At 50.6% G+C, this 142664-nt stretch overlaps 3 protein-coding genes and 2 long non-coding RNA genes across 12 annotated transcripts; 2 read left to right on the forward strand and 3 right to left on the reverse strand.

Moving 5' to 3' along the window:
* Nucleotides 1–571: 571 nt before the first annotated feature.
* LOC102689149 (membrane-spanning 4-domains subfamily A member 4A-like) lies at nucleotides 572–12511 on the reverse strand. 2 transcript variants are annotated; one of them, XM_069185151.1, is made up of 7 exons: nucleotides 12302–12511; nucleotides 7933–8131; nucleotides 6999–7109; nucleotides 5862–5918; nucleotides 4933–5076; nucleotides 3983–4096; nucleotides 572–2022 (listed from the first exon to the last, which is right to left on the reverse strand). In XM_069185151.1, exons 2-7 carry the CDS (start codon nucleotides 8110–8112, stop codon nucleotides 1846–1848), a joined length of 783 nt encoding a protein of 260 aa, XP_069041252.1. In that variant the 5' UTR covers nucleotides 8113–8131; nucleotides 12302–12511; the 3' UTR covers nucleotides 572–1845. The 2 variants fall into 2 exon arrangements, with proteins under 2 accessions (XP_069041252.1, XP_069041251.1); XM_069185150.1 differs by having other exon boundaries at nucleotides 7933–8135; nucleotides 12302–12503.
* A 2720-nt stretch (nucleotides 12512–15231) lies between these two features.
* Nucleotides 15232–31316, forward strand: nes (nestin). Its single transcript, XM_069184926.1, has 4 exons — nucleotides 15232–16218; nucleotides 19968–20092; nucleotides 22173–22246; nucleotides 23815–31316. Exons 1-4 carry the CDS (start codon nucleotides 15391–15393, stop codon nucleotides 27990–27992), a joined length of 5205 nt encoding a protein of 1734 aa, XP_069041027.1. The 5' UTR covers nucleotides 15232–15390; the 3' UTR covers nucleotides 27993–31316.
* A 1944-nt stretch (nucleotides 31317–33260) lies between these two features.
* Nucleotides 33261–40395, reverse strand: LOC138225306 (uncharacterized). Its single transcript, XR_011183838.1, has 3 exons — nucleotides 39869–40395; nucleotides 34506–34582; nucleotides 33261–33534 (listed from the first exon to the last, which is right to left on the reverse strand). It is a non-coding gene; the product is annotated as an uncharacterized lncRNA (long non-coding RNA).
* A 753-nt stretch (nucleotides 40396–41148) lies between these two features.
* mef2d (myocyte enhancer factor 2d) lies at nucleotides 41149–116909 on the reverse strand. 7 transcript variants are annotated; one of them, XM_069185213.1, is made up of 12 exons: nucleotides 116702–116909; nucleotides 81429–81787; nucleotides 75931–76134; nucleotides 71729–71866; nucleotides 63585–63795; nucleotides 62734–62790; nucleotides 59401–59579; nucleotides 58746–58766; nucleotides 55516–55642; nucleotides 54961–55171; nucleotides 51094–51144; nucleotides 41149–46473 (listed from the first exon to the last, which is right to left on the reverse strand). In XM_069185213.1, the coding sequence occupies exons 2-12, from the start codon at nucleotides 81480–81482 to the stop codon at nucleotides 46113–46115; spliced, it is 1614 nt and encodes a 537-aa protein (XP_069041314.1). In that variant the 5' UTR covers nucleotides 81483–81787; nucleotides 116702–116909; the 3' UTR covers nucleotides 41149–46112. The 7 variants fall into 7 exon arrangements, with proteins under 7 accessions (XP_069041314.1, XP_069041311.1, XP_069041313.1 ...); XM_069185210.1 differs by having other exon boundaries at nucleotides 58737–58766; XM_069185212.1 differs by lacking the exon at nucleotides 71729–71866 and adding an exon at nucleotides 72059–72193 and having other exon boundaries at nucleotides 58737–58766; nucleotides 116702–116907.
* Nucleotides 116910–135170: 18261 nt separating this feature from the next.
* Nucleotides 135171–139520, forward strand: LOC138225343 (uncharacterized). The gene is made up of 2 exons (XR_011183854.1): nucleotides 135171–136236; nucleotides 138808–139520. It is a non-coding gene; the product is annotated as an uncharacterized lncRNA (long non-coding RNA).
* Nucleotides 139521–142664: the final 3144 nt, after the last annotated feature.

The raw sequence follows: 142664 nt of genomic DNA on the forward strand, positions 1-142664 counted from the left end.
AACACGATGCCGCAGTCGTCTACTTGTTTTTTCTTAATTCCATTGCCCATGACTTCCCAGCACATTTTTAATTCCACGTGGTCTGTCACTAATTTGCCACTCGGGGCAAGTGTGCTTGTGAAAACAGCAGCACTTCTGTATGGCAGGTAACCATACTCCAGATAATTTACCTGCAGGGAGAGGCAGTATACTCTGGGTCACTGATGCCTAAATAAATCTCTCTCAACGCTCTCACAACACGAGTGGGGGTGGGTGGAGGAGGTGGAAAGTAACATTAAGAGATTGCAATCCTTCCTTTCAGGGCAGTGCACACAATGTTTCACCCAGGCTCTCTTCATTTCTTGCTTTGAAAAATGCATAAGAAGAATGCAAAAAAAAAGTACAGCTACAAAACAGCAGTGCAGAAGGATCAGATTTTCCTGAAGAAACACGAAACTGAGCCTGCTGGTGTTACGATCGTATAGCAGAACCCACTCCTCTCTCGCCAACACCTCCCGGTCTCTGACTGGAGAAGGACGCAGGTGTGATTAAGCACTGAAAGGAGTACACAGATGTCTGACTAGGCTAGACCCCAGATTAAGGCAAGACTTTATTTACCAGCCAGGTGCAAAATTACAAGCGGAGAGCCTCTAGCGATGAGGGAAAAAAAAGAGAGAAACCTTTGTCCCAGTGAGGCAGCTTGGATCTGAGCCTTTGAAAGCAACTCATTAACTGTGGTTTGCAAATTAGGGAAGTGTGTTTGTTTAAATCCGATCTGGAGGGATCGTGTTTTCTGGTGTTCATGTCAGCAGGGAACGTTGTTCTCTGGTGCTCAGCGACGTGTGCAACCGATCAGCTTGCTTGTTTTGTTTTCCTGCACTCCCTTTTCCCACAGCTGCCAGGTCACAGAACCTGCACAGGGTTTGTACAGCTTGGGAAATAAGAATGTCTGATTCTGAAGAATGCGTTTTAAGATTTGGGGGGATTTGATGTAGCCAGAGTGAGCGGTAAACAGTAAGGGACCCCCTTCGAAGTCCGAGCTCCTCACATCACAGAAGCTAAGCAATAGAGGGGGAAAGATGCCCTATCAGGCCACCAGGGGGCACCCTGTCCAACTTGCAGAACCACACTTTCTGCAGCAATACCCTAGCATGCCAGCAGGAGGTGCTGTTGCGAACATTTAACAATACTACAGATTATTGAAGACCCCTGGTGTTGCAACTAAAATGATCGGGCCTGTTTTAAGTCTATCCTCCTTTTAGTGTAAAATGTCATCATAAGGATACAGTTGGGTCTGGACATTCACACACAACCAACTCCACCCCTATAGTGGTGCATAATACACTACAGTATATAGTGTTGTATGGTTAAAGACATAAGTAACACTCTCTTATATGGTAATTAAAGTACTACTGCACTGGCTTGAAGTCATTCCCCACCCTGCTGACACAGAACCTGGAGCGTTTCTTACACGTGCAGACACCAGGCCAGGCTGAGGTGGGGATGTGGGGCAGGGGGCAGGGGGCAGGGGGCAGGGGGCAGGGGGAGGCTCCCTCACACTAGATTGGTCTCAGGATCCGAGTCTGTGGCGCCACCGCTTCGAAAGCTGGGCTCAACCACCCGCAGCCCGGTGTCACCCCACTCTCCTCGTCTTCCGTACAAGGCCCCCATCGGCCAGCCTGAATCGCGTGTGAAGCCTGTAGACCCTACTGCAGAAACCTATCCTGGATCCGCGGGGATGTTCCCGAGGTGTGCTGTGGGCAGCTGAAGCTTGGCAGGGCTACGGGAGTGGAAGTGATTCTCTTAGAGGCAGAAGGAGCAAGTGGAAATCTGAAGGCCTGTCCTAGAAACTGGGGTGCTGTCGGATTACTGGGTGTACTGAGGAGGGGGGGCGTTAGGGGTTATGTTCCCGTAGATCTGCGGCACTGTCCCAGGCACGCAGCCGTTCACATTCAGAGCGTGGCCGGACATCGCTGGGATGAGCACAGGGACCTCAGCGTCGCCAGGCTGAGGTAGGATTGGGTTCGGAATCTCCATCACGTACTGGAAGAGACGAGAAAAGGGAAGAAATTATTTCTTTATTCCGGAATCCCCCCTCCACCCCCCCCCCGGCCGGGGACAAGAGATGCAAAAACTACTGCAGATCAGCTGCAGACGTCTGATCGGTGGCTACTGCAAAAACAGGCCCCCTGACTGTCTTCCACACCATTGCGCCCATTCTGACAGCCAGCCGGCTGTAACAGGGAAATGGCCCGAGATTCGTTTTCAAGTGGAACCGTGACACTGTAGTTCAGCTCCAGTCTGCACCTCTGATGCGCCCCTCCTATCACGGACGTCCAAAGGGACTAACCGTGGGGAGCAGGAGAGCGGAAAAAGACCCATATGCGTAGAGGCGAGACGGGAAAAAGGCCCGGGCTCATTAGTGCAAAGAGTTCAGGAATGCCGTATAGAAACCTATGCCCTCAGGGAGCGGACGTGGGGCGCCCTGGTGCTAGGCGGGTCTCAGGACATCCGAACGTCAATGCTGAGCGAGGACAGAGAGCAAGACCCGGAAATATAAAGCCCAAGGGAAAGAGAGGGACAGGAAAGACAGCAGACCGGAAACTAGGGACAGGACAGAGAAGGAGCGCCCTCTGGCTGCAGAGGGCGTGACACCTCCCATCTGATACTGGCTGTTGGGTGTACACCACGTCCAAAAACCTCAAACGACTGTAACACACCTTCCCGAGATTCGAGGTCCAGGTTCTTAGATACAAGATCACCCCAGAATCAGCTGGTTTCCTTTCCAGATTTTTTTACACTGTTTAAATCCTAAATAAATATTCACAGCTGGAATACTGCGACTTTTTAGGTGCGGAAAGCTTTAAAACAGATCTAATCAGTTACAGTATGAGATCAATAAAGGGTTAAATTATGCAACCAAGAGTCTGGTTGGAGTGAAAACCTGGACACTGGGTCACCAGGACCAGGACGTGGGGAGCTTTATGACATTATTTTTATTCTTCTGTGTTCTGTTATTCTTTGGCATGACATGTATGAGCACAGGAATACTGAACCAGCTTACAAAGTCATCCACAATGCACTTTAAGTAGAAGGCAGGTTGGATACCATTTTCAAATCTCCTGCACGAACACAGCGTGCACTGGTGTCCGTTTCCCTGGCTTACTCAACCTGCCACCCTTCCAGTCCAGTCTCTAGTTGTTGATGATTATAGAGACCTAGAAAACTGGCTCAATTTGGACCCTTAAGGGCTGGGAGTATGCACCCATATCTTAAGAAAATGTAAGTGTCTTTTAATTTATGCTTAGTTTTTTTTTAAACGGTTTTGCAGCTTTTCCAATGTTATATTTGTGATTCGTTTGTGCTACCTTAATGCAACACCCTGCACTGGTCTACATGTAAAATCCTTTACCAGGTGTTGACCCAGTCTCAAATGTTTTATAAATCAACTTTGCCAATTCTCCAATTTTGTTATCGTCTTCAAATCTTAGTTTAAGTTCACTACCTACACCTGGATACAGATCACTAATACAAATTTGAGAGAGCAGTGGTCCTAGTACAGAGCCCTGTGGTATGCCACTAATCACCCGACCTTAATTTAAGGATTTGCTCCTTACCTGTACTCCAGAAACCAGAAACATTTATTACCTTGAATGCCACCAGTCTGCAATTTAAGCATGACTCTTGTATGAGAGGACTTTAACGAGTTAGTTAGGCAAGATCTACCTTTTTTGAAACCCATGTTGACTGTTCCCTAGTGTCCTTTTGCGTTATAGATGAACCTCTAGTTTCATGCTAATTGCGTTTTTATGCAATCTTAAATGTAACATCAGTAAGAATTATTGGTCCATAACTACTTGGTTCAATATTGTCACTCTCTTTGTGGTAGGATGCTACGTTGGCTATTTGTCAGTCAACGACGTTCAACATTTTCACATAAAACAACCAGAAGTCATGTGGGATGTGTGTCAGACCCACTGAGGTGCCGTATGCAGTTTCATACCTGTGGGCTGTCATGGCAGACTGCTTTGCAGGCGAATGCAGAGATGGAGATCGAGATGCAGAATGCTAGGATCGAGAAAACCAGGAGCACTCCTCGTATTCCCCGAGTCCTCGTCTGGAACGACAACAAAATCATAACATTGGCAGGCTAGGTCGCAGGGGAGCTCGAACCTAAAGCAGGGTGCACATAAACACACACCAGGTCCAGTCCTCCCAGAAGCCAATTAACCCACCAGTGTGTTTTTGGACTGTGGGAAGAAACTGGAGCACCTGGAGCAAATCCACATGAACCCAGGGGCACCATACGAACTCCACACAGACAGCACCCCGGGTCCAAAATTGAATCCAGGGCCTCAGTGCTGTGAGGCAGCAATGCTAATCACTGCGCCACTGTGATGCCCATAACATTTGCCATAATAATCAAATTCCTCTACGTTAATGTTAAGTGGAGTAATTGAGAGCCCAAAGGCATCATAATCTTAACAGACTGTTAAGAAAAGCAAAACGGTTGCTGGTGTGTTTGAAATGCCTGGTTTTCAGGAAACGTCCTGCAGAATTCCAGCAGGAGTTTGCATCTCAGGAGAAGGGGATTCACTCCATGAATCCTTCATTTCTCCTGGGAGACTGACTGGACATCACAGATTTCAGCTGCTTTTAACTGGCTCCAGCTTACCAGTGTCTGCACTGCTGTCATGCAGGGAGACCAGCTGGGGTCACTGTTCCTGGCCTGATGTGGCCTAACCTCCAGCTGTGACACCTCTGCTGTCTCCTTTAGCTCACCCTCCTGTTCGTAGCTGTTTGCAATCGGTGGGATCTAACCCACAGCTACCATCGCCCTGTGGTGAGGGGTCACCATGATGTTGCCTGATCTGTAGCTTTAGGTAAAAGCACTGCTATTGTGATCACATGCTCCCTTGCAAGACACAAAAGCAGAAAAGTAGGAAGACTTGCCTGGTACAAATAGTTATTGTAGCAGTGGTCGTAATATGAGCAGTTGCCATAATAAGACCAAATGAACATATCCATGGAATACATGATGATGCAGATGCCAGCTGTGATGGTGCTGAAGATGTTCATCCCAAGCGAAGCCTTCACCTGTAGGAAGAAATGCAGTGGTTCAGGTGGAAGGCCCGAGATCTGAATCCTTCACAGCTCCAATGGGCTACTGGCTCACCAGGGATGGGTCGATTGGGATAACGGGATGTACAGCCCAGAGGAAGTGACTACACATCAAGCAACATCAAGCATAGGAAGGAGATGTGCTGCCCATTTCACCAACCATCTCTGACCTTAGAGAGCTTTCAGTCTGCATCCTGTCACAGGGCTACAGGGCCCCTAACTCCAATAGATTGGGCTTCTCTTGACTACTCTGAAACAAGGTTCCCAGCTACCTCTAGCTCTCAATGATTAGCAGATGACTTTCTATTGATTTGCAGATTTCTGCAGGGGTCCATGCCCAGGATTTCCAGCTCTTTACCCCCCCTTCCCACTCTGCTCAGAGCCCTTCTCTTTCCTTCTCCTTGTCCTGCTCTGACATTCCTCCACAGGCCGGAGTAGACTTAGCCTCCCCCTGTTCCTTCACAGCCTGGGCAGGTCCCCACTCAAGCCTCTTCATGCTACAGATCATGACCAGAGTGCATCTGGAGATGCGCTTCCAAGAGTTTGAAAAGTGCCCAAGCTGTCACAGGATGACTGGCCCAGTGTGGAGAGATGTTAAACTTACCTTCTCTTTCGAGCCAGGTCAAAGTTTTAACATTCCAGCTCTTGAATCCCCCAGTCCAAGTTAGGAATTAATGACCGATTCTCACTGCTAATTAATTAGGGATGGTCAATGAAAGAGGGGTTCGTAATAAACAGGGGTGAGTACCTCTCTCACTTACCAGGCAAGGGGTGACTTTCTTCTTGGCCAAAATAGAGAGAATCCCAGAAACTATGTACTGCGGAGAACAGGAAGGAAGACACAGGAATTACAAATTCTTTTTTCTGAAACAAGAAAATGACATAGACTGGCCGAACCCACAAGGTGAAATGAATCCAAAGTTCTAGAAGGGCTAAAACTGAGAACAGGAGGAAGTCACAAAGACCCCAACTTCCTTCAAGAAACAGCTGGATGGGATCCTGAGATCCATGAACGACTATCACTACCAAATGGGGCTCAATGGGCCAAATGGCTCCTCTCGTTTAGAAACTTTCGTATGTTCCTACTTGTAAACAATTCTGCTTTTGGTGAATTAACGTCCAAGTTAGCCCAGCCTCAGACATGCAGTTAAAAAGATGCCAGGACCCTAAAAGATGTACACTCTTATCCCGGGATCCAAACCTAATTCATTCCTGAGAATCTGTTCGGAAGGTGGGAAATTATAAATCGAAAATAAAAATCCCATTATTTGTTAAGGGGAAAATTCCACCCCATCCTGAACCGATGACAAATTCACTCAAAAACCACCCTGATCATATAATACCATACAGGCCATTATAGCAAGCTTAGTGGACAACGCAGTCCTTCTCAAATCAGCCAGCTATCACTGTGAAATAATTGATATCATATTTACATTTTTCATTCTTTCGTAAAAGATTGCTATCCAAGCGATCGGCGAGCACAATGCGCATACTGTTGTTGACTGTTAGGCTAAAGAATCTTTTTCTCTTCCTTAAGACCCCATAATGAACAGCAACTACAAAACAAACACAAAAAACCACTTTGAACATGAACTTCAACGTTCGGGTAAGAGAAATTTCATTCTTAGAATGAATTACAAGGTATCCAATTCTTCATGTTCGGATTAGCGAAAATTTGTATACTGAACATTCTTATACCAGGGTATGAGTGTACTTCTTAAGCTACCTGTTGGTCCACCTTACAAAGAACACCTTCCAAAAGCTGTGGTGTGTTTTTTAATAGCCTGGCTGAGGGGCAGGCAGCCTGACTGTAAGTAGGAGGGTGTTGCACCCTCCCTCATGAGCCAGGAATGAGCCAGGGAGCTGCTCTAGGGGTAATGCTTTCAGCTGCCACGTACTATTATACTCCCCCAGAACGGAATTCCAGAGAAGACAGCGATGCTTTCTGGGTTTACAGCCTCCACGATCCCGAACAGGAACAGCACCACGCCAATCATGATCTCCACAACCTGTGGAAGAGGTGAAAGTGTCACTGGAGTGGGAGGGCCAGTGCGGGACTGCGTCCCCGCCAGCGAGTGTCTGCGCATGTGAAAGAAGGAGGCTGTGTGTGTGAGTGGGTGACCATGTGAGTGTGTCCAGATGTGAGGCTTTTTTTCCACGTGCAGTGTTGGACATGGGAAAACTTGCTTGTACAGCCCTGAGTGACTATGGTTCAGCCAGACCTGCGAACGTGATCAAGCTTTCTAAAACAGCCAAATGCCTCCAAAGATCCTCACACAAACTGTTTCTTTTCCAGCAACACTAACGAACTGACTGCGAGAATGACATGGACTCACACAAAGCATCTGCAGGCAGATGTACTGCAGATGAGTCTTAAACGAGTTCTTCCTCAGAATCGTATAAGACAACATTAAACTGCCAGGATACTGGTGGCTCTTGACTTCCTACGTTTTTTCAGGTGAGTTATACTGGATGTGGGCAGCATGGTGCTGCAGTGGTCAGCATTGCCCTGAGTTCACGTCCAGATCAGGGGTGCTGTCTGTGTGGAGTTTGCATGTTTTCTCCAGGTTCTCTCCATGTGTGTTTCCTCCAGGTGCTCCCGTTTCCTCCCACAGTCCAAAGACATACTGGTAGGTTAATTGTCTTCTGGGAAATTTGGCCCAAGGTCTGGTGTGAATGTGACTGTGCCATGCAATGGTCTGGCATAATGTCCAGGGGGTACCCTGCCTTGTGCCTGTTGCTTGCTGGGATAGGCTCCAGCTCCCCTACAACCCTGAACTGGATGAAGAGCTGGTTAGAAAATGGATGGATGGAAAAACTGTTTGTTCTTACCCCCAGGGCTTTGGGCTCTCCGGCCAGGAAGCGCCGCAGTTTTGTGGGCAACTCGCAGTGGGCAATGGAGGATGGCGCCCCCGCTGTGTGGGCAACAGCAGCGGACACAGAGCTGCAGCCATGTGGGTAGACCTTGGTGATGATTGTCATTCCATTGGAGGTGGTGGTGGAGGTGGCCATGCTCTGGGCTGTGGCAGGACTTTCTGGAGAGGAGGGGGTTTATTCGCCATATGTCCGTGTACAATGGGATACAATGAAAAGCCTAATGTCTACATGGACATACAGTTTTCATTGTAATTGGCACACTGCACTACTTGGACATAATATACTGCATACACCCTTGACACATAGCAGCTCTATTCATATTGAGTTTAGTCTGAGTTCATTTTATTCAATTTCTTTTGCACTATCTATCATTATGTAACCTTACTTTGTAACTTTTATCATCCCCCCCCCACCCTGTGAGCTCATAGAAAAGACATTTCATTGCCAGCAACTACTGCTGCACGCTGTATTGTTGTGCATTTGATAAATTAACTTTGATTGATTGATTGATTGATTGATTATTCGCGCTGTTCTGTCGGGACATACACACTACAGCAGACAACACAGCCCAGAACAATAAGCACACAGGACAATAGATACATGAGAGCAGTGCAGAGTGCAGAGGTGAACTGAAGCATGAGCTGTTTATGGTTCACGCTGCAGTAGGGTGGAAGCTGTTCCTAAGCCTAGTGGCCTGTGCTTTGATAATCCAGTACTGCTTGCCAGAGCACAGCTGGGAGAACAGCTTGAGGCTGGAATGGCTGGGATCCTGAATAATGGACAAATTGACCCTCTGTACTGTATTGGTTTATCTACAAACACACACTCAGTCCATCCCGACTCGTCTATGGACAGCACGTTTGCTCCATTGTACTTTTTGGACAATCAGTCTGTATAAACCTATGGACATTTTGCACATATTTTATTGTTTTTACAGTGACTATGATCATCACATTTTGCACACACCTATGTATTTATTTTTATTTATTTTGTTGTCTTTTGTTTTATAACTATTCTGATGTCTGTTTTTGCTCGTCTTGGGCTGGACTGCTATAACACATCAATTTCCCTACGGGACTAATTATCTATCTATAATTAGTATTATCTATCTATCTAACTTAACACAGCATAATCGTCCTCAAATGGTCCCTCGGTCTGGCGTGAGCGCGTGTGCCCTGTGATGGACTGGCCTCCTCTCCAGGGTGTACCCTGTGAAGTGTACCCTGGGATAGGCTCCCCACCGACCCTGAACTGCATGAGTCGGTTGAAAAATGGATGGGTATTGTGTTAAGTGAACAAGAACTTTGGGTTGTGGGGGGGTTACCGCTTTACGGCACTTGGGTGGCTTGGCGGGTTTTTCCCTTTCTGTGTCACTTAGGAGTTGTGCACAATACAGAGAAAACCTGTATTAAACCTGTGAAATCTGTCCGCCTTAGTCGCGGTGTAACTTTGTACCCATAAGGATTTACCGTATGTGTCACGGAATTTCCCTGAAGGCCTATTAATTATTACAACATCGACAAGCGAACGATCATACGGATTTAGATAAAGCTGGTAAATCTTTTACTCTGTGTTCTGATGCTCACGGAACGACAAAATGCACCCAACTCAACTCTTTCCAGTCAGCTGCATTCCGCCATTTAGTATCAGGTGTTCACTCAACGAAATGAGCTTTTAACTGACGTAGAAGGAGTGCACAAAGATTAAAGATGGCTATAAGACCTGGTAATTAGGAGTTTGTATTGTATAGGATTTCGCTCTTCAGCGTCAGATATACGAACCCCTCATAGGAGCGCTACGACTCTTGGTGCCGGTTAGAAAGAGAAAAATTGCCTTTAGGATCCCGAATATAAAGATATTCAAGTCTTAACAGCGCGTTTTCAAACCTTTTCCAGTGCAGAACATCTTCGCTTACGATGAATATCCCTAACTGGCTGATACCAAGGCGAAAACACTACCATCGTTTGGCCTGCAGTCCCTGATCCGTGCAATCCCCAGACTCTTACAAAACATATTAATTATGTGGTTGTTTAAATTGACCTAACATCCCCGTTATCCCCAGTAAAAGACCCTATATTTATTTTTATTTTCTTTCTTATTTACAGAAACTGTACGTTTAGGTGGCAAAGCGTAGTTGAATTTTGTAGATGTATAATTCTCGTTTTTTATATATAGTCACATATCATTTTGCTTTATCTGAAACTCCTGCTGAGCATTGTTAAATTGAAATGTGATTCAACATAGTTAATATTAAGTTGCATGTTACGGAAATAATGGATAAGTAAATTATCCAATTCCACAATGTACTGAAGTGTTAGGTGATAGTAAAAATGAAATGATCCCAGTGGACGGGTACGGCCAGTTCTAGCGAGGCATCTAGGTTTTACTGTCAAACGGAGCGGAGCTGTGGCTCTGTGGTTCAGGATCTGCGTCTGTGGCTGGAAGGTTGCCGGTTCAAATCCCGCAGCTGGCAGAGGAATCCTACTCCGTTGGGCTCCTAAGCAAGGCCCTTCACCCCAACTGCTCCAGGGGTGCTGTACAATGGTTGACCCTGTGCTCTGACTGTGTCTGTCTGTGTGTCTCATGGAGAGGAAGTTGGGGTATGCAAAAAGACAAATTCCTAATTCAAGAAATTGTAAAGGGTTAATAACGCAATGTTAAAAAAAATCGGAACTGCCGAGAACGGAGCTTTATTTCCTAAACCCCAATTGCAAAATCAGAACTGCCGGAAAAGGCAAGTTTGATTATTTCCAAACCCTCAGTTACTTTTAAAAGGGACGGAAATAAATATTTTATGGCAATAAATCGACACAATGCACTGTTTTCCCAGGATTTGTGGATTTTTTTTAAAAAAAAGGCTTATACCACAGTATATGCTATTGTATCGTTATATCAGCAGTTTGATTCGTCTTCACCGATCTCTCCATTCATTTATCCCAGAAATGAGGTGTTGAATAAACTGCACCGATACACAAACATTGCGCTTGAGTGTCACCTGGAAAACCGGTTCTGTTTAAAGGATATACAGGTCGATCTTGGCACGTTTTGGAAAATTGTAAAGATTTCTTCTACAGTTTTAGAGAATAGCCCTTTTCAAAGAGCGACTTTCTTCCCCCCAAGTTTTTAAGCGAACGTTTCGCCCTGATGATCGCGTCTGTTATCGATTTTTATTGTACCGTTGATTTTGTGTTGGTTTTTCAGGACCTTCTAAGATAGCCATCATAGACTTGGAATTATTGCTTCAGTACGTAGGTGAAAACTACATAGACTTCTATTTAAAAACCAAAAACGGGGGGTGTCACCCTTTACACAAAGGGCTGTGGGAGTAGGGAACAAGTTCCCCTGTCATGTTGTTTATTTCATGAAACAGGATGATGAGAGTCTCAAATCAAACAGCTACAGGAAAACGAGTTCGGATGGGCCTCGTCTTAATTGTTCTCATGTTCTTAATCGCAGGTACAGTATACGAATTCGGTTAAACTTGCCGTTGCATTTAAGGCTTAGGTGCAGTAATAACCTTAGTTATCGCATTAGTTTCCCGGCTACTCTGTCCCCACGATAAAACAACCTGATAAGCGCGTTCACTTATTATAATAGCACTTGGCCGGCGTGACGTGTTTATACAATTACCGCGAGTCCCGCTGGTTAATCAATACACGCGCGCCATTCCACGCAGGGTGTCGGGTGTGGAATTAATACAGACAATAATAAATACCGTGTGCGCGTTCACTCAACCAGCCGAAGCTGTCGGCTCACAGGCAGTCTGTACCGGTCACGTTTACCGCAACGGACAGGTAATTGGGAAAGATGTGACAAGAGGCGTTATTTTTCCGAAGTATGTTCTCCGTTCTACAGCTGCCGTTTGAGGGTTCTGAGCTCTGATGTCTGGGGAAAAATAAGATAAAAGCGACGACAAACGTGGTCTCCTGAGCCACTAATGGAGTTCATAACGAAAGTTCGGAAGGAATGACAACAACCTCAATCAGACTCGGCTGTCAGTAATTAGCGATCGCCCCTGACAATCCATTCCTCTCCCAAACGCTATAAAATCCCTACGAGCTCCCTGTGTCTCTCTTGCGTGCCTCTTGCATCCCACCTCCACCTCTGCGGCTGCCCCTTGGTCACCCTGCATGGGGGGTCCTGGCCTCCTTAACACGCACGCCCTCAGCCAAGCGGGTTAAACTACAGTTTCGCTCCATGACGCTTTCATCTTGGGTGTTGTCATTATTCCCAGTGAATTGAAAGACCCCGGAGATTCGTATTGAACACAGAAAACATCAAACGGGAAGAAGAACAGTTTTTAACACTTATTTTAAACCGGTACCTTTCAGCAGACGAACGTGTCCTCTTCCGTTCTCTCTCTGTACCTGTTTCCCCCCCAGTTTCTCTGATCTCTGGGCAACACAGCCGTCGACTCAAAAAATTAACTGCGTGATGTGTCTCTTTCCTGAATCAGATTAAAACCCTCCCCCTTTTCCAAATAGCACAATAAGGAAATAACACAGCTGTTCAGAAACTGTGTATCTCTAAAGCGGAATGATCTTACAGCCGCCTACAGTATTTACATGATATTTTTATTTCCCTGTCCTACCTGTAGCCTGCATCTGTCCTCCAGTAACCTGAGGTGCTGGCAGACAGGTGGTGTTTTGTAAGTATTATTCACTCATGACGGTAAAGGTGCCGATATACTGTATCTGCTGACACGGGCGGCCAATCCAACTCGCTAGCTGAGCACCTGGTTCTCTCATTTACCTTACTAAAACCTTAATTTACTTCGTTGTCCCGGATGGAAAATTTCCTTTGCAGGCAGGTAAAAGACAAAACGCAACACTCGATATGATGAGGAACAGGTGATAGGTTTATTCATGTGCTGAAAAGAGAAGAAAGGAAACACAACGTTTCGGCTGTGGAGCCTTCTTCGGGAGTGAGGGTCTTTGGGTGCTCCACAGCCGAAACGTGTTTCCTTTCTTCTCTTTTCAGCACAGGAGTAAACCTTTAACTTGTTCCTTTGCAGCCTACGCGTGCTGACGCAGTTCCCCACCTGAACTACTCGATATGACATAACACAACGTGAACCCATAAACTCATAAGAAACACACGTTTGATGAAAGTTCAACATTCAATTGTGCAGATTAAGCAGGTTACTACCCGTGGGAATAAAATATAACTGAGTTCCACTGTAGTTGAGTCTTGAGTAGTTAAAATCGACGCTCAGATTCGCTGTGCCAGGGCTGGTCATGATTATACTGGCCGATTGTAATCGACGTTGACGTCGGACTTCCTTCACACTCCCGCGCACTCTTATCCAATTGTCTAATTCATTAACTGATGGGTTGACTGCATTTATACGTTTGCTTTTCGAGAAATGGAACTTGTGCACCTTGAATGAACCCACAGACATGATAAGAATAGGAACAGGCGGTATTTCACACTGATTTCGCAGAGGAAATGATGACACAATAACAGCTTCACAAACTGTGCCTCTCCCCTTCCGATCCGTAATTGTACAGCTTTGAGCATTACAGTACAGACACCGCCTTTTATATCGAGGCCTTCCCGGATTCCTAAGATAACTATCTCGTGATTTTAAGGTAAAGAGTACAAAACAATAGTAGGAAAGTCAACGAGCGGAATCCCCAGAGTTAACCTGAAACGCCTGTTTTATTTCCAGCAATTAATTCAGTGAATAGCTCTATTAAGTAATTAAGAGCTCAGCTCCAACTAAAACACAAGAACTCTGGGGCTACCAGGACAAGGACTGGGAAAACCAACGTCTTGTTAACGGGAGATATCTGCCTGCTGGCTGAGAAGTTACCGCTTTTACAGCAGAGGGTCTTCGCAGTCCAGGTCAAAACTCGCGAGATTGGAGACCGTCGGAAACCGCCTTGTGGGTAGGTGACCACAAGAGGGCGCTGCCGTAGCGAGGTTGAAACTCTGGTCTCCGCCGGACTAACACCTGTTTTCCTCATCAGGCGTAGTTTTGTCTTATTTGCTCATCAATTCGAACCTTACGCAGAAGGGACTGATAGTGTGCCGAGCTTAATCTACCTGCTGCTTGTCTCTCTCTAAAATTATCGCAGTCTTCCGGTAGAGAATGAGAAACATGCGTGTATTCTCGCACAATCTGTCCAGTCATCCATTTTCTATCCACTTCCCCCCAGTTCAGGTTCGCGGGGATGCCGGAACCTATCCAGACAAGCTCCGGGCAGGCAACACACAGACACACCCTCACACACTCACAGCGGGGCCAATGAACCTCCCAGCATGTCTCTGGACTGTGGGAGTAAACCCGAACAACCGCGCCACCGGGCTGCCTGTAAAATGCATTTTATTCCCCCATAATAATAATTTAGTAGTTCATAATTCACCTAGCTGGTATTGCGCACTCTTTCAAACTTGTTAAGCATCCAGTGCCAAAGTCCGTCCAATGGATTTGCTACGTCTTTCACACAGGAGCTGTCTGAGGGGTCAGCCCTCCGGGGCGTCACTGGGGCCGCAGAGCCCCGACCTGTCACGGACAGCTGCGATCGCCCCTGGCCGCTGTGTGACCCGACTCGGGCTGCGCTCTTACTCCCCCAAAACGAAACAGAATCCCCGTTTGTTCCTTTAAATCGGGGATCTCAAAGGAACAGCCCTCGAATATCGCGTAAAGCCTCAGCCAGGCCCCCCCAAACCCCCCCTTTTCACGCGCTATCCGTGTTCGCCGACACGAGCCCCCGCCTCTAGCGCAGCGCCAAGCGCTTCCAACCGCCGGCGCTTTTCAACGGGCAGTACGGCCGCGCTGCCACCAGGGGGCGCTGCGGAACAGCGGGTGAAACAGTCCTGCCGGAAACTGTTCGATCTCCGGACGGGGACCGAGGGGACCAGCGCCTGTGCTTGTTGGGAGACCTCTTTTCCTTCTTCTCGGGGACATGTTCTTCCGAGGCTCCGATTCATTTATTCATTTAATGGGGGCTGTAACTACAACTACCTCTTTTTTTGATATATTCTTTCCGATCTCCACTGCATCCAAATCCAATCCAAATTGAGCATCCCCATCATCAATTATAATAATAATAATAATAATAATAAAAATGTTTTTAGCTCTTTATAGAATGATATCTATTAATGCTAATCACCACTATCATCTTCCTCCTCCTCCTCCTCCTCAGCACACTGCTTCCCTGTGAGCCCGGGCTGCTGCGCACTAGCCCCCAGCACTGCGAGGGTTAACCCGAAACTTCTCCGGCCCCCCCTCGTCCCTCCCTCCTCTCCTCTCCCCTCCCACGCCGGCCTGAATCAGACTATGAAAGGCGCTGCTCTCACGGACAGCCGCACACTCAGAGGGACCCTCGGCCCCCGGACAGGCGCGCAGAGAGAGAGAGAGAGAGCAGAGAGGCAGAGGTCCCCCGCAGGCCCGAGAGACACCCCACCATGGAGCTGCTGGCGGCCGGCCGCGCCCCGCGCCCCCCGCCGGGGGAGGAGAAACTGCAGATGTGGGACCTGAACAAGCGCCTGGAGAGCTACCTGTCCCGCGTGAAGGCCCTGGAGGAGGAGAACGAGCTCCTGCGGGCCCAGATCGCCACCCTGCACCGGAACCAGCCGGAGCAAGGGGCCTGGAGGGCGGAGCTGGACCGCGAGCTGGCCCGGGCCCGCGAGGCTGTGGAGGCGGCCGGGCGGAGCCGCGACCGGGCCGAGCTGGAGAGGGACCACCTGAGCCAGGAGCTGGGAGAGGTGGAGGGCAGGAGGAGGCAGGAGCTGGCCGCCCAGGAAGAGGCCCGCAGGGGGCTGGCGGAGGGCAGGAGGGCCCTGGAGGAGGAGAAGAGAGCCCAGATCTGGCTGCGGGAGAGGGCGGCCCAGCTGGAGAAGGAGCTGCAGCTCACGACGGAGACCCACCAGGAGGACGTCTCCCTCCTCCGGGCCGCCCTGGCCCACGCCCGGCCCTCCCCGCAGCCGGCGCCGGCTCTCCAGCCCGATCCGGCCCTCCAGCTCCGGGACCTGGGCTTGGATTACTCCCAGAGGGCGGCCCAGGCCTGGAGGGAGGCGGCCAGCTCCTACCAGAGCCAGCTGGGCCGGCTGGAAGACTCCCTGGCCCAGGCCCAGGCCCGCTTGGCCCGGCTGAGCCAGGAGAAGAGGGAGAGCTGCCTCGCGGCGCAGGGCCTGGCCAGGGAGCTGGAGGCGGCCCGCGCCAGGAAGGGGGCGCTGGAGAGGAGCGCGGCCGGGCAGCGGGACAGGCAGAGGGAGGAGCTGGGCAAGCTGCAGGTGAGTGGCGGGGCCGAGCGGGGAGCCAGGGGGAGACCGCAGGGCAGCGGCTCGGAAGGGGCATGATCTCAAAGAGCTTTCCCCAAAAATTACAACAAGGCCCGGGAAAATTTACAGGGGTGAAGGGGTCAATCAAAGCAGTCTCTGAGGGTGTGATGCAGTCTGAGCAGCTGGGGCTGCAACGCTGCAGATAAGAGATCCGGAGTGGGATATACTTGTACAATAGTACTCAGATGTTTCAGAGAAAAGGTTAAAAAAAAAGAATAAAGCGTTCGCCCTTGGCCATGCATTGTGTGTCAGGGCTCCTGCTGCATCTGTCAGGGGCAGGCTGTTGACAATTGAATTTGTGGAAGTACCAGAGAGGGACTGCTCATTCACGGCGGAGCACCGCTGGAAATAGGAACACAGCAGCTGAAGAAAGGCAGGATGTGCCGCGACCAGGGCGCTCTGAAAACGAGAGATGGGCGCGCCCGTGTGGGAGAAAGCTCGTCGGGTCTGCTCCCCGAGCGTTTGAACCGCGGATGAGAACTGTTAGCGATCAAGAGGAGGCATTCAGCCAGCCCATCCAGCCAGTCTGACAATTAGTCATTGATGACAAAGTGGCTGGGCGGCTCGTTCCACACCCCCACCGCCCTTGGTGTAAAGAAGTGCCTCCTGTCTGGACTGGATGATCTTATCCATCCGTTTCTTGAAAGAAGCCAGGGTGTCGGCTTCAATAACACGGATGGGTAGCTTGTTCCACACTCCCACAACAATATATTATCATGTAACAGAAGGGCAACAACATACCTGGCTCATTGCTATTAGAGCTGGCTACTACTAATTTATTGGGCTGGTGTTCCCATTTGCATCCATGTATACAGCTGGGGATATTTTTACTGGAGCAATTGGGTTGAAGTACATTACCCAAGGGCACAACAGCAGTGTCTCAGCTGGGACTCGAACCCACAACCTTCCAGTTAGGTGTCCCAAGCACTGAGCAGTGTGCCATGCTGCTGCTCCCCTCGTTGACCACGACCAGGGCTCTGCAGATGGGTGAAGTGCACTGGTGCCAGCGGTTGTTCTGCAACAGCCCAGTAATCTGTTGTCTTAGATTAGTAGACCACTGAGTCAGAGAGTTTGGCATTTCTGGCCAAAGCTGTTGTAGGAGGTGACTTGTAAAGAGGAGACAATGGCTGGCAGGAGCCGGTCAGTGAGGGATTTGGCATCTGCTACTGCAGTCTATAAAGATTATTCTACTGCCCTATTGTGGGTGACTCACTATTGTTTGTATTTTTTCTTGCTCGGAGTAGTTATAGCCCTGGCTAAGTATCTCTGGCGTGAACTTGTTTTTATTTTTATAAAAATAGGCAGATTGGCCAGTCAATCTCTGTGAAGGGGGTGGGGGGAGGGGTGGTGACTCAGATCACCACTTCCAGGACTGAGTTTGAAACTAGATTTTTCCTTCACCTGCTGTGGCTGTACCGTGCTTAAATCGGGAATCTGCCATGTTTTGCAGTGATTTCTTACAGATCATATATTATTGTGCCTTTATCCGTGCTTTAGTGTACTGTGTTTTTACCCCCTGATCTCACTGGGCTTTACTGCTTTGCACTGTGCTTTTACTCTGATCTCAATGGGCTTTACTGCTTTGCACTGTACTTTTACCCTGATCTCATTGGACTTTACTGTATTGTACTGTAATTTTACACTGATTTCACAGGGCTTTAATCTACTGTGCTTTTACTCTGATCTCACTGGGCTTTACTGTACTGTACTTGTACCCTGATCTCACCGGGCTGTATTGCACTGTACTGTGCTTTTACCCTAATCTCATTGGACTTTACTGTATTGTACTGTACTTTTACCCTGATTTCACAGGGCTTTAATCTACTGTGTTTTTACCCTGATCTCACAGGACTTTACTGCACTGTACTGTGCTTTTACCCGGATCTCACTGGGCTTCACTGCACTGTGCTCTTACCTCAGCTCCCCACAGTAAATTATTTTAAGCACTATAAACCATCCTGTCGTGTCCTCGTGCCCAGGGCAAACAGAAGGAGCAGGCAGCTTGTATGCATTCTCCTGCACCTAACAATAGGGCCCCATTTCAGAAGTTCTGCAGCTTGATTAAGACTGATTAGACGGCTTGCAAGCTCCTGAGCAGTAACGGCTGGTTGTGTTTGGCTGGTGTAGAGTGTGGAACGGCCTCTTTGTGAGGGTGGGAGCTGAATTCAGAGCAGATTCCAGATCCCAGACCCCGAGCCCCTGGGAGTCTCTCCCAGATGCCTCCACATAGCCGGGGGCTTGAATAGCCCACTAAATAGATTGGAAAGCCTTTGTCCCATCTTTCTTTAGCCGGGGGCTGGGCGGGATTGATCCGGACAATCCCAAGCGTGGGGCTCATTTTAAATGCTAATGATCCGGTCCTGCTGCCTTCATTTTTTTTCAGTGGTGGGGAATGTGGGGTGAGATTGAAAGGGGAAGGATTTAGGCTGATCAGCTTGGAAATGGGCGGGATGGGGGCTATGCGGGATATTGGGGTGTCATGGGCTGTACAGAGTTTGATACAAACCACCGAGAAGTGGGAAAAGCGAGGAGCAGTGGCCCCTGGCTGGAGAACTTTGCACACTGTCTTTAAATCTTTTAAATCCAACATCTCCCAATTCTGGGAATACAGAGGCTTGTCTATGTCTCCGAAAGTTATAAAGAGCTCTTCACCGGGGAGAAGGGTTAAGATGATCCATTTAATGTTTAACTAGACCAGTTTTTCCCTTTATCCTGTATTAAACCATCAATGCTGAGAACCTGGAACCTGATTCACAGGATTCCTTTGAGCCCTGTAAGCAGGGAGACTGGCTGTCGTCTACTCTCCATGCGGACTGATATGATTCCAGCTATGTGCTCATCAGAAGGGAGATTTAAATGCTTTTTTTGAGAAACTGAACTGCTACGCCTTTGTTTAATTGCATGTATTTCTGTACCTGTTGACTTCACGGCTGGATGAGTTTGAATGCCTGTTATTATAAAAGGCAAACACTGACCTTACTCTGTGTTGATTCATGCTGTCGGACGTAGTGGCACAAGTAAACAGTCCAAAGCCAAAAGCTGAGCTTTGAGACGTGCTCACTGTGATTGTGAGAAGAGGCTTCCTCCATGCTGAAGTATAAGACCAGGCCACTTGTGTACAAGAATGACCCATCTGTTAGCCTCTCACTCAAACACACCTCACACCAACACTGGTACTGTCTAAAAAGTCAATACCCTGCAAGACAAGAATAAGTGGGAAGATCTGTTTCAAAATAAAGGAATCGCTAACTTGTTTTCATTCACCACCAGCTGATTGTGAATTGTCAGTAGCTGTAAGATTCATCTCTCTGGCCCAGGCTACTGCACTTGCTCAGATTGGGACACGCTGCTCAGACATGCCCGCCTGTCTTTCAATACACCGAGAGCCCCATGGAGCCTGACAGGAGAACTGGCACTGATTGGCGGAGCAGCTTGTTTCCCGCTGATATCATTGCAAGTCCCTGGCCAATCGTGGAGGGGGGGGGGTGCTGTTTTTTACAGAAAAGCCATCCCAGCCAAGCACCACTCTGGTGATGGTGCGCCACCTCCTGGGCGGACCTGATTGGCGAATGACTTGATCTCATCACCAGTCCACGACGACTGAACCACAGAGCTGAGCCGAGGCTCGGAGAGAGGGAACCTGCGCCTTTTTCCTTTCTTAATCCTTTCTCCTCACCTGTTGTTTGCTTCTCCTCTTTCAGGCCCACATAGATTCCCTGGAGCAGGAGAAGGAGAGCCTGCGCGAACAGATCGCCGCCCTCCTGGCGGACAGGCAGAACCTGCAGCAGCTCAAGATGTCCCTGGGGCTGGAGGTGGCCACCTACAGGTAACCCTATTCCGCCAGGCCTGTGTTGTCTCCACCCGTTTCAGAAGGAGAGATCAGTTAGCCGTAGGAAAGGAAACGCATGTTAGAATTTAAGGCTCCACATTCCACCCCAACCACCTTTTTAAACAAATATTACTAAACTAATCTCAGATTTCGTCCTTTAGTTTTGCTCCTCTCACCTCTGACCCATGGTGGCATTGTGTCTTGCACATTTCTTGAAAACAGCAATGGTACTGGCTGGGCGGCTCGTTCCACCCACCCACAACCCTTTGTGTAAAGGGCCGCCTCCAGCTCTTGGTTTTAAAGCCGTTTCCCTGTAAATTCCTCCTGTGTGCACGTGGGGGGTCACACTTGGGCATCTGTAGTTGTCCTTTTAGGGAGGTTGCAGGGATGAGCCCAGATAAGGGGATACCCCCCTCCCCCTTCTTTCCCAGAGGTCCTCTCTTCTTTGTCTGGATTCCAAGATGAAGACGTCATTCACACAACGCCTGCTCCTCCCAGGAACCCGGACTGTGGAGTGAGGAAAGCATTAGCACTCCGAACTGAGCGGCACCTTCGTCCAGCAGAACGAGAGCCGGTCTTTCCTTCGCTGACTGGCTGTGTAGGGTCACACTCCGCTGCTCCTTCATATTGAACCTGTTGCCCCACCAGCTCCAGCCAGAGAAAAAAAAAACAGCGCAGCTTTCAGGCCATTGAACTGGACATGTCGGGCGTAAGGGGAGGGTGTTGGCGGGGGGGGGCAGGGAGGAGGAGGGGAAGAAATGAATATTAATTTCTCCTGGCCCGTCTTTAATTTCCCTTGGTCTGGTCTCCTCCAGCCACAATCCTTCAGTTCCTGCAGGGTGCTGACTTTGTAGGCGAGCAACACGACTGGCGTTAGTCTTTGGAGATGCATAAGCATGGTCACGCTCCCACCATTTCCTGATCCAGCGCATTCTTACAGCTAGGGTGAGAGATTTTGGGAGGTTAGTATACAGCTATCCTGGCCTCCCAAAATCTTACATGCTGCCCCTCTCAACTCCAGCCTCTGAAGCAGCTCTTGGGAAATAAAAACTGCCCGTAAGCAATCTTTTTGAATTGAAGTGGCTTGTTGGCAAGGCTGGGTCCAGGCTGTGCAGTTTAACTGGTGGAGCAGCCCCTAGCACGCTCCACACAGATAGCAGTCCTGAAGCCTCTGTATCCTATAGCAGAGCTTTCACTTTAGACTGTCTTATTGCTGGTGGAGGTTTATGAAGTGCCCAAATAATCACTCTGGTTCTGCATTTGTCAATGAATGAACGGGGGGACATGCTAAAGCATCAAAACCTTCCATGGCATACCACCGTGACGTGAAAAAAAGAGCCAAATGAGAATCGTAGCTGTGTGTCGGGCATGCCCTGCATGTGTCAGCATGTGTCTGTGAGTGCCTGAGTGTGAGAGAGGGGGAAGAGGGGAGTCCGCTCTCCGCTCCAGATGGTCTCACAATGAGAAAGCCACCACTTTATTTCCATAACAACAGGGCCAGCCCCCCCTCCCACCCCCACTAGGCCCCCAGCGACAGGAGCTCTCCGCTGCCCTACCCCCTCACCCCCCGAGACACGATGATGTCATTGCAATCTGTCAGCCTGAAACCGGCTCTGCCGAAAGGGATACTGTCTAAAACAGTTGTATTCAAAAGGCATGGTGTATCACAATCATTAAATCTTTGATTCTACTGACAGCTATACCACCAATGTCAAAGCCTGTCACAGAGGGAAGCAGAATTTTTTCTTACCGCACAGAAACATAAAAAACTGCATTAAAACTAGCTTGAGTTCCTGACAGGTACACTGTTTGTACCTACAATGAAACAAGGCAGGAATGGATGAATAATTCAGTGGACATGAAACAATTATAATCGAAACTTTACGTTTAGATTTTCAATACTCACTTTTGTTCTGTGGTCAATTTGAGACCTTGAGAATAGCAATAAGGAATAAGAATAGAATGAGAAATATACTTTATAAGAATACAGCTGATTGATTATTATTATCAATAATAATAATAATAATAATAATAATAATAATAATACCTAAAGTTACAGACTGTTTTTCTTTTCCAGGGCCCTCCTGGATACAGAGAGCCTGAGATTTAAGGTGCCTTCGGCGAGCCTCCAGCTGAATTTTGTTCCCAGACGTAAGTAAAGTAACCACTGGAAAAGTGGGCACAGCACCGCGTTCTCTGAAGTGGGGTCGGGCAGAGCAATGCCTCACATGGGGCACAGGGGGTGCTCAGCCGACAATGAAAAATCATTGGCGGTTTCTCCCCAGTTTCCTCCAGTAAAGCCAAAAGATCTAATAAAAGGTGGGCGTGTGGCTGGGTTGAGAGAAGGGGAGGAACTTAGTGCTGCACTGATGCTTGCTTACCATCTGCAAAAAGACGGATGGTGCAGCAATCAAATGCCTCCCCCCGCAACACTTCCTGTTGTGTCACATGTCACCACTTCCTTGCAGGCGACTGGGCCTGGTTATTGAGAAGCAGTATCAGCATATCACACAATAACGCAAGCGCTGTCACTGAAGATCAGACAGCTGCTCCATTAAGAAATGGGGTGGGTTTAAAATCATTTTGTTACAAAACCTTTTTCACTCACGAGTCACAGGGCATAAGACCTGTAGATAGATACGAGCCCCGTGCACTTAAGAGATGGTGCAGCCCACTTACTTAAATGTACTGAGTAATTTAATCTGGCTATGGTGGTCCCCAGAGGGCACTGAGCCATATGGCCTTCCTTTCCTGTAATTGACAACAGATGGACGGAAATACTCACCTCCTGCTCTGATCTAGTGGTGTGAGCTGACAATAGGCACATGTGTCACGACAGGAGCCTGGGGAAACCCCAATGGCGAATCCCAGTTCCTTTTCCATTGAAACTGATCCTAATTCCCTGCCCACGTGCTATTGCCGGAGGGAGGAAATCCTTCAGTTCCTCACCACAGCAAGGTGAAACAGGGCTAACTCTGCCCCTCAAATCCAGACTCCGCCCCCCACCCCCACACCCACAGAACTTCAGGTTACACGATGACATCCGATGGAATTTGAAAGGGGGGTACTCTGTTTATTCCTGTGTGTGATGGTAAAAATGAGGAGATTCGTCTACACAGTCTTTATCCACATGGATCGGGGTTGTGTGACACCAGCCACTGTTGAGGCTAGTGAGACTTTAATTGCACTGATAATCTGTCCTTAATTGAGCCAATAATATTCTTAACTAGAACTTTACTCGTCAACCCAACACATCAGATGACTCTTAAGAGTCACTTACAAAAATGTTCCAAACTCACCTGGAAATTTCGATCACTCCCAGGAAGAAAAGAACCCTGAAAAGTGATCAAATTAAGCATTCCTTCAATTACAAGTTTGATGAAAGAATCGAGACCCCGGGCGACATGAAACCTGGAAGATGCAAAGATTTCAAAGGTCTGGGATTTTTGTAAAGAGCAGAAAACCTTGGGCACAGTCTTCATTCTGAGTCAAATTAGAAAGGCGGATAGCCAAGGCTACAGGCTTGTCCGGGTTTAAGGGCCCTGTACTTGTATTTCACTCGAGCATGTTAGACGCCATCTCCAAGGGGATTGTTTTCTGTGCTCTGTACTTGAAATCCATGCTTCCTGTTGACGATTGCGCTGCATTGTGGGTTGAACACTCACACAACCGAGGGGCCTCGGGTACCAACTCAGGCTGTCTTGTCTTTCCATTCCCAGATGGAGAGTCTGGCACTGAAGGAGTGCGGGAGACCATCCAAACAACGCTGGCCAGGCCAGGCCGTCAAGTCAGCCTGGTCTCTGCGAAGCTGCTTGGCTCAGACAAGACGCCGCCGCCTGGCACAACAGGGACGCGGAACAAGTTGCCCACGATGGCAGCACCCTCCCGGCCCCCTGTGGGCAAAGCTCTGAAAGACACGCCCGCTGTCGTGGCACCCCGAAGGGCAGAAGAGCCCATCAAGGAGACGAAACAGGAGAGGGGGAACTGGGATGTTGAAACATCCAGGCAGGTAGACTGGCCACCGGCTTGCTCCAAAGAAGCTTCGAAGGGCGGAAGAGGGGAGGAAGGTCAAAGGTCAAAGGTCAGCCCGGCTTCACTTCTTTCCACGACTCCACCACAGGGGTCTGCCCTTCCGTCCGAGGTCCAGCTCCAGCTGCCCGCAGGTCAATCGGAAGACAATCGCGAGGTGGTAGGGGATAAAGACGAACAGCAGGAAACCGTTCGGGCTGCAGACAGCCAGGAGCCCGAGGATGACGAGCCCGTGCCAGAGCTCTGTTCCCGGACCGAGGCCGTCACTTACGCTACGTCGACTCCAGCCCTTCTGGGAATGGCTCCACAGGCACTCGAGACTGTTGACCGTCCCCAGGCCGTTGCGGAGCGAGCCATGAGCGACCAACCACAGAAGGTGGGAGAGACAGAAGACGACACGCAGCCCGACGCAGGAGAGGGGGCACCTCTGGGGCTGACTCTTGAACTGGGCTATCTCCTTGAACCTCAGCAGGCCTCCACCCTTCCTGTTAGTCACGGAGGACTGGTGACCCAGGAGTCCGAGTTGGAAAGGTACGAAGAGCAAGATGGCGCTACTGCTGAGCTCGAGGCTGGGAACCAAGAGGAGACTCTGGAGCCGTGCATAGCGGCCCTTCAGCACTCCAGTGTCCTCCTAGAAAGGCCACCTCAAGGCGCCTTGGTGGACACCGAAGTGTCAGATGATGATGATGAGCCGCCTACCAAAGCAACAGAGGCAAGCGCAGGCGCAAAGGACTCATGGGCACCGGAGCTGATGGACGAGTTAATGGCTGACACCCACCACCCAGAAAGCATGATCGGCAGCAGAACTGAAGAAAAGAGGGAAGAATCCCCCATCCTTCCCCCCAAACCTCTCAAAGAGGAGCCATTGTTTGAGGAGCCCACAGTAGGGGACACCGCAGGCCGAGAAGATCCCCAGCCCCAGCGCACGCTGGTAGCAGAGCCGCTTGGGAAAGACAGTGCCTTTGAAGGCGGACTTCCTGAAGACCTTGTCACCCCTGCTCTCCAGCAGTTCGTCCAGGAGAGCCACGGGGAAAGAGTCACTTCGGAATGTGCATGGGAGGAGCCACTGGAAGCTGCTGGGGAGCCTCCTCTGAAACCAGAAGAGCAAGCCCCGCCCAAGAACGGATCAGGAAATGCAGAGGGAGGTGATGAAGTGGGACAGTGGGACAATGAGGAGGCAGACGGAGATGACAGGAGTGCTGCTGATGAGGGCGAAGGAGAATCAGACCGCCTCTCGGAACACGAAGCCGGAAAGGATCACGTGACGGGGGAAGGCAAAGGAGAAACTAAGGCCGAAGACCTAGAGGAGACAGGAGAGAAGGAAAAAGCTTTTGGAGACAGCGAAACAGCTGCTGAATATTGGGGAGAGGAGGGCTCGGCTGGCAGGGAGACTCCTGAAGATGAAACGGAGCAGATGAGCAGGGAGGAGGAAGCCATTTTGGCTGTTGAGCCACCTTCCGGCTCCCATTTCCCAGCAGAGGGAAAACCAAGCGATAATCTGAACGCATCCCCAGAAATGGAGCCAGTGGATTCATCCGCAGAGGAAGAGGATTCTCCCAACGCGTCCCAGTCTTGGAGGACAGACGGCGAAGAGCTGGAGAGCGCCGACGGCTACGCTTTGGAGAACACCCTGGCTGACACCCGCTCTCTGATCCAGTACAAGAGCGAGGAAGCAGTCTGGGATTTGAACACCCAGGGATCGCCCGAGGAGGACGCGGAATCTGAGGGACCGATGAGCGACGAGGAAGGACGAGTTGGATCGGAATTTGGGAAAGAAGAAAGGGAAGAGGACTTTCAATCCAGAGAAGCAGATAAGATGGGAAATCTCAATATAGAGGCTGATGAAGAAAAGTCAAGTTCAAAAGGAGAAGAGGAAGAGGGAAGGGATGACCCTAGAGGAGCAGCCCAGGAGAGTCCACTGCCATCTGAGGAGGAGGAGATCTTGAGTGAGAAGCAGACAGAAGCCGACAACATGAGGGGGTTTGGAGAATACGAAACTCTAGAAACAGCCGGGGGAAACATCAGCCATGGAGAGGAGCAGGATCTTCTCAGGAACCTTGAGGATGAAGCGGAAAGCAAGGAAGATGAAAATGGGACAGGACAAGATGAAGGAGCTCAGATCACGGGGTCAGGCTGGAACAAACCACACGAGGAGAGGGATCGAGAGGGACAGGAAGAGAGACGCACAGAAGATCCTCCAGAATCGGTGACAGACTCCGAGGCAGACAAAGATGTGCAGGAGGAAAGGCCCGTCACAGCAGAGCAGGAGGCGGAGGTGCAGCTGGCAGAAGAAAAAGAAGGAGCTAAGACAGAGACAGCCGAGAGCGATCCGGAGCAGGAGGCAGAGCCGCAGACAGAGATGAATCCACAGGAGCATGCTGAAATGCACAGTGAAGAGCCAGATGTGGCACAGACGAATTCGGGCCATGTCCACGTGACAGAAGACACAGAGAAAGGGTTGCATGTGGAAGAAGGTTCACGGGCCAAAGCAGACAGTGACGATGACAACCAGTGTGATGAAGACTCACAGGCCAAAGCAGACAGTGACGATGACAACCAGTGTGATGAAGACTCACAGGCCAAAGCAGACAGTGACGATGACAACCAGTGTGATGAAGACTTACGGGCCAAACCAGACAGTGACGATGACGACCAGTCTGATGAGGAGGCAGAAATGAAACACGTGCACGTAGAAAATGTAGTCACAACTCAGCTGCCCTCCAAAACAGAAGATCTGACAGCGGAAGAACATTTGGATGTGTCCTCTGATGAAGACAATCGCACAGAAGATGTGAAACCAGCCCCTTTGCATCAAGCCTCAGCCAGGTCGGATGTTGACGTTGATGTTTCAGGAGCTTTGGAAAAGACGGAAGCTGTCGAGCCCCATCCAGACCAGAGCGTGGAAGAGAAACGGGAAGAAGGACAAAACCTGTCCATGCTCACCAACGTGGACTCCACCGAGCAGCTGTCTTTGGCCAGCGAGCTCAGCAGCACCCCGGACACTGTCGCTCTGGCCCACTCGGAGTCGGAAGGCTCGTGCAGCTCCGACGACGAGTCGCCCAACGTCAGCCGGTTTTCACAGACGTTCGGCAAAGGGGGAGACGCCTTAGGCTCTTTCACCGGTGGGCCACCGGACGCCGGAGCCACCGAAGACACAGAGGAGATCTGCGCAGAGGCAGCGCCCTCCAGCGCCCTCCCCTTGAACAGCGAAGGGCAGGGGGGCGATGACTTCGGCGGGAAGGCGCGGGCGGAAAGCGACAAGCCGGAACAGGAAGAATGGGAGGTCCTGGAAAACCCAGATCCAAATCCATGGGGGGCTGTAGAGTTCCACGTGGGATCGAGAGCTGCCGGTGAAAGCATCCAGGGTTTTCCCAGCGTGGAAGTCGCAGCCCAGGACGTGAAGGGCACGGCCCAGCCCTCCGGAGGCTTCCCGAGCTGCCCTGCCCAGGAGGATGACCTGTTGGACGTGGATGCCGACGAGCCCGTGACATTGCCTACAGCCAACGGAGATCACAGAGGACCGGGCGACCTTTTCCGCTCCCACGTGAACGGCAACCCCTGGAGCCCGGCCGAGGAGATCGAAGCCGCGGGGGGGGGGGGCCTTCTCGGCCACGACGAGCATCGGCTCTTCCAGGGGGACCTTCACCTGGATCAACAGCGGGAGCCGAAATCGCCCCCCCCGGCCAAGAAGGGAGCAGACGAGCGCACGGAGGCGGATGGGGCCACCCAAGGGACCCAGTCCATTTCCGCACAGCTGGGAGGGCAGCCAGCCATCAAGGGTCTCCTCTACGGAAGCACGGAGACCGAGGACAGACGCTCAGTGGATTCCCTGGAGGAAGGGGACTCCTGGTCCTCTGGAGAAGAGTAGGCAGGACTTTGGAAGCAGACGTCTGGAAGGCAGAAGGAGTCGGCGCCCAACGTATCCTAGAGATAAGAGGAAGGATGAAAAAATAGGAAAATAACGAGGATAACAACTGCAGCATTGGTCCAGTGTTGGGTTGCAAATGTTTGCATCCAGCAGTGGCTGACTGATAAGTAAAGAGCATCGGAAGTGAAGGTTTAGGACATTTAGATATAAAACACTCCTACAGCTTCCTTGCGTTTCACTTTTTTAAGGGGCCAAAGCACCAAGCAGACCAGAGCCACCTCCTCAGGTGCTGTTGCTCTTGTTCCACTGACGCTCCTTCTCTCTCAAGTCCGCGACAGATCTCATCTCGGAAGGCGGCGCCGGGCTGCTCCACGCAAACTGGGCGTCCGGACCAGATCAGATGCTTTACAGCACCACCCTCCCAAAGACGAGTCCAAATGTGCCAAACCCCAAGAAAGAGAAATTCTGGCTCAGCTCAGACACAGACGTCCTGGGTTCTCAAACCAAAAAAATAAAATAACACTCTGCAATCGATTCAAATGCGCGAGAAAAGACGATTGCAGCAGCATCTTTTGTGCTGTAATTCAGAATACTATCAAGGGAACCATGTTCCTGAGTAACACTGTTCCATTCGAAGCCTGTTGTGAGGGGCAGGTCTGTGTGGCAACACTAGCTGTATTCTTGATGAATCACATTGGGAGGATCTGGGGATCTGCATGAGCTACAGTATATATTCTTCAGCTTCGTAGCCATTGGCAGTACAGAGGCTTGATTCAATACAGTGTAGCCGTATTAAAGCAGGGCCAAAGATTGTTTTTCAAAGACCAAAGCTTTACGTTTAGCTCTCAGAAACAGGTCAATAAGAACACTACTTCCCAAACAGCTATTGCTTATAGCACAGAACTCAAGCCCTGAGGAGCTTTGAAAATGTTGCAGCTACACAACACTGAGCATGAAACCGAGCAGACCCAAACACATCAGATACTGATTACATTATGGGGGAAAGGGCCGAAGTGAGTCATTTGAATCCCATGTGTCTGCATCACCCATTATATTTGCAGACAAACACTACATACACAAATCAATGTGTGAGAAACGGTCAGGCCAGCATTGAGCATTTTGCATTCAGACCTAATGGGAAAACATCTCTGGAAAAGTATGGTCACATGATCAAGGCATCGTGGAGCTGTAGACATCTGTTCTTTCCTACTTCATTGTAGTCACACTGGATCACATCTGTCATACTTGAAAAATAAGATGCAAGTCATGTTTCCTTGACTTTTCCTTTTCACCAGAAGAAAATAAGATTCAGAGCTGATGGATTGGTGTCCTGCCATGGACAGACCATGAGCAAATTGCACTTCTACTGCATTTGTTTCTGAAGTAGTTTGCTCACTTGGAAAATGAAGACCAGTACCAATTTGCATGACCGGGTTAGGATTTAATTAAATCATTCATGTCTTTAACAATCAAGGCTATCAAACAATTTGTGGTGAAAAATGGTTCCCTGTGAACAGAAACTTTGTGACAGCTTTCGGAGATTTGCTTATAATTTGTCTGAATGGGTACAAAAGGCAGAGTCGAACTGAGATGGTAAAAGAGAGACAGATCTTCTGTAGAGATTTAACATAGGTGCAGAAAGAAGGAGAAAATTTGCACAGGATCTCAAATATTTAGAGTGTCCTTCTCTGTGATCTGGAAACATAGTGAAGTATCCTTCAGGTGTCTCATATTGAAAGGCTGTCCGATCACAGATGTCCGAAAGACAGGATAGTTGCGCTTGCATCACTACGTAGAAAGCATACATTGTCTTGGATTTTTTTATTCATTCCAGTTTTATACCTTTAGATCAGCCTCCACTTGGAGATATTGTTTCGTGTGTGTGTGTGTGACGAGACCAGTTCTCCCTGCCACGATTTGCTCGCGGGCTCCCAGCATGCTCAGCGCCGCTCCCCAGACAGCGGTCAACCTCAGTACAGCAGAGTTCCACACTGTCCAGATTTCAGAGAGGGGTGACGTCTCTTCTGTAACTCACTCCCAGCGTGAGCCCTGTTAAATACGTGCAATCGTGTCGAGATCGTTAAATTATTACTCGCTTTCTCACGAAGAATGGACCAAACGTCACCAAAAATCATTTCAGATGCTGTCAAGACTTTGCCAGCAACCAATGGATCCTTGTTCCATTTAATGACCAGGATATTTCCGTTTCTGGGAGAAGGACTCTGAAAGTGGCTCAGCTGTTGTTGAAGGAGGAATGGTTCAGTTACTTAGCATGTATTCTAACTGAGCTGAATGAATTTGGCCCTTCTGCTATATAAAAGCATCACCTGTTTTTTTTTTTACCTCCACAATCTAATTATCTTTTACTGCAGTGTGTTATTCTTAAAGATAAAATAATCAGAAATATATGGCTGAGAGCAACAGGCTGAGAGCAACTTATGCACTGCTCTTCTTTTACCTAGAAATCCAAAGTCTGGCAAGTTTTATAGCCAGGGTTTCTTGATCAGAGACCTGCGAATGAACCATTTGAATAATTAAACATCTGATAAAAAAGCAGATACATGGCTGCATCGAACTGGGGTGTCCAGTACCATTCCTGAAGGGCTGGGGTGTCTGATGGTTCTCGTGGCTAAAACTCGAGATTTTTAATGCTTAGTCAATAGTGCAGGAGGCATTTTTGATGGACTGAACTCTGTTGAGCTCTCTCAAACTCTTTCAGAGTTTGAAAGAAGCTCTGCTGTCCAATTTATCAAGCTTATCGGGTCAGTGGAACAATTAAGCAGCAGAGAGCAAAAGGACACTACAGCCTTGGGGTTGAACACTGGGATCGCATTGTTTCTCAGCCAGCTGAAGCAGTCGGCAAACTGCCCTTCCTCAGAGCCGTCTTGACAGATCTACTGCAGCAGAAGGGCTGCATCTCCTTTGATCTAGACGGTGTGGCACACTGCTCCTCCTTTCTTACCCATTCCAATTCCAAATCCAAATTCCCATTTGTCATTCCATTCAAACCGAACCACTCCCTGATCAGGCGCGTTCAATGGGCTGATTCCAAACAGATCCGGAGTCTGGCCCATCGGCTGTAAAGCCTGCGACAGGTGGGAAAGTCGCAGCTGATAGCTTGTGCTCGTCGGACAAATCGTGGGATCGGGCAGCAGCGCTGTTGGTTGTCTTTGCACTAGTTAAAAAAAACAGCTCTTGCAGCTACATCACCTCTCTGCTTCCGAGGGCGCGTTACGTACTCCTCGGTTTCGATCGCCGGTAGACCGCAGTAGTTTCGCTGCTCCACTAACCTGTAGTGTTTGAAATAAACTAACTGGTAACCAATTGCAGAGTCTGTGTCCCGTTTTTTTCTTCTTCTCCCGTTTCTTACTCGTCAAGGCTGGTAACTCCCGAAGCTATCGGCTGTAGAGGGAGCTCAGACGCCCCAGGAAAAAAAAAAAACACTGCTCGAGAACTGGATTAACTCAGACCTGTTAAAGACCACAGATGAGTCAATTAAGTCATTAACAGCAGAATGAAAAAAAAAACAGGTTTTGGGAGACCACGAGCAAAGCGCATCGAATAGACGTCTGCAGCACCGGGGAGTCGCTGTGTGAAATACAAATATCGAAAGAAATAAATCAGATTTAGCCTGGGTCATTTGTAAGGTTTTTAGCCACCGCTTAACAGTGCGTAAGAGCTACAGTGCCGCCAGCGCACACCGATACTGCTTTTACTCCCGGGGGGGTTGTTAGCGAGGTTGTAGTTTGAGTCTGAGCTTTTAGTTTAATTACCCCTCCAGGGGCACCAAGAGCCGATTGTGCCCCCAGACTGTATATTTCTAGAATATGTAATATTATTTGTTAAAATATTTTACATAGCGCCTTTAAAGGTAGCATCTCAAAGAGCTTTTCAGTAGATGTAGAAATAAACACAGTCATAAAATGGTCGGAATACAAAATAAGGACATGTACGAAAAACAAACGATCAGAAGCGAGGAAAAAGAAAATAGAGCAGACACGGATACTAAATGAATCAATGCCTTTCTAAAAAACCATTGTAAATAAAAATGTGTCTGGACTAAAAACACATGGATAAAAGCCCTCGGGTAAAAGCATCATTTGCAGACACCCATGTTTTCAGGCATTTGGTAACGGGAAATAAACCGGTATGGGCTGGAGTTGGGAGAAAAGCTATTTTTCGTGGGAGGTCAAAACCGTTACAGCACCACGGGGTGACTTTCCCCGGCGTGTACGATCGGCGAGGCTGTGACGTACTTCCGGTATCAATCCCGTCCTGTTCATCAATTGCACCGCTTGGCGCTCCGCCAACCCCCCTGCAAGAGCTCTGGGCAAGAGCAGTCCGAGGCAGACGCGCTCACCCGCTCATGCACGGTCAGATGCGGCCATCGGAGCCCCTTCACTAACCACGACACAGCGCCACAGCTCGGAATGAATGGCCTCGCTTTTTGTAAAAAAAAAATAATAAAATAAATCAGTCTACAGCTGTGGCGGCTCACGCGGTCTGCGGCTGCTTTGTGAATGGGGATGAGCTGTTGAGGAAAGGTGACGGTTTTAGTTCCACTTCTCAAAAGTGGACGGCCGCGCACTTACAAAGAAACGACATAAATACGCATCTGTAAAGCCCCCCGTCCATTTCGCCCGTGTCCCGTGTCAGGCAGCGGGACTGAAAGATTCTCACAGCCGGGTGGTGGACAGGGGAGGAGTGAGGTGGCGGTAGTATTAAAGTTTTATTTTAAGAGCACTGGTTGATTTCATTTAGATTCACACCTCTCTTCCTCGCGTAACGGAATGAACTAAAACCGTCCCCTGGGGTACAATATCCCCCCCTCCCCTCAGCCCTACACCAGGATACTGTCGGATTAACCCGGATTAATCGCTTTCTTTTCCAGCGGCCTGACTGGTGACGGTTTCTTTTCAGCGCCGGTTATCTTAAAGGCCCAGCGAGTGAGCGAGCCAGCGAGTTCTGCGTGGGGGGCCCACACACGGAGCCTGGCCGGAGGCCCAGCGTTTCTGAGCGCAAACACAGGAACCACGGAGCCCAGCCAGCCGACGCTCCGCAGCTGGCCGGCCATATAAGGACAGAGACGGCCGGTTTGAGCGGAATAATACACGCGGTGGGGGGGGCAAAGGGTGACTTCACATCCCGGCCACCCCCTCCTCCTTTCCTTTCGTTATTCATCTGTAAGGTCTGCAGAACAATGCCTGTTATTCGGGGAGTGCGCTCGTCTCCTTAAACCGTTTTAAGAACGGAGTCAGCAGCCACTCACCCGCGTGGCTCCCGGCCCGGCCGCCGCGGCCAGGAAGTGGCGAGTCGCTCGCTGGGCTGGCGGGGAGAAGAGAGACGCTTCTGTCAGGCTGCTCTTTTTCTCGTCCTCTGGTCGCTGAATCATACGGGCCTTTTCTTCAACGCCGAAAAGTCGTATAACCCGTTGTGGAAGCTACATCCAGGAAGCATCATCCAGGTGGGGCTGCACACTGCTGGTGGTGGAGGGGATCCCCATGACCTGTGCAGCGCTTGGAGTGGAGTGTCCTGGAAAGTGCTATAGAAGTGTAAGCAATTATTCATTAATTAGATGGAATGAAGAAGGAAAAAACAGCTGCCAACGTCTTAAAATGTTACGAACCACGGACTCATGAAACAAGGAGCAGGAAATAACTAGTAACATAATTAAAGACCGCCTGGTAGACAAACACCATACCCGTCTCTAAAACTACCATTGTCCTGCAGTGGTGCTGTGGTCAGCATTGCTGTCCCACACCTCTGCTGTCCTGGGCCCGATTCCTGGGGTGCTGTCTGTGTGGAGTTTGCATGTTCTGCCCTTCTTCATGTGGATTTTCTCCAGGGGCTCTGGTCTCCTTGATAATTGGAGATTAATCGTCTCTTGGGAAAATTGGCCCTGGTGTGAGTGTGTGTGTGTCTGCTTGCACTGCGATGGCCTGGCGTTCTGTCCAGGCTGTAGCCTGCCTTGTGCCCATTGCTTGGTGGGATAGACTCTGGTTCCCCTGTGACCCACAAGTGGAAGACCTGTGTCTGCAGGAAAATGGATGGATGATTCCCAGTCCTGGTCCTGGAGGGCCAGTCAGTGTGTCTGCAGGAGTGTCCAGTCCTGATCCTAGAGGGCTGGTCAGTGTGTCCAGTCCTGGTCCTAGAGGGCTGGTCAGTGTGTTTGGAGGAGTGTCCAGTCCCTAGTTAAAATGGATTTATTGGCTAATTCAGTTTCTCTTCAATTAGCCAATTAAGAATTTGTATAGCTCTTAATATGTGATCAATTGATAAACCCACTAATTCACAACCCACTAATCAGCGCAGCATTCAAACCAATTACCAAGCTCATTTGGCTTTCTAAGAACTGGAAGCAATTAAAAAAATGGCCTCAAACAGAATACTGAGATAATTTAAGGGCCTTTTTGAAACCAAAAACACAAAACAAAAATACAACTGTCTGTCTGCCTCCAGACTCCAGACCCAGGATTGAAAACCCCTGGTGTGACTGCATGGACTTCAGCAGACCTTCTCCAGGACGTCTTCAGTCCAGCCCTCAGCATCCACAATCCAGCAGGTGTTTTATGGTCTTCAGTAGCTGGAGGCTGTGGAGAAAGGAGACATGGGTCAAGTAAAACCTGACATGGATTCACACACCTCCCTGCAGAAGGACTGGATTCAGCTTAAGGAGACACGTAAAACCCAGCTGGATTCCAGATACTGTGGAATGGAGTTGCAGACCTGTCTGGTGCATCTGGTGCCCAGTGTAGAATTCCAGTCTTTTCCTAACAGCAGGCCAGGAATGGAAAGCAATGGAGCCCTGTGGGTTTTCAAGGTGCTTTTTAAGTAGTAACTGGGGAAGACATAATAATATTAATAATAATAATAATAATAATAATAATAATAATAATAATAATAATAATTGTTCCCAGAAATGGTAAAGGCCAGGGGTTAAATTTGGCCAGGACAAATAGGGGACAAGTCAATGTCTTATTCAAACAATTGGTTGAATTAAAGAATTACAGGTCACAGGTGGGAGGGAAATCATGGGCTCCTGTGGTTGTTGAGGTCATCGCTGCAGGAGGCAGCTGGCAGCTCTAGCCGACTCTCATCCTCATCCTCACGTGCGATCCGGGTCCTGGGAGAGCCAGTGCAGGCTTTCATTCCAGCTCGGCTCTGAAGGCCAGTGGGAGCCATGCAACAGCCTCTCCCACCTCTGCGAGACCTGCTGCTCTGAAGTGACCTAGAAAACCCAGAGACCCGCTGGCCGTCCCAAACCTGGACTCTGTGGCCTCTCTCTCTGTGTAAGAGAGCTCCGGCAGGCCGCGGTATTTTTAAAAGAGGCATGAATGGAAAAGCAGCTGCTCATTCCAACCCATCCTTACACCTGCTCCCTCCATCCTTCTCCCTAGCCAAACCGGAATCAAGTCATGCCCATTGTGGGAGGTGATAAGAGCCCTGCACAGACTCCACTGATGCAATCCCTTGCAACACGGCGCTATCGCCAGCCTGCTGCGGTCGGGAACCTATTTTTACAAGCAGTCCAAACAATATTTAAATCTCGGAGCCTACGCTCCTGGGGGAGGGCAGGATTAAAAAAAAAACGTGAACAGAAATCCTTCCTTTGCACATGGAATGCAGGTTGGATTTCACTCAGATGTGAGGGGGATCAGCCTTCCCTGCTGGAGAGCCCTGAAAGCCACCAATCCACAAGCAGCAGAAAGAGACACACAGTGCAATAGTTACAAGCAGTTCTGATTGTTTTCCCTCTTCAGCTGGGTAGGTTATTCTTACAGACGCACTGGAGTTTCTGCTCTCCAGTCAGGCTGTGTCGAGGAGGTGCGCGCATTAAACCTCACTCAGACACCAGCCTGATTGTATATGCAGGAGAAGTGCTTGGGAGCATTTTCAATCTGGCTAGGAGGTCCAGCGCTTCAGGTAACATGATGATAGCATAGCTTTACAAAGGGGGGGTCTTAGTTCCTGGCAACCCCACATGTTCCCAACACCCCCAGATCCCACTATTTCTTCACCACCACCCTTCCTTGCTGGGGCATGAGACCTGGAGGGCTGGTGTATCTATAGTAATTCTGTCCTGTTGTACTGGATCAGCTCAGCACTGGCTTAGCTGGACCAGTTTTAACAGCTTCTCTGCTTTAGAGAGACAGAAACCCAGCAGGACCAGGATTAGGGTCCCTTCACTGAAAGATTCAGAAACACTACAGCCATAGAGAGCAGTGGAGAGGAGCTGGATAAGCCCCCTGCCACACTGCCCCTGTGCCAGTTTGTGTCTGGGCTGCTGGGGGGGGGGGGGGGATGTGACTCTGACAGTTGGTTGCCCACAGTGTCAGCTGGCAGTGTCAGCTGCTGCCTTTTGTCATGTCCAGCCAGTGAGCTCATGTCTGAGACAGAGGGGAGAGGGGAGGTGAACCCACAGAGGAGTGTGCACTGGCCTCTCAGCTGCGTCTCAGCCCTGTCCCGGGTGCTGAAATTCCCGAGCAGACCGCACCCCACCACAGTAGCACCTGTGTCCCCCAGCCTCGAACGGATCAAGAAGAGAGCTTGTCAAGAACAATCTGTCATCCGCAGACGGCTCTACACATGCAGCATGTACATATATAGACGTACAGGAGCTGCAGAAGTAACAGAACAGATGCAATTAAGCACAAAGGGTGGAGATATAGAGAGAAATCGAAAGAAAGATCTTCTCGGGTCAAGACGAGTCCGTCGCTGTCCAGCTTGAACCCGAGCCCTCGTGTCAGCTCAAAACTTTGGCACTCATCGGCACCAGTGACGTCTTGTGGTGGGTGGTTGAAAATGTTAACCACCTAATATCACTACGTAAAGAAACAAAATTGTTTCTACTGCCCATCTGCCCACTTCTTTCAATTCAGGCTTGCCAGGATTCTGCAGGCACGGACGCCGGCTAGGGTGTACATCCCTGCCAGGACACCAGTCCATCACCGGGCAGAGAGACACACACGCGCGCTCACACCAGGGCCAATTAACCCACCCGCATGGTCTTTAGACTGTGGGAGGAGACCCACGAGAACATGCAAACTCCACACAGATGGAACACCCAAACTCTGCGCCATACCCCAAGAATTGAATTCAGGACCCCACAGCTGTGAGTCTGTGCCACAGCTGCGCCACCGCGCCGCCCAGACTGTTTCTTTACTCAGGATGTCCCCTACTGGTGATCTTGCTTTTTGATCATTCAAAAAACAAACATCCAACATAGGACAGAAAATACAGGGAACTACAACATGGAGAGCCCCTCCTGGCACAGAGTGAAGATAAAACAGACTGCAGGACTGTGAACAAGCGGGGGGGGGGCACTTCTTTACACAAAGGGTGGTGGGAGTGTGGAACAAACTAACCAGCTAAATTGTTGAAGCCAATACCCTGACTTCTTTAATACACAGCAGGAGGACATCCTGGGATCAATTCACTTCTGACGACCGAACGGGCCTGGTGAGCACATGGCCTCCTTCTCCTCTGGCTGTCTGGCGGCGTCCCCGGGGATCTCCTTCCCAGACTGCTGGCCATGGACATTTGGAGCTGCCGGAGCTGCTGGGGGAATTCGGGCAGGCACCTCCGGGTTCGAGTTCATCTCCCGGGATCGCTCAGCTGTCGCCGAAAGACCGCAAGCCCCTGTTGTGTCCGCCCCTCCCCCCCCCTTCTTTAAAAAAAAGGGAGACACACAGTGTCGTCAGTCCCTTTCTTACCCGGGGATGAAGTCAGTGCGGTGACCATGGCCTTCTATATTAAGGTCCGCTCACAAAGCCCTGCATTGACAGCACAGCCGAAGCGTACAATTAAGTCAAACACAGCCATTAACCCCGGCTGGCAGCAGGCAGAGGGCACTTAAATATCTGTCTCGTAACCACTTCTAATCACGAGGCCTCTGTGCTCCCGGTCAGCTCCGGGGTGAGGTCAACACTTCAGAATTAACCCGCATGAGCTGCTGCTGCCGGACTCGTGCCCTGTAGTGCGTGGGGGGTTTATTCTAACCTTCCTGGGCTGCCGTACCGTATTGTCTCGCCTTTTGGCTTTTGCTTAACTAACCCCCTCCTCCAGGTCCAGACCCCGCAGCGTCAGTGACGGGAGACAAGAAGGAAGGAAAGAGGGCAGAGGAGGAGGATGAGGGGGCAGAAGGCGGAAGGGGGGATGAATTTGGGCTGGAGGAGAAGCTCCGAAGGAGGAGGAGAGACACCGACAACCCGACAAAGGGAGACGGAAAGAGAGCAGAGCCGCAGAAGAGCGACGCGGAAGAAAGTGAGGAGAGAGGGGCGCCACCTGCTTGCTTCCCAATTTGGGGGGGGGGGGGAGAAGACAGCGGACTGACACCCCCCTCCCTCTCCATGTCAATCCCCTCTTTCAACAGCCCTCGGCCTGAAAGACGGCATTCCTCTCTCCTTCCTCCAGCACAGGCCGGGTTGTGCGCTCGCCTCGCACAGATCTCCTTCCATCGGCTTTCCCCGTCCTCGGCGCGTGTTCCTGAGGGCCGGGGGCTGGGAGCTCTAGCCTGATAATAGAGCTCCACACACACACAGATATACCCTGATTCCCACGCAACATCACCAACACGCGTCGATACACAACTCTCTCTCACACACACACACACACCCCTCGGTGGGACACTGCACGCCTCAGACAAGCGCTTTCCAGTTTCTCACAAAACACCAGTTTCTCACTCATTCCCGCAGGATGAGATCACGGTGAAGTCACCCCCCCACCACCTCCCGCTTCCTCTCAGAGTCGCGGAGCTTGGAAGTTCGCCACGGCTCGGCTCGGCTGGCTCGGAGAACTGGGGTCTCCGGCGCACAGAAAACCAGTTCCACCATAAACCCGTACTGCTCACACCCATGCCCATAAAAACTAGATGAATACATAAGAAATAAATGAACGGTTCTGTCTGTGTCTCCTCCACAACCACGCCGTCACTCGCTAGACCCGACTTCGTACTTCGTTTAAAACAAACGAAGGTTCTGACAGCAGCTTTCGGAAAATCAAAAGTGCGCTTTGCTCTGGGGGGAAGGACAATGCAAACGAAAATCAGTCTTTTGGCGGTTTAAAAACTGGGATGAAATACGTGACACGGATGGGCTCCGGGGGGGTGAGATCTGTCCTCCAAGTTCAGGAATCGTGAAAGAAGGGGTGGAGGTTGTAGAAGGAAGGATTGCTTTCGCCGAGTTCGGTCTTTAACGTGGCGCCATATCGCCATCTTGTGGACATGGGGCGAAGCTACACTCTAACACACATGGAGCTCAGAACACATTGAATCGTTGATTTCTTTCATGTTGAACCCGATCTAATTTGGACTTAGGAATTTTTGTCACAAACTCCTTTAGGTAATCAATCACCTCTCTTACACAAAAGTGTAGAAAAGCTCCTCCGCTGTGCTGGGGAAAGCTCTTTCTAAACAAAAAGGTCATTCCAGTTGCAAACTACTTGCAAGAGAGATTACGTAGGGAAATTAATAAGTCTGCTAAGGCCAATATGGTTTTGAAACGTCATCATGTAGTGTGTGTGTGTGCAGTTGCTACGTCAAGTAAAGCATTTCTCACAGCCTCCCAATACAGATCAGCTCCTGCACGACTGGCCTGCTGCTCCGCCGATCCGTCCGTTACCCGACCCGCCAGCGTGCGCATTGATCTTGGGGCGGGCAGGGGGCGACAGTCCACAGTCCTCTTGGTCCAGACCGGCCCTGTGCCTCAGCAGGGAGAGCCCCTAGCACACGGAGGTCAGCGGCTGGACATGGCGGACACGCGTTTCGGCCCCTCTGCCTCACGCAGGCTAGGCGAGCGCTCTGTTCGCGGCGAGGCTCCAGGCTGCAGGTGTCGACAGGACTCTCCCGCGCCCGAGCAACCATGACGTCCGCCACCTACCTTCTGCAACATTTCGTTTCGCCTTCAAAAAGCCGGAGATTTCCAGTCCAGGTCTTCGGCCGAACCCCAGTGGGCACCCGGTTTTTAAACGGCCATGACATCGCCAGTTCCCAGTTTGACAGCTGAACTATCCGCCCGTCTTCTGAGCGCCCATCCCGGCAAGCAGTGGGCGCAAGGCGGCGTACAGCCCGGAGTTCAAACCGCTGAAATAAGCAGGCGATTTTAACGGACGCGCATTGCTGCTAGCAAGATAACAAAAAAAAAAATCCTGAATTATCTCGAACTAACGATAAAATGATCCCTCAATTGCGAGATAGCATTGATCTATGGAGTGTACGAGCTATGTGCTACATCGTGTAATGACTGAAGCAGGTAGAAGCTGGAGCTGTGCTTTGCGCTGCAGAATGCTCACGGACTCGCTTTCCACTGGGGGTTCGTCCTAATGAAATGTTGGTTTGTACCTAATGTGAACACACTCATTCAGGCCATGAGGACAAGTCGCACTTGTAATCTATCCACCAGGTGGGGCTGCACATTGGTGGTGGTGGAGGGGAGTCCCCATTACCTGTAAAGCGCTTTGAGTGGATGTCCAGAAAAGCGCTATATAAGTGTAAGCAATTATTATTAAGAAAAAGCGTGCTGTGGAATGGATGCCGGTGCTTCAAACTGGAGTTGGCTAATGCTCATGTAGCGATTGTCTGACTGTTGCGCGATGGCGTGAAGTACGGGCCAATGTGATTTCTCGTTATTAAGCATAAATCCGGATTTTTCTTTTCCGTGATGGCAGCCATACGCTTCCGTAATTTACCAACAGTTCATCAATAGTAAGCGTCCCACCTCTTAGAAGCTGGACGGGGAGACCCGTGTGCACGCTGATGCCCAGAACAGAGAACTGCGTGCTAACGCGAGAGCCGAGAAAGGCGCGGCAGACTCCAAACACGTGACAGCGACGGAGCACGTCATAGGTGTATCCCCCGCCGACAAGAGAAGAAAGGGAACGCGGCGTTTCTGCTGTGGGGCCTTCTTCGGGCGTGAGCCGTGGAAGTCTCTTGAGTGTTACTCGGGGTGGTGTCGGAGTCAAGGGAAAAGGTGTTCCGAAGAAGGCCCCACAGCCGAAACGTTGCGTTTCCTTTCGTCTCCTTTCAGCACAGGAATAAACCTTTAACTTGTTCCTTTGCGGCCAACTGGAACATGTTACAGTAATGTCGCCCCAACGATTCCCAGCGCACGCCAACCTGCCCGCCAGGCGCGGGAAACAGACGAAAGAAAAAAGATCCACAATTGTTTTTCTTTTTTAAGTCAACTTGTCTATTTAATATATAAAATACGGTAAAACATACGCAAAAAGGGAAAGGTTCAAGGAACAAATGGATACTTTGGTACAATAACAAACACTTTTTTTTTGTAAAAGCAGTATAGAATTTTTAATAACATATCAGTGCATACTTTGTTTATGAAAATATACACAAATTGTATATCATTCTCCAAAAACAACAGGAAAAAAAAACATTTTAAATTTTTTTATACAACAAAACTCAGAAGCAGACTAGCCGAACACAATATATTAGCTATAATTTTCTTCTTTTTAAACTTTTTTTCAGCTACATTTTTTAAACTTTTGAGGTTTATATTTTTTGTAATACGTTTAATTTTTTTTTAAATGTTGATTATCCGTTTGCTTGTTTTCAACCCATGCATTTACATTTTTAAGTCATAGTTGTGTTTTCTGGTCAGAAATAAATTAAGTCATTTTTCAACTTTATTCCGTATTTACGTATTTTACATTTCCACTAAAAATTGCAGCATTGAACTGGTAGTTCTTATAATGTCTTGAATGTTTTCCTCCATTATGTCATATTTACTAACATTATTATAATCGCTTTATTTTTTAATAATAAACCGTGCAATTTTAGCGACACCCCTTTTGAAGAAAAAAAAAACAAAAGAAAACAGAAAAAATATAATATTTATATATATTTATATATAATAAAATAAAATCAAAAAATCAAATAAGACGGCTACCCTACACGAAACGGCAGAAAATAAAATAATCGCTTCTCTTCAGTAATAATAATAAAAAAAATGAACAACAGAACTGTCACCAGCACAAATTAACACTAGAAAATGAGTGATATTCTAAAAACGTCGTTTTACACCGTTAACAGGGGCGTAGGTTTAACTTTTAAGATTGTCGTTCAGATAGATTACATCGATTTTCCAGATACTTCTGTACTCGAAGAAGAAACAATATCAGAGCTCTATACAAGAAAAATCGCTAACGCCGGTGCTGAAAGTGACACATAATGATAGCGCGGCTCTATCAACGAGTGAGCGAGTGTTGAACCGACCAGCTCTGTGTCCTGATCGAAGGAAAAGGCAGAGAAAAACCGCACTGAACTTATGGATGCCTGCGAGGGGGTCTTGGCGCATGACCGTTCCTTACTTTACTTTACCGCCATTTCTGCCACCGTTTGGCGCGCATTTCAGGCGGAAGTGTTCGCGTCGTGTGCTCACTCTGCCGGTCACAATTCCCCAGTTCTGCAATAGCGCCCCCCTTCTCCAATTGAGTAATTTGCGTCACCGCCGCCGTCAGAAACAGAAAATGAACAGAGCCCCCCTCAAATCGGGGCAAACCCCCCCCAAAAAAAATAAAAACTGCTGTTTGTCATCGAGTTCGCCCACCCTCGCGACCTCCTGTAATCTGCCTTGCCTCGTTCCTCTGATGTTTCTAACGAAATCGCCCCGCGCCTTGAATAAGCTTCAGCTCAACCTGCGGGACAGCTTATTAACGATGCGCAGGAAGTGAATCGGGGGTAGCCAATCGACGTTGCACGAGCTGTCACCTGTGTGCCACGCCGAATTGGCTCCCCTCGGCACTTCCTGAGAAGTCTTCTGGGACGCCGTAGCACTCAAGGCCGCCGAGAAACGACTCCGGAACATCGGACAGAACGCGGGTTACAGAAAGCTCAGGCACGTTAAGGAACAAGCAGACAAGAAGAGCAGAGGGTACCACTTTGGCTCGTTTGAGGGCCTCCAGAAGGTCATCGAAAGCAAAGTGGTCGTCTCTCTAGCAGCAAACTACCGTCTGCACGGTTCATTCCCGACCGACCAGGTTAACTGCTGCGCGGCAGGAGTCGGGGACGTGACGTCAGTGTGGACAGAGGCGGTGCGGAGCAGGGGAACAGGGAGTTCGGATCCGGCAGCGAGCAAGAGAAGGAACGTCGTGCCCTGCCTTTCCACGCCTGAGGAATCGCCACCCCCACGCGGGGGGGGCTCAGATTTTTTTTAAGAGAGGGCCGGGATTTTTTCTTTCTCTGTTCGAAAATCCAGCGCTGACCTGAAACCACCTCCGCCCACTGGGGAAAAGCGGACTCCACAGTTTCTAGAACCTACCCTTGAAATCTGCCGAGGGACGGAAACACCTTGTGGGCTCCAGATTCTGGGAAATTCAAGTTTACTCGTACGCCTGAACGAGGCGGCTGGCCCGATGCCATTTCTGCTTTTGTCATCTCAGCAGGAGAAGGAATTGGGTCTTTGAAAGGGACACTAAACAATTTTCGGAACTACCTCTGGATGTGGGGAAAACCCCAGATAAACATCAATGACAGTTTACCCATAATTTGCAGTTTGGTGTATATTCTGTATCCTCTGTTCTTGCTGCTGGCAGGAAATGTGCTAGAGGAAGGAAATTTGAGTTGCACAAGCCTAGAGACAGAATGCACTGGCAGTGTGGGCAAAGGTACCATGAAACACTCCTCTCGGGGCAACTCACACAGTGAGCCTTACTGTATTTTATTTTAATACAGCACATTTTATAAGCCAATGACAGGCCACCAACCATTAGCATCTTCAGATTTTTAAAAACTGAAAATACCTTAAAGGGTAGTGTTAAGATGTCAGTACTGGCTTATTTCTCATGAAATTGCCAACAATGCTATTTTTAAAACGCAGGCCTGAGAGGAGAACGTTGTGGTACATTCATTACTTCTGTGAAGCACTGTGCACTCCAACATGTGCAAACTCATTTATCTTCCCACCTGACACTTCCTCTCCTTACGCTGAGAGATGCTATGCCCCTAACTAACAGTCGCCTACGCTGGGTGCACTCTACACATCCTGCAGGACAGGAAGTTCAGTATTAGCCAATGTCAGGAAGAGACCTCATACATGTCACGCCCAGTCTGGCCAGCAGGGGTCAGCCACTACGACATTATAATTAGATAATGCAAAACAGGGTAGTATGGGGGTGAAAAACTGGCTATATGGCCTATAAAATAAAATCTAATTCAAGGAGTGGCCAAGAGGTGGCGCACAAGAGACAGGGGGTGGGGGTGGACGAATGCCCTCCTGCACAGGCATGGAGACGGATTTGGAGGGAGCCCCAAGATGCTGAAAGACCCCCCCCCCCTCCGGCTTTCGAAAATGGATGCAAGTTGCTTTCCAGCTTCCTACCTGTCATGTGATCACAAGGTCAAGGGTCATGTGACCAATACATTACCCCCCCCAGCTGATGCCACCACAGCCCTGCTTGCATCTTTGCCCATAACATCTTACACATATATTTATATATATACATAAATATATAGACAGATCCACTGAGAATCAACACCATTGACGTTTCTAGGGATGTCCTGCAAAATATATGAGAATATATAAATACAAATCCCTATTGTCTATTTCTGCCCACATTTCACACATTTTTATTCCTTTTAAAAACCTATGTAGTTTCAATGCCTTCTAGAACCTTAAAAATACCCCCCCCCCCCGGACAGAAACGCTAAGCTGTCTGTACAGGAACAACGAACACACACCTGCGTATGTACACCGCTCCTCGCTCGCACCCCCCACCTCACAATTCAAGCTTTTTCAATTACGAACAGAAAAGTTACTGGATCATCTGACTCAAGTTCACCTGATTTCAGCAGCCACGTGACACAATATAAACGTCTGAGCGAGGGGAGAGCTGCTCCAGCTACGGCACCGAGAGCCAAGAATTTCGCACAACTATTGCAGCAGCTGTTCCTTTCAGTTCTGGCGATTTTTCTTTTTTCTCCACCCCATCAAAAAAAAACGTGACGAGGCTGGCGCATCGCGCCGCCCGCCTAGTGCGCTTTATATTGTATGTCACGGCTTGCTTCCCGTTTTCAGCATGGTTGTCGGGTTTCGCTGCGCCCCTCCCCAAAAACAAAACAAAACTGGAAGGGATCAAATGTTCTACCGAAAATGTAGGGGGAAACAATATAGGATCCGTCGCGACTCGAGCGATTAGAAGTGGGCTTAGTCCTCTCTGTACCTCCACGGCCGGCACTTTGCAAACTGGCCGGCCGGGGTTTCTCCAGAGGGGCGGCTGCCGGTGCGTCCGGGACTGCCTGAACTCACCCGGCTTGACCGCGGCGACAGGCGACAGGCGAGGCGCGCAGAAGCCGCCGCAGAGCTTTTCGACTTGTCGACCCACCGCGCAAGTTGTTGGGTTTTTTGTATTTATTTTGGAGCCGAAACACCGGCGAGTTAAGTGCAAGAGGCGAGACTGCAAAAGGGATCTCGGGTCCTCTCGTGCGGGGCTGCGAGCGCCTCCGGTGGGCGCGAGGGGGCGGGGGGGGCTCGGGGTCTGGTTCGTGAGACGCGCGAGCCATCGCATCTATAAAAATAAACAAACAAAAAAAAACACGCGTGTCTACCCCTCCCACTGCCACGCCATCCCGTCTCCGCCCAGGAAAATCACGCGGGTCGGGCCGCCCTCTCGCGAAGACCCGAAACAGACCCGGAGGACCCTCTCGAGGAGCAAAACCGCCCCCCCCCTCCCCTCTCTAAACGCAGGCCGGGAGGCGCCCCGAGCGGCCTTCCGTCTCCACCGGGCCGGAAAAACACCAAAACAACCCAACTCGGGAAACACACCGGCCTGCCGCTCGCACCCGGAGCTCATCTCCCGAACCCGTGTTTCCACTAGGTGGAGACACCAGTGCTTCTCTCTTCCTTTCCGGGGGGCGTTTTGCGCCAACCCACAGCCCTGACTTTGCGCGCACAGCAAACACGCTCACGGAGGCCGGACCGCGACGGCTCAGGCCGGGCTGGTTCTGAGCATGAGCGGGTTCGGGCGGTTTGGGGACTCGGACCCTCAAGCCCTGCCCTCTTGCCCCTGGGCGGAGGGGGTGGAGTTGGGGCAGCCCGTGGCGCGGGGGGGGGGCAGCAGTGGGGGAGGGGTGGGGGGAGGGGAGGAGGTCAGCGAGGGGGAGCGGGGGGGACGTTATGTGACCCAGGCGTCCAGTCTCATGCGCTTGACGCTGGCGCCCTCCTGCTCGGGCTCGCCGGCGGGCCGCAGCAGGGCCATGCCGGGGCCGAAGCCGGGGTCCGGCTGGCGGGACTGGGCGTCGTCGCGGTCGCTGCCCTCGTAGGAGCTGCCGTTGCTGCTCAGGCTGTCGACGGGCGAGCGGCCCGTGGGCTCCAGCCGCAGGGCGCCGGGGTAGGGGGCGGCGGCCAGCACGGCGCCCGCCGAGGAGCAGGGCGTGCTGCGGTCGCGGTTCGGGGAGACGGGCTCCGACTTGATGCTGATGCTGGGGTTGGTGTTGACGGTCAGCGTGGCGCTCTGAGGTATGTGGCTGGCAGGCCTGGAGGTGTGGGGGGGGGGGAGAGAGAAAGAGAGACAAGAAACACGCCTTCGTTATTGTCAGTCTCGTTTTTCTGTGTCCGTCTCACATTCTCATATCTTATACAGGAGTTTCCTTTCAAAAATCTCAAACAGGCATTTTACATTTCTGCATGACACATAAATAAAGGGGGGAGGGGGGGATACGTATCATGGCTTCGTGCTGTCCTGATGGGGTTCAGAGCCCTGTGCGACAGGAAAATGCTTCCCCCACAACACTTCCTCCCCATCATCTGCAACGCGTCCTACTGTGTCACTTGCTTTCCATCATTCATGCTGTTCAGACACGCATTTCCAGCAATTACTCCTGCTCTCCCGAGAATAACAAAGTGCAGAGAACGCATAATAGAGGAGGCGTGGGTCACAAAACAGTTTGGGATGGAATCTGTAAGGAAATATCCAGGACCACTGCTGCTGAAGTTAGGGATGGCGCATGAAACAAACAGCTGGGTCTGAAACAATATTCTCCGGGTCCGAGTCCCAGGATTCTCTGCATTAACAACAATAGGTTCAGAAAATAAAAAACTGTCTCCAAAATCAAGCACAGGAAGGTCATTAAACGTCTGACGTTTCTGGAGTTAAGGTCTAACAGGCAGACAAAGCAGAGGTGCACAGCACTGCTAGCTTGGACTAGGAGGTAGCCATTTGGCCCCGTCTCCTGCAGGGGGCAGTGTTTTCAGTTCAGCCCCCGCCAGCGGGGCCTCACAAGGCTAGCCTGCAATGGAGCATGGGATAGCGTCTGAGCCCTCCTCACGCTGCACGGCCCCGTGGGATACACAAACAGTGATCTGGGAGGGCTGGCCTGCTGAGCCCAGAATGGGTCGGACTCCACACGCAGATCACAAACGCATGCTTCCAAAGCCGTCTGACAGCCAGCTAACACACGTGTGTCGAGGGCCTTAGGAGGGAGCACACAACTCCCTGACACACAACGAACTGACAAAATATAAAGGTGGAACTCTATCGGCCAACGTTTAGTTTACCACACAACTGCACAATTCCAGACACTCTCCTACTCTACACTACTGTACATTACCGACACCACAATTCTACAATACATCTGCTGGCAGTGCCAACCACAGGTGGCGTATGACTTATGACTTACAATCTACTGTCCTAAGTGAAACCCTAGTCCAGATATGTCCTTTAACCAGAGACACACAAACTGCGAGCTGGTGTGTGGGGAGCGTACTGGGCGCACTATGGCTGCTGTTGCATCATCCAGGTGGGGCTGCACGCTGGTGGTGGTGGAGGGGATCCCCAATTCGGGTAAAGAGGTTTGAGAGGAGTGTCCAGGAAAGTGCTATATAAAAGTGTAAGCAATTATTATTAAACTACACTACACACTATGCAGGAGGTCTATGTATACGGCACTGTTGTCAGCCCACTGTATATGGGATTTAATTAGCGCAGAACGGTACCTCTGCATTCACAGCTAATTCCAGCTCTCATCAGGTGATGAGAGATGCCAGTAGCCCCTGACAGCTCAAATGTACTGGCTAGTAAATTTATACAGAGCTTGACTAGTCCGGGGAAGAGCTCCTTTCTTTTGCTGCTGGAGAGCCACAGTCCTGCAGGGCTTCCGAGTACGGAACGCAATGGAAATAATGACTCGTTTCGGAAATGCACGCAATTAAGGGCAATCAAGTCCATCATTGATTCAATTAAGTCATGAAGAGCTCTGACATAATGGAAAGTAGAGGAGCCGGTGGCTCAGAATCACGAGTCTAGTGGTAATGTTATGATTTCAAATGAGAGGTACCAGCAACTTAACCACTTCACTGAAACTAAATGAGAAGGCCCAGTCAGGAACTTGATCAAACACAGGAGTCTTCAGATCCTCTAAAGCCTGCAGAATAACGGTCTAGCTGCAGAAGTCTCTCTCGAGAGACCACCTCCTCACCATCCTGGAGGGTCCCTTACTTTGTTGAAAAGTAGTCTGCGCCAATAATCTAAAGGAATGCTGTAGGGACTGTCCTACTCTTGACAGGCTGAAAGAACTCAGCCCTGTCAGTCTTGAACAGAGAAGACTACGAGGAGACAAGATACCAATATTCAGCATCCTCCAGGGCACTGGTAAAATCAACCCAGCAGACGTCTTCAAAATGAGCAGTCAAAGAAAACCCAGATGGCACAAGTGGGATACTGTGTGGAAGTGCTTTTAAAACTAAGAAAAGAGGCACCTTTTTACACAAAGGGGTGGTGGGAGTGTGGAACAAACTGCCCAGTCATGTTGTTGAAGCCGATTCTCTGGCTTCTTTCAAGAAACTGCAAGATGAGATCCTGAGACCAATTAACTATTTACTACCAAGTGGGCTAGACATGCCTAATGGCCTCCTCTCGCTTGTCACGTTGCTTATATTCATCATAAAGTGGGGCTTGTGAACAGTGATATCCTTCCCATGCATCACTTATTTGATTTGGAGAATCTGTTTGTGTTTGTATTTAATGCTGGAATGGTAAGGCCAGGCCTAAGAGTGATCTAACAGAGGAGAATTAATATTGCAGGGCAAACATCTTCCCGAAAACGGAAGAACAGCAGAATACATGTTTAAAAAAAAACTTCCTCCTGGCTCCCGGTGACCTCTGCTGGCACATTACAGCAACACACACCACTGCACAATAAAGCCAGTAGGCACAATCGAGGCTGGAGATCGGGGGGGCCAGATCTGTGTATCTGAGTCTCTGCATGCAAGCACACACACTCATTTGTTAATTTCCTCCATACTGCATCAAAAAGAGACACTTCATTTGTTAATTTCCTCCATACTGCATCAAAAAGAGACACTTCAAAGCACGTTAGGAAGTTTTCATTCATTCTGCACATTGGGACTCTTTAAAGGGGTAGTCAGTGAACAGACTGACTCAGGCAAAGCACAGCCCATCTCCCTTCTTTTTCTCATCCTGCATGACAGGTTCTCTCCATGCAGCAGGGAAGTTTTCATTTTCGAAGGGACACTACAACTGGGAATACATCACAGAATATTACTGATCGGTGGGCTGAAGCCATTATGCATCAGTGAGCTGCTCCTCCTTAACTTTGAACACATCTTACAAATATATGTATTTATATGAATGAGTACACATTCCAAAAAGCTCGGCTGCATTTTATAACAACTTCTGCCAAATTCAGTAGAATTGTCAGGATAATCAGTGCTTGTGGCAATGGATACCAGAATTCTGCTGTCAGACCCTAGGCCAGGCCACCAGATATTACCAAGGTGGTCTGCGCAAAATTAAATTGTGTTTGGCAGTTGGTAATTGTGCTACGCCTGCTGATTTTAAAATCGCAGAGCTTCCTGTCTCTCTGTGCGTATACCTTCCTGTCAGTTTGCATTGTCAAATGGTTTTGGCAGCTGAGAGATTGAAGCTTCAGGAGGGTAATCGCCCTCCTCTTCCTCTCAGAACTGTCCCGGACCCCTTCTGAGCAGCGCCATAGCAACTGGTCACCCTGAGCAATGCCTTAGTGGTGGCTTCTGCATTCGCTGCGCTGACTGACAACTGAAAACTGACCCCCCGCCCCCCTCTGGTTGACTGAAGAAATGCAGCTGGGGATACCTTACAGCGTTGCACAATGGCGGGCTGCTGTACGGCACCAATTTGCTTCCCCAGTGCTGGCCCTGTGAATATCAGGGGCATCAGGAGGGTTATCTAGTGAGATGGCGTGGCAAATTGGATTGTAGCAAGTGACAGGAAATGATACCATGCGAGAACACAGCAGGATACAGGCAAGATCCGAGGGACTAGCTGAAGTGGGTAGCTCCTTCAGGGCGGGCCACTTCTGCTGTTGTTATACGTTGAGTTTCTCTACGGACCTGCCCGTGACTGGGTATTACTTTTTGAAGCCCACAAAAGACACAGCTGGTGGAAGGACACAGCCGTGCTAGTCAGGGTCACAAGTAATCTGGACTAAACAGTACTGGATTGATCCTCAGTGAGAGAATTACCTCCATCAAGGCCACCAACAGTAACACAACAGTAACACTGCGCCTTTGCCATAATGGAATGGCTGCTCACTTAACTGTTATTGTGATGAGAATAAAGACGACGCTACCCCTTCGTCTTGAGGAGCACCAGTCCAGCAAGATTTTCCCTCAGTTGGTCACTCTTAAATCAGTTTCTAAAAACTACAGTAGTTCAATAATGGAAATTTGGAATACTCCATTCAGGGATTCGCCTCTAGGTGAAACAGAAATAGACCCAGGAAATCTTTCATCTCCTCTGCAGGGCCGTACTGAATTCTCTGTTGGGGATGTTTGTCTGTATTTGTTGTAGTGCGTTGTGGACTCTGCAGTAAAACACATTTCCCCCAGGGGAGAAAAGAAGCTTGAACTGAACTGAACTGAAGCTGAAATTGAAATCATCTCGCTTGCCCTAAACCTTTAACAATAAGTCAATTCGGGGTAATCACTAAATGCTTAAAAAAAAAACAACGGTTCTCTAAGTCCAGGACTGGGAGTACGCTGATATAGCGAGACCTCAATTCTCTAGTGCAAACTGGATCCAGAGTGAGCCCTCTGTGTGGACTACCCCTTTAAAAAAGTCCTCCAAACTTAGCAAAGATGGAAAAGGAGTACAGTACCAGAAGACACCCTCTTCCCTCCCCAACAGTAAATTTGATTGAGATGTCATACTGTTGAGAAAAATGAGCAGTTTTAACACCAGAGACAGAGAGACAGAGAGACAGAGAGAGGGAGGGGGGGGCAGGGGGCAGGGGGCAGGTGGCATGATGGATAAACTTTTAGCAGAAGAAAACGGCGACCATCCTCAGAAGCACACAAATATCACTGCATGTTAAAAGACATCAAGCCCTCCTGCAATTCCTCTGGCTTTTCATTTTGCACACAAGTGGTCAAGACATCTTTTCTGAAATGGGTCATACATGACAGGACTAAAGGAACAGTGTCCCAATACTGTCCTAATCTGTGCCTTCATTTTGGCTTACAAAACTGAGGAAGATTTTTCAGAAAAACAGAAAAATCCCAATTATAAATATCTAATCAGAATGATCTATACACACTTTGAAACCTACCACTAGTTTTGGAATGGGAGAGCTTTTCAAGCTTCAGTGCACAGCACTGTAGTAGTGGGGTTCAGAGCACAGCATTTACCTCAGCATTTCCACCAGCTGGGGGACTGCTGAAGCACCATGCACATGTGTCGTCATTAGGTTCTGAACCCAATGTCGCTGGGAATTAATAGCATATTGTTGCTGCAGGCATTTATGTTCCATGCTGAGCTGACCCAAAGCAACCCAGTCACAACTCTTGAGGTCCTACTGCAACTGAAATAATGACTGGTGAGTCCTTGTCTCTAAGTCAGGACCACATCTGCGCAGATAGCCATGCCAGAGAAACAGCGTAACCACGGACGACAGGGGGCGCCGTCCGGGAGAGGAACGCCAGCATAGCACAGTGAGAGGGACACAGACGCTCCCCCCTCAGGTTCATTGCTTACAGCAGCACCCCACCCAAATAAAGAAGCGTGCAGCAGAGCGATCCATTCGAAACGACAGGACGACCAGGAGGGCAGCGATCTGGCAACACTGAACACACTGATAGACAGCACAGAGTTTTGCAACCAGACCCTTTAATGCACCGGTAAACCCGCGCTCTGCAATCGTGCAGGACTACCCCCTCATAATGTGGGAGCTGGGGTCCAGAAGTGGGGAATCACGCTATTGTGTTCTGTGTCAGTTTTGGCGTTTACATTCCTGAAATTATTTATAATCAATGAATAGACTGCGTCATAGAAACCACTATTCCCCCATCTCAATATTTAACGTCATGTTTTTCTAAATGTTTAACTGAACACCGCTGTCATTTCAATTGTGTTTACAAAAAAAGGGTGGGTTCTTGACAAAAGTCTAAATTAAAAATGCATGTACACATGTCAGAAAGGAACAGGCCCACTGATATTGGAAAACACCACAAGGCTCACATGATATTCCAGACAGTTTCAGTCTGGCACATGCATTCAAGAACAATTAATTATGACCTGTGTTTTTGCCCCATTTACAAAAGAAGATACAGCACTGAATTAAAAAAAAAGTTTGACAGATGATGATGTAGCTCCATGATCTGAAAATTTTAATTTCCCCCAACACAGCTCATGCCTTTTATTACTGTCACGAGCTCCGCCATACTTGCTGTACAATCAGGTTGATCGATTAACAGCGTTACAAATTTCTCTGCCTGTGCTCGCAGTACTGTGTGGGACGTTTCATGGAAATTCCAACAGAAATCAGGCAGATAAAAGTCTAATTCACTCCTTAGCATAGTGCTTTGAGATCCTTGAACAGCTCAGTTAGGGGGTCCTGTTGCTATTGTCTTTTTTTTATGCCCAGTTCACGTTTCAGCTTCTAACCATTACACCCAGTTTCATCGTTAACAGAGAAAGACTTTTTGGTCCTGATGGCTGCTGGGCTGATCTGCTGATCTGGGACGATGCAGTCCAGCTGCATTATGGGGGAAAGGGGAGCCGCAACTTTCCAGCCTTATCAGACTCCACACGGCAAAGGGCTGCATTGGAACGGGCTCCCGCTGTGCGCACATGTGTTGCGTGTGAGTGCGTGTGAGTGCGTGTGAGTGCGTGTGAGTGCGTGTGAGTGCGTGTGAGTGCGTGTGAGTGCGTGTGCACCTGACAGACGGGCGGCAAGCCACAATACAAAACACTGCTTTGGACAAAACACAGCGGACAGTTTTGAGCGCAAGAGGCGACCGGGAGCCGACACACAACGAAAAGGCCCAGTGGCTCGCCAGCAACGCAGAACACTTTTCTCTCGTCCCGAGGCGGGTCAGAAACAGCAGCAAGCGCTAAGCGAAGCCACGACTAAACCGATCTGCAGGTTTGAAGAACAGAGTATTGACAGGACCAGCCTGGACACAGAGGTGCTGCTTGACACAACACCTAGCAGAAAAGGAAGGAGACACAAACACAGCAGTATCGGGGGGCTGAGGTCTGGCGGATCATGCGTGGGCTGAAGGGGATTGCTCATGCAAAAGGCTGATGTAGACAATACAGTGTGCAAGTAGTGCATGAAGAATTATTAGGGGTTAGAGGGACAAATAATTTTAACAACAAGCTCTCTAACAAAGGAGAGGTCTAGAGGCCTGATAATGACAGTTTTTGGTAGCCCTGTGCAACATTAATCTACATCCCCCTTCCCATACAAGTCCCATACTTTTCCAGGCAATTTGTTTCAGATGCTTAACAGAAGCAATTTTGTATTGTATGCAAGACAGATTTCATTACCATTCGCAAAATGCAAACGGAGATCAACGCATGCACCAGGACAGGCAACACTCCCTGCCTCTCCAGCTACACACATCCATAAGAACAGACCAAGAACAACATACACTTAGCAAAGCATTCACACTTAGACTGGAAGCATATGGTCAATGTGAATAGCTTTATGATACAGTGCACATCAGCTCTCTAATTTCAGATGGATGGAATCAGACTTGTCAGCACGAGTACTGGCAGTGCTGAACTTCTGCAGCTCTGAAACTCACTTCCACACTGCCTGATCAGCCTGGATTTCCTGGCTGGGATGTCCCAGGCAGTGAGAGGCATTTGTAAGGCTGGAGTTTTACTGGATCAACCGATCGATTTAGATTTGAAGGGACAACCAGGTCATATCAACAACTTTACGGTTTCACTTTCCAAAAATAGTGACCCTCAACTGACCACCTGACCACACAGGTCACCCCTCAGAAGAGCACGAGTCTCCTCTTGCTGCGGCTGTTGAGTGATTTTTTAAAAAGGGGGATTACAGATCTTTACTGGCTGCATGGTGTGAATCAGCTGTGTCCCCCCACCTCACCTCTACAAATTATCCAAATCTCGGCTTTGGAAAAACTTTTCCTACTTATAGAAGTAGCAAAGGGCGGAGGGTGGAGAGACACATGCATGAAGGCTTCTCCTTTATCACTGGAAACCCCACAGCAGTCATTTCAATGGCTGCTGGAAATGAAAGACGCTGTGCTGAGTATAATTCTGCGTCTTACAATAATAAGCTTCTAGTAAGCTAAAGCCATTGAAGGTCTTTCCTTCCACTCCATCGTAAGCCTTTGCCCTCAACTAATCTTTCGGCATTTCTTTGACAGCAGCAATTAACAGCCAACTTAGCAACTGCAGACCAAATTAAAGTTGACTTTCTAAATAAGGGGATGAATACGTTATTATTGAATAACTCACTCGGCTCAAACTCGTATTCACAGTGACAGAGGTCACAATTACGTGTTGTAGGACATAATGATCAAAGGTGTCCCTCCTGGAATTTGAACCCGCAGCCCTCTGGTGGCTCTCAGGTTTCAGAGCTGCAGATCCTTCAGTACAGCGCAGAGTCAGTCAGGCCTCGCTAGCACATGCTGTTTCATGGGGGGGGCATGCAGTACTGGCAGTGTGCAGCAAGAGGGCGCCATGCTGTCCAGTGAGAGGTACTTACACCAGGTTGCTAAGCGATGCCAGGCTGAGCTGCTGTTGCTGCTGCTGCTGTTGCTGTTGCTGCTGCTGTTGCTGGGTCCCTGGCTGCTGCTGCTGCTGCTGTTGTTGCTGCTGCTGCTGCTGTTGCCATGTGGAGACGCTGCCTAGCGACAGGCCACCCGGTGAGTTGAAAGCCTGGAGAGCCGTTAGATCTGCACTTGTCAGCTGATAGTCTGAGAGACAGAGCAGGAGAGACAGGAAGAAAGAGGAAAGGGAAGAGAGAGGGAGACATGACAGTTAACTCAAATCTATGTTTGCCAGTTAATATTAAAGACTCACAAGCCCCTTGTGTCCAACACTATGCATTTGTACGTTATACATAATTTATTTTCTGTGTTTCCATGTCAAGCAGGGGGCTGGACAGCATCTGTGACTGCAGTCAGGCCAGAAGAGCATTTCTGCAACTGAAAGAGAATGTGCAAAATAGGAAGGGGCCGAGAGAGGACAGAGAGCGAGCCAAGAGGTTAACCAACGAGACACCCCCTCTGGCACAACGGTGCCAGGACCCGACCCTCACCTGTGTTGTAGGCCGTGGGCATGGCGGAGAAGGGCAGGCCCTGTGCCAGGAGGCTGGGGGTTGCCACAGAGACCACTGGCGTGGTCAAGGGCTGTGTCACCTGAGAACCGCCCAACCGTGGAGCATTCTGGGGGAAAAAACAAAGGACAAGAAGACAAGAAGGGAGAGGCGATGAGTCTACAGAGAAAAAAAGACAAGGGTGTGTGTGATTCGGGTGCATAGGGGAAATACACTGAATAATAAATCTGCCAGGCTTTAGGATAGGAGTCCCTTCACTCCCTGCCCTCACCAGCTAATACGAGCACTACCGCACGGACAGAAATGGCCTTGCTGCACTGTGAGTCTCAGACACCCCCAAGGTGCTGCATAGCACATACTTTCCAAGAAGGCTGACTGCAATCTCTGGGAACACCAAGCTGATGGGACTGTCTACAGCAGAGACACAGCTCCTGTCCTCCTGGGGAGAGAGAGCTGATGGGACTGTCTACAGCAGAGACACAGCTCCTGTCCTCCTGGGGAGAGAGAGCTGATGGGACTGTCTACAGCAGAGACACAGCTCCTGTCCTCATGGGGAGAGAGAGCTGATGGGACTGTCTACAGCAGAGACACAGCTCCTGTCCTCATGGGGAGAGAGAGCTGATGGGACTGTCTACAGCAGAGACACAGCTCCTGTCCTCATGGGGAGAGAGAGCTGATGGGACTGTCTACAGTACAGCAGAGACACAGCTCCTGTCCTCATGGGGAGAGAGAGCTGATGGGACTGTCTACAGCAGAGACACAGCTCCTATCCTCATGGGGAGAGAGAGCTGATGGGACTGTCTACAGTACAGCAGAGACACAGCTCCTGTCCTCATGGGGAGAAAGAGCTGATGGGACTGTCTACAGCAGAGACACAGCTCCTTTTCTCATGGGGAGAGAGAGCTGATGGGACTGTCTACAGCAGAGACACAGCTCCTGTCCTCATGGGGAGAGAGAGCTGATGGGATTTTTCTATAACACCTGTCCTCAAGAACCACAGGCTCCTTCTGAGGCTTGGCTTCTACCTCTACCTCACTGGCTTGGTAAATAATGTAAATGACGAAGTAGTCTGGACCTTCAGAACCGGAGCAGCTTGTGCCTCGCCTAAAGTCATGGCTTGGCTTAACTACAGTGGACTGAGTTACTTACAGACCACTTCAAAACTAAAACAATGGCTATTAATAAACCAAAAGAGTTGTGCTGACTTTCCAAGACTAGACTGGTACTCAAAAAGCTCTTAATTTTGGTCTTCTTTTGGAAGTATGAGCACCATCATCAACAGTTTGTTTGCTTTAAGAGCTGGTAGAAGATGCGTCTTCCCCCCCCCCCCCCAAAGAAAATAACATGACCAGGACAAAAAGTGATTCTTCGCAAAACAAAAATGTCCTGAAACATCAGGTATGAAATCTGATTGCTGTGGAAGCTGCCAGTCGTTTCCCCCACAGGCAATGTGCTCCAGAGGAACACGGGACTGGAGTGACATTATCATTACAGAATTGTGACTGTCATATAACGGTGCCGATCTCATCATTAACATTAAAATGAAAGTGATTCGTCCTGCAATGGACTGACACCCCGGCCAGCATTGCTTGCTGGGATAGGCCGCGGCTGCCTCGCGACCCAGGATTGGCTGAAATGCTTCGAAAATGGATGGATGGAAGGAAGTGATTTATAGAGCATGAGGTCAGGTCAAGGTCAAAAGCCCTTCTATGAACCCATTTATCCCCAGCTCTAGGTTTCCCACCTTGTCCTCCCCGGTCATGCTGGGATCCATTTCAAACACATGCGCCTCTCCAATCCTGAATTCAGAGCCCCAGCTCCTGCTCAATGCTGTCTGAAAGCACCTAACAAGCCTGACCCTCCTGATCTCTCTTCAAGATGAGTGCTGGACATGACCACCACAGTGTATCTCAGGGGTGTCCAGTCCTGGTCCCAAAGGGCAGGATCCAGGGATGATGAACCCAGATCACTCTAAAAAGTGCCACTCCATACTGCTGCCCCCATGCAACCATGGATACTGTGGATTCCAGGAGCCTGGCTCTGGGAATACTAGACTGAAGCGAAAGATAATTGGAAGTCTAGGCTCAGAGGAAAAAAACAACAAGAAATGAAATCAGAGGCTGGTTAAACAGTGGATACAAACTACTCATCAAAGTCCCAACAGTGCCGAATTGGATTAACACTGAAAAGGAGTTTCTCATTGAGTGTTTAGGGAGAGCACTACGACAATGCACCAGGGAGATCTCATTGATCAGCCCACACAGCTGCTCTGCCACGCTGGAAACACCTCCACCACACTGCAGACCAGCTCGCAGTTACTTATTTGACCTAGTTTCTGGATTAATTACACGATCCTTGACCTACAGAGAACGCCCGATGGAACAAAGAGCCCACCGTGTGGCTGAACCATCTGTTTGGATGAACACGGTGTCCGGGCATTGTGGGACTTTTGGAGACAAATCAGTTGGTAAGATATGGCACACGTGAAGTACAATACTGTTGGAAGTTTCATTCCAGTGACATATGATGCAAAAGCAAAAGTGCAATAAAAAAATGCATGTCAGTGAAAAAAACAAATTCAAACATCAGGTTGATGTTGTTTTAGCAGGTGTGTGAGCACGCTATATTCCAGGCAATAACTGGGAAATATGCCATCAGGGCAGAATGATCTGAAACAGTGCTATAAGGAAAGTAACTGGGTATGTGCCACCCTGTTCCTACTGGGCACTGCCCATCACGAGTTTCTTTTTTTACGTCAAATCGCCAATTATGTTTCATTGCATCCATGCCCAATCTGTAACTGTTTTACAGACTCGGCTCTTGGGCAATGACTCCTGCACCCAGCAGGTGGGAGAGAAGTAGGATCAGAGGCACGGGCATCTGATTTCCCTGCGGTCAGCTGGAGCCCCTGACCACAGGAGCACCAGCGATGGCTGGAAGAGCAGCCCCCCCCCCCCTCGAACTGCAGGAGTCGCTGCTGGGGCAGACAGCTGCCGCACCCCAGCAACCAGCCAGGTTGCTTAGCCATGGCTTGGAGCTGCTTAGATCTCAGCTTTCTGGATCACAGTGCTAAACCTGTGCACTGGGTGAGCGTGTTCACTGGCGGAGCCAGACAGGAGACCCCAAGCATATTTCCACACATTTAGACCGAGGTCTGGTATCACAGCAGTGTTAGGCTGGAATCGGACGCAAGACCAATGTACCTCACTCACCAGCTCCAGCTCCTCATCTGTCTGCATGAAGGGAAGAGGACAGAAAGCACGTTAATTCACCCCGAGACACTGCAATGCCCTCTGGGGCCTGCCATTCTTGTCTGTGCGTCGAGCAGATGTTTGTTTTGGTAGGGTATCAAGCTCAATTTTTAACTTAACTTGGGACTTACAGGACTATGCAAATGCATACAGGCAATGCAGTAGAACTACTGTTTTTGCTTGTGGCGAAGAGTTGAATAGAACACCAAAATGCCCAGCGGCATCATCAGTTTTGCCACAAAAAGTGTTATGAACACAAGTCCAGTAGAATGAATCCAGATCTCTCTACTTAAATGCCTCGCACCTGGGCCCAAAAACAGGAGCCTACAGTTCCAAACACCAGGGGGAAATATTTCTGTGTTGCGCCGCACTTTTCCAAACATGCAGTGTGGTGCAACACTTAAATGCTTCCCCGGAACATACAGTACTTCCTAGCAATGGATCAGAAAAAGAAAGGCCATTAGCACAGGACAAAAGTGGTCTGAAGTGCATTTATATTTACATGAACTTCCACACTGGCAACAGAATTAACAGTGGAGATATCGGGGTGCCCTGCTGTGATCTAAGCACACCGGAACTGGGCTCAGCTGGTTCAAAGGCGTCTGGCTGGACTCACCAGCTGCATGAGTCCCTTCCCGCTCTGTGAGGTGATGACCCTGAGGTCCGGCTTGCGGCTGTTCACCATCTGGGCGCTGGGCGGAGGCGGAGACTTCGACGGGCCAACTTTCCCCAAGCTGCTGCCATTGGATACTGAGAGGAGACCGGGCGACGCCCTGGCACTGATGTACCCGTTTGCTGGGAAAGGATAAAAAAATGCTACACATAAGGTGGGAGGGGGCAAATCTGCTCTTGAATGAGCCCAGTCACAAGTGAAAAACTAGGGCCTGAAATTCAGAGACAGTTCCTTGACACAAAGGGTGGTCTGTGTCTTGAGTAAATCTCCTAGTCATAATGCTGGTCCAGATGTCTTGGGGTCATTTAAACAAACGATGCGTCCCATGTGCCATAAGCAAACACCATCCATTAAGATAGGAGCTGTTGGTGTGGTACTCAGTGCTCTTGGCTCTTTTATTGGTGGAGCAACTGGAGGATTTACAGTGGCTCCGAGAGTCACAATGCATACATTCCATCTGCATCACTAATGCACTTGACAAATCAGAAAACACCACACATTTTCTGAGATTGTTGCACTATGTGCAATGTTTCTATATCCGAATCGTCTTACTGTGCCTGATGTCAGCATTACCGTCTGTTTTCCAAGTAACATGGAGGCGAGATGCCTTTCTCTGATCCATAACCGAGCAAGCAGACAAGCACAACGGGCTGACATCTAAGTGAACCAGCCACTAGTCGGGCCTGCCTGTGCAGAAGGTACGAGGACGGAGAGGAAGAGGAGGAGAGATTGGAAGGGGGATGGGCCGGATCAGGCCAGCGAGAGTGGGACAGAGAAAGAGCAGAGAGAGAGTGTGGCACAAGTAGATGGAGAGCCCGACAGAGTGGGACAGAAAGACGGAGGGGAAAGGAGGAGAGAGCGCCACCTGCTGGCCTGAACAACCTCCCACTCTGCCTGCCTGCCTGCTGCAGCCAGTTTCTCTGCCGCCCCTCCAGCACTGCATGACGGACCGAAGTCGTGGACCAGCGTGGAAATGGCCAGCCCCAGAGTCGGCACGGCTCATACTCGCAACCCGAATCTCCAACTTGGGTCAAGCCATCACCAGATCATTTGTTCCAAAATCTACCTGGCCTGGCACTGCAGCACACTCGCGGTGTTCAGGGACGGAGAGTGACTAGACTGTGGGGAAAATAATTAACTGCACACTAATACTGTCGAACCCCAAAAAACAAAACGTAAAAAAACCTGGACTTGACTTGAGGAGAGAAAAAAAAGGGTGGAGGAGGGCCGTTATCCTCCTCTCCCCACGCCCCCTGGGTCTGGAGTTTCTCACAGCCTGAGGAAAGATGACCACCCAGTGGGCAGCTGTTGAAAGCAACCCCCCCTCATACCCCACGCCATCCCTCCAAGCCCCCCTGCCTGACCCCCCAGGCCTGGGCCTGTCTCCCTCTCTGCCTGAGAAATGGCTCCAGTTCCTCTGGGCCGGGTGGAGGCATGCGTGGAATGCTGGATGACGTCAATAGTGACATTCCCAGAGCCCCGGCTACCAGCACAACAGCTGAGCTGAGCGAGTGTGGTGGGGAATGGATAACTGTGTTGTCACACTGACAACACCTTGCTACACTGCAAGAGTCTGATGCAGCATCTCCTCCTCCCCTGGTTAGATTTCTTAGGTCTTATTGTCCGGTCGTGTGAGCGCTACTATCGTCTCGGACTGCGATCTGCTAATACCACTTACTGGACCCGCTCCTGAAACAATCTGGGGACAGCTGACGGGATAGGAATTCATCCCCCCCCCCCTCCACCCTCCCCATTTTCTGAATCTAGAGGTACAAAAAGTTTAAAAGGCCCTCGATCCGTCTGTTCTGCCTGCCCTAGCTACGCGTCGCTTTCAGAAAGAGAAAGAAGGCTGAACCCAGGCTCATGCCGGGACTTGGAAAAGGCCCAGGAGCTGCAGGAGGGCTGAAGTGCAAGGAAGAAAAGAGGAGAGAGGAGCACAGAAAGACAGGAAGAGAGAGAAACAGAGAGAGAACTCAAACAGGAGATAGAAAGGGCTTCTTTCTGCTTCCTGGCACGTCATCGCGATCAAGCAGCTCCTCTCCCATCCCCCTCTCCCACCAGGATATTCCAAACTTCCAGAGATGGGGATGGATATGCCGAGCTGGATATGAGGGAACAGCTGAGAGGGAGGTGGGGGGGGCGTGGGGGGGATGCTGTCTATCCAGGCCATTCATGCCTCTCTCGCGCCGGACACTGCCCACACCTGTTCCCTGCTGACAGCTGAAGGTCACTCGGTGGCCCTGGTGGAGCTGGACCCCGGGCTGGTAAACAGGCGCTAGCTGGTCTCGGAGAGAGACTCCTTGCTGACAACACTGACACCACTGGCAAGTGCTTGAGCTGAGCACGAAACCACAGCCTGAATGTTCACACGAGCAACAGGGCGACCGGGTGAAAGCCGGCAACAGATGGACAGCTGGCAACATGGATGAGTGTTGGATTCCCCTGCCTAAGCACAGAAATGGCGACCACGTACTTCAGAAAAAGCGCTTTAGTGCTTGTTATCGACCTGACAGCAGTTATATTCCCCGGTTTCTGAGCTTTGGTCACGGTGGAGGGTTTGAAGGGTTTTTAAGGGGGCTCTCCCCCGTGTTCCTCGTCGCTGGAGCAGCGAGAACAGGCTGGCTCAGACAGGCGGGACAGGTGTGTGTCTGAGCGGGGTACAGTGGGGGGGCCCCCCCGCCGCCGAGGACAGTATGTGCACCTTCCGCAGGGGCAGGAGCGCCAGACCCTTTGCCCTTTTCAAATAGGGGACCTGGAACTGCGCCGCCTGCACCAGCGATTACTGAAGCGCCCTGCGAGCTGAGGAAGGCAGGAGGGAGCCCGTCCGCGGGGTCTGGCGCGCGGCCGCGCGGCCCGCAGGCACCGCGGCTGTGCCACTTTCGATTAGTGCTGTCTGAAAGATTGTGATGCCACGGATCAGCCTGCACCGACAGGACCCGGGAGGGAGGGGAGTCTTATGAGCTGTTGAGCATCCGCGGGGCACTCAAGCTTGCATTTGTTCACAGACACTCTCCTGTTATTCTGCGTGACTCCCTCGTTGCCTGGAGGGGGTGGGGCAACCACAGCGTCTGCAACTCCCAGAAGCTTGACCGGTTTATTTTCTCCCACTGGGCAGTCTGTCATGTCCCCCTCCCCTGTGCCCCCAGGGTCAACTGCTGCTGTACCATTCCGTCAGCTGCTCTATAATTCTCTTCGGCGCTCTGCAGCACACTGGTGCAAAAGGTGCTTTTGTGAATAAACGAATGACTGGCTGAATCTGCTGATTGATTGACTCACCCACTGGACTTGGACAAGCTCCATTGGAGTTGTTCAAATCGCCTCCCAGAAGAGCTCCTGAAAGCAGGCAGAGAACATTTATATTACTGAGGGCAATGAAGTAACCGGCTGTTGAACCGACTGCAACAAACTAATTGTTCTTCAGAAAGTCGTACTGTAACCCAGCGCAGATTCTCAGGTTGTCCAACCAGCGCCTTCAAGTACACAATGAGAATTCCTTTGGGAATCCAGCTCCTAGTGGACACTGCCCCTATAAAAGCTCACCAATAATAATAATAATAATAATAATAATAATAATAAGAGTCCACCTTATTACTACCACAGCAGGATCTGATAAAGACCCTAGAGAGTGAAAGAGAGACTTGTACACTAAATCTCACCTCCCACCCTCTGCTTTCCCATTTTAAACTGCTACCTCATGGGAAGCATTTCAGAATGCCAAAGGCCTAGAAAAATTTGTAGAAGAAATCCTTTGTTCTCTGTGCAGTCGGTATATTAAACGCAGCTACTATAGGCAATTTTTTCCTGTATTAAGCTAACGAGCAATACGAGCAGAGGGAGATGTGTATGTATTGTTGCATGGCTAGGACGATTGTTAATTAATATGCGTTAATTTAATGTTGAATGTTGTTTGTTTTTTTAACGGTGAAAAATGTCCACCCTTTTGGACAGTTAAGTTATACAGCTACAGAACATAACAAGGAAAAGCAATGTGACAGCAAGACAAAACGGGCAAAATTACTACAGTATATGCAGAAAACAAGGCACATGTTAATTATAAAGACAGGACCGTGTCTGGGAATGATTTCCCAGCTGATGTTTCAACAAGAGGGTCGCATCAGGGGACTTACCTGCGCTGGCCGGTCTCTGTGGCAACCCTGGGGAGACTGTGTTTCTCTGTAGCGCGGGCTGCTGAGGCGACAGGAGGCGGGGGTCCGAGAGCGATGATGTCACAAAGGAGGTCGTAACCAGGGCACCGCTGGGGTTGCTGAACTGTAGTGCGTTCTGATTGGACACTGGGACCGTGACAGGCATTGAGAAAGTGGGAGGTGGGACTGCCGACTGAGATGGAGAGGGAAAAAAAAAAAGAGGTCTTTTGTCAGAACATCCACCACAACTTCCTGGGATATATATATCACCTGATATGCAGGAAGCACTCAGAAACTCGGGCAGCATCACCTAAACCTAAACCTAGCTCACTCTCTCTGCCTGTCCGATATGAAGGACAAGTTTAATCCAGCTGTTCCGCAATTTAAGAGGAACTGTTTATGGAAGGAAAAGAATGGGATCATAAGATGTCATTCACTAAATCCTCACCCACACGGAAAAGACAGTTGTGCAGCTGCTTGTGATTAATCAGAATCAGAATCACTGTATAAGCCAAGTGCATATACAAGAAACATACGGCCATACTAACCAACCATTGGTGGTTGATGTTTTTTTTTATAACATTAAATATGTCATAAAACAACAAAGACATTCAAAGGATACATTTTCCAGATCCGAGGAAGAGGGAAGATTTTCAGTGTTGCACACTATAGTTCTTTAATGCCCCCCTTTAATAGTATTGAACAACCCTAAGTTTGATTCCCCATCCTGGCTCGTGATCGGCTTTTAAAAGACTTTGCCAAAGCTTTTCTTTGTGTGTGTGGAAGATTATATAGGAAAGGAATACGGAAGTAAAACCGAAGTGGAAGTGGAAAGCCGCGGCTCACACCAGGAATAGACAGTCAGAAGAGAAATAACAGGAAAGAGCCCCATCGCTGTCCAAGGGGGCTGCTTTCGACCAGCACTCGCAAGAGCGCCGTTCTTTTCCCGGAATCATGAGTCACCCTGTTCAAGTTACAGGCAGCCGGCCATCCATCACAACGGGAACTTTTTGTACTGGTGGAGCCTTATTAGAGCAACCCATTTTCCCCTATTCCTCCGTGAATGGGGAGGCTATATTTAGAATGTGGGACAAGAGTGTCCTCAGATGTCGTGAACAGGACCCAGTTTGAAGAGCTGGTGAAAGTCATCTGGCTTCCCCCCCGGCACCACGGTTCTCACATGCTCTTGCCCTCCCTTCCCGCGAGCTCTTAGAAAAATCGCTGCTGTTGTGTCTATGGTTTTTTTTTTTTGGAGGGGGGGGGGGCGGGGGGAGTGGTTGTGGAGACTACAAGAGAATTTTAAGTGCTTTCATTTTCGCCGACGGCCAACGGACCATGGCGCGGCATTGATATGGTTCCCCTCACACCTCCCACCCCTCAAACTAGATGGTGCGTGGTGAGTGTGGGGTGATCTAGAGATTACAGACCTGAACCCAGGTTGTGCCAAACAACACAAAACCCAGCACAATCCAAACACTTCCAGGATGCAGAACTGTACAGTGCCCTAGCTCCATATCAGACCTCCACCATATGTCTTGGATGAGGTCATACAACTTCTATGACATCACTAGCTAACTAGGTAAACCATGATTGGCTAGCCCCCACTCAACAGCTGGACAGTCATTGGCTGTCCTTCAGGCCTTTGGCAAAGCAGGCAGACCTGCACAGGAACACACGCAATGACACAGAAATCACAAGGTTAAGAAAAAAAACAAACAAACAAACTCAGAATCCATTGTCAGGCGCACCCAGGCAGACCATTAGAAAAGCTTACTCTGGTGTAACGTGGTAAAGTGGCGGTACAGGGAGGTCAGAACGCGGGAAAAGCAGACTAGTACGGTGTGAAATGGCAAAGCAAACCAACGTGTAGCAATAGCGTGAAACCACAGGAATGGTACCACACAACTGTGCCGCACAAGATACCACAGTAAACCGTTAGAAAAACACAAAAGGTAGACGCAGGTAGTACAGCTTGTCCCCCACTGGTTAGTAATGCTGCTGTACCTGCGGGGGAGATAAAACCTGGCATACTGGACAGGTGTGGGTGATGGGAAGGTGGACTGGTCCACTGTATTTGGACTCCAGCTCCGCATCGCAGCTGCACACTTTAACAGGGCAGCTGGCCGCAGACTTTGCCCAGAACCTGTGTGGCTGTCGGAACCGGCGACTCTGGTATGGGTTAGGATCTCCGCCCCGTACTTTTCTGACCCACAGGGTTGAGTGCCCTGCCACGGGCTTCAAGAAAGACCTTCCCCGTTCCTGGGAACGCAACACGGCAACACCTTGGGCCAGGCAGGCCAGGTCGGCACACGGTGCGTTGGCGTGTGTGTTGGGGAGGGAGCGTCTCCGAAAGCCAGGGTCCATAGTATTGGCAGAGACGGCCACGCACAAACATGCTGGCGGCATGCTCCAGCACTCCACAGTGTCAGTCAAAGCCAGGCGTTAGTGGTGGTGTGGGTGCTGTGTGGGAAGTGAGGCATACAGCACTTGATACTGAAAGGGAGGCTACAGTTGCTATGGGTTTTCCGGCCCCTTCAAACTGCTGCCACAGTCGATTAAGCCATTAAGACTCAATTAAGTAATTGAGGTGGTGCGAAGCTCAGGGTCTTGCAATCAGAAGAGCCAAACGTGACCCAACAGGCCGACGGGCTTCCCCACACAGACAACGACAGCATTTCTTCACGGCTGTGAAAACGGCGACATTTCCTTTCGTTTCATTCCGAGACGTCCGGAACTTTGAGGGAACCAATTTTCTCGGAACTGTCCACTTGCTTTTCAAAACTGATGGTCAGAGTCTGGTGAAGTGTCGAAGCAGCTGTTGAAATCCTGCAAATTCCAGGTGTAGTTGACGAGCCTGCCAGCCGCCTGGTTTGGTAAGGACCTGCTGTTCAAGCAGCTGTAGTGTCCAGGGAGCTGCGGACTGACCGATGTGGGTCAGTGCGAGAATTTGTTCCCCATCCTTGGCCAGTTCGGTCGGTCCGCTAGTCCAGAGAGCCAGCGTCCACCTTATAACCCTGCTGAGCCCGGCCTGAGTTTGGGGGGGGCTTGGATTTCAGAAGACAGGCCCTCCTCATGGGTGTGGGGTTTTAAACATCATGGCGGGTGAGTGTTTCCTCGCTGCCCCGCTGTCCACTGGTCAGCAGTGGTCAAGGGCATTAGATGAGCATGACATCGGTGGAAAATGCTCAGAGCCTAATACACCAGGAAGAGCCCACTACTGCTACAGGTCCTCACAGTCCACAATATATTCTAAATATCTCGGATCCTTCCATCTGCTTTATCTTCTGCAATGAATGTTTTCCATGCATTGACTACCGTAACAAAGCACATGCTTTATAACACAACTGCAATTACCACGTTATTCAAGCTGGCTCTGATGCTTGCTGACGAATAGGCAGGGTAGCTTCTCTGATAACTTATTTCATTTAACCATCTGGCTTGCAGCGGGGGTCAACTGTTTAAGGATAAAAATCAAAGCTTCCTCAAATGACTCCGTTTCACCACAAGGGGTGAGATGCAGCTTTTTAGCAGTTGCACCAAAGGTGGATTACTGAAAATGGAGAGTTTTCCTGCAGGATATCAATATTTATTCTTAATGAATTGGGACTGTAACTTCAGTTTTAAAAAGGTGAAGATCACACCTCTTAGCTTATTAGGTGCTCTCTTTTTTAATAGAAAAAGGGGTTAATTATGCAAATGAATACATCCCCATTAGATTAAATGGGTATTACTGTATGTCATGATTATATTTGTTCGCACATTCTGAACATATTAGTGGTTAGCACAAATTTGGCCCCCTATCTCCTGTGTTATACCCTCCATTGCAAGCCCATTTCTTTGTTGTACAGGCTGCTACACAACTAACCCATTTTTCTCATCTGCACTCCACTCTGGTGAATTGCGCTGATGTGCTGCTATCAAGGCAAATTTATTCTATGCCCTACTTTTCTCCTCTGTGCCCCAGAAGTCTGCAAAAGTTACCGTGTTCTCCTGGAAAACGAGTGCACAAGCATGTTTTTTCCCCTTCTCTTTAAGCTTCATTTGCCCGATTCTAACTTGTCCCATTCTCCTAGTCCCTGCCCTGCTGCTCTGGCCAGGGAGACTGAAAACCCTCTGCTCCTCGCCCCCATCACCCAGATGGGAGCGTACCAGATGTCTCAGGCTGGACGCCCCCCCTCTGACCAACACGGATCACAGCTGGTTGTGCGATACAGGCCCAGACCCAGTAGATAGCTTCGGTGTGTCCCTCTTCTTGCGTACCATTGTAACTCTCTATTCTGGCTAATTCCTAGTTGGTAAAAGATCCTAAGCCTTAGGGCCAATTAAGTAATTAGGGGATAACTCAACTTACTAGCTTGAATCAAGTCAATCCTGAGGAAAAGCTGGAATATATTTCTGAGGTCGTGTTCTCTCCCCATGTTAGTGCAAATAGCACCCAAGCCCTCCCTGGTGCACAAGCGCTCTAGATGAAGACTTCTTGGTTGTTAAAAGATTGAAATTAAAAAGAAGGGTGTCATTTAATCAGACAGTATCTCACCCCGGACCCTCAGGGCATGACAGCTAAGGGAGATCCATTTTAGCAGCCAGAAGACCTGCCAATCAGATAAAGAGCGCTAAAATAAAACACAGGAGCCCAGGGATTCAGTCCTGTGTAAATACATGAACAATACCGGATCAGGAAATAATAACCGATGACTGTTCTAATGCATGGAGAGGGAGAGGAGAAACTGAATGAGGCCAATTAAGTCAATTAAAAGCTCAGATGGACCCTAAGCCATCTAGATCAGGAGGAAGAGCCAGGGCTTTAGAACCACCTGGGAAATGGAGGACATCTGTATTTGAGGAGAAAGCACAGGCTGCGCTCCTGTTTTTGTAGAAACTTTCCAGTATTCTGCAGGTGAAGTCGATATCAAAGGAGCACTCCGAGCTGGTGATGAGCACTAGAAACCACGGAGCAAGGCGGGCAAAGGGTTGGCAGCCTGCTGGTCAGGCAGAATGAATGTGGGCCCCATGGCCACACATGGATGACCAGGACTCTCATCAAGCAGGTGGACAGAACAGCAAGAGCCGGAGGGACCATCAGTCTTGTTTTCCCGATTTCCCAGGATTCCATGCCATCTCCGCTTGTCCGACAATGCGATCAACAACATGAGTTCCAGGAAAGGCATGGGTGGCAAGATATGCTAAGGCAGGGCGAGCAGCCCAGCAGGGTCTGTAGGTCCCAGCAGCATACGTCTTTCGTTCACTTGCTCGATGGGCCCTTGAGTCTTTTGTGCATAGGCCCGAAACGGCCAAGTTTAAGGAGGCCTCCAGGACCTGAAATGACTGTTATCCTTCGGAAGCAGACTTGGGGAGCCCTGTTCTGGGATTTAAGGAGGGATGTGCATCCCATCAGTCCCTACCTTGTCACGTCAAGGCTACAGGCCGTGCCTGTGGGAATAGTGCTGTATGCGACACTTCCTGTGGCCTGTGCGAGGTGTGTACACCAAAGAAGGGAGGGGGGTCTCTGCTGCAGAGCACGACAGCGTGAGCTGTTTCCGATTCCGCCCTGGAGTGGACAGGGAGCTTGACTGGACTTGAGGAAAGCACCGCGGCAAGGGAGTTCGGACACGACCGCAATGGCTAGGAAACACAGTCTGTGGCTGTTGACTTGCACCTGTTAACCCTAGCCTGCTACTGCTGCCACCGTCCAGTTCTAGATACAGCTGACAAGCTCCGCCAGGAGGGATCTGCTCAGTGAAAGGTGCAAACTGCCTTGCAATGTGCCGTCACGAAAGGCGCTGCATCACATCATTTTTACGACGCATTAAAAATTTGCAGGGCCAGGTCGGAAGACAAGTAATTGTGCATTTGACTGACATTACCATCATAATGTAATGAACACAGAGAAAGATTCATGACTTAAGACATCGTTCATTTGTTTTAAATTTGACTCTAAATTTGCATGCGAGTTCCAGACACATTTAAGCGTGAAAGCCAAAAAAGAAAATGTACTGTGTGATTTTGCTCTAAATCAGTGATTCTTAGCCTTTACTACAGGTGCACCTCTTTGGGTGTTCTTGCACCCCTGATCAAAAATTGTTGAATTATGGTTCACCTTCTAAAAATAATCTGGCCTGTTTCACACCCCCCCAGAGAGGGCACCTCACACCCCATATTACAATCCGCTGCTCTAAATTATTAGCTGCGAGTGGGGAAAAAAAAGTTAAAACTCCCAATCAGATGTCCAGAGGGTTTGTATGGATAATAGAGCAAATAATCCAGGCAGCATTTGGGGGTAGAGCTCAGGGCTCTGATGTCCCAAATGGAAGACCACAGGTTCAAATCTCATTGAGGATTCTGCTGGAGGTTAGTGCCCTCGAGCAGAACTGCTCTAGTAAATACCCTGCTGCAGAACAGATTCTCCAGGTCGCCCCTTTAATTGGGAATCTGTTCTCAGCTGACCTACAGTATCTAGTTAAATAAAACTTAAAAGAACCCTGAAGGAGTTTAAAGAACAAGGGCATTAAATGAGAGAAGGCCATTCGGCCCTCTTGGATTCTGGGAAAATGGAAAAAGAATGCAGTAGCATAGCATAGGAGACCACAGAGGCCTTTCGCGAATAAGATGCACAGAAAACTGCAGACTGCCTGTGAAGATCAGTATGGATCGGTCACTGAGGAATTCTAACTACTGTCAAGACTGTCGGTAATGATTATAGTGGTGGCAGTCAATATTGCGAGTTCATTAACAAGTAGCGCGCGCGTCCTGCCCAGACAAGCTCCCTCTGTTGGCCAGGGTGACGTCTCTCCAGAGCAGAACTCCCAGAAGGCTCACGCGGTCTTGACACACAGAGCTGGGCTTCGAAGGGGCAGCCCAGTCCCGAGCGCCTGCTGACTCCCAGTACCTGCGTGTGCCGCCAGCGATTTCTCTGTGCCTCCGATCCTGCGGAGAGTGATGAATGCCATGGCAACCGGACTGTTCGAGCAGTCGCAGCTCGTGGGAAGAGTTATGGATGATCTCTGACTAAGAGGAAGTGGGTGTGGGGTGGGGGAAGGTAATCACTGACGCACACCTCAGCACACCGTGCCCAAGATTGTGCAGAGCTGGGGAGCAGCAGAACCTCAGGAGCCCTCTTTGTTTACGCTATTCAACATCTATCTGTCCATCAGCAGCTGGGACCCTGTGTTCCCTGCAAGCCTGGATTGCACTGTACACTCCACAGTAATTGAACTACAGTCGCAGTTTGTGCTCAGCCCTCAGGCAGAACCTGGTCTGCGTTTATCAAAGCTATGGATAGCTGCAGGAGATCATCTGAAAAGATAAAAGAATTATAATCCACCTGACAGATCCAAACTTACACGTTTTTAGCAAAGGAAAGGAAATGCAAAACCCTTTCCATGTCTTCTGCAAATGCTAACATTGCGAAGGCTGTGATGCATAATTACTGATAACAGATATGCGGGTGTCAGTTTGCTGATCGCATTCCCTGCTAGTTTTACTGCATGAGTTTTTCTTTGCTTTCACACCCCTCGCTTCTGAAGCTCTGATGCTCCTGCAGCTGCTCCCGAACTCTCGAGTGCTACAGTAGGCCAAGACATGGGCAACAGCACCCCCTCTATGGCATAAGGTGACTGTCCTCTGATTAGAGCAAGGGCACCCTGATCAGGGGGGTGGGCATGTACTCCAGACCACAAGAGCCTGAACGATGTGCTGCCTGATGCCGTCCCCACGTGCAGGACTGCCTTGAGTTTAGGGGGTGCTGAGGGGTGTGTGTGTGTGACTGATCCAGTTTTCAGCCGGAAGGACTGTTTTTGCCAGGGATGGCGAGAGTCTGGTGAAGGTGAAGTCTGTCTAACGCTAGGCATGGGGAGGAGGGGGGAACCCTAATATTTTGGATGACGTACTCCTCTCATTCTTAATCCTTCCCAGCCACATAACTCCCCAGCAGGAACTGAAGGCAGAGTCGCTGACGGCACAGAAGGGACAGCGAACTAGCAGGCGAATGAAGAGGCCATCGTCATCATCATCATCATCATGCTGCTCTCCCCTCGCCCCCCTCTGGCAAACACACCTCTGCACAGGGCTTGGAATGGGGGACAGGGGAGGGATTTCGGGGTGCTCTCATTCCCCTAGCGAGTACTCACTGACAGTCTATAGCTCTGCATCATTTTATCAAACTCCTCGTCAATTTTTTTGTACTTCTCCTCTGTGCGGGGGGTGAGGGAGAAGGGCTCCTCGGGGTCCGGGCTCTCGCAGTCCCGATGCTCCTTCTTGCTCAGAGCCTTTTTTTCGTTTGTGATGGGGGGGGGGGATGGCCGGGGGCAGGGGGGGGGGCGAGAGGGGGTTGAAGGAGGACCCCCCAGGGGGAGAGACCAGCCCGGACCGGATGCAGGCCAGACAGAAAGAGAGAGAGAGAGAAAAAGAAAAAGAAAGAGACAGGAGGTTAGGAGAGGCGCAGGGGAGGCAGTACTTACGTATCTCTTGAAGAGGATGTCTAGGTCTTCGTTAGTCTTGCGGTACTTGTCGTCGGTCAGCGGGCTCTGGTCGATGGAGTCGTCGCCGTCGGGCTCGGGGCTGTCGCAGCCATTGAACCCTTTCTTTCGTAACGTCTGCGGGAAGCCAAGCCAGGGACAGTTTTATACCCGCGCCAGGATCAGCTGGGACTCTGCCCTGGCGTCGCCTCACTAACCCGCGTTACCGGGGTTTCGGCCATCGCTGAACTACCGGACCCGCGCTCAGAGGCCCGACCCGCTCGTGCGACTGTGGGAGAGACCGGGCCGCACCCTGCCTTGTTGGCGACCCCTGGCACAGTCGGTCACTGCTGCAACTTCGCCACACACCCCAGGACTGGAGGAACCAACTACAGCCGTTTCCAGCAGCCAGGGGCCCAGAAACCAGGGCTCTGCCAGGCTGACTCTCGCGATCAGAGGAGGAATCTTTAGATTCTGAAACGCAGCCTGAAAGGATCTACTGTATTTATTACTTGGGTCAGAAAAGAAAGAGTTTTTGCTCGAAGCGGAGTACTTTTCTTCAAAGAGGCTAGCTTTTAGGGGAAAAAAGTCGCATGACAGTATGGAAAGAAAAAGCCCCACCTCTCCCTTTCACTGCCCAGGGCCCAGCCAAAACAGCACTTCTCAACAGAGCGTCCTCGTCCTCAGAGCAGCGCTCGACTGGAGCCACGAACGATGTCTATCATCGCTGGCAGACCCGGGACTAAGTTCTCAGACGCTTATCTCGGCCTGATCTGACTGGCCAGGCGGCGTGAGTGACTGACCGAACGTCACGTCCCATGTGCTGCTCCGTGCTGACCAGGTGGTGTTGGGGGGGTGGGGGGTGGGAGGGGCATTCTACAGGCCATGGATCTGCAGGATTCTGGGAGACCAGTGAGCGTCGTCCAACCCCCGGCTCCTCCTCCCAGATCGGGGGGGCAAACCGAACCGGATCGACTCGCTCGCTACAGAACGCCACGTATGGCAAAACCCCATTTCTCGGAAAGCTGAGATCTCCCCACTCCCCTATCCCGGAGGGGGGGGGAATCTGGGAATAATTCCTCAGCTTCAAGTGGCTCTCCCGAGGACTGGAAAAGCCGAGCACACGGAGGACAAACGCTTTGGGCGCCAGGAGGTTTAATGGAGTGAGAGAGGTAGAGCGGGGAAGAACAGCGAATGGAAAGCAAGGGGAGAGGAGGGGAGGAGGGAGAGAGGGGGCGAGACAGGAGGGTGATGGGAGGAATGGAGAGCAAGAGGCGGAGTGAGTGAAGGAGACGAGGGACGACGGAGGGACAGAGCACGAAGGAGACGCAGAAGGGAAGAGGAGGGATGGAGAGATCCAGCTCACGGTGATTCCATGCGAGAGAGAGAGAGAGGAATATATTTTAATTAAATTAACTTGGATTAAGACAACGCAGGGTAATATAAACACCACGTGCTGAGGGGAGATATCCTCCTGAGCTGCTTAAAGGAAGGGCATTCCCCCTCCCCCCCCGACTCCGACTCCGACTCCGACTCCGTGATCTGGATCAGCCGAGCGGATTAACCGGCAGTGGCAGGGCGAGCGGGCTGCCTGTGCTCCCAGCACGTGCGCCCCAGTGTGTGCCCTGGGGAGAGTGTGTGTGTGTGTGTGTATGTGTGTTTGCGTGGGCGCCTCAGTGCGTGTGCCTGTCTTCGCGCATCGGCTCTGAAGCACGTGTGCACTCGGGCACAGGGGTGCAGTCCCAGCAGCCTCTGACAGCGCGGCCCTGTCCGCGCGCGGTGGCATTGCGGCTTGTGTGTGTGTGTGTGTGTGCGCATCTGTCTGCCTCCAGTCAGCGTGGAGATCTGTAAGAGCCCGTTCATGGACAAAGACAAACAAAATGAGTTTTGCTGATAGACAGCAAATACACACGGATAAACGGATGACACACACACAGAGAGACAGGCTGAGGCCGATAGGTACACTCTGCCCGTCTGGGTTGAGTGTGCGAGTCCAGCTCGTTCGATTTCTCTGTTCCCTAAGTCCATAGGGTAATCGCAATCCTATCATTACCCACCTGTCCAGGGACCTTTCCATTACAGGTACAGCACTGGAAAAGTACAGCACGGACTAGGGCAGCAAAGTCACAAGCGTTCCTGCTGTGCAGATGCAAGGGCAAGAGGGAGTCACCCCTCCCCCTTGCTACTGACATTCCGGGAGCCCCTGAATATTGCATGATGCCCAGAGAAACACTCACACCCGCACAAGGGGCGCTCAAGCTTGAACTCCTGTGCCCCCGGGAGCCCAGCCCCGGCTCTCACATCTGTCAGAAAGACTCTGAGCAGCGGGGGGATTTCATAGGAAAGCCACCAGCTGCCTTCATCCATTCCCACACCGGCTCCTGGATAAAGCAGTCTGCCCAGGCCAGCTCCCCATCTCCTGTGCTGAAGATTCTCAGAAAAACCCGAGACCCCAGGAGCTAATTCTCCATTATATACGGATGAATTTGAATTATATGAGGAATAAGAATTCCTCCCAATATGAGGAATATGACCTCATATTCCTACCACACCCCTCGAGTATGCAACACTTTTCACCATGTGCCCAGAGCCAGAGGCCTATTTTGAAAAAAAAACCGCAAACCACAGTCACCTTAATGTTTCAAAACGGCCACTCAGCAGTAAAAAAGAAAAATCCAGAACTGTATTGAATGTGGTTAGACCCCCTGGGTTCGAATCTCCGTCTCAGACTGGCATCTCAACAAGTGTTGAAACCCCAAAGGCCACTGGAGTCCAGGTGTGTTAACGCCCTCACTTAACGCTACAGCTTCATACGCCCATCCGACTGGGAAACAAAACAAAATCGCCAATGCTCTTCAGACCTGGCCTTGCTCCCACAGTCCCGTCCGGGAGGGTCTTCGGCGGGCGGCTGTGCCACGTGCTCTGCTGCCCCTTACAGGAGAGCCAACTGGAAGAGCGACTGGGCACTTGCTGCCAGTGGCCAGCAGGAGTCGCTGTTGCGCAGGGCACCAAGAGAACGCCAAGGATTGCTAATCCCTCACCCCTGTGCCCCTGCCATCCTGTGAACACCGCCAAGGTCAGCCAGAGACACGACCCAGGTTCGAGTCGGTGATGTCCGGATTAGAGAGCTCATCCCTGTGCCTCCCCAGAGCGCCTTCACACCCCGAGCCATGTGACAGACCTATCACCTGTAATTAAGCTGGTTTAAACTGGCTAAGCATTTTGTATTTAAACACTTGCCAGTAGATCTTCAGTGGGTTCTCCAAACTCAGCTTCTTCAGTTTTCAGAAAACGACCCACTAACACACAAATCAGAACTATGGAAGCATGTTCCATGATAGTTAAGCAGCTTCGGATATTTGATTTGTTGAATGTTATACAGTTTTTTTTCCTTTTGCTGGCCTGAGGAAATGAGGTTTTAGAAATACACCGATTCCACTGGGATACAGGAATCCGGCTCTTCCTCGCCCCGTCCCATTGCCTTCCCAGGCACCCACCGCGGAGCGGTCTAACCTCGCCCGCACTGGGCCAGGGCTGATGGGATATCTCCCATGGGCCGTCCTGCAAACGGACCTGGCCAGGGCCTGCCCCGAACATGGCCCTACGGCTGCAAACGCTTCGACAAAATAAGCCAGAAACGCACCCCCCCAAAAAACAACATATGTAAGTAAGCAGTGAAATGAGCATTTTGGTTTTAATACCCCGTGCAAAACACGAAATGAAACATCTGTCTTCTTTGGCATGGGCTAAACTTAGCACTGGCAACTTATCTAGGGAGAGTCAGACAGTAATAGTGGAAACTTGAAGTGGGAAATGGCTGACCCCCCTCACTCAGGAAACCCCAACAATGCCCCCCCCGGCTCAGGGCTGTGTACCTCGATAATGTCTGCGTTGGTCCGACTCTCGTGGGGCTCGTTGTACTCGGTGTACTTGAGCAGGACTTTGTCCATGTCTGTGCTGGCGTACTGGAAGAGCTTGTTGGAGTGGTTGAAGATGATGAGGGCGATCTCGCAGTCGCACAGCACGCTCAGCTCGTAGGCCTTCTTCATCAGCCCGAACTTCCGCTTGGTGAACGTCACCTGGGGAGAGGGAGAGACGGGAGGAGACAGAGGGGAGGAGATGGAGAAGACGGGGAAAGAGATAGGAGGAGACAGAGGAAAGAGGGAAAGAGAGAGGGGGAGGGACAGAGATGAGGAGAGAGGAGAGAGGAAGGGAGAGCGAGAGAGAAGTAAGAGGGAGGACAAGGTCAGGGGGGTGGTGAGAGCGAGAGAGAGACCAAAAAAAATGGGGTCAGTGACAAAGAGCGACAAATGCACCCCTGAACTGTCGTTTCCTGTAGAACCAAACACATAAAGAAGCAGGAACCAAGATTCCCACTCCACAACAGTCTGATCCATTTCCAGTTTTACAACGAAGAGCTGCTGAAGAAGTGGTATTGCTGAAGCTCAAAAAGAAAATCCACGCACATGTATTCAAAATCAAGGTTGTTAATACAAAAAACACATTATCCAGCAAGAAATGGCCACCCTGTGGTGCAGGCTCGTGGACTAGACCTGTACCCTCTCCCTCTCTCCCTACAGCACAGTACTGCAGGGGTGCTGCCTCGTTATCTGGGGGGGTCAGCCAGTGACACCCCCAGCCCTGGACCTCCCCCATCGGCCACCAACCTGTTTTTATTAATATCAACAGAGATAATGATCGAGTAAAAAGGTGGAGGCTGCACACTGGTGGTGGTGGAGGGGATCCCCATTACCTGTAAAGTGCTTTGAGTGGAGTGTCCAGAAAAGCGCTACTGAAGTGTAAGCCATTATTATTATAAATGATTATTAAAAAAAAAAATAAAGTGGACAAGGTCGCAGACACGAGAGGGGAAATAAGGAGGCGTGGCGGGGAAGGGCACGCCTTGGCGGATCTTGGGCTACCCAGAATTCCCCGGGGGAGAGCTCCGGTGTGCAGACATCCCTGCAACAAGCCGCAGGTGCGAAGGAAAACACAGCATCATTCCAGGGTTATGGCTTTGCACGGGTTTTCTTCTAAAAAACAAACTTTAGAACGAGGTCTTTTGAGTTCTGCTCTGGTTCCTGCAGTCTCCCTGGGCTTCTCAGCAATGCAAATCTGCATTTGATCACAAAGCAGTCAGCAGCTCACCTGTGTGATGGCAAACCTCTTTTTTCGCAAAACGTATTGGAGGCTCGAGAACAGCAAGGGCGCCAAGTGCAGTTGCGAGGAATGGCTGTTTCACTTCTCCAGGATGTGAAAGCAGGCACCGGTGTCCCCGGTCTGCTGTACCGTGTTTCTGACGCAAGCTCATCGCAGGATCCGAAACGGCCATACCACAACACAGAACACAGCCGGTACCTGCACGCCAGGGGCTGGCTTTTCTCGGCCTTGTGCGGGGCCTGACGCAGACGCTCGGGAGGAAGGCCATCAACATTTTTAAAGCCGCGCACTGCAGTGGGAACTGTTGAGGTACGGAGGTGGAATTGTGTTTTTGTTTGTTTAGGGAATGCGAGAGGGGAGCTTTGAAGACTTTTGTCTCGGTCGCGGGCTCTTTCCTCTGGCCACACTGCTGGAGAGGCGCCGCTGAGACTCATCAATATCATCGGCAAGTCCGGGAGAGCTGGAACAACGATAGGGAGGGAGGGGGGATCTTGTCCCCAGGACGCCAGGAGGCACAATCCACAGGGGGGAAACTCTCATACGCTCTCTTTCCCGCTGGCGTTTGGAATTCCGGCTACTCCTCCAGAAAACAAATGAGACGAGACAGGCCGGGCGGCCTCCCCCTGTTCATATAACCTTTCGGCTGGTCCCGTTTTCTCCTCGAACGCTTCCCTTGGTCCCCGCGAACTGGCGTCCGAGACTCTCGTCCTGCTGCGCCTCAGCGTCGGGGATCAGACACCGAGACGATGGGTTGAACAGGAGCTGGGCGACCCGCCCCCCCCAATATCACTCCTGGGCGGCCAGGTTTGCCATCCAACAGGGTGCCCTGAGGCTCTGGAAATTCATCCGCCCAGGTCTTCACTCTGGCAAAGGGTATCACAGCCGCAACAGCCTGGAAAAACCCGCTGGACAGCCGAGGAGGACCAGGGCAGGCAGGGGCTCCTCCTTCGCGGCCGTGAGCTTTCAAAGCTTTCTATGAAGTGCAAAACCTCGTACGTGTATAAAACAAGGCAGATGTGACGCGGGAGGCAGATTCATAAGGAAAACAGGAAGTGGGAGTCATAAACACTTTCTACACAGACTCGGAGGCAGGGCCCTTGATATTTAATCCCCCTGTGTGCTCAGCCTGGGTATTTGGGGGGATTACACAGAACTGATCTCGCAGGTCGAGACCTGCGCCTTTGTTATGTAATGGGCTTTGGAGCGGAACGACATGTCGACCCCCCCGTGTGGACATGACGGGATTATCTTCAAGAGCTGGGGGGGGGGGAGGTCATGTGGTGATGGCCTCGTTTTTGTTTTCTCCCCCCCTCCCCCCTCGATGCATGCATTAACACCGGGGCTGTGCCACGCTGCTCTGGCCCCGGATCTGAACGACAAGCCCGCACCAGGAAGGGGAAGTTGACGGCGGCGGACGCTGCCGGGTGTTGTTTTCATTTCTCGCCGGTTTCAGATCCCTTTAACTGCACTCCGCCCTTATTACCTCCCCCGCTCCCCCTTCCCCTCCTCCGTTTCCGTGACAAGTGACTATTTCAGCACAAAAAAAGGAACATTTTGGGGAAGCAATTCAGGGTTGCACCACATCCCTTGATAAAGCAATGTTGCGCACCAACGATATATGTCCCCCAGGCATTTCCTGTCACGCCGAACTGAACTATTTTGCCACAGCTTTTTTTTTTTTTTTGACACTGTACAAACTAACATGCTGCATGTTTTCCCCCCAGCAGCAGGGCTCTTGGTGAGGGCTGCTACAATCTTCAGTCGATGCTACCTGACATGCTCAAGCCGTCAGATGGCTCTGACGTGAGCCTGGCTTCAAAGCTACAGGCACGGGCCCCCGACTCCCAAGGAAAAAATTCAAAATCAGAAGAGACAACGAAGCAAAACAGTGCAGCTGAGCAACAGAGCTTCTCCTTCAAACTCCTCAGACTGAAACCCTCTGTTTGGGGAAAAAAAAAAAAGCCCACAAAAATAGCAAATCAGCCCAGGACGAGACGACCCCAGATTGCTTCAAAGGACAGCAAGTTGCCCAGGAGGCGTGCTGTGTGATCGCCACATCAGCTCATCGCGTGGCTGAAAAAGCAAACGGCATGAAAGGGGGCTTTTCATGGGCTCTGGAAAGCAGGGCCTGCCCTGTCAGCTCCAGCTGTAAGGGGTACAGAAACAGAGCCCAGCCGGCACAGGGAACCCACACTCGACTGGGAGTTTCCCCTGTCGGGATGGGAAATGGGAAACGCACATGGTTTAGAGGGTGAGGTACAGTACCTTGGCTCTTCCAGTGTGCTGCTCCATCCCATTCCTCTGCCATTCAGCTCACCTACAGTTTTCCTGTATTCTATTCCATTGTCCGGCCCCATTGTCCTGCTCCAGTTCTGCTGCCCCAGAATTCCAATATATAAAAATCCCGCAGACGCAAAATACAGAAAACAGACAGTGCGGCTTAGCTTTATGCAGGGCCTGATGCAGGTGCTGGTGCACACAGACAAACAGGGGGGCACCACTCCTTTTTATACTCCAGGTTTAGGCTCAATGCTGCAAATGAGTGAAAATATCTCTGCAGCTCTTTTTCCACTGGGGCCACAAATCTTCATTCAATTCTTTATTTGGCCCAGAGTCCTAGAACTGGCGTGCTGATCCACTGACTGCAGAGCCCAGCTCACACTGCACTGCCTGCAAGTAAGACTAGCATGCAGAGTGAAAAATCAAAGGGGGCTTTTTTTTCCCCAGAAGGCAGCGCGTGACGGGGAGACAGCACCCTCGGGGCACAACAGGAGGACACAAAGGCAAAGAGAACGGCAGGGAGAGGACGACTGGCAGCCTGGCCTGCTCACGCTGCTGTCAGAAACCAGCACATCCAGTCTGCTCCACTCAGCAATGCACTGCTTTCCACTCTGCTATCCATCCATCCATCTGTTATCTGCTGCTTCCAATCCAGGGTCACGGGGGAGAGGGAAGCCTATCCCAGCAAGCAACAGGCTCAAGGCGGGGTACACCCTGGGCGGGACACCAGTCCATCACAGGGCAACACACACACACACACACACACACACACACACACCCGAGCCAACCTTCTCAGAAGCCCATAAACCGATCAGCATGTCTCTGGACTGTGGGAGGAAACGGGAGCACCTAGGAGAAAACCCACGCGATACAAGGGGAGAACATGCAAATTCCACGCAGACAGCACCCCAGGTCAGGGGTGTCGACCCTCGGTGCCTCTTCCCTGCCCTCCACTATATCCCACTCAATTCTATCCGGCTCCCTCTGCACCCAGCTCACGGTCCACGCGATTCCACTGTGAGATCGCACGAGCCAGAAGCGGATCCACTTTCGAGCTGTGGTTTCTGCAGACCCGCCTGCTTGGTTAAACTGCAATGGGCAGTTTCTACAATCCGGCCCGTCACAGCGGGATGTGAAATCCGGGGCGGAATCTGCTGGATTTCCGACAGCTGCCCCAGGACCCCCCTGCCCGTGTAGTGAGGGTCTCTCTCTTGCCAGCTGCAAACTCCCCCCCCCGCCAGGAACTCAAATGCAAAAACACACTGCCTCCTGCTCCCTGGAGGCAGTCACGGGTTCGAGCGTGGCAGATAACTGAGATAGCCCTGGTGGCGAGACGCGCGCCCCGCCCGAGGGCAAGGCGGGATTCGTTCTGCCCGGGTCCTCTCGGCTCATAGCGAAACAGCGCCCCCCCAGAGGGCCGCACTGTCATGTAAAAAAGGTGCTGTTCTTCAGACGAAATGTAGAACAAAGGTGCTGACTCTGCGGTCGTTAAAAATTTCTCAAAAAGAGTAGGGGTGTTACCCTGGTGTCCTGGCCAAATACCCCCCTGGCCTTTACCAATCACACCCTCCTAATAACCCCCATCTCTGAACTGGATTCATCACTCTGCTCTCCTCCCCACTGAGAGCTGGTGTGTGGGGGGCGGACTGGAGCATCATCCAGGTGGGGCTGCACACTGGTGGTGGTGGAGGGGATCCCCATTATCTGTAAATCGCTTTGAGTGGAGTGTCCAGAAAAGCGCTATTGAAGTGTGAGGAATTCTGAATGATTATTATTAAAGGTCTCAGTGTTCTTAATGGCCTGCTTGTTTCTGCTGCTCTTATAGCTCACAGGACACAATTGGACACAAAAAGCCTGGAGTCTGGTCGCGTGCAAAACAGCCCTCACACAAGGCATTCCTGGCCAAGAAACTGGGAAGCTGCCATTGTCTTACCTGTCTGTTCCGTTCATCCGTGATCCGCTGGATCTGAATCTTTTTCCTCCCCATTGTCCCGGGATTGCGCTCGGAAAAGGGGGGGCGTCGTTCAGTGATGGGGGTATGGGGGAAGGGGGGGGGGGCGGTGGCGCTGGACTCTTCCCTCTCGGACCGTCCCTGTTTTCGAGAACGCTCCGGGGCGGGGGTATGGGGGGAAAGGGGGGGGAATTGGGGAAGAAAAAAAAACCAAAGGGGGTAAAAAAAAAGCCGGCTGCGCGGGGGTCGTTCAGTTCATGGTAGGCCTGTGCCGGACGTCCGATCGCTTCCCAAAGTGACTTCTCCCCCCCCGAGCCGTCTCCGCTGGGCTGGCGTTACTCCTGGAAGAGCGGCAGAGAAAGAGAACGTGTGAGAGACTGAGCCTCATCGGCCGGAGCGCTGCGCCTTCGCCACGGTGACGCTCCTGCCCACCCCCTCCCCTCGGACCGGAACCCTCTGTCCCTGCAGGACACCGGCGTTCCTACACCCATCGTCTCATCGCCATGGCTTCAGGCTCAGCATCGGACTGGGACTAAAGGAGTTCAGGACATCATTGGGGATGGAGACAAGACAGGACTTGAGCTCTGAACGGGGCAGACCATGAGGTGATATCATGCCCAATTCAACCCTGGGGACTCCGGAGGTCAGGATCACCAGTGAACTAAGCCCATAGGAAATAAGTGGAGGGAGTGCACTCAATGCAGAGAGCTGGAGGCATCTTACATTAAGATTGGTGGGTGGGTGTGTGGAACAAGCTGTCCAGCTCTGACATCAGACCCGATTCCCTTCGATCACGACATCCCAGGATCAATAAGCTGCTCGGATCTTAACAATCAATATGGACTGAACGACCTCTCCTGGTTGGTAAACTCTCTTAAAGTTATCAAGGCTAAGACTACAGGCTTAAGGTCTTACACTGATGAAGCAAAGAAGTCTCTTGGTTATGTGAACGCACTCACAATGTTAAAAGTATTCTGGCAGACACAGAATTAATAATATTATGCCGAAGGTCTGACAAGGATTATTCAGTTTGCTTGTAACAGTGGAATCCCTAGCAGTGGGATCCAGCTTCCACACAACAGCCCTGAAGCTGGAACGAAAACCTACGACTACGACTGCCCAGGTGAGGGGGGGGCACTACAGCTGCCCAGGTGAGGGGGGGGCACTACAGCTACCCAGGTGAGGGGGGGGCACTACAGCTACCCAGGTGAGGGGTGTCTTTTGCACGCGACGCTGTCTCCTCTCCGTGGGGTGGCCAAGTGTGCACGCAAGGCTGTCCGTCTGCTCTCCTCTGTGTGCGCGTGTGTGCGCGTGTGTGTGTGTGTGTGAATGGAAGTTACGCAGGAATGGCAACAGAGCCAGTGGATATTTTAAACCCTGCAATTACTATTCATGGATAAAAATGTAGGCCTGGGTCATAAAAATAGCATCCTAAATATATACACGCGTGTATACATCGCACAGCGACAGGGCAGGCGGATTCCCCCCACCGCAGTACAGAACACAGAAGCGCTTCAGTGGCTCTCGGTATCGGGCAGACCGCAGCGCCGCGGGGGGTGATCAGGGCAGGGCTGCAAGGGGGCTGGGGGGGGCGAGACCCTGCGACCGGCAAAACCCGAAACGGACCAAACGGCAAAGCAGAGTTCCGCCCCACGTGACTGGCAGCTCAGGGGCTATACGGGAAACTAGCGCACTCCTCAAGTTCCTCATGCTTTTGCATACTTATCAGCCCGGGTGACCCGTGAGCTATTACTCTTCATAAAAAAAAGAGGGAGGTTTGAATGGACCGTGGCCAGGATATTTCATGGGAGTTTCAGACACAGCTAACAAACAAAGCTGGGGGTTTTTTTATTTCACAAAGGAGTGTTTTCAAGACAGCCAGAGGCTGTGTGTGTGTGTGCGCGTGCATGTGAGGACACCTCTGTCGACTGCGAGTGATGTCAGCTCCTTCCCCTTTCGCCAGCCCGGGCGGCAGAAGCCTCTGTGCTCGGTGCCCGCCGTGGCCCAGTTCAAAGGCAGCTCGCCCTGCGGCGGGCTGGGCCAGCAGGGTGGGGGGGGCGGCCTGCGACATGAAAGGATCTGTTTATCAGATGAACCCAGCGGCCCTGACCACAGCTCCCCAGCTGGCCTGCATCTCAAAAAGACGCCTTTTTTTCTTTCCTTGGGTTTAGGGCAGATCTTTATCGGCGCGGCGCGGCTTGCAATCGCCCGAAGTTCTCGCGCCCGCCGAAGAGGTGCGGATCTTCCCACAACCCCCCGGGGCAGGATTGGCCAGACCGGTCCTTTATCTGCACGTCCAGCTTTCCGCCCCACAATCCATCCCTCAGGACATGCAAACTCCACACGGACAGCAGCACAGGTCTGGAACTGAACCCAGGGCCTCAGCCTCATTGCTAACCACTGCTCCACCAAATCAGCTAAATAAGGGTGAGACCCAGATAGAATTAAAAGCATTGTAAGGGTGAAGTCCAGACCGGAGCCTGAGTGGGCCCACCAGGCCAGAGTTCATCCTAGTTTCTGAGGGGGCTGAGGGGATGCCTGTGGCTGCACAGCCGCTGCGCACAGATGAGCTCATGGAAACGGGAGACTTTCCCCTGCTGGACCTACCCTGTCCACAAAAACGCCACAGATCTGCGCCACAGTGCAAACAGAGAGCACAGACGCGGCGCAGCCCTATTGCAGTACGAGCGCCACCGAACCCAGCAGAGTCTCTTGGGGTGCCCTCGTCCTGCACCCCACCCCTGCCGCGTGGCTGTCTACATCAGGCCCTGCCCCTGTGTGAACCCTGCTGTGGCGCCGAGCCTCCTCAAACTCTGCTTTAATTTGCTGATTTTAACATCAGAGCACTGCGATCCCCTGCCATCCAGGGGACACAGAAACACCTGGGCCTGCAAGGTCAGCCATCTTTGTGCAAAGCAAAGGGAGAGCTGCCTTCGCCCAGTGCCACCTGCTGCTAACACAGCAGGCAGGCTGGGCAAGAGAAGCGTTAGGGGAGGTCTGGATGAGCGACAGATTTCTGAAACGGAGGTGGGGAGGACAGGAGACCAGGTGGGGGGGGGAGCAGGCCTGAGATCCGGTCGAATTGCACGCTACCGCCAGCCAACTGCTGTCAAACCCACTCGCACCTCCACCCCCCCTCGTCTACAGGCACCCCCACGCTGCGCTGCGCAGGCGGCCAGACGCGCGGAAGCAGGTGCACCTCGCAGAGTCTGGCAGCGCTCGCCCTCGCCAAAGAGAAGATGAAGGCTCTGTGGCGTTGGCACAGACTGCTCGGCCTCCCTCGGCGTCTCTGCTCCCTGGTGTAGGATTCTGTACCGATACGTCCTGTACTGTGCCGTGACAATCTATGCTCTTATCGCTCGTGCTACAGCTATTCCATGTGATCTCCGGGTGGGAGTTTTTCTCCTTGTGCGGAAGAGGCCGAGATTGGATCCATTCAGGCGGGGCTACGCGCACTGGGTGGCGGTAGCTGGAAATCCCGCCTGCGAAGCCCAGTGACCCAGTTCCTCGGACCCCTGCTGATGACCGGTGCCGAGCGCAGGCGGGCTGGGGGCGGGAGGGGATGACTGTAGGTCCCTCAGAGCCCTGCCGGTGTCCCTGAGCTCAAATCAACACGCTGCCGCCTGGGGCTGCAGATCTGAGCAGAGCCACGGCGCTGGAGAGCGGCCACGACAGCGCAGGGGAAAACGGGAAAAAAAAAAAACCCCATCAGCCGGACAGCAGGCGAGGCCCAGGAACGTGTGAGCAAACCGCCGAAGCCCACTCCTGCCCGACTCGGGCTCCAGTTCCTCACCGGGGGAATACAGGAATCTGTGCGTCTACATGGAACGGGCTGGTGGTGGTGGTGGGGAGCTGTCCTGCTGATCTGCTGCATTCAAGAAATAACGCCGAACACCCGCCGCTCCCCTCGAGAGACACATTTTTCCCACGTACTGCAGATCTGATTACTCCTAAAAAGACGCCAAATGCAATGACTCAGGTCGGCCGCTCGTTCCAGAAAGGTAGCTGGCTCTTTTAGAGGGCCGGCCGGTTCTTCCCCGGCTCTCACTGCAGGCCAGAGGCTCACGCACAAACCGGACCGGCGGACTCCCAGCGCTCAACGCCGCCCCGCCGCCCCGATTCCACCCTGAAGTGAAACATGGAGTGTCCCGCTCGTGGCGCGGGCTTACAGACCCTAGAAGATCCTGCAGCTCGTACGTTATCAACGGCATTCCCGCTCCTGAAATCAAATATCGGGTCTCTTAATGGAGCAGGAGAAGGATGAATGTTTCTTGGGTAGCCCCGGCGTCACAAAGGAGTTAAAGAAATCGCCACTGAGTTCTGGCGTTCGAGGCGGAGGCTTAGTCTGGCAGGGCGATGCAGCACCAAGTGGGCACGTGTGGCGCCCAGCTCGACTTCAGCCCCGGCCTCTCCCTGCCCTTCATTGCCGATTGCTCATTGGCTATTCAAAGCCGTCAGAGCGGTGTTTTGCGGGCAGCGCTCTAGCCTCGTGCCACGCGGGACTGCCAGTTCACATCCGCAGCGCTGTGCCCATTTTCGAGGCAGGCCCCCCCCCCAACCTCAGTGCTCCAGGCTGAGCCCCGCCACCAGCTCCGCTCAGGGGGGGGCTGGGGAGGAGGGGGTGGGCTCACAGTGGCTTTCAGAGACGGACAAGGCCCCCTGCCTCTCACCTCGGGCACGTCGAGGGCGTGCATCTTCAACGAAATCGGGCTTTAAAGAAACCTGCCCGCGGGGTCGGGCTGAGAAAGCAGAATGCACAACCAGATGCATATTTTGGGCCAGACGTGCAGGCAGACAGGCTAGTTTAACCTGCACCTGAGTGATGTGGGACGGGGGCTCTCTGACATTCTGTCCTGCCCGACAGTATCTGCGACACCCAGGGTGCACATTCGTGTCGTGGAGCATCGCCACCGGCTAGAAGGTGTCTTCCATCGCATTTTGGGGTGCAAGCCCCCACCCCCATCTCTGACAACTGAAAAAAAAATCGCCCTGTGCCCCCTGAGTGACGTGCTCAGCGCAAACTCGTTCTGCAAGCACATTCCTCAGCGGGGAAACGCGAGGATAGGAGGAGGGCCGCTGCAGGCAAGGCTGCAGTGATGAGCTTCAGAACCATGTGCGTCACTGAACTCCTTCCCCCCTGTTTACTTTCCCACCTTCTGGGTCTTGGGTTACGCTGACGTTTTTTTGTAGCCTGTGGCCAGTTACTCAGGTTCCTGTGGTTTCTCTTTAATTTTCCCTTGAAGCGCATCACAACAAAGCAGTTGGGCCAGACGTAAGGACCAAGGTGTTTCGTCTGTGCCGAGCACTCAGGAAGGGTGATTTGGGCAGACCCCAAACGGCAACAGGCCTTGCTCATCTGAATGGAAATCGGGCAATGTGGTGCAGGATTAGTTCTCGTTGGGGTGTTATGTGCAGCTGAGGCCAGGAGTATGGTCTGAGCAGAGAGAGCACAAGGGAATCGGGACAACAGGAAAAGGCGTCACCGGTCTGAAGAAAAGGCCGTGGTGTAATGCGGTGTGACCAAGCGCTGGACGAAGCTGGCCCTGGCTGTCCACCTCTCCCCCTGGGCTCAAGAACATGTGGGCCTGTAGTCAGGCACTGCTGTCTCTGGCTTTCTGTTTTGGAGCACATTGGTGATGGTGAATATCAGCCACAAAAACTGCCACAAAACTGCACTGATCTCAGAAGCACTACATCTGCAAAATCTTGAAAATATTAGAACTGGGGATTTATCTCTACAGAAACTATAACATGATCACCAGTTCATGAGAGAATTACAAGCTCAATTCAAATGGAAATGCCCGACTCCAAGTATAATACTACCGGCAAAAAACACACATCACACCTCCAAGCTCAATTTCTCTTAGAGACACAGAAGATATCTACAGTACCTACACACGACACCTACTGAGGTTTCAGGTTGTTACAACGCCAGTAACAATTAAATGTCTTGTATTCTGCTAAGCACATGCCTGGCTCGTGTCCCCAGCGTGGACACTGCCCCAGTGAGAGAAAGCAGTCTGCACAGAGAACAAGAAGTGTGCCTTTACACAAAGAGTGGCAGGTGTCTGGAACAAGCCGCTGAAGCAGCTCCCATCAGACCTTTGAAGAAACTGTAGGATCAATTAGCAACTCCTAACCAAGACGGGCTCCATGAGGAGACGGGCTCTTGTTTTGAGCATTTCTTACTTTTTGCACGCGCCTTCTAAGTACAAACTGTGTGCGTTCTTTCTCGACCATGCAGGGCAAAAGAGGAATGATCTGCAAATGAGATTTTCTCTGGATGGCTGACGAGGGTGGCTGGGTTAGGGAAAGAAATGCGTGGTGCGCAACTCTCTGAAGCCTACGTGCCAGCAAAATACCCCCCCCCCACACACACTCCTCACTTCTTCCTGATCTGTCCCCGGGATGAGAAGAGGATCCATGACAGCTAGGGCTGCCTTGCGATTAAGGAAGAGACAGCAAGGCGGATTCTAGGGAACACGAGCGACTGGAAAAAGCATGGAACTGCGGAAGGAATCCTTACGGACAGAGAATCTTACTGGGACAGCGATGCGGAAAGCGCTGCACCGGCCTGCACCCAGAACAAGGAACTCGCCCACGCCCGCCCTCGGCAATGCAGTCGGGCCTGTTGGGCGACACCTCCGGGACGCGCGACAAAGGTGCCATTATTGTCCTGAAGGCGCTAGGCGCCGGGCCAGGGAGAAACATGCCCCTCCCCTTTACTACCACTGAGGTGCTTTCCCCAGAAGAAAAATTCAAACATGGTTTTTGCCTCCGTGCCAGCGTGTATTTCTGTACCTTCATACTGCCTCCCTCGGCTCTCACCACTAACCCCACACTGCCTCCCTCTGTCTCTCCCAGTGCCTCGGCTCTCACCACTGACCCCACACTGCCTCCCTCTGTCTCTCCCAGTGCCTCGGCTCTCACCACTAACCCCCCACACTGCCTCCCTCTGTCTCTCCCAGTGCCTCGGCTCTCACCACTAACCCCACACTGCCTCCCTCTGTCTCTCCCAGTGCCTCGGCTCTCACCACTAACCCCACACTGCCTCCCTCTGTCTCTCCCAGTGCCTCAGCTCTCACCACTAACCCCACAACCCTCTGTCTGCGGCCTCATGGCGGAGACTCAAGACCTCGTTCGCCAAGCAAGCTCCCTTTTCAGCTGAAAGTATTTCAGCAGCTGCTGCCTCCTCAGCAGTGATCTAACAAGCACAGCCACGGGACTCTCCAGCTCCGCCCCCCATCACAGCACAAGCCTCGAACCTCACAAACATGCGATCACAAGAGAGGCTGCAGACGGGGGGAGCCCTCCAGCTTGCCTGAGTCTTAGGGTTTAACTGTCTCCAAGGATCTCATCCAGCTGTTTTCTGTAAGCAGCCCAGGGTGTTTGCCTTGGCAGCCCAGCTGGGTGGCTTGTTCCAGACTCCCACCACCCTTTGCAGAAAGTAAAACAGCCTCTTGCAAGGTTAGGGGTTAGGTTTTGATCTTTTTTTACTGAGAAGCTCCAAAACTGAGCTTTTACATCTGTTTAAATCAAATTTTTTCACACCTGAATGTCAAAGTGAGCTCGACTGCTTCTCAGAAAAAAGACATTGGAAATATGCATTAGATCAGAAAACATTCCCCCCCCCCCCCCCACTGTGCTGACAAATTTCAGTTTTATGACCATTTAAGGCTTCCTCACACCTCGCACATATGGGAGGTGTGTGTGAGTTTCATGAATCCACTTTTATGATCGATCTGATCTTCTGCAGCCCCAGGTCATTTCACAGGAACTGTATCTCTGAAGGGCAGCCAGAGCCAGCTCCCATTCAGAGCTCGTCAATAAGATTGCGAAATGAATGTCACAACTGAGCCCACGCCCCCGTCCGCTAACACTCCCTGCTGATTCTCCGGTCTTATTCAATGACCCCAAGCAAGACTGAGCATAAATCAACTATCCAAGTGTCAGAGTAACTCATTTGTGCTACACAATAACCAACAGCTCAGTGTCTTAACAGCTTTTAAGAGTGTTACCTTAATCATGCCCCAGCTCTCATGGAAATATATATACAGTAGGCACTGCACAAGCCTTAGTCAGAGACGCCTGGTTGTGAGAGAGCTGGTCTCCTTTGCTGAAAGGAAAAGAAAAGACACACCTGAAGAAGGCTCCACAGCCGAAACATTGGGTCTCTTTTCTTTTCCTCTCCGCGCGGAATAAACCTTTACCTGTTCCATTGCAGCTCATTCATGCTGCCACAGCTGCCTACATGAACTCCTTCAACAGTGATTATCAAGCCTTGCTTAGCTTGTCTAGTCTCCCTGCTTTCCTGAGGAGAACCCACCCTTCAAAGGTTACAATTACTGACCCACACAAGCCCCACAGCATAGCCAGAAACCTTATAGGTTTAATAACAACAATAATTATAATAATATGAAGAAGAATTCCTTACACTTTTATAGCACTTTTCTGGACCCTCCACTCCAAGTGCTTTACAGGTAATGGGGACTCTCCTCCACCACCAGTGTGCAGCCCCACCTGGATGACGAGACGGCAGCCAGAGTGCACCAATACACTCCCCACACGCCAGCTCTCAGTGGGGAGGAGAACAGACTTTTAGACTGGTATGAGCCAGTACTTACACTGGTCCCAGCGTAGGCTACCAATCATTTATATTGAGGGCTGCAGGTTGGCGTGATTTTAAATTTTATTGACCGGGAACAGGGAGCCGGTCTCGAGAAGCGTCCTGTGAGACACCTCGAGACCAGCAGATGCTGTTTGTTTGTCTTGACCGGCTGGACAGCTGAACTCGCATGTCGCCGAGCTCTGAGCACAACAGCCTGCGGACGGTGATTTAGAGAGCTAACCTCCACCCCCCCCAGTTCAAGCACATCTCCTGCCCCCGCCCAGGTAGTATACTGTACCCCCTGCCCCCCCCAAAAAAAACCCAAAACAAAACAGAAACTGTCTCCTACCAAAAAGCTGGAAGCTGGAGAAGCGCCTGTAATATTTTCCCCTTAAACCCACACGGCTTCCGACGGTCAAGTCAATGTGAAGAATTGTTATGACATAAACGGCTGCTGTGCGTCACCCGTTTGGCACGGTCTTCTGTCACCGGGCACAGAACGCTCATTAAAAGTGTTTATGAAAATCTGAGGAGGGGGGGTGGGGGGGAGAATGGGGGAAAAAAAAAACTTTTATGTCCTTAGAGAAAGTCAGCAAAAACTGCGCGAGCAGGTAGGTGAAGCATGACTGCCTGGCACAGCAGAGACGGGGGGTGGCTGGGGCTCGGCGCTGATGAACAGCTGCAGGTCCAGAGTCATCAGCACTCAGACAGACACGAAGGAGAAGGCCATTCGGCCGGTGAGGCAGAGGAGGGCGAGTCTTCACCCTCCAGCTGCTGTCTCCCAGGTTTATGTGCCGTGCCTAATCAAACTTAGTTAGTCGTTTTCCCGTGACCCCAATATTCAAATAATCCAATTTACAGACCACGCCTTCAAAGGACTTTGCTCCTGTGCAATAATAAAAAAATATTTTTTTTCCCACCCTGTTTTCAGTTAAAAACATCTCCACACTCTTTTTAAACAGAAAGCTTCCCGGCTTCTGGTTGTTTTTCCCACCCCTGTGATGTCTCTTAAACTTCACTGGCAACCTGTTACACGTTTTGTTTTAGCATGCAGGAAAACAGGGATAAGACTGGGTTCTGTAGCACAAAAGCTTTGAAAAAATCTCTCCCGCGAGCTTGAGAACTCCTCCCAGTAGAGCAAACTTGAAAACTTGCCTCACAGCCTGTGCTAAATAATCAGGAGCTACATGAGCATGCCTCTCCTAGCTCTACAGGCATGCATTGAGGCACAGCACAGGAGATCCCTCTTGTCTGGCAAGTCCTTACGAAAGGGATCTGTTCAGGCAGGCAGAAGTCTCAGACGTCCCAGGGATCAGAAAGAAGAACTACTGGTTCCCTGCACGAATGGTGTAATGGTGGGGTGTGATCCCCTCAAAGTTTCCAATCCAGTTAAGTGCAAATCGCAGTCGCCAATTATGCAACCTTTAATGTAATGAAATACGACTGCACTTTTATTTTTTCAAATCATTCACCTTCATCCAGTTCAGGGTGACCAGGGAGCCTGAGCCTATCCCAGCACACCCTGGAGCGGACCCCAGTCCATCACAGACACAGACGCACGCCGGGGGTCAAAATTCCCAGCAGCCAATTAACCCACCAGCATCTCTTAACACTGCGAAAGGAACCCAGAGCACCCGGAGCAAACCAACACAAACACAGGGAGCACATGCAAACTCCACACAGACAGCACCCCAGGAATCGAACCCAGGACCCCAGAACTGCGAGGCAGCAATGCGGATCACCCGCTCCACCATGCTGCCTACTATCTTCAACTGACATGAAACTAATTGATACCTAAGCAGATTAGAACGTAGATCATCGATACATCTTTTTCCGGCTCCTAGCCCCAGGATCCGCAGGCGGGCTGGTCGCGAGCAGAACCCTGCGAGCTCCTGGGCTGTGGCGAGCTCCAGCAGAGCAGGGCCCGCAGACGAAGGGGTGGGAGTTCGCTTAGCGCCGCGACGCCACACTGACCGGAGCAGCCACGGACGCTGTCCACCACCTCCTGCGTCTCCTACCCGTCAAACGCAGCCCGCAGGCCAACAGGAGGGCTACCGCTTCGGTGTTACCGTTTCAGACACGCGGACGCTGTGCTTACCCCCAGTCCAGAAAACGGGGGTCCTGCGATGTGGTCTCTCTTTGGATTTTTTTTCCCCCCAGCCACAAAAAAAAATCCCAGGACAGAAGAGTGAATTCCCTGCGCTGTCGGACCCGGGACGATCTCTCCAGCAAGCCCTCCTGTCGGCGGACGTGGCTCAGGGCCTTCACTGAGCGCAGCAGGATCCCTCCCCAGAGCTGACCCCCGGAGGACCCGCCCCTCGGCCCGGCCCGCCTCCCCCAGCCCCCCCCGCCGGCCACAGGCGGACAACTGGCACCAATCCGTCAGTGTCGGTCTCGGGGACGGGGGGGGGTGGCTGAAGAACAGGGACAGATCGGCAGCGCCCGCCCCAGACTCGCTCCCCGAGCCCAGCAGCTGTCCCACACACCTTTTGGTCTCCCTCTGACCCCTCCGCTCCTCAGCTGCTGGACTGGGCCGCCTCAGTGCCGGATCTCCCATGCAGGCACAGCGCCTGGGGCCTCCGAAATCTTTAGGGCCTACGAAGCAGGGAGGCACTGGTGACGACCGGAAAACGAACTGGAACAACACGCTGGCGATCGGCTCGAGGTGCTCCAGATCAATAATCATGCGCTGTCGAGCGGCTGCTCTAGACACTAGCAGTAGGGAAGTGATGGTGGCTCCACTCGCTCCCTCAGTCAGGGGGTTTGGCATTAGAACAGTTTACAGGGCGTCACGTCAATCGACGTCATGGAATTGGCGTTCAACCCTCTTTCTGCACGTTTCGGAGTGAAAGTGCCGAGGTCCTGCGGACACCAAAATCCGGCCCCGGGCGGCCTGTGGGACTGGTGCGCGGGAGGCCTTGGGCAGGGGTCCCTCCCCGACGACAGTGGCCCATCCCCTAGAACGAGACCGTTCAACCCAGTCTCTCCTCATCCTCCCATTTGGAGCCACGCTCCACAAGTGGGCCTAACCCCTCTCTCGCCCTGCAGACACGAGAGGAACCCTTCAGGTACACAGCCTCACAGCTGCAGAGCTACAGCGCATGCACCGCTGCTGCTGTATAGGAACATGCTGTTCCTATCAGAATTATACAGCTACACAGAAGTCAATACTACAGTCGTGCACAGACACGGTATTCACTACTACAGATACATGGTAGCAAGGAACACAACTCATGCACCCTTAAAGCTTAAGGTATTTCAGATGGGACCCTGTGAAGTGAAGCACCGGCCTATCATCATGCCAGCCCTGAAGCAGACAGCAGATCACTGCTCTTGTCACAAACTAACAGCCCCCGCTGACTGTCAAAAATACCCGACTCCCACAACAGCAGCACACAGGACGTCACACAGCCTCTCCTCAACCTGCTGTCCGTTAATTCTGGCTAAACTGCTCTGACTTATTGATCCACTGCTGATGAACAGACACTGGTGGGAGCGAGTCTGTATCAGACACACCCACAATGCGAGTCTTCCGCTACTCCAGAGATCCGTGTGGTTACATTTCTCAACACACCTGAGGGAGGGCGGCCCTGGAACTCCGACATGGGTACAAGGTTGACATCCCTTCCAAAGCCCTGGCCTCTCAGGAACCGAAAGCAAATTCACAAATCCGTCCCAGAAAGGGAAGTGAAACCGATCAACCTGCGATCGCGGACTCAGCTGGAGCAAAACCCAGAGACGACCTTGTTCCTCCAGGACCATACTGCTCGAGACGCTGTAAATCGCAGAGCGATCTCACTTTCACGGGGGAGAACTGCCACCAGAGAGCCCGCCACCACAGAACGGGGTCCCCTGTACAGTGGATAGGCCGCCCGCAAAACAAACACCGGGGCACGAGGGCAACTAGGGCTGCCTGACTAATTTCCCTGTCGCCAGCACTCCCACCCTGGAGCAAACCGGCTACGGCTGTGGAGAAATGTCCGTTCTCCGTCCAGGTGAGGGCGAGATCACCCTTTCGGCGGAGTGGCTTCTAGCTGAGGTCAGTGCCCGATTTCTCCACGAGGGTCTCCTTCCTTTCCCACAAACGCCAAACAAAGACCCCTCTTGAAGAGGTGGGACGTACTGTGCTTGGGAAGAGATGCACTATACCCTTGTCCACACTGGTCTCTGGTGCCCCCTGACACACCTTGACAAGGAGGACAGATTAGTGCCTGGTTCCACTGCTGGGAATGAGAGCAAAAAGCCATTGCCATGCCCTGGATATGTAGCCCGAGTCTAAATAACTCTGCACAGAGAGACAGGTGAAACTAAATGGCAGCTCTTCAGCTGCTCCAGTGCAAACCCTCTGAGCCATTACCTGGTACAAACTAAAACAATTGAATAAGATCCTTATTTGTTTGCCTAGAAAAGCCAAATAATAAAGTGGGGGTTAAACAGACTAGATTGTCAAACACCACGGGGAGATACGATGTGTCTACCAGTAACTCTCTCTTCCTTGAAAATCGACACCGCAGTCGGTTCCAAACGGCCGCCGATGGCTGGTCTCTGCCGCCCCAGCTGAGCACCCTGCAGCCTGCACCATGTTCTCTGAACGCTCCTTCGTTCAGATTCGCTGCACGCAGGCGGCTGGCTTTTTATGGGCAGGGGAGAGGGTGGTGCAGATGAAGAGCTCTGACTAAACTCAGCTGAAGTGCAACATCTCCCAGTGCCGCAGGGTCAGACCTACCGCCAGGGTCTCTTGAAAACAGCCCCGGTCCTCTATTAGTGCATCGGGCTTTTCAGCAGCTACACAGGAAAGACCCAGGTGCAAGCCAAGAGAGTAGAATAAGTCCTAGTGAATGTTTACTGCTGGTAGATTGGCCTCTACCCCATACTGTCCCACCTTACAAACACTTCAGGCTCACTCTCACAGCGTGCACTGCGCTTTAACCACTGGAAAAGTCTAGAGCAAAGAAACGTACCATGCAAAACCTGCATAACAGTTGGGGGGTGGGGTTAAAGTACCATGTACACCCAGTAACCCTAACCTCCCTGCTGTAAAGGTCAGGGGTGAGCGAGCGAGCAGTCAGCTGAGCTCTCCACACTGCTGGGCTCGAGGCGGGCTGGGAGGAAACCCTGAGCTCTTGCACTACCCGAACACACGGAGTCGAGAGCACAAATGCCGAAGAAGAACAGTCTGATCTGTCTCAGGCCTCTGGGGGCTGCAGACTTGCAAACTCGTAGCGCAGATCTTAGAGCTCCTTGTGTCTGTCAGCAGCTGCAGGGTCGGGCTCCTGATTACGGGGCTGTGGGTTCAAATCCCAGGTGGGTACAATGGTTTCTGTTCCCGCGAACACGGGGTACGCGTTCTCTGGGACAAACCCAGATGAGCAGCATTTTCTCATGTGAAGATACAGGACCCCGTGACTCCTGCTTGTCGTCTGTCAAAGAAAGAATAAATGTACTCTTAGCGCCTCACCATGCACAGTGTATTCTTCCAAGATCAGGCTAAGCCCCTTCTTTCAGATTCGCTTTTCAGTCTTGCCAGACTGGCTTCTCGGCAAGGGCAGAGCCAAGCCTGGACTGAACCCCTCCTTGCGCAATTCAGAGCGTGGCGGCGGCAGGGAGACTCCTCGACGGGAAATCCAGGATACTGGATCGAACGCTCCAGCCCCATCGGACACAGGGGATTTCGGGTGAGCTTTTCCCGCTTTCCAGATTTTCCAGGACTGAACTGCCCTCTTTTGCATTTACCTTGTGGAGGACGCCCAACTTGCTCCGTCACAGGCTTCAAAACCCTGTGCAGCAGCAAAGTTCTTCCCCCCTGCCCCCTGACCCCTGCCCAGGAGTTCCCATCCAGCAGGCCCTTGTGAAACGCACAGGCAGCGTGGCAGTGATTGCCACGCCTGATGCAACAGGATATGGCTCATTGTTTTCAGAGACCGATGTTGTGCCACGCTGGGCAGAGGGGAAGGCTCACACCATCTCCCACTCTGCTGCTCGGATTGCTCTGCGATGCCCTCCAGCGCCCTCCAGTGCAATTACCTTTGCAGAAAGTGACACCTTACTCGCACAATAAGCTTCAAAACCCTGCGCAGCACAAAAAACCTTCCCCCCTACCGCCCCCCTTCCAGCTCCCCGAGCTCTCGGACACTGACAATGCTGCTTTATCACAGGGACCGTCTCTTCCTGTGACCCGATGCTGCAAATGCAAAAGCTGATTAAGAGCCAAGAAGGGATTAAAACGTGGAAAAGCTCTATCTCAGAAAGGGCAGAACTGGTCGTCGCTGCAATGCCCCCAAATGAACCTTGTGTTTATACCGGTGAAGGAGCGAGAGCTGTTGGTCACTTCAGGGTCTGTGAGAAAGAGGGAACAGCAGGCCTGTTCCCCGTACCTGGAGAGAGCAGACGGGCACAGACATGCGGTGTGGGTCAGGGAATGCCTGTACCCAGGCACAAAACTCCGGTCAACGATACTCTTCTGCGGACAGCATAGTAAAACAAAAGATTGAGCGTTCGGGCTTGGCTTTGTGTGGACAGAGCCGCAGATCCCTGGTGAAACTGGCAAAAGGGAGGTGATTAGGGGCTGGCACCCCATGATGAACAGTGAAGCACAAGTAGAAACCGCCAGGAAGGGCATTTAAAACCTCGAAAGAGAGGCGCTTCTTTGCGCAAAGGGTGGTGGGAGTGTGGAACAAGCTGCCCAGCCATGTCGCTGAAACCGATACCCTGGTTTCTTTCAAGAAACGGCTGGATGAGACTGGGATCAATCAACGACTAACCACCAACCGGACTGGACAGGCTGAATGGGCTCCTCTCGTCTGTAGCCGTTCTCAGTTCTTGTGCTCTCATGACCCCAGCCCTTACAGCAGCTGTAGCCGTTCTCAGTTCTTGTGCTCTCATGACCCCAGCCCTTACAGCAGCCAATGGCATCTGACTGCCCCGCGGTTTATATGATCCAGGGCATCTTACTGTAATTTGGATACAGGCTTTACACTGGGTTAATAAAGAAACAACAGATAAGATAACATTGTGACTCCAACATAATCCAATAAATTAAATTATTAAAACGTCAACAAGGCAGGAACGGCCTTGGTCTTGCCCTACCAGCGCTGTTCGAAGAGCAGCGCCACAGTCTCGTGCCATCTGCACCCCCCCCACACCCTTCCCAGCAGCCTTAGAACAAATACTGGAATGACTGGCTGATTACACACAGCCCCAGCTGGGAGCTTCACGGGTCCAAGCCCGAGGAGACTGAACGTTGTGGGTTTGTGTACAGCGATCCCTGGGGCTGTCTGATGTTCAGTCAAGCAGCCCCCACACACACACGCACGCACATACAACAGCCCTCCCCATCTATCTCTCAGACAGTGGCTCAGAAACAGCTGACACTTTTAACGGGCTTCAAACAGCTGACAGGCTACAGGTGCAGGGGGATGGGGGTGGGGGAGGGGACGTCGTTTACCCCCCTCTCCTCTCCACACCCACCCACACACACACCACACACCACCCACCTCCTCCAAGTACACCTGTTACTCGCTGGAGCCCCTGCTCAACTGCTGCTTTCCTGTCGTTCTGCACTTCACCACATTATGTTTCGCTGCTGAAGGTTTTGCAGGGATTACTCTACCGGGAAAACTCTTAACGTGGCCACTCCGGGGGTTAAAAGCTTTACAAGGCCCTACGCGTAAAACAAACAAGCCTTAAGAAAATCAGTCAAAACAAAATTTAAAACATTTAAAAAAAAAAACAAAGATCAAAACCTAATGCTGACACTACACAAAGAGTGGTGGGGGCCTGGAACCAGCTGCTCCAGCTGGGCTGTTAAAGTAAGATTCCCTGGGATCCTTTAAGAACAAGCCTTGCCGAGATCTGTGGATTTTACAAGCTACGAGGCGCCCAATGAGACAGACTTTAAAGTCTTTAGCCAATTTTCAGCTGTTCCTGTTAGTCAGATCTGCGCAAGAACAGGTTAAGGCTCTGGAAGGGGCTGGGGGTTGAGTACAGCATAAAGTCCTCCTGCAAGCCGAAGGCAGCAACAGCAAGGTCCTGGTAGCAGCGACTTGCCCTGATCCCACGCCCCTTCCTCAAGAATTCCCAGGCTCGCTCTCTTCCCGAAATTCTCAGTGCAGCCACCACCACCAGACCCTTTCAAAGGTCTCCCTGCTCCGCTCCCCTGAAGGTGACCCTGCTGCTTGTTTACGGTGTTATCCAACCAGGGACTTGGACAATCACCTGTTCAAGGCCATGCCCTTTAAACGGGTGGCTGTTTTGATTTTCAATAGCAGCTCTTCAGGATAAAATGGTAGTCTGTCTCGTCTGCCACAGCAGCAGACTGAAGGCTCGAGTTTTCTCGGGAACAGCCTAATGGAACTTGTTTAATCAATGCATCGCAGTGATGTCTTGAGCGCTCAGAACGCAGGAGATCCAGCTGGAAATCGCGGCGAACTGATTGAAATGAACAGACTTTCAAGGAAAACTTTATATGGAAACTCTGGGGTTTTGCTGAAGCGAAAAGCAAACATGCTGACAAGGGACGAGCCTTCAGCTGCTCTTCTGACCCCCCAGCGTGGCTGCAGAGTCAAGACAGGGTGACAAGCTGTTGAAATGAATCTTAATCAGGAAATAAAAAGCGTTACAGCCAAATTGCATCCACAAGGTGCACACTCTGGGGCTGCAGAAAACAATCTTAAACAAACTGAGGCAGGACAAGAGGGGGAGGGAAGACGGTGACGAGTATTAACAGGGTTTGGAAGTGGTTCTCTTTGGAGAATCTTTCCAGCAGCCTTGCCAAAGAGCACAGGGAGCCTGAAAATGCCCTGCGCACGCAGTGCAGCAAGGATGGGCTCGTTCATTTATCATGGAGGCCTTTGCCCTGAGCCAGGGCTCTAGTGCAGGGATGCTGAAGGGGGGCAGGCGAAGGAGAATTTGAGCTTGCTTGATGCAGCTGGTTACAGTTCTGCTTCTTGGTTTACTGGGGCAGTGCAGAGCATGCCCCCCACAGCCGCCACCACAGCGAAGAGGAGGCGTGGGACAGGAAGAAGAGATGCTCGCAGCGGCCCTCCGGGGACCGCCGCAGAAGGTCAGGGGTCAGGAGAGCCAGCGAGAGCCTCGCCGGGCGAGGGGGCGAGGGGGCGGAGGCCGGCCGGCCGTTGGCTATGGTTTCACACTCCTGAGCCACTTCCCCCCCGCGGCCGGGGAGAAAGCAGAAGTGAAAACGCCAGCTGGGGCGGACGGCCGCGGGCGCGGGAGAGAGGCTGAGGGGCTGCCGGAGAGCAGGGCCAGCGTCCCGCAAGAACCCGTCCCAGCAAGGACAGAGGTCAGCGTCCCGCAAGAACCTGTCCCAGCAAGGACAGAGGCCAGCGTCCCGCAAGAACCTGTCCCAGCAAGGACAGAGGCCAGCGTCCCGCAAGAACCTGTCCCAGCAAGGACAGAGGCCAGCGTCCCGCAAGAACCCGTCCCAGCAAGGACAGAGGCCAGCGTCCCGCAAGAACCCGTCCCAGCAAGGACAGAGGCCAGGATCCATCCCACAAGAACCCGTCCCAGCAAGGACAGAGGCCAGCGTCCCGCAAGAACCCGTCCCAGCAAGGACAGAGGCCAGGATCCGTCCCACAAGAACCAGTCCCAGCAAGGACAGAGGCCAGCATCCCGCAAGAACCCGTCTCAGCAAGGACAGAGGCCAGGATCCATCCCACAAGAACAGAGGCCAGGATCCCACAAGAACCCGTCCCAGCAAGGACAGAGGCCAGGATCCATCCCACAAGAACAGAGGCCAGGATCCCACAAGAACCCGTCCCAGCAAGGAGAGAGGCCAGCGTCCCGCAAGAACCCGTCCCAACAAGGACAGAGACCAGTGTCCCACTGGGGACGGAGGGGTGCACACCCAACTTACAGAATACACAGAGAGAGACATTTCAATTCAAATACAAAGCCTTCATGGGGACACACTGGCTCACGCTGAAGCAACAAGTTCTAATAAGACAGCTGTAACAGAGGGAGAGCGTTCCATAATATTACATAAAATACCGACTTGAAAGCCTGATCTCAAATGCAGCCCCGTGATTACTCATCATTCCTGAGCATTATTGTTATGAAACACATGACTAATAGGAGAGGAAGGCACAGTGGAGCAGTGGTGAGCACCGCTGCCTCACAGCGCTGGGGTCCCGGGTTCAATTCTGGACTTTAGAAAACGGATGGATTAATACCAAAGCAGTTAACAGTTTTAACTATGCTGTAACTTTGAGAAAGTTGCATGGTTATCAATTGCGACTGAAGATGTAGGCATCCCTTTATTTTTATTCATTAATATTTATTGTAATCCACACTCTATATTACTTATATAGTACTTATCATCCATTGTCACCAATAAAGAGCAAATGCATACCCCATGGTTCCACGCGCCTGTATTCCACAGGTATCAGTCACACACGAGCACTTGTTTCAGTCATAAAGGGACAATATGTGGCCAACAAGTGTAGCAACACTCAATGAGCTAATCTTCCATTGCCCCAAAGTCCAAGTCTGAAGCAGATCCAGTGGATCACAGTTAATTTTCCTACAACACAGAAGCGGTCAGCACAGGTCAGCCTCGACCAGTCAGGGACAGCAGCAGGAGGAACACAGAGATTTAAGTGCAACATTCCCAAAATGCAAGACAGCTCCAGCTTGTTGGGCTGGGAATGGAGGTCAGGAGAGAGATCGGAGCTCAAGTCCATTCCCCAGTGGACTTCCAATCGAGGGAAAGCGAACATGAAATATAAAAATTGTCATGATTTTGCTGGGTGCCGTGTTCTGAGGAAAAATAGTAACACCACACGCTGGCCTTAAAAACAGCCAGCAAGGGTGTTTACTTGGAGCACATTTTCACAACAGGGGGTCAAAAACTTCATTTCAAGCAGCCTCTCCACTTTATCACCAAAATCTGGACAATGGCTTGCAGCTCCAAAAACTTGGAACAGATCAAACTACTGCCCAGTGGGGGACTTGCCCCCCGAGTTTAATATCTAACACAGGGGGGCACAGCTCCAGTCCTCCGGAGGGCCAGAGGGTTTCGTGTCATTTCATTATTTACTTAAAAGAACAACTTCAAGCCTTTCCATGCTCTTACGAAGCTGGAGACTCAAAGATGCTCAGAAAACCTTCTGGACAGAGGACCTTGAGGAACAGAGCTGGGCATCTCTGTTTACAGGCACCCAGTGAGCTGCCAGCAAGAGAGAACATGCGTGTCCTGCCCACTGTGTCTCCCCCTGGCACACAGCCTGTCCCAGACAACAGCAATGAAAGGCACCAAGCCTGGAGGGCCACAGCTTTAATGTAATAACCATTTAAATAATACAAACAGTAGCTCTAATCCTCCAGGGAAGCCAGGAGTGAAACAATAAGTCTTTCCACTCCTCCTCTGAGCCTGGTACTTCAACCCTAGGTTTGCAAACATGTGTGACAGGGAGGCAGTGTGGGGTCAGTGGTGAGAGCCGAGGCACTGGGAGAGACAGAGGGAGGCAGTGTGGGGTCAGTGGTGAGAGCCGAGGCGCTGGGAGAGACAGAGGGAGGCAGTGTGGGGTCAGTGGTGAGAGCCGAGGCACTGGGAGAGACAGAGGGAGGCAGTGTGGGGTCAGTGGTGAGAGCCGAGGCACTGGGAGAGACAGAGGGAGGCAGTGTGGGGTCAGTGGTGAGAGCCGAGGCACTGGGAGAGACAGAGGGAGGCAGTGTGGGGTCAGTGGTGAGAGCCGAGGCACTGGGAGAGACAGAGGGAGGCAGTGTGGGGTTAGTGGTGAGAGCCGAGGCACTGGGAGAGGGGTACAGTAGCTCATTCCTGCACCACTGCCACCCTTGGATAGACACTCTAGCAAGCACTCCAGAGCGAAATAAGCCTCATTGATTTTTGCTCCGATTTGGCCCTAGAGCAGCACCACACATACAATCCCCTGTGAGGGATCAATTTACAAGCCAAGGGCTCAATATCTGTGGTCTGTGTGTCTGTCCCACAGCAGAGAGCATGTCCTTTTCTGCGACAGCTAGGCGGGGTTACAGAACACTTCACTCAGCCGTGAACAGCTGGGATCTGGCGTTCTCAGTGTACGCGGCTTTACATTTAGGTGTTAAAGAAACTGTGGGCCCAGTAGCATCTGCTCCCGCCTGCCACTCCACTTCCTGTTGGCCCCCACACTGTACTGTGAGTCAAACAGCAGAGCTTTCTTTCCTGCTCAGATTGGACGTGAACGTGAATTCTCAAAGCAGATGACAGGCGAGTGGGGATGGGAGAGGCAACCAGAAATAGAAAATCTGTGTGTTTTTATCTCTTTTGTTTTCTCTTGAACTTTGGAATCATTCCCACATAGCCGAAGGTACAGCAGTAACCCAAACACACCATCTGAAAAGGAGACGACACAAAGTGTGACCAGAGCCTCAGGTTGCTCAAAGCTGCCTAGATCTGGCGTGTTTGTGCGTGCTCCATTTTGTGCACGGTCTTGTACTGCTGGCTGCCCGACCAAGGCTGCTATTGGGGTAGCAATATCGGTAAAGGGAGGAAGAGAAAGGGGGTTCCAGAGAGGGGGGCAGCTTGACAAAGACAAAGAGAGAGAGAAACCGTCAGTCAGGGAGGGGGAGGTACAGGGAGAGAAAGGCTGAAATAGAGACAGAGAGCAACAGAAAACCACCAAAAGACAGAGAGAAAGAGACTGACCAGGAGTGACAGGGTGAAAGAGCGCGAGGCACAGCACAAGAAAAAGAGAGACAGACAGAATAAGACAGCGGCACTGAGCGGGGGGGGGGGGGGGGGGGGGGGTCGGAGGGTGTAATGTTACAGAGCCCAGCTCTCTTGTCTGCTGTTTCAGCTGTGCTGCGGCCAAGGCCAAGCCAGGGCTGATGGGAAGACGATGGCACTGCACCACCATCATTAGCACTGCTGACTGGCTGGCCCTGTCATGCCAACACGCTCACCCCCCCCTCTGGCTGCCCCTTGGGCACGGGCACATGCTCACCTATGCCCCCACGACCTACAACCTACACACTCTTGTCACTGCAGCTTCTGCATGCCTCAGGCTGTGCAAGGTTAAAGCCAGTGGATCTGCTCTTCTGCTTCCTTGTTGGCGTTCCTACAAGAGAGGACCGCAGATTGCTACAGGACCTAAGAGATTACAATATCCTAAACATACCAAGGTGTAAACTGTGCAATTGGCACTCAACATGGGTGAGATAACTGTTTTCTTAAAGAAGAGTCTGTATCTGGCTCTGCAGGCCAGCGTCGGGAGCCACTGCAGTGTTTGTGCTTCCTCCCTTTTACGATTTGTGTTTGATCCACAGAGGATAAACAACAGGTGTCCTTTTACCGAGCGGTATCAAATGCACTGGAAGAGCTCAGCTGTGCTCACAATGGCAAGTTAAACACTAGCGCCTCGGGTCCAAGGACACACGGAGGAGGTGGCAGCAATCAACACCAGCGCGCGATCCTGGCAGTGTCGGCGCTCACCGCATCAGCTACCGCCATGCACTGCAGCACAGCGACATCCGTCGTCTTACTGCGAGGGGAGACCACCAAGGGGAGACCCCTGCGGTCGGAACCTCGGTGTTAAAGTGCCGGTAGACGCCTCTTCCCCCCGGACCAGACTTTTAAAACCGATGACCTGTGTGGTGCTCACTGTTGCCCACCTACAGTTTGCCCTTAATGCCACAGCTTCTCATGTCTGCGCGCTGGGACTGCTGGGGCAGAATGGTGGCTACACGCTGCACTCCAGTGATGGAGGAAGTGAGCCCCTTTCAGTGCATAAAACCCTGCAGCATGAAACCCGCTACACAAATGCAATGCATTCTTAAACTGTACTTGTTCTTAATTATTCCACACTACACATGCAATTCTTAAATTGTATTTATTCTTAATTATTCCACTGATTTGGTAAAAATCAGCAACCCAGACCTCAAAATAGAATAAAAGGGCAAAATCCACTCGCACAGCAATCCAGCAAGCAGCGTCTCACAGGATGGCAGGAAAGCGAGGAGAGCTTTCTGCCACACAGCTGCACCAAGCACTGCGTTTAGCCTCCTGTACCCACCCTGACCTAGGACCGGCCACCACACCCTGCCCCCCTCCTCCACCCCCGCCAGCACACACTCACCTCTCCAGCATTAGGGGAGACGTTGCCATGGAGACGAGTCACGGCGCAAGGATGCCCGGCCGCCCCGGGGGCTGGGGTGCGATAACACATGGCAACACAGCACAGCCCAGCGCACACACACGCACACACGCGCTCGCTCCCAGTGTGGAGCAGGCTCTCACCAAGACAGTGCCAGCTCGTGCAAAGAGGATTATCCTCACTCACAAACCGGCACCGAGCACGTGTCCTCAGAACAAGGGGAGCAGCCCGAGGACAACACCGACAACCCCGGCAGCCCCGGAAAGCACCGGCCTGCTCCGATGGCAAAGGAGGCCCGGGAGCCCGACTGGGCTCGGCTTCTCCTCCTGCCCAGCAGGGGGGGCGGTCCGAACCGAACGGGCGCATTCCGACAATTTAGAGGAGCAGCACCTTGTCCATGTAAGCAGTTTTGCAGCGAAGCCGGATGACTGATCTGACCTCAATGCAAGAGAGCGAGAGAGAGAGAGTGCCCGTGTTGCTCCTGCGCTGCCGGTTAAGAGATTACAAAAAAAAGTGGAGCCGGCGTTGATAAATCCAAAGGCAGAAAGGTCAGCAGAAAAAAAATAAAACCACCTGGAGCCCTGGTCTTGGGCTCCCCTGTGTAGTGAATTGAGGGCCAAGGCTCAGCCAGCGCTCCCTGTATGTAGGTCACTGCCCTCCCATGAGAACCAGCGCCAATGGCCACTCGGGGGCTGTACAACTGACAGATACTCGTTTTCCCCCACATCAAGACAAGAGGCTTAATCTGGATCAGCCCCAAGCGCACCACGGCCTCCAACCTTCCAGCAGCGGAAATCCCAGGAACAGAAATAAAACTGGAGGTGGAGAGTTTTCTACACACTCTTGGACAAACTGTAATCCGGGACAGAAATAGCCTGGATGTGGCATTCACGACTTTCATTTACTAAATCAGTAAATGCACAGCCACCCGCCCACCCGCAAAAGAGTCCGGTTATTATTCTCTTCACCGGCAAGCTATTTAGAGCGATCTTACGGTTGTTCGGCTCTCTTTCTGCGTCACCAGAGCCTGTTTGGATAAACTGAGTCGTGTGAACTGGGTATTTTTAGACTGACGCATAACTTCCTAAAGGAGCGGTCTGGATCACAGGCAAGTTTGCCTCGCCGTTATTGAAGATAAAAGTGGGGTGTGCTCGGCGCCTGCCAGCAACTTGCTGCAATCGCTGATCACCCCCTTGCGCAACACCTCCTCTTCTTCTATAACAGACACCTCAAACATCTGTGCAGGAAGGCAAGCAAAAAAATGGAAGCCGTTCTGTGCATTAAGAGTGTTGGGGGTTTACAAACGTGCTCTCTGAGATCCTCCATAACACAGGTGGAACTGGGTCAAACAACGACACAAACACGGGCGATCTGGCTGAAAGACCTCTCTGGCTGCAGGTTGAGGCTGGATCATGTTACCGTGACTGTGTCACTAGTAGACTGCGACCAGTGTTCCATTACAGGATCCTTCCCTCCTCCAATCAGCGCTCGTTCAACTGTATGGGGCGGTTCTGCCCTGTGAGGGACACTCCCCTCCTCCAATCAGCACTGATAATCTAGCCTGGGGTGGTGCCACCAGTGAGGACGCTCCCCTCCTCCAATCAGTGCTGATATTGCAGCATGGGGCTACCTGATTGCCTACTCCCAATTAGTTACAGTACATCCAACAAAAACAATCATCCATTCAAAATCAAACACTCAACATAAAAGAGAAAGCAAAATCAATCCAAATCAAGCTTTTCCCCATGAGCTCAGATATCGACTCCAGCAGCACGCAAGGCGCCGGGCGCTTTTCCGCGAGCGAAGGACTTGACTTCGTCCAACTGAACCCCCTCGGCGAATCCGCGCGGCTCCGGCCCGTTCGGACCGATCACCAGCCGCGCTGGCCCGTCATTGGCCCCCGCCCCCAGCAAGCTGTGCCATCAATCTGCCAGCAGCTGAGCTCTCGGGCCATGTGCGTCTCGGAGCAGTGCTTGGCGGGGGGACAGGTACATCAGAGCACAGGCACGCAGTCAGGCAGACAGCAGAAGGGGGTGGGGGGGGGGGGGGATTTTCAGGAGAGCCTGTGAGGTGACTGAGTTAACCCCCCACCCCCCTTGCAGGGTTTGTTTGTACCTGAGCAGGCAGGAAGCAATCAGAGATTAAACTGTGACAGGAGGGCTCTGAACTGCACGGGCAGGCTGGTCTTATCGCAGAAATGCATCGTGCTGCCGGGCCAACTTCCCATCCGTGCGCTGGGTGGGGGGTGGGGGGATTGTGTGTGTGTGTGTAGTGGGGGGGGAGGGTTCTGCTTTGCTATACAGGCTAGACGCACTGTTGAAACCCACTGCGCGCTTCAGGATTGAAGATGTACAAGATCTGATGAGGCGTACCCAGCTGTGTGGGTGCAGGGAGGTCAGGAAGGCAAACAGACTCTGAGCTCCACAGTGCTGCCAGGCTCATGGCTTTGGGACTGACATGTTCTGAGGACAATCAGTACCAACAAAGTGAAAACGCAGATATGTACTTCACCTCCACCCAACAGTTACCTTAAACCCACCTCTGCTTATCCAGAAGCACTAACATCCTTGAAGTGTGTGGCTCATTTGCAAGGCACAAAGGACTTGGGCCTTGGTGACACAAACGGAAACGAGCAGGAAATGCATTTAAGACAGCAGGCTCCACTTTGCACCAAGTGTGGCGGGAGGTGGGAACAAGCTGCCCAGCCACGCGGTTGAAGGGGATTCTTGAATGATCACATGGAAACGTCTGGATGAGATCACATTAATAAGCTAATAGCAACTGAGAGATGACGATTTCTTGTGTTCTAAGAGGAGGCAAATGGGAAAACCCGGAACCCAGCTCAAACTGCTGTGCATCTGGAGTCTTACATCCATCCATGAATAGGCTAGTTTTCACCTGCTCTTACAGTCCTAATCTTAAATGAATTAATTCCTTAAAAACGGTTATAAAAGCTTCATTTGACCAGCATTACAAACAGGCTCTGAAGGACCCCTGGCCAATATTTTCCATGCTGACTTGGATTTCCCAACTTCTGGACAATCACATTATAATAATACACTTTTATATATTTTTATACACTTTTTTATATTTTTTTTATACAGCACCTTTAAAAGTGGCTTCTCGAAATGCCTTACAGAGAAGGAAAAAACAATGCGAGGAGACAGCAGAATTACTCAGTTACAACAAGGGTTGAGCATACAGTAGGAAAGCAAAGGGACAGCAGACGCAGGACCAGCTCAATAAAAGTAAAAGCCCTTCTGAAGAAGAAGGTTTTGAGCCTGGATCTGAAAGCTTTCTGGGAAGATGGCTCTCCGATAGCCTTAGGGACAGAATTCCAGAGCTCTGGGGTGCAGCAGGAGAAGGCCCTGTGACCCATAGTAATGTAGATGGGCCTGGGAGCCCACAGCTTGCCCACAATTAAAGCCTAAACAAAACTGGTTCTCGCTGGCGCAGATCAGAGCTGCCAGAGGACAGGACAGGGCTCCGCCTACACGCGCATCAGCTGGGGCTGATGAGGGGGAGACTCCTGCAGCCAGGAGCAGTCCTCCCCTCACTGCCTCCAGGCCCGCGTTCCTCCTTGTCTATTTTCTTCGGGTACAGATCTCATGTAAGGAAGAAAAGACAGCTTGACTTTCAGCCTTTTTGCAGCCAACACCTAAATCCATATATATCCCTATCCAAGCATCTTTAGGGCTTGGACAGGAGGGCTCACAAGACACATGAAGAGAGACCCTTCTCTGCAAAGAGCAGTTTACATACCAGGTTCCCGGCTGACGGGAGGTCCAAGGTTCTGGTTTAACTACAGGCCCTGTGATGGCCACCCAAACCTCCTTCCTGTGCCAGCGTGACGAGCCTCTCCCTCCCGATCTCCCGGCGGGGCTCACCCCAGCGCGGGCTCCGCCAGGTCGAGTCCGGGCGATTGTTCTCAGCCTGCCGCCTAAAGGACAGGACCCTCACCCAAGCGCTCAGCAGCCGCGCCCGCCCCCACGTCTTCAGCACAGGGCCCTGCGGTCCCCAGCATGAGCTCCGCACTGCCCCCCCCGTTGGACACGCTCATCGTCATCCTGTGTCACGCGAGCCTGCAAACTCCGGCGAGAAGGGCCGTTCGATGAAGCATGCTTCCTGCACTTTGGGGTTAAAAGAGGCGCTTCGCACACAAGGAATTCTTAAACTGTTATTATTAATTTTCCACTGACCAGATTAAAATCGGTAACCAAACTCACGAAAGAGAATGAAAAAGCAGTTTCAAAGTTTCATTTAGATTGGGATAACAAACCAAAGAAACAATCTTTTCCGAATCGTTCACTCCCAGAAAAGTGCCTGTGGAAAAAAGTGGCCTGGGCTACGTGCAGCCCACCCCTGCCACAACACAAGACCCACGACTCAAGTGGAAACTAAGGGGGCATTCAGAAATCCAGACCAGGAGGCACCTCTTTACACAAAGGGTGGCAGGAGACTGGAACAGGCTACCCAACCAGGATGCTGAAGCTGATTTCCTTCGGAAAACCAGATGGATGAGATCCTTGAATCAGTTATCTTCCCTCCAATCAGCCTAAATCGGTCCTCGGGTTCCAAATTCAAGACTTAAGATGTCGATTCAATTCAGAGATGTGTTGTGTAACCTCACAACAGAAGGTTTTCCTTAGTAGAGAGCTAGACCCAAATGTTACAAACAATTCCATCTCTCTAGATGAGAGCCAACTACCAGCACAGCTCCCTTACAGCCAATACCACTCCATCCTGCTGAGCTCCACCTATCCATTGTATGGGGCGTGCAGGTCAGGCTCTTCTGACACTACACCCATTCCGACGGCACTTCCTGTAGGGAGAGGTCCAGAAGACCCCTCCTGCAGGCGACGGACACCGAACGCCCAACACACAGCTGCTGGGCTCTGGATCAAATACTCAGCAACCTCACTGTGGGGAGAGACGGGTCTCGGGAAACAGGACTCTCGCGGCTATACAGAGGGAGACGGGAGATGAGCGAAGTGTCTTTTCAGGCTTCAGCTCCGGCCACACCGGGCCAGGGCAGCATGAATTAAAATTTTCACAGCTGGAACAACCTGATGGTTAAACCGCAGGGGGAAAAAAAAAAAAATCCATCGATTCCTCACAAATCAGCAGCCTCCTGTCCAGGTTCCAGAGGACTTAAACTGTCACCCCGGCCTACCCTGTCGTTTTCTTTCAGCCTCTGGCGTTAACAGCTTAACGGATCTCATCATGTGGAGCAGAGGTCGATCAGCAGTGATTTCATGTCTTACCCAGCCACTAACTGCAAAGGACTTGCAAAAGCCCCCAGGTCTGCGGGCCTCGATCAGTGGGGAGGCCTCTCTGAGCTACAGCGACACCTGCAGGGTTCTCCAGCCACTGCATACAGAGAAAACTGGGGGCTAGCCCTGCCCTGAGGGGGTCCCCAAGCTCGAGTGTGGACTTTGCTGTAAAATACGTGGGCCAGACTAGACCGACCTACCCCACGGTTCCTTCCCCGATGGGGCTGATGACAGCTGTCGGGGAACGAAGAGTTAAAAGAAAAAACCCTGTTTCTGTGTTTTTGTGTTGACAGGACTCGCTGGTGGGGGGGGGGAGCTGGTCTCAGCGGGAAAGCGCGGGTCACGATCGGCTCTGAGTCACCCGGGCGAGTGCGCTCCGAGGCGAGATTACGGACTCGGAAAACAAAACCAAGCAGGCGGCAGCTCGCGCAGGACTCAGGGAGGGGGGAGGGGGGAGGGGAGGCAGGCAATCACCCTGGCGATTAATCATGTTCACCCATCCTGGGGGGGGGAGTTGGATCGCCGGCGATCTCGGAACACGGGCCAGGATCACGACCAGCTCCCAGCCCGGGCCACGACTCGCCCAGGAATTCAGACTTTGGTTTTGATTTGCGGTATTTTATTTGGCAGGAGTTTTTATCCGAAGCGACTTACATTGGCACCTGTTTATACAGCTGGGGATTTGACTGCAGCCGGGGGGTGGTGGGGGTGAAGATCCCTGCTCAGAGGCTCAACAGCAGCGCCCCACTGGTAATCTGAGCCCCCAGAGCCCTGACCGCTCCTCTACACCGCCGCCTCCGGGGCGGCCATTCCTCGGATCTCTGGCCCATGGAGTCCTCCTGCTCCTGACGCTATGTGCCATGTTCCCCACATGGCGGTCATGCGGAACAGGAGAGCCGAGCAGAGCACGGTGAGGGAGAGGGGACCGCCTGCTCACCATGTTTTACCAGGAAACACAAAGGGGCACTTGGGCAGAACAGACTGATTTACCTGGGAAACTGAAACCAGTGACATTCCTGAAAATCCCAGGAAAATAAAAGGGTTTCTCAAAAAGAGTAGGGGTGTTACCCCAGTATCCTGGCCAAATTCCCCCCTGGCCTTTACCAGTCATGGCCTCCTAATAATCCCCCTCTCTGAACTGGCTTCATCACTCTGCTCTCCTCCCCACTGAGAGCTGGTGTGTGGGGGGCGGACTGGAGCATCATCCAGGTGGGGCTGCACACTGGTGGGGCTGGAGGGGATAAAGCGTTTTGAGGGGAGTGTCCAGGGAAAGAGCTGTCCAAGCGCAAGGAATAATCGTTCATTCTCTTCCCTCCCCCCAGCTTCCTCGTCCCCTTGCGCACTTCCCTGTTTCTGGCTGCCAGTGCCAGAGCCAGCGCCGGCCGACCCGGCCAGGGAGCAGCCTCGCGCCCGATAAAGAGAAGGACCCGGGGAGGGGTGAGTCACAACCAGAACCGCGGGGGGCCCCCGGCGCTGACCCACCCGCGCGACCGGGAGGCCCCGCCCAGACCCGGCCGTGTGGTGTCCCCCATGTCGTCTTCCCACCAGACACTCGAGTTGATCTGGGAGAGGAAAACGACCCAGGCGGGCCTGGAAACCAGGAGGCAGCGTACCGAGAGCCGTCTGCTAACGGCGCTGGTCCGACTGCCGCTTCGGCGCGCAGGATTAAACACCGGTCACGTGTGAAAGTGCAACCTCGCCCGGCCACCCACTAACGGCACAGCAGGAGGCTTTTGCATCGATGGCAGGGATCAACAAGACTCCTGCTGCACAGCGTTGAAATCCATTGCAGGTCTGGCCAAACTCGACACAAAATGTAATCGACCAAGTAAACAAACTCTCTTTACTGGAATTGAACGAACAGTTAACAACAGAGTCTCATCAGCAGCATAGCCTACTTGATTACACGTACTTCACTAAGAAGAAAAGGCCGACAACCGGCCGATCCGGTCCTGAGGTCGAACACACACACCTTGACCTTTCGATGACCCACGACTACCACATATAGAATCATTATCTTAACTTCAAACTGTCCGAAGCGGACATGTAACAAAAATGGAGTAAGACGGGTGACGGATCGGGATCCTGGACTCGGCCTGCCGTGTGTAAGGGCCTGCAGCCGGTGAAAACCCGGAATGGAGCAGCCTGCTGCGCAACGGGAGTCAGACCGGATTGAGAATCAAGCCCCTCGGGCTGTGAAAAGCGCTGCTCGTGCCAGGTTTGCACAAGGCTAGGGGACAGGCAGGCCAGCTCCTGACCGCTCCCTTATTTAGGCTGAAGAGCTGAGTCACAGGAAGGCAGCCCGAGTACAAGGCGGGGGGGGGGGACCCCTGCGTCTTCGGGATCTTGCACCAGCAGAGCCCCTCATCGCAGGCTCACTGATTTCTCTCTGAGGGTTATTATTTTTTTCAAAAGTTAGTTTCAGCTCTTAAAAAAAGGTGAGCAGGAAGTGAAATCAGCACCAGCCCTGTAATAATTCGGGAGTTCATTGTCAGCTGAGATGGGAGCAACTGGACTTCAGCAGAAGGCAAAACACTCCGCGTGGGAGTGTCTGATAGTGTGTCATTCCCACCTGTGCCTGTACATCACAGTTAACAGCCGCCCTGTTTCGGTGACCAGCTTTGTAGGTCAGGTGTAAGAGAGCAAAGCCATTTTAATAGCAGGTTATATAAAGTTGTGGGGACTCATTATTGGAAACAATCTACTTTAGCTGGAGTGTTTCTAAAACCCAGGCCCGAGTGCAGAGGACGAGCAAGCTGACATGGGGCAGACGCACCAGTTCACACTGGCGATTGAGAGACCGGCAGGGAAAACGCCAGAAGACACTGGAGTCCCTGAGGACCAGAAGGGAGAGTATTATGTGGTCAGCGTTCCCTAACCTGGCCCTGAGAATCCCACTTAGGGATGCCAGCCAACACCAGATCAATCAATCACTTTGACATAGAACAGGCCCTGCATGTTACCTCTAAACTTAATTAAATGAATGTACAGACTAAGCAGAATTGCATAGCTGGTTTAGTTTCTCATTGTCGACCAAGGGTTCCACTGATCAGATGGTCAGATGTCTTGCAAACAGCTCAAGTAAATCAAGAAAAATTAGAACAGGGCAACCACCAAATCTGCAATATGGCTAGCAACAAAATTAAGAAATAGTGCCAATACAAAATATACAAAAATAACAGCATCGTGCGTTGTGGTATATTTATTTTAGTAATGCCAAGCGATAATCAACAATTACAGTTCCTCTTATGTGCTGCCATTCAGAGGTGTTAAGATTAACTTGACCTAGACAAAGGCGCAGAAGAGAGGAGAGGGATCACTGGACACTGGACACTGGACACTGGACACTGGACACTGGACACTGGACACTGGACACTGGACACTGTGCTTGGCTGAGGAGCTAACGGTGATATTGACTGAACACCCCTGCGTCAGAATTACCCAAAAAAATCTTCCTCTAGGTTGATCACAGGTCCAGCTGCAAGCTCTAATCTAACATCAGAAGATTAGTAAAGAGAGCTTCTCTGGTCCAGAAAAGCCACTGTTATCTTCTGGACTTTGTTATAGTCACAGTTCTGCTTAATCAGAAGATGTTAACAAGCTCCCTTGAGCACAGATCATCGACCCTGAACATAGCCTCCAACACCAGCCCTGGAGAGCCCCATTCGTGTTTGCAGAATATTGGGAACACACGAAAGCTAACAATCAATTAAGCCGATTCACTTAATTGACTCCTTAATGGAATGAGCTCCTTGATTCTGACTGCTTTCAGAATCAGAAAGCATTCCCCCCCCCCAAAAAAAAATAATCTGAGCTTTGTAAATGACTTGTGAAACACAACAGGTCTGCCTCTGATGTGTAGGAACTGAAAACAAGGAGTTCAAGTTAATCCTATTAGGTCAATTTTGGGTTCAATCATGTAACAGCGCTCAATTGGAACAAACAAAACAGCAGGTGTGCTCAATTAAGGCAACTGTGGTCCTTGAGGGTTGAAGGGTATTGTGAATTATTCTCCAGATGACCGCTAAATCGCTCAGTTTAACACCACCTGCTTATCTGATCAGAATGAAATCGTTCCAGACGTGGAGAAATGAACAATTTAATGGTTATCCAAGAACCCTGTGGGAGCGCGGCTCTCCAGAAGCAGGGTTAAGACAACAGTGCACTAAAAGCAGTTATGTGTCGGTTTCGAGAGGTCTGCATTGATTCTGGCGGTGCGGAAACGCCGTGTGTCCAAGCCTTTTTACAGTTTCTGCAGCGAGGGTCTCCGTGGGAAATAACGAACTTCACTGCCTCTGCTCAGAGAGCAACTCCACTCGCCTCTGGCCCTGGAGAGCCACAGTCCACCAGGTTTAACAGCCAGCGCGTCAGCCTCAGCAAGTAAAGAACTGGCTAACTGGCTAACAGAGCCATTCAATCAATCAATCGTTTTACCAGGGGCAGTGCCCTTCACAACACTTGGCCACAGAGTGCTTGGCCGGGTGAAAGGAACAGCTGATTAACCGAGTCGGGAAGAGTTGATTTCGCCTGTATTCATTTGTCTTCCACAACAAGAGCCCCTCAACCTACAGCAGATAGGGCAACAGCGCAGGACACAAAACACCATTTCACAACATCGCTCCGTCGGAACTCGTCGGTCCGAACCGAGTCCAGGATGGAGAAAAAACCAGGAGGCCGGCGTGGCCCTGCGGGACCGGAAGGGAAATTCAGTGTTGCGCTGGCAGGACTGGGTCACAAGCCCAGGGCAGGACTGACAGGGATAAACGAGGGGGGCTGTGCGAGCTCACAGGCTGCAGGTGAACGCCCTCTACAACCGGAACGTCGCGTCTTCTCCCCCTGTCCGCGGGCCGCGGGCAGTGACCCCCCCGCATGCTGCCTGAAGCCCAGTGGGGCGTCAGGTCGGACACAGCTCAGGTTTGCCCATCACACTCCTTTCACAGTTCTGCACAGCTCTGATTTGAGCCCAGCATGGCTCCTGCCCTGACCCCTCACTGAAAGAAAAACAGGATGAACTGTAACTGATTGTTTTCAGCTCCTTAGGTGTGGGAAGTTGTTCAACCAGAGGACACAAGTGGAAACTTTGTACAAGTTAAAGCCAAGAACCTTTTTTTTTTTACACAAAGAGTTGTGGGAGTGTGGAACACGCTGCCCAGCCAAGCGGTTAAAGCCAATACTTTGGCTTGAGATACATGGATCAAATAACTGTTAATGGCTACAAATGACTCCTCTCATTTGTCTGTTTTAAAGCTCTTAACTACAGTACGTCATTTCCTAATTAAACATCTCCAGCCACTTTCAGCAGTTTGATTAAATACAGGGCCCAGTAGCAGCGAATCCCAGGACCAGAACCAAGGCTGCACTAAAGCGATGACCCAGCTTCCAACTCGAGATTCGGACTCAAAATCTGCTTTGCCTTCCAAATGAAGCGGGCGGGCCGGACGATCTGTTGTGCTTTTGCGAAGTCCGAAATCTATAGCAACGGGACGGACACGTTTCAAAACGGATCCCGTGTTTAACGGGTTTCTTTCAGCTGGGACATCAAATTAAACACGGCGAACGTTTTTTAAAGCTTCATTTTCCCTTTTGCCGCGATGGTCCTTCTGGGGCAGCGTCGACGAGAAGAGTTCACACTTCTGTGTTTCTATGGTGACCAGCGGGTTTGATATTTTCTCTCTACTGTACAGTACAGTATCCCTGGCGTCACAGCCACTTTAACGTCAATAGTGTGGGGGTTAAGTATTTATTAACAGTAATAATGATAATACTGATGGGGATTATTATTATTTTTTACCAAACACGGCGTTACTTGAGGAGAGGAAGGGGGAAAAGACTTTTTTGGCGGAGGGGGCGGGCGGCAACGAGACTCCGTGTCAACACAAAACGTGTGACGCCTTGTTTCCTTCACGTCGGGACGGGGCCCTCGCAGACGGAGCTCCCACAGTCGCCGCGTTAAGGGCAGGCGGTCGCCCCCTCCCCATTCTGTACCCCAACTCCTCCACACAGACCCCCTCGCACCCTCAACAAGGCGGTCTGGGGTAGGGTACAGCCGCACGCGCAGGAAAAGAGGGCTCGGGCACCCTCCGAAGCAGTGACGTCGTCGTCGTCAGCAGCAGCACGCAGACACGCAGCGGCTCGCGGCACGGTACAGCGCGTGTGCTGGGTTCGGCGGTAGGTCGGTCGATCCAAACCTCCCTAAAAATAACGGTCAGGCGAGTCGGGGGGTCCCCGTCCCACCAACAGCCACCCCACAGACTGGCTCCACACGCAGTGCGGGACTCGCCTGAGAGCCGCCCGCATTTCTTTCTCGAAAACGGATCCGGCCGGCGCTTTCGTGACGAAAACGGAGCTTTTGTTCGTCAACTCCAGTCCGCCGCCGAGGGGTCGTCTGATGGTGACGGTACAACCCGGGCGGCGGGAGAGTTAGCTTTCCTACGCGAATGGCCCCCCAAAAAGACGCTTGTTCTCGTTTTGCCAACTGTTTGATCAGTGCCAACCCACTTTCAAGGCATACCCTCCTGAGGAGCGATCCCTCATTTTAAACATCTCAAAACATTCATTTTTTTCTATGCAAGTAAATAATACAGCACACGAACCATTTTCCGAATAACCCCCCCCCACACATACACATACACGCGCGAATGTTATTTTGGAGCGGCGTTCAACTCATATTTCAGGAAAATACCACCCTGTCATGAAAAAAAAACAACAACAACACATCCACTCGAAAACGTGCCACGGAAATGAACACAGTTCGTCTCCACAGCGCGACCAAATCCACGCTGACAGCTTCAGCCGGGGGGTTTTGACAGCTCCTGTCACGACGGCTGGCCCTGACGACGACACGGAGCGCGGATCGCCCCCAGAAGAGCAGAGGGGGGGAAAAACAACCCCCACGCAATGTTCTCGGGGTTGGAGGACAAGGCGAACACGCAGAAATGGGTCTCGAACCCATCTTTGTTTCCCAAAGCCTCCCTGGGAGACTGGAGAGGGGTGGAGGGGATCGCCGACAGCCATTATAGCAACAGCAACGACAAGAGGACCACAGACCGGGCACGGAGAAAGCCGGAGTAAACAGCAAAACCGACGGTGTCCGGACCCGCTCCGGGGGCCAGATCGCACCGGCTGAGCACGACAAACTTGTGAAAAAGGGAGCGAGAAGCGAACCGACATTCGTGGGGCAAAACAAAAACAACCACAGCAGCAGCAGCAGCAACTGTGCGGACGTCAAAAACGCCAGAGGAAGGAATCTAATGTCTCACTCACCCGAGAATGTTTTTTTCCACAGCTGCGAGGCACAACGGGTAGCGCTATTTCCTTTACGATAAAAAAAGTATCAATAAAGGACGTCGTTCTGTTTTTTTTAAAAAAAGACTCCGTCCCCCTCTCTTTTTTTCCCCCGTCTTGGCTGTACAAGGTAACTATTTAGTTCAGTCAAATGATACAATGTAGAAAGTATCGTGCAATCTAACCTGGATGGCCCTCTTCTCCTGAGTGGCGTGTCCCTTAGCCAATCGCGGACGGCGGCTGGCGCGGCGCGACCAATGAGACGCGGGCAGAAAGGATAGGTTGTTTGTGTAAACGCGAGAGAGGAGAAGGGGAGGGAGAGGGGGGCTGTTCAAGTTTGACTGACGAGTGTGTATCCCTCCGCCTTGTCAATTAGATTTGCTTGGATTATTTGGAAGGAAATGTCTCTATTAAAGGTACAGGCCTTTTTTTTTCCGCCTTACATTTTTAAACACCAACAGTACGATTCTTCCTCTTTATGGGTACTGATCCTCTTCACTTCAGTTAATTTAATTTTTTTTTCATAACCGGTTTACTTTTTGGTTTGTAAAATAATCTACAGTAAAAACTGAACAGCCAAATACAACACAAATGATCCTTTTATTATCTCGCAACATGACATAAATATGCAGACAGCGTATGTCTCTGGCCCAGCGCTGTTAATATAGCATCCTCATTATATAAAATAATTTATTTAACAAAAAATGTTAATCTAACACTACAAGCATTAAGTTAGAATACTATTATTTTCCTTTAATTTCTAACTTCTACTCTTGTTGCTCCAAAGTTGGCCTATATATTGATTTTAAAAGTTCAAAAGCTACTATGGCACAAAGGAATTTTCAAAAGCGACTTTTTTAAAAACTATTGCATTGTTTTAAGCACTGGTTGCATTTTGAAATCCAGCCTCCACAATGTGAGCTGCAAATTTCTGCTTTCAAGTGTGTATAAAATCCAAGTCTTATTAAAATAGCAATTCAACAAAAATCATATCAATTTTTCCCCCCAAAAAACTGACACTTGTCATCCTGGAAGAGCAACAGACCTGTCTTGTAACTTTCAAAAGAAAATGTGTCTATTATTATATATATATTATAATTTAAGAATAGAATCGACTTGGAAAGCAGTAGAAACTACAGTTCGGAAACTGCACCCCCTCTCTTTCAGGAGCGAGGTCGTTGCGCTGTTTCACCTCTGCCAGCGCACGGCTTGTATTTTGTTTTTCCACAAGGCAAAGTCTTGTGGCGTCATGATTTAAACACCATTTTTAAGGGCTCACGGGTGGATTTGAGTCGTTGCGTGAACGATAAAACGACTTACGACACAGACAACGTTCCAGCTCGGGAGGTGCCTTGATTAGAGACGGTGAACATAACAGGATGGACACGCTCAGGCCCGGCGCGCGTCGCTCCGAGTTTACAAAATACAATTAAAAACCCTGAATCTTCAGCTACCGGATTGTTTGCAGGTGAAACAACCATTGGAATATATATATTTTTTAATCATAAGGCTTCAGCAAAATGAGTAACGCGCAAAAAAAAGACGAAAACAAAACCAAAAATGTGAAAACACGCGCCCCAGCCTCCACTGACAGCACTGAACTCCTGTTAAACCAGCGAGGTTCATGCCGACGTGGCTGAAGTGTCTTAAATTCACTCGACTGCTGCCGGTCCCAGCCATGCTGACCGGAGCCCATACATCAGCAGGGCCCGGGGCGAGCTGTTAGTTGGTGATGATTAACCTACGTAAGAGTCCAGCCGGGGCGAAATCGCCCTGTATTTAACGGAACGGCGTGTTTCAGCGCGAGAAGGGGCTATTTTTGTGTGTGCCGCAGATCCGGGAAAAAAAAAGAAAGAATGCAGTTTCAGACTTTTCACGCCCTTTACTCTCAGAAAGAACCAGGCCGGTGGAGGTTCCTCCGACTATATCGTTAACTTTGCCACCCAGGGGCTTGATGGGATATTTACTTACCTTAGATAATTGATGTAGATATTAACCTTTGCTGAACTGGTTCCATTCTTTACCCCTCTGCTCCTACCACACTTAGTACCACCGCCCACGGTCTCCTCTGTGCGTTGTAATTATGTTTTATAGGGTGAATTTTTTATTGATCGTTGTTGTCATTCTGTAAAGCGCTTTGAGACGCCACATTGAAAGGCGCTATATCAAATAAAGTTTTATTATTATTATTATGTCAGGTGGGTAGCTGCGTCAGCATGCGTAGGCTGCAAAGGAACAAGTAATAGGTTTATTCCATGCTGAAAAAAAGAAGAAAGAGAACACAACGTTTCGGCTGTGGAGCCTTCTTCAGGACACCTGAAGAAGGCTCCACAGCCGAAACGTTGTGTTCTCTTTCTTCTTTTTTTCAGCATGGAATAAACCTATTACTTGTTCCTTATTATTATTATTATTATTATTATTATTATTATTATTATTATCACTATTATCAAAATAGTTTTATGGTGTGAATTTGCTCGGGATGCCTCGAATACCGGACGTGGGTGTGCTCATTGGCTCCTGGGCCGGACTGTCCAGGCTGCGCGCTTGTACCGAAGCGGGAATGTGCGGGTGACCTTTACAGACGATGAGGGCAAAACTTCCAACAGCTCTGCGCTGCCCTGTGTTTATCTGCAGCGAAGGTGCTCCCCGGCTGCCGGCTTCGCGCTTTCGAAAAAGAAAGAAAGCAACGACAGCGCCTCGGGTCATAAACAAGCCGCTCGTCAAAATCGAAAAGTGTTCTTCCCCTCCATCTCTTGCCAAAGAGCGAAAGAGGCAACTGTGTCACCGACACCTCAAACCGATCCTTAAACTCGTGATATTGTTTTGCCCGAAAAGACCCCCCCACACACACATACACACACACTCCCCGTGTGTAAGACATGGAGATTTCCATTTTTTTTTTAAATAAGTAAGGCCTCACATTAGGCTTAAATAAGCAAAACTACTGTCGAAGAAGTAAAAGGGACTATTTCGTACGTGGACGGCGGAGGGATATAGTGTTTACTGTGAGAACAGCAGTGAGGCTGCTACAGGGCAGGGAGAAAATGAAGCAAAGTAGGACAGCGACCAGGTGGTGTCTTGGGGGAAGGAGCGGCCAGACCTTTGAAATATTGCTGCAGACCCCAGTAGCGTCCCTCCAATAGGACCACACGCGCTCTTTAGCCACGCGGGGTGAGGGCGGCAGGACAGAATGTCTCGTTTATTCTAGAACGCCTCGCTCCAAATTCTCCTTACACCTCCACGTACGTCACAACTGCGTCAGAGTCTCCAGAACTACCGGTCAGCATGTGGGGGAAGTTAAAGCAACCCGGACCGATTTAAATGTCACCCGGACCACACGCGCTTTGCTGTTGTTTACATTTTAGACGAAATCTCAGCCATTAAAGAAGATCGCAGTAATACGTCAGAAAAGATATGCATTTTCTTTCTCTATGAACTGTTATACAATTAAAGGGTACAGTTGATCTGGAGCTGGGTTTGCACCTGCAGTAAGTGGCAGTAAGGTAGCCTCCCAGCCTTAAGCAACGTTTTAATAAGCAGTTATGTACTTAATAGAAAACTGCAAAGTGCTTAATTGGTAGTTAGTATAAAAAGATAAGGACTAAGACTCAGGTACAATAATAAGACCATCATTAAGTGTATCTAAGTTTAAAAATAATTGTCATGCTTTTCCTAACACTGAAGTAACAAAGCCTTTTGAGGGGAAAAAAAACTGTTCAGCATTGTGGAGATAGTCAGCCAGGGGTCTTCTGGCTCTGAGGCTTTATAAGGGGCTCTCGCGCTTGCTGTGACATCAGCGCAGATCCTCCAATCAGCGCTCACTCCCCCGCGGGGCGCCGCAGACCCTGTCACGCAAACCTCCAGGTGGCGACTGGACTGGGCGCTGACTCGCGAGGACAGCTGGGGGGCGATCCCGGGCCTTTATTCAGTCCCGGTCCAGGTGGTGTCACTGTGAGCCTGACTGTAAGCAACACAGTCCGCGACTCCAAACTGGACGGGCGTGAGGAATACAGTAAAAACCCCTGCTGTCTGACACCCTCACACCTCCAGCGACTGAACGGCTCTCGGCGACCCGCACACGCCCCAGCAGACTGTATCGCAGTGGGAGTTTTAAAAGCTGGTTGCGAAAAAGAACATACTTTTAAGAGAAAAGTCCCATTTCGTTTTTCACTTAGGCGTTCTCCTTAGGGCGTTGTAGCTGCAGCCGGTGTGATCATTTAAGATTGAACTCTTCAGGAAGTTGACGCTCATCTTCATTCGGCAAGCAGCTACGATAGCGCAATAGTCAAAACTAAAAAGGCACTTTGAAGAAGCACGAAACCTTACTAATGTGAATCCAGCACTGCGTGCTAAGGGTCAGTCGACCACAGACCTGAAAGGCAGATTTAATTGAGCTGTGAGTTTTCCTACAGCGATCGTGAGAATGTGACTGTTTGGTTTTTTGCACGTAGATTACTTTGAATGAACTAAAGTCTTGTTTGAGTGGCAGGCGCCAGTGTAGACGGCCGTGAGGGGGACGAATACTTGGTCACAACCCGAGTCCAGCGCCCATGGGGTTGTGGCACCCGCGCGCAGGCCACCCTCGCGGAGGGACAGCGGAGGCAGCCCTCGCACGAGCGCCCGCGCATGAAGGAAGCCGCGCGCTGCACGGAGCCAGCCAGCTCTATTAAAAAAAACCCAACAAAAAACAAGTTATTTTAGGTGCTGTTATTTTTTCTTCTTTCCAATCCTAGCCAGGGCTAGACAGTGAACGGTGGGTTTAAAATAGAACGAGCATCGCTGGCGGTCTTTAAAAATACACTCCGGAGAAGGAAAAAACGAACCGAAGGATAAACTCGTGTGTGTAGTAGGCCCAGCAGGACGGTGGATTACAGCGGGTTTTTGTATCTGTGTGTATAAGGAGCTTACACTTAATCTGTAGAGGAAATGTCAATGAGAACAGATGGCAGGCCAGTGAGGGGGATGCCTCTTCCCTGGGTCTGTAGTGGACAGGGCTCAAAGAGAGGACAACGTCCAGAAAGATGCCTGTGGACACTACCCTTGCCATCAGATACATTCCAGGGTTTGAGGGAGGGGCGTGCTGAAGGAACCGAGTCTGGAACAGAGAACCTGGGGAAGATTGGACAGTCCTCAGGGGGACAGACAGCGTCACAGCCAGGGGACTTCCTCAGAGGGGTCAGCGAAGCAGGAGCCAGGGGACGCGGGTGGACACCGGGTGGGAGAGCATTCGAAACTGAGAGCGGGCAGGCGCGGCTCTACGCCAAGAGGGGTGGGGGTGGGGAACAAGCTGCCCCGACCTGTTGATGGATCCTTTTCGGGAGACACCTGGATGAGATCCCTGGCCACCACACAGGCTGGACGGGGCCGAACAGCTCCTCGGGTTTGGACCCGCTCGTGTGTTTCTATGTTGAGACAAGAAGGAGGGGGGGCAAAGAAGGCATCTGCCTTCCCCAAGGATGGGGGGGGGGGGTTGTTCGATTCCTGCCCACCCCTTCCTCCAGAATTCGGAGGAAGAGTCCTGCACTATTACACACTGAGCACCATAACTCCTGGTACATGGCTAGACTGCTGTAGCCATGCATGTCTTTGGAGAGCAACGAAACTGGACTTAAATTAGTGCACATGGATGCAGGAGCAATTGTGTTAATCGAACTCATTAATAAGTGCTGCTGTCGTGCAATCTACACTATAAACCCTCAGAAGAGTCATCGCACTGCTATCTGGTTAGAGTTTGCATTACGTCAGCAGCCATATCACCCTGCAACTCACAACTGGCAACCCACTGAAGCTAAGCAGGTGTGAGCCTGGTCAGTACCTGGATGGGAGACCTCCTGGGAAAAACTAAGGTTGCTGCTGGAAGAGGTGTTAGTGGGGCCAGCAGGGGGCGCTCACCCTGCGGTCCATGTGGGTCCTAATGCCCCAGTATAGTGACGGGGACACTATACTGTAAACAGGCCCCGTCCTTCGGATGAGACGTAAAACCGAGGTCCTGACTCTCTGTGGTCATTAAAAATCCCAGGGCGCTTCTCGAAAAGAGTAGGGGTGTAACCCCGGTGTCCTGGCCAAATTTCCCCCCTGGCCTTTACCCCATCATGGCCTCCTAATAATCCCCCTCTATGAATTGGCTTCATTACTCTGCTCTCATCCCCACTGATAGCTGATGTGTGGGGAGCGTTCTGGCGCACTATGGCTGCCGTCGCATCATCCAGGTGGATGCTGCACATTGGTGGTGGTGGAGGGGAGTCCCCATTACCTGTAAAGCGCTTTGAGTGGAGTGTCCAGAAAAGCGCTATGTAAGTGTAATAATAATAATAATAATAATTACACACTTCATCCAATATTTATGAAAAAATGATGATTATTTGTGAAGTTTTGTCGACATGAGGAACAGGAAAAAAACAGAAAATGTTAGTATTTCATGTGAAGAAAGACTTCAAGCCCCTTTTCTCCTTGTTTCAGCAGATGCATTGATGAACTCTTCGCCTTGAGTCTTGCGGAGTTGGAAACTCTATTTTCTGATGGGGAGATCTTTAAAGCAAAAGTCAATTGGTTACAAAAAAAAATAAACCGGTGATCAAAACGGCTTTGAATGTCGATAAGCCTGACAACCTCTGTATCACAGTTACACAACAACAAGTCGCTATCTGAGCGCAGCACCACGCTAAAGTCAGACATTGACTAATTTAACACTGAAGCAGTGTGGCAGTGACACTTAAGATGAAGTTCTGGAGCCCTCTGTCTTCATGACAGAGAGTGGAGTAGTGTATCAGGTCATTCGACTCATGACTGGGGGTTGTGGGTTCGAGTCCCTGCTGTGGCACTGCTATTGAGGGATGTGCTTCACCCAGGTGGTTCCAGGCGACCAGCACTGGTGGGGGGGGGTGGTCATCCCTGTGATGGCCAGTGTCCTGTCCAGGAGGGGTCACATGCCCTTTAGTTCACTTGACACTACGGAAACCAGGATGAGCTCTGGCCCAGTGAGTCGCTGTGGTTCAGGTTAGGATTATCTTCACTGGCCTGAGCGTGCTGTTATCGCCCCACACTGACAGGCTGAGGGACCGAACCTGTTACCTCTAGAACAGGAGGACTGCAGGGAGACCTGCGGGCAGTATTTACCATCCTCAAAGAGTCAACCCAGCGGGCCTCTCCAGAATGAACAGTGAAGCGAGAACCAGAACCAGGGCCGGATTTTGGTGTCCAAATGGGAGGAGGAGGAGAGACTGGGTTGAACGGTCTCGTTCTAGGGGATGGGCCACTGTCGTCGGGGAGGGACCCCTGCCCAAGGCCTCCCGCGCACCAGTCCCACAGGCCGCCCGGGGCCGGATTTTGGTGTCCGCAGGCCCTCGGCACTTTCACTCCGAAACATGCAGAAAGAGGGGTGAACGCCAATTCCATGACGTCGATTGACGTGACGCCCCGTAAACTGTTCTAATGCCAAACCCCCTGACGGAGGGAGCAGGTGGAGCCACCATCACTTCCCTACTGCTAGTGTCTAGAGCAGCCGCTCGACAGCGCATGATTATTGATCTGGAGCACCTCGAGCCGATCGCCAGCCCCTCGCTCCTCTGCTTCCTCGGCACGGCTTGAGTCTCATCTCCCCGGGGCCTGCAGGCAGGGCAGCCCGCCGACCACAAGCGCAAGAGCAGGGTCCACGACCGCAGCCCAGAGGACAGCTTCCCCACTGCCGAGATCCCTGCCCCCCTCACTCTCAAGTGTCGGAGAAGAAACTGGGGCTCTCTGAGCACACAGACCAGACACTGCAAAACAGATAGAGCACACAGCGCTGACCTCCAATGTACCATAACATGTTACTCCTTCAGCACTTTAATGCACTGAAGCCTGGTCTGAGCTCTCCCTTAGTTCCTGTCTGCTGTGTTCTAACACCATGTCTTTCTCAGCTCCTGTGCGCCCCAGGGAAGTCTCTTCCGCGCGCTCCTCTGTCTGCCTGCTCCTCTCAGCTTCTCTCCCGCTCAGCTCTCGGCGGAAGGCCAGCAGAGTACTGCGTAGGAGTTGATCCCACTTGCAAATGTGACCCACTGCTCCTAGCCTTCACAGCATCCTTGGGGTTGCCTAGCAACTCTCTGTAGCTATGGCAACAGGAACAACAAGTCCAGCCACCGCCCCCACCATCTCCCCCCTCCACCCCGAATGCCCCCACGATCAGCACCTTCAATAGCTGCTAGGACATCAAAGCACTGAAAACAGGAACAGGGCTGGGACCCAGTAAACAGCCCGGAGGATATGAGCATTATCAGCAAAACATTCACGATGAAAAATATGCTCATCTTCAACACTGTTTATACTAAAACACTGAGATACTGATGTGACAATGAGACACTGAACATGGTGCAGTGAGGCACCTTGACACTGAAGTCATGAGCACACTGTACGCTGGGACTTAAGACAATGAGCTACTGAACACACTGGAGATCAGCACTCTGATACTGAGCTACTGAACACACTGAAGATCAGCACTCTCAGAACTGAGCTACTGAACGCACTGGAGATCAGCACTCTCAACACTGAGTTCCTAAACACACTGGTGATCAGCACTCTCGACACTGAGCTACTGAACACACTGCAGTCCCACAGTCTCATACTGAGCACATTGCACTCTAGCACTGCAAGAGTGAATCACTACACTGCTGTGTACACTGCCAGATAGGATGCACTTAACACCTGCAAAACTACAGAACCTACTACATAATGGAGATATCATTATCTTTTTTAAAGTCTCTCTAATGGTTGATGTACTTCCTCAATGCTGTGAAAAATAGTTAATTTTGCTTACATGATGTAAGTCATATTTCGTTTTGGTAATTAAGAACTTAGGCAGAATGAAAAAATAACCACCAGTCTGGAGTCTTGGGGTTCAACTGAAGTGCGTTGTGCTGTATCAGGTGACCACAAGGGGGCGATAACGACCAATGGTAAAGCCAGTGAGGCTCTTCTGATGGCTGATACTTCTCCTTCATGAATTCAAGCTGCCTTTCCATCTGGAGATAAAGAGATGCTTTATACTGTGGCTTCCTATTTTAGGTGCTGAATCCCAGTGATAATGTGGGGTCTTTTCCACATTTCATCCACCCATTTCTTTACACTCCAGTTCATCCGGTCCAGGGTCATAGGAGAGTCGGAGCCTGTCCCAGCAAGCAACAAGGCAGGGTACACCCTGGATGGGACACCAGTCTATCACAGGGCAGACACACACTCACACCAGGGCCAATTGTCCCAGAAGCCAATTAACCCACCAGCATGTCTTTGGACTGTGGGGGGAAACACACATGGACAAGAGAGGAACATGCCAACTCCACACAGACAGCACCGCAAGTCTGGCATTGAACCCAGGGCCCCAGCACTGTGTGGCAGAAATGCTGACCACTGGCCCAGCCTCCCACTCGCCACATCCCCTCAATTTCATTTCAGTATGCCATGTCAGTAAAAACCTGCATATGTAGAGCTAGTTAATTGCTTTTGTCTCTTAGGATGTTACACAGGCTGCATGGTGAAGCAGTGGTCAGCACTGTTGCCTCTCAATGCTGGGGCCCTGGGTTCAGTTCCTAGGGCACTAGCAAACTCTGGGGAACAAATGGAGGGGGGGAGACATCTTTACACAAAGAGTGGTGGGTGGCTGCAGGAAGACCCCAGAAGCGAGTGATTGTTTTAGATCGTTATCAGCGGAGACGACTATATCAGAGAGCAAGACGAGGAAGCCATTTGTATCGGGCTGTAAGATACCTCTTTAGCGTTCGTGAGTGTTAACAGCCTAACACTCATCCAGCGTTAGTCTGGATCTCTTTGATGCCTGCGGCGCTTAACACTGCATTTGGACTTTGGAGTACTTTCAGTGAGTCTTCACAAGTATATGGTGCGTCGGTGGGATGACTACACACGATACTGTGCAATACAAAATACAACGGTACTCGTGTATAATTTGGATGTGCATTTAAAAATGAATCATTTCTACCGGACGGGAACTTGGCCGCGGGAGGATGTGGTGTTTTTACACCTTCTGGCCACACGGTGGCAGGAGAGGGTAAGAAATGATCGTCCTGACGCTGCGCGCCGGCCGTCGTTTCCTGTCGCTTTGTGCGCAAGTGCGATTCCTCCCCACTGAATGGGTGCTATTCTTCCGCGCGTCGCCAGGGGGCGCTGCTTCGTCAATTTTTAAAGGCATCGAAGTCTTTAGAACGAAAAGACCGGCGGTCCGGCTACTGATTTATTCCAATTCCAAGTTGCAGTCGCACATTGCCGGGCCGCATCACCCACCTTCTCCATAAGCGTGTCTTGGGTGAAGCCAGCAGTTTTGTTCATATGGGCTCAATTCACGCAGACATTCTGCCCCTCGACTTCCTCAACACGGGTCGTGCGCTGCACACAGTCAAGGGTGATCAAACGTAGAAAACAGGAGGTTATGAAACCGAAACAGAGAATAACTGTGCCGATTCAATACGCCACACAGCTCCCTGCCATGCGAAAACATCTTTTGGCTTTTGTGGGAATTTCGGCAGTGCGCATCTTCAATTGAAGACATTTTAGGGTAAAGTCAGAATTTCATCTATGGGTGAAGAAATATCCACCCTCTTGTAAATAAAACGGAGAGGAACCCAATTTTGCACCTTACAGACACCCTCCATGCGGGTTATCAGGCTGCCAACGCCATCTCTAACCCAGTGTTATCCGCTGGGAGCTCGTTCAGATGAGCTGTAGCGTAAAAACACATTGAAGATGAGATAATTGTGTCGTCTTATTTATTTCCAAACGAAAATGGGAAACTTATCAAGATAACACGTCGAATATAGCTGACAAGACGGAAGTGTTCAGTTCGGACACGGGAATTGTTTCGTTTTGCTTTTTTCCGTCAGAGACCAGGCGCTAAACATTTGTGTTGGTCGGTTGTTCACGCAGAAATAAGGCGATCATACCGTTCAGCGCTTGTTAGGTGACTAAAACAACAGCCGGATTTCTCTGTTTCGGTTTCTGTTTGTATATCGGCAAGTATTAATCAGACGATCAATAAATGTACGCTCAACCATAACATGACCCATTTAATGATCCATTTCTCGCCCGCTGTATTTGGCGTCTTAAACAGGAAGGTCGTGGTTGTAAGTGAGCACAGAACGGACGTCTGTGACAGAGCCGAGTTAAATTTGGATGTGCCATTGTTTTGCAATCGAAAATCAAATGATAAAGCAATTGAACACACTTTTCATCGTCTTCCTCAATGAGCTTTTGTCCGCGTTGAATGATTTAACAATAATAACTGTATTGTTATAATTAAGTTTATTATTATAATTAAGTTTATTATTATTATTATTATTATTATTATTATTATTATTATTATTATTGATAATGACTGTGACGGCACGACTTGCTCGACAGCCAGACGTACCTAAATAACAAGCAGATACATTTTCCTCTTTGCATTAATTTCGATAGGTGTAATCCGGACCAATGAAGGCAAGTCTACATTTTACTCAGGTGAAAAAAAACATCCGTTTCCTGTATGTTTTTTTTTATTTAAGTCACACTTGGCATCTAATCTCAAACCTTCGGGAATCAAAACTATTTCTTCTTCCCTATCAAATTTACATGAGACTGTATCTGTTATCATCATTATCATTAAAAACGTTCGTATTCATTATTATTATTATTATTATTATTATTAATCATACTAATGATTTTATCGTATGTAATGAATGAGTCACAATCTTTAGCGACTGAAATGGAATTTTAGACAGAATCAAGCGAAAAGCGGGATTGATCACTCGTTTAAAATCAGTTGAAAGTTCCTTTCAATCCATTCATTCCCCGTTCATGTCAAGACAGCTCTGGACTTCGCGACTGACCAGAACACAGCTGGTCTCGGTCTCCGCAACCGGATTCGCCTCCCCGTGTCCACTTCGACACGGCCGGGAACTACAGCTGGCCCTGCCCGCAGCCAAGTCCGGAGTTTAGGACAGAATTCACAGGGAAATCCGAACCTTGAGATTTTATAACTTTTATATTTTCTTTTACGTTTTTTTCTTAATTTAATTGCAAAGTAATAGTCATATACACCTGTATAAAACACCACTACAACGCAAATAAACGAAGCCATATACAAACTTCAATGTACATTTTACATGTTGCATATCACCCCCAAAAAGTGGCATTTTTTAAATGTAATTCCGCAAACGCTGCCGCATTTGTGTATCCCTTTTACCTTCTTGAAAAGTGCCAGGAGAAAGTGTTTTGTTTCATAGCATAAAATGGATTCGTACTCTTATTCCGGCGGTTTCTGCCCGAACAAATCCGTAAAACCCTTCTGGACACATTGTAAAAATGACAGCGATGGCGACCTCTCGTTCCTCTCAGTCGGGTAACACGTAGCGAGGAATTACAGCCGAAAGACGGGCAGGAGAGAACCTGGTTTATGTAAACTATGACATTTCGGGGTGACATTGTATTGTGGGGAAAAAAAGGCGAAGGAAACTGTTTTGAGTGTTTAGCTATAAATCTATCCCCATGATGATCGTCTTATCCCGACATACGGCAGGAGCGTAGTATGTTGTGGATGTTTCACTTTCCGTTTGAAAACGGAATTGAATAATAATCCGTTCTTTTAAAATCGTTATTCCCCCTTTTAAAATCTTAGCCATAGTTTCGTAGGCTAACAGCAAGCACCAGACCGGAATGAGCATGACTGGAAAATGCCACGTAAGACATCTGAAAACGAGAGAAGAGAAATGCATCTATGCACCTCGTGATTAAAGGGAGACAATCTGTTTTGTTTTGTTTTTCGGATCATTTCTGTGAATCTCAGTACCGCTGTCACCTGTTATCTTCGACTGAAGGTCTCCGTTAACACGGGGAAAAACCACTGTTTTATAACAAGTTGTGTAGAGGTCAAAGATCAAAGAATGCTGTTTGATCGAATCGGAGAACCGGGTGTATGTAACTGATGTTCATGGGGGAAATTAAGGAGGAATGTGTCGAGCGGTGGAGGTATCAGGCGTGTTCTGGGGTCCCGGAGCCGGTATCGCGGTCAGACTCGCGCTGCACAACACGACAGAAACTGCCCACTCTGCCGAACTCGCGTTCGCTCCACGGACTCTCGTCCTGAAACCCACGCCTGCTCAGCAGGACGGTGCGCCACAACCAAAACGGCTGTAAAAACAACAGAAATGCTGTGGGCGTACAGCGGCATTGCGCGAATCGATAAACTCTCGCAACACTGCGTGGCTGCGAGTCGTGACTTCATCGCAGGAACACGCTGCTATTATTTAGAAAGCCTGTACTTTACTGAATCCGAATCCTGCGTTTTCCGTTCGGTCATCGTCTAGATAGTAAAATAGATCGACAATTACGCACAGATGTTGTTCGATATTTAAAAAAACACCTTTTTATAAGCCTCGTGTGATCCTTTCACATATATATATATATTATTCTGGTGGGCGAGGGGGGAGAAACGCGACGACTCGGCTGTTAAACCCTTTTCATGTGTGCAGAAACGTGCGTGTGAGTCCTGTACTGTACATTTGTCAGCGTGGAAATAAGCTTTGCTTTGTTCCTGCGTGCGATAACTGGCCTGCGAGAAGAGAGCAGAGAGCAGGCCGGGGTCAGGTGCGTGAGTTCCGACTGAATCTGTAGAGGTTTCTCGCTCGATTCTGAAAGCTGACCTATTGGACTCTCTTGCTGTTACCGCCGCTGGATGAACTTCGGACCTGTTCTGTTCTGTTCGTTTTTTTTTTGTTTTCGTTTCCCCTACAGTGCGACTTGAAGAACGTGGTTGGTGACATTCATCATCTCTACTGTGGGATAAAACGACAAACTAAAAGATCACTTCAATGCCGGCGTACTGTATCTAGGAGTGGCCCGCTCTCGGGTGGACTGTTCAGTGAATGCCAGTAAATTCAAGTCTTGACGTCGCAGGGACAGCGAAATACGCTGGCGCTGAAACATTTCTTAAAAATGTAAATTGTAAAAGCGATTACACCCCCCTTGTCACCACGTTTGGCCCTAATTGCAGTGACTACCACCGCCCTCAGATTCCCTACTATCAAACCAGAACTGACGGGCTGAGCGGCGCAGTGTGTTTCCGTCTCTCTGAGAGTCGGAACCCACTATCGGATATCGGCCTTCTTTTGACAAAGGCAGACACCCTAAAATGCCGTCATTTAACTGCTTTTGGGGAGGGAGGCGGTGACGTCCTCCCCTGTTTCCAGCGTGTGAACAGCCCGTGTGAGACTGCGGCGGCCGGCTCGCTCCCATTGGCCGGCCGCGTGTGTTCGGAATGCAGAATTCTCCCCGCTTTTAATTTATGCGCATATTAATTGTCACCCATTGTAATTGTCACCGTGGGATAAAGCAGGCAAATAAACACTGTGTGTTTCTGGGTCCGGTTGAATATGTTTTTGATCCAATATACAGGCCCGCAACAAGCAAGGCAAAAAAGGGCTATCCGCCATTAACACACCGCGCACAGAGCGCCGGGGAAAGGGGCTTTTTCAGACGCCAGCGACTCCAGAGGCTTGTTTGAACCGTCATCCTTCCCAGACGAGTTTCGAAACAGCGTGGCTCTGAACTCCGGGCTCACGCCCGATTCCTCCTGCGGTTAGTTACAGCCTTCCTAGTATCGCCTGTTTTTTAAAAGAGTCCCCCCGCGACACACACACACTCACACGTCTGCCTCACCTGCCCAGAAGTCGCCGTGTATCAAAACGCACTCGCTTCAACCTGCCTACGGGGGTAAATATATGTTTTTTATCCCTGTAGGTGGCGCTCTTCCGTCTGGGCCAGAGGCTCCACACCAAGGTACCAATATGGCGAGAGGAGAGGTAGAATATCTCAGGGACAGGAAACAGCCCGTAGCAGTGTTTATAGGCGAAAGAGTGCTCAGGGTCTGGACCTGATTCGGCTGAGGGAGTAAATTCTTACTTTTCCAGCTAATTCTGTGATGAGTGGAGCTGCCCTCTCCCTAATAATAATAATAATAATAATAATAATAATAATAATAATAATAATAATAATAATATGGCTGTAGAGTGTTAGCTTTGTTGCCTCACAGTACTGGGGCTCTGGGTTCAATTCCCCAGACCTCTGTGGGAGCTGTCTGTGTGGAGTTTACATGTTCCCCTTGGGGTTCCTCTGGGGTCTACAGTTCCCTCCCACAGTCCAAAGACACTGACACTACATTGATTTCTTCCATTGTTTTTTTTGACTGCAGTCGAAGATTCTGACTAAATTGTCAGGGTGGCTTTTTGTTAAATTCGCTTGCGGTCAAACCATGTTTTCCAAAGGTTTCGTTCACGCACTCCACAGATAGCCAGTCAGTCCCCAGCCTGCGTGATTCCACAATAATGTGCTGTTATATTGCTTTCATCAGACTCAGAGCGCTTGACAATACAGTGCAGTGAGCCTACTGGGAAAGGGGTTTCAAGACTAAAGACAAACAGGAGATGCAATTAAGGACCATGCATCTCTTTTTTTTGTCTTTGTTTACCTGACCCTGATTAAGAACCCAGTTCCATGGATGGTAAGAATTGAGCACCATCACACAGCATACGTGGTGTATAGGAGCCCATCCGAAAGAAGAAACAAGCTGTATTGCAGATGGTGGGAAGACAGTGGGCACAGTGTTTTCAAGAGGCCAGCTGCCCATGTAAATCATGTCCTCGACGGGGTGGGCAGCTTGCCCATAACTTGCCCATAGGGGGAGTGGGGACCAGCAAGGTATAGCTGGGCCCATCTGCCCAGGCTTTCCTCTGAGAGCCCCACGCCACGCCGGATGTCTTCAGCCCCCAGTGAATTGGCCACCCAGGGTTATTCAATGAAACCTATAGGGTGACAACTGAGCCAACGATGATATAGAAAAAAAAACACACAAAAAGAGTTTATGTGAAGTGCATCCAAACACTGATCCAATAGCCCTAACATACACCCAAAAGCCAAGAGCCCCAGCCTGTGCCTCCAGCTTTGGAGTTTGTCCACATGCATGGCAAACTGAAGATCAGCATGTTCTTCCAGCAGGAGGAAAAGAGAGCAGCGTCTTGCTTGCTTGAAACCACCCAGGCATTTTGAGAGCTGCTGAAAGGGTGACCCAGTTCCCCCCCCCAGAAAGATCCATTGATTTGATCAGCCGCGAAGCATGCAAAATGGAAACTGATCATTCAAGATTGATCTCCTTCAATGAAAGATCATCAAATATCACTAATAATCATTCCTTACACTTATATAGCGCTTTCCTGGACACTCCATTCAAAGTGCTTTACAGGTAATGGGGATCCCCTCCACCACCACCAGTGTGCAGCCCCACCTGGATGATGCATATTGGGCCCAGATAGGAAAATCACACCCTAGTAATCCAGGATAGGTGTCTGCTCCTCAGGTGTATGTCCTCGTAATGGGTCCCAGCAAAACCCAGCACTGCAAAGCTCTTTGAGATACTGACGGCAAAGCTGCTGGCTCTGTGGTGTTGTGTTTCTGTTAACTCGGATGCACAAGGCTTCCTGCTCCTGGAAGAGTGCAGAAAGCGCACTGAAGCAACATCACAAACACCTAAGACAATATGGTAAAGTCACAATTCTTCCAGATGAAAGGCGAACATTCTGGTAGCAGAGTTAGTGTGATATTTCAGTTCAGTCGTGAGCTTTGTGAAAGGGCTGTGTGTGTCAGGATTGTTGTCCCTCCCCCTTAAGGGCGCTCCGGCTTGTTCACGTTTTAGTTGATTTTGTGCACCTGCTCCCTGTTCCTGCCTCCCTACACAACCCAGACGCTCACTCTGTTCCGGGCTCTGCACTGGTTTCCTGAGCTGGAGCGCCTGGTCCCTTTCCCCCTTTTTCCCCCCAACCCCCCATCCCGCTCCGGCTTTTAACTTTGTCTTGTTCGTCTTGGGTTGACCACCCGGCTCTGGACATCTTCCTCACCACGGAATTCCCTTTGGACTGTTCGCCCTGGACCCCCCCCTCGTCCCTCTACCAGCCCAGTTCCTCGTCTCCCCCCTGTGTGGGCTCACTCCCTTCCGGATTGTGTCGTCCGCAAAGGGTCCTGACAGACGCTTCGGAACAGTATGGTCGCTACTGTTGACTCAACCCCCCAGTCTCGCCACCGGTCAGAGCAGTTCCTGCAGTATTGCGATGCGATGTGGCCCTTCCTGCTCGCTAGTCACTTTGCACTGTGACTAATGCACTGTGATGTACGAGCAAATGAGTACAGGTTGGGCTGCAGAAATGTTCCAATGTGATCTGCAGGCAAGGGTGTCATATTATTCGTCCACAAAAATGGAAGTCAAGATGAATATTTCTATTGGATTTCACAAGCCTGCTTGTTTACAGTGTAATAGGGCCGCTTCACCTCACCTGACTTTTTTATTGCTTTGGTCTGAATTGCAGAACATGGCGCTGCGCAGACCTGGAAAAATAAGTTACTGTGTACATTTTCCTTTCACTGGGGTTTGAAATGCCCTCATCAATGCCGATTCTTTCTAACCCCGGGATATAAAAATAGCCCTGTAGCGCCGGTTTAAGCCTTTTCTTTCTGATGTTGACCACAGCTACGAGATCCGTTAGTGATCAGAGCGCTGACACACTTGGTGATCTAATTACAAACACCCCGGGTAGAGAAACGGAAACGGGTGACGCAGGGGAGGCGTCTTTATTCATTTCTGGCGCTTCTGTGTATTATATGGGCATTGAAATCTTAATTTCCTGAGAAATATTGCCGCTATCAGCCGCAGTGTGTTCTCAATGGAGGTGCTGTGCCACCCTCGCCGTCTTTACCATGTTTAAATTATAGAGTGGTTTTGGGGGAAAAAAAACGATTAACAACGACGGTGGAAAGGCTGATGACGACCTGCTCACCCGGCAGGGAGGCGCAGCCGGTTCAAATCGATCACTTCACCACCTGATCAGACGCATTTAATGGTCTGATTACATCGGGAGCGGTCGACAGGAAAACTGACTATTGAAAATTGCAAAGTGACTGTCTGTGTCTGCCCTGCGATAGACTGCCGTCCCACCCAGGGTGTACCCTGCCTTGCGCCCGTTGCTAGCAGGGATGGACTCCAACTTCCCCGCGACCCTGAATCGGAAGCGCTTTGAAAAAGGATGAATATCCATTTGGACAAGAAAGCTCCACGAGAGATTCTCCTGCCTATATCAGTTTTATTCAATTTCTCTCTGATACAATAATTGTTATTTGCTGGGGACGGTTCCGCTCCTAACGATAACGTGTAGAGTGGATGTCATCCTTGAGGGTTTTAAAGTTGAAAGTTTAAGAAAAAAATATATTGTGCGTTATGACTACAGGCCATTCCTTGAGTTTTAAGACTCCAGTCTAGCTGCTGATGATACCTGGTCAAACACACGTCTCTCCGTTTTGCCCATGAAATTTGTGGGCCGATTTGCGGGGCGATCTGAACTCCCCGTCTAACTGTCGCGGTACATTTAGGGTTTGGCTGAAAGGCTGCCCGTGTCTGGCTGTTGGTGCGCTGAGTGTTGTCTGCCTGCTTCGCCCTGGCACATGCCCACGACCGCTGGGGAACACGGAGAACAGCAACATCGCCTCTTTTCTCTCCCTCCGCAGGCTCCCCGAAGCAGAGATTGTCTTGGTGCATTTAGTCATATTTTGTGACCCCGACGGCGCAAAAACAAGGCGAAACTTTCCTGATGGTTATCATCTGCGATACACAGGGAGAGGTTCGGATTTCTTCAGCGCAGATCGCCGACTGACACTCTGTCGTGCTGCACTGAAGCGAACTCCTTCCTAACTCTTGTGCTTCATTCTCTGGTCAGCGGTGGTTTTGCCCGGCAAGTGGCTCGGTGCGTCTCTGAACCCATTTTGAAAAGGAACGACTGGCAGAGAGTCGTGGGGTAACTCGTTTCAAAGCGAATTGGGCGAGTGATACCGGGACCGGCGCTCCAAACTCCAGCAGCCCTTAACTGCTCTCGGAGAAAGCTGACAAACACGCCGCAGACACTTCTACTGAAAACGTCCAGGGCCGCTGGAGTTGTACACGCTTGTATTTCTCCGAGTTAAATGCAGGACAACCTGTCTGAAGTCTTCCGTTACGTGTATAAGCCAAAAGGCTGGTGCTAGGGAATATACCACAGACATCACAACGAACGCGGTGTCTCTATCTCTGACGTATTCACAGCCATAGCTACGTCATAACGTGCCTGTGACGATATCGTCGTGGGTTGATGAAAACCAGTCCTTGTCTTATATTTTAAAAACTAACATGGAGGATAAAAAGCTAGATTTTTTTTCTCGAGCTGTGAGGCTGTTTTCATCCCCATCGTAGCTTTGGGCGTGAGTGACCGGACAGACGAGATCGTACCGAATCCGGAAGCGTTTCAGATTTCACGAACCGGTCGGTGAGGGCCAGTCGCCTCTGCAAGTCCATAGCGGAAGAGGTGGAGGCAAACCGAATCAAGTCAGGTGTTAAAGTGTTACACCTCCCCAGAAATCAAAAGAAAAAAAAACACTTCCAGACTCCTGTTTTTTCCCTGGAGAACCCTACCCGGCTGTAACAGGTAAGTGCGGATCCCGTCAAACCCCAGACTAATCAATGAGCGAACGAATCAGTCGCTACTGAAATTTAAAAAAGGCAACACACATTTCCTGGTTGTAAATACGGAAAATCCGAGACATCAACAGCACTGTTGCAAGCAAGGAAGGATAATGACTGGGATTTCTCGACACTCCCAGAGGCTTCGCTGAAAATCAAACCCTTCCCGAAGAGCGACCCCTCTTTCACAGCGGAGCTTGAGGTCGGGCTGGGCTCTGGAACAGGGCGCTGCTAACTGCGGCATTCGGACACAATATCACTCAGTCAGCTTCACCCGCCGCCACGTCCTCGCCTGCTGCTGTGAAGACCACTATAACTGAAGAAACCACAGCAACAATGCGGGAGACAGAGAAGAACTGATTTAAAATGAAAATAAACAGAACCAAACAAATGATTAATAACATGTATTAAAATGTAATAGTATTTGTTACAAAGTCTGATTAACAACAAAATGCAATAATAATAATAATAATAATAATAATAATAATAATAATAATAATAATAATAATAAGCCCCAATCCCCTGTTTTCTCAGAATAGGGGTAGAGATTATGTATTGTCTATTGCCCTCTCCTCAATAGGCGGTGCTCATAATGTTGTTCACTCCTTGAGTCAAATGTCAGCTTTTTGATTAAGGTTCACCCCGTGCAGGTTAACCTCAAGAAGTTAAATTTAGGCTCTAGAAAACACTTCTTTATATAGTCTGCATGCGGAATACTTGGAGGTCTGTCTTTTATTGTTCTACATCGCTTTGTAAGACAGAGATCATTGGGATATTCACGGGTTCTTAATAATAATAATAATGATTCAATACCAGACCTAGGGTGGTTTGGAATAATATTAATATATATTAATGAAATTGATAATGGGGACATACGGTAACGATATATATTAAGGATAAGTCCAGATGTACTGCGAACATGTGACTGCACAGTGTTTCACTTTTGAAATTATAGGGAAGGGGACATTTTTAGTGAGCCATTAATACGATTTTCGATTGAATAGGTCTCGCATTTTTAACAGGAGAGTTCTAAATAAAGTTTTCTGCGTGTTTGGATTTTTACCCAGGCGAAAAAATTAAAGTCTGGCTTTTGATTTCCGGGTTTTATAGCTTAGCTAATTATTTTAAAAAAAAAACGTACAGGCGAAACAGAATTGTGTCCTTAGGAACAGTGCTGGACCGCGTAGCAAAACGTAAAAATTATTAACATTTTCGCGGTATTCAGCCTACACAAAAATCCTGAAAATTCAAAGCGCCATTGTCTTTCGAATTTGATTGTTCCGGGACAAATACGTTTTGTAAACCAGTGGCAATTCGGAACCTGAGAAAATGGCAACGAATTCGATGTCCTTAGTATCCACGCTCGATTGCAACACGCCTTTATTCCGTGGGACAAGGCCCTTCTTACCTACAGAAATATTTTACAACGAAAAATCAGGAACAGACTCGGTGCTGTGAAGTAATTCTTCGTTAGGTCTGACGGGGGAAGAGCTATCTGATAGGAATTAATTTCTTGCATTGAGTAGATTCGATCTGCCTCTGCTAGAACGAACGGTGTGTTGGTCACCTCAACGAAAATAAAGGTTGTGGAATCTGGAATAAGGCCTCTGGAACATACGATTCATACGCGGCGAACCTCTATAATATGAATATTTTTCTCTTCCGGCGCTTTCTTTCGCTTCACGCGGGTTTTTCTGTGCAGCGTGGCTTCAATGCTCAGGAGAAGGAGAAATGAGCGGGAAATCCCTGCGGATTCAAGGAAGAGTTTTCCACGTCTTCTCGTCGAAATCCCGGTCTCGGGGGTGAAATTGTCCTTCCCGTTTCCCGTCTCGGCTGATCCGATCGTGGCTCGGTTTTGACATCGAATTGGGCCTTAACGTCTATGTCTTCAGCAGCCAGACGAGTCGCTTGTTAAAGTGGTTCGACAGGTCCCGGGACAGCACGACTGAGACCGCGCCTGCAGTCTGCTGGCGCTCCTGTCCGCGCAGTTAGGGTCCAGACTCAAGACCCCCCATGTCCACCCGCCAGCGAGCGCTTTCGCCCGATTCCGTCTCGGACTGCTCGTGAGGACCCCTCGCTCCTTCCATCCCTCAAACGTACAAGGACACAGTTCCAGTGGTTCGGGTGAATTTCGGTCCTGCCCCCTCCTAGCATCTTCTTAACTTCTTAACATCTCATCTTTAAAGTCGCCCATCCCGAGAGAAACAAAAATTAAGAATCGATAACTTGTGTGACCCGATTCGTTCTGCCACAGCGGCAGAAAGCGTTCTGTGAACAGGAACAGGCAGAAACCATCGGTATTCAAATTTCGTTTTGGCACAGTTGTACTAAAATTGCCGTTTTGACGTTGCTTTTCTGTTTTCTCTGCACTTTGACTGAAACCATCCAAAAACCAGCAATGTTCTCCTTCTAAAGCACTGGGAGATGGGCAGGATCAGATTCGGTAGGAAAGAAAATATTGAGAATTTAGAACTTTCAAGTTTGTTGTTGTTGTTGTTGTTGTTGTTGTTGTTGTTGTTGTTGTTTTTCCCCCCAGATGAGCGCACGCCGGGGGAGCGTGACTGGTCCGTGCCTCGCCGGCACGCGGGTCGGAACGCTGGGCCAGGAGAGAAGCCGGGAAACTGAGCACGTGCGTCCCTCCACACAGAGCCGGTCCCCGTGCCCCAGCTGGGCTCGCTCTTGACGACAGAATCTCAGCCACCATCCGGAATGAGCTGGTTAGGTCCAGATGATGGGGGGGTCTTATCTGGATAAGGGGGATCTCTTCCAAAACAGCCAAGTCCAGACCTTAGCAGCACCAGCAGCAGTTATTCGAATTGCATTTCGCTTCGCGCTCCCTGCTGCCCACCTGCCCTTGTCTCACCTGGGCTGCCCGCGCAGGCGTGCACGGCCGCCCCGCCTCCGCCCGCCTCCACTGGGCGTCTTTCCCGGAATCGTCAGCACCGCCGGCTGGACAGCTCCGCCCCGAGAGACGCCCGACTGAAGGCACAATCCGACAGTCGGAGCAAAAAGCTTCAGTTCCACTGTGACGCACAGTCCTGCAAGCGCTGTGACGTATCAACTATGACTCATTAACTCGACGCTCCGTCCATAAAGAACGCACGAGGTTCGAAATTGCGGCTTTTAGCGCCAAGAGTGACCAATCTTTCCTCACAGCCGGGAGGTTCCGGTTCTGTTTCATGACAAAGCACGCTGCGTTCAGCAACGGACTACTGGGCTCTAATTAAAAGATGTAAGGACTTCAACTTAGTTGCGTTGCCAACGGCGTGTCCGTGTTTTCCTGGTTTCATAAAATTCTAACAGTGAACGCTAACATCTTTACTGTTCACTCGGGATTTTGTCTGAACATTTGAAAGTGGAGTGTGGCCTTTCATAGTAAAATGATTATGTTTTACTTCTCAGACGCAAATGCAAAGAGCAAATGAAATGTTATCCACGAGCAAAGAGATTAATAATAATAATAATAATAATAATAATAATAATAATAATAATAATAATAATAATAATAATTGCTTACACTTATATAGCGCTTTTCTGGACACTCCACTCAAAGCGCTTTACAGGTAATGGGGATCCCCTCCACCACCACCAATGTGCAGATTACACAGACGTGGTGTTTTCACACGCCGGCAGTGTCCTCTCCGGTGACCGAGGGCCGTTCTCGTGCCCAGGCGCGGCTCTGCGTCACGAGCACTCGCGCGCTGCGCGTACCTGCGGCCTGTTTACAAACCGCGTCGCGGGCAGTTGTAGGAGGACAGAGTTTGAAAAGGGGTACAAGCTGCCCTTGAAAGGGGTGGATGCATGCTTTCGGTTTCACACGCTTCCTGTTAGCACGAAAACGCACCAAATGGTTCTTCTTACAGTAACGACGATTTACACGCCCCCCTCCGTTTTCTTTTCCTGAAAGTCGTTGCTCAACGTTCCTGCCGAGTTCTCGGATGGATCCGGGAGCGGAGTGGAGACGCAGCCCCGAACCCGCCGCCGGGCGGGCGAGGATTAATTTCCTAATCCCATCAAAGCACATCTGCCTCCCCCCTCCCCGCCCCCGCCTCGCTAAAATAAACAGCGGCCCAGGAATAAAAACTCCCCCACGAGCTCGGCGGCTCGAGGGGACGGAGAGGGAGTTCAAGGAGGGGAGGGCAGACAAAGTCCCAAACTGAGCCGACCGCTTCCCCGCCGGGTAAAACACAAAGTGGGGGGAAAAACCGTTTAAATTCACGCGGCGGCGGCGGAGGGACCCCCCTCCCCTTCCTCCCAGTTCATTATCTCGTGCTCCCCGCCACACCCCTGCGTGACATCGCCGTCTTTTCCATTAGCGGCCTGACCCCCGCTTTGTACAGCACAGGCGCCCCGGTTGATAATTCAATCGCCAGGGTTCAGAGCGCTCACCCCCCGCCCGACCACCGGGGGCTCCCGGCCGGCCGGAACTCTTCCTAATTAAACACCTCGGCCTGTCTGTGTGCAGGAATCGCTTCAAGGGAAGGGCACCGCCCTCAGCCGGACCTGTGTAATCCGATCTGAGCCCCGGAGAAAAGCTCGATACCGAGGCGTTGCAGAAATCAAGTATTACCCACCACTGTTCAAGAGCGCCGGCGGCCTTTGAAACGTTTCATTGAAGATGTTTCAAATGCTGAGCTGCTCACTGAGGCCTGTGCGTGGAATATGTCGCCCGCGTGTATTATTACGAATCACACTTTTCTAAGCGCGTTGGCCACACTTCGGTTGTATCAGGCGCTTATGGTGTGGACGTGTGCGAGGTGACAAGTTAAGTGACTAACGCACGTTTGAGTGGAAGATACCAACACCCGCAGTTGGTTCAGATTCCGAGCAACCTGTAACATTTTAAAAAAAATTCTTAACATTCACGAACACCCGAACGATCCTCGTGGTGTTCAACTGCGCGGCGCCACGAACAGCAACAAGACGGACCGATGAAAGGTGGTCTGTGTGCACCTTGCTACAGTATGTCCCACAGCGGACTCGCGTGGGCTCCACAGAGAACGCCCGGCGAGAGGGAAACCTCCTCTCCTCGTGTAGTGATTCGCAGATCCTTTCTTCTGGTTCGGACTGCGAGCTGACCGGAAAAGGACACGGCCGGACCTGGAAACCTGTTCACCTGTTCATGTCTCAGACATTCCTAGAACTGTATCCAAGCACGCTACACCCACGACGTTGTTTTGTCAGTAAACTAAGTATTTTTCAGCCAAGTCGATTTCATGAGGAAAGGAGAAATGAGAGAAATTAGAAATGAACTGAAAAGCTTCTACTTTTATCAATAAATACACACGAGTGCAAGTACATGTATAAAAATACTTATTGTTATTATTAGTACCATATGTATTACTATTAACAATAATATTATTATGATGCAAAGGAACAAGTAATAGGTTTATTCCATGCTGAAAAAAAGAAGAAAGAGAACACAACGTTTCGGCCGTGGAGCCTTCTTCAGGTCTTCATATTATTATGATTATTGAAATAGTTCTTGAATAGTATTCATTTTTCCCAAAATAATTAATAATAATAATAATAATAATAATAATAATAATAATAATAATAATAATAATAATAATAAGTCTCAACCGAGTTATTAACCGCATAGAGCACACTGAAATGATGGTGGCGAGAGTGTTCCTGGCCCATACAACATCAAAACGAGTTTTATTGACATGTTTGTGCGAAACGGGGTAGTGTTACAACTATGTGCATGATACGTTGTCTTACAACATCATATTAAACAGCGTGCCACAAAAACAGAGGTGTACAATACAGTACAGAATAATCTCTCATACAGAACTACCAAACGTGGAATTGTGCAGTTGCCCATCTTCCAAACTGGGACTTGACTGGTCTGTGACTGGCGAGCTCCTGAAATGCCAATTCGTGTGTTTTATTTGGCTGTAGGCGCCTCGCGGTGAAGGCGGCCTGTCTTTTTAAGCGCGCAGAGCGCTGGAATTTTGATCTCGAGCACAAATCTGGGGGGGGGGGAAGTCTCTTCCTGTCTCCGAAAGAGGGCAAGAGCGCCCCGCGCCACAGGCTCAGACCCCCCACCCGCCGCCGAGCCCGCCGCCGCCCGAGCGCGCGGGCAGACTCGCCGCCTGTTTCACCCGTCAGAACAGAAGCTGAGAAAGAGACGGGCAGTAGAAACACATGGTACATATTAAAGCGTGCAACACAGAATTTGGCCTTACTGTTTTAGGAATAACGAGTTCTATAATAATAATTACGTATTCTATAATTATTAATACACGAATAGTCTTCTATTAAGTGTCGAAATAAACATCCAAACGCATTGATTTATTATTATTATTATTATTATTATTATTATTATTATTATTATTATTATTGTATTCATCAGTATTTGAAATAATTCGAAAGATTCCATCGCTTCAC

This window comes from Lepisosteus oculatus, chromosome 27, assembly GCF_040954835.1.
Source record: "Lepisosteus oculatus isolate fLepOcu1 chromosome 27, fLepOcu1.hap2, whole genome shotgun sequence".
NCBI classification, from domain to species: Eukaryota; Metazoa; Chordata; class Actinopteri; order Semionotiformes; family Lepisosteidae; genus Lepisosteus; species Lepisosteus oculatus.

Bases quoted from the DNA above. Each gene is read 5' to 3' on its own strand.
- mef2d (XM_069185210.1), bottom strand. From the start codon at position 81,482: ATGGGGAGGAAAAAGATTCAGATCCAGCGGATCACGGATGAACGGAAC. The intron at 59,580-62,733 runs GTGAGTCAATCA...ATCCTTTCCCAG, and splicing joins AGCTTGTCCAAGTCCAGTGG to CAAACGGGTACATCAGTGCC. The intron at 58,767-59,400 runs GTGAGTCCAGCC...CCCTTCATGCAG, and splicing joins GGAAGGGACTCATGCAGCTG to ACAGATGAGGAGCTGGAGCT.
- nes (XM_069184926.1), top strand. From the start codon at position 15,391: ATGGAGCTGCTGGCGGCCGGCCGCGCCCCGCGCCCCCCGCCGGGGGAG. The intron at 16,219-19,967 runs GTGAGTGGCGGG...CTCCTCTTTCAG, and splicing joins AGGAGCTGGGCAAGCTGCAG to GCCCACATAGATTCCCTGGA. The intron at 22,247-23,814 runs GTAAGTAAAGTA...TTCCATTCCCAG, and splicing joins GCTGAATTTTGTTCCCAGAC to ATGGAGAGTCTGGCACTGAA.
- LOC102689149 (XM_069185151.1), bottom strand. From the start codon at position 8,112: ATGGCCACCTCCACCACCACCTCCAATGGAATGACAATCATCACCAAG. The intron at 7,110-7,932 runs GTAAGAACAAAC...CCTCTTCCACAG, and splicing joins GAGAGCCCAAAGCCCTGGGG to GTTGTGGAGATCATGATTGG. The intron at 5,919-6,998 runs GTACGTGGCAGC...TGTTCTCCGCAG, and splicing joins CGTTCTGGGGGAGTATAATA to TACATAGTTTCTGGGATTCT.